General features: G+C 44.7%; 1 protein-coding gene across 1 annotated transcript; it reads left to right on the forward strand.

Annotated features, from left to right (window-relative positions):
- Nucleotides 1-24,934: 24,934 nt before the first annotated feature.
- On the forward strand, nucleotides 24,935-117,636 carry MFSD3 (major facilitator superfamily domain containing 3). Its single transcript, XM_063450894.1, has 6 exons — nucleotides 24,935-24,999; nucleotides 26,294-27,261; nucleotides 48,309-48,456; nucleotides 63,598-63,704; nucleotides 96,878-96,987; nucleotides 117,417-117,636. The coding sequence occupies exons 2-6, from the start codon at nucleotides 26,583-26,585 to the stop codon at nucleotides 117,588-117,590; spliced, it is 1,218 nt and encodes a 405-aa protein (XP_063306964.1). The 5' UTR covers nucleotides 24,935-24,999; nucleotides 26,294-26,582; the 3' UTR covers nucleotides 117,591-117,636.
- The last annotated feature ends 26,543 nt before the right edge of the window (nucleotides 117,637-144,179 follow it).

The raw sequence follows: 144,179 nt of genomic DNA on the forward strand, positions 1-144,179 counted from the left end.
TTGGGAGAAGGAATTACCCGGCAGCAGGTTGTAGAGTTGGGTAAAACTATGGAGGAGGTACAGAAATGGGTACAAGATAGATTACCTGTGAATATTTATCCTAGTTATCATCCAGGAGATCAAGTATGGATACAAGAGTGGAACAGTGTACCGTTAGGGCCTAAGTGGAGGGGTCCTTATGTTGTTCTTTTGTCTACCCCTACAGCTATAAATGTGGCTGAAGTGACTTCGTGGATTCATCCCTCCAGGGTTAAACCAGCAGCAGTAGATTCTTGGCAAGCTACACCAGATCCAGAGAATCCCTGCAAGATCTGGTTAAAGCGCACAACTCAGTCGGAGTGACGAGGAGATATCGGGATTTCAAGTGTGTTTAAAGAGATCAGCAAGTAAGTGTTTTGACGGCCATAATAAAGCCTGACCACATACCCACGTGACATAGCCAGGGTGTCTTGAAGGGACCTCTGTGAAGGGAAGAGAGGACCTGCAGAACTCCATTCCTTGCAGCCCTTACATCCTGGAAGCTGAGGTGCCATCGCACGGACGAAGAATGAGGATGAAGACATCGAAAGAAATGTTCTTGATAATGTATATATTTGTGATTTTAATTATTCAGGAAGGTAGAGGTACCAACACACCTAGCTGTGAGGTTTGCATTAAGACTACTAAAACAGGTAATCATATTTCCCAGACCCTTATTTGGCATTCACAATATGAGTGTAAAGGATATGTATCTAGGTGTAGATACTTAGGTATAGATTATAGTGTATGCCATTTAGGAGTAGGAGAACCTAAGTGCTTCAATCCAGAGTATCAACCCCGTACAATTTGGTTGACCCTCCGGAATGGAGACCCACAGGGGACCCTAATAAATAAGACAGTTGTGGCGAAACCGACCTTGCCACGTGTCCTTGGAGGGGGCTGCTTGCCCGCCTCTTGCCTTTGGACTATGGCCCTGGGAGATTGAGCCCTTTTACAAAACGTATTCGGCCCTAACAGAGTGCATGTCACTCATTCTGGCCCTTTAAAAACAGTGGGGCCATTCGGTACTTGCCCTATGTGAGCAGTGATACCCCCAGATAGCTATGCCATGGAGCCTATCCATATAATGAAAGACTATAGGAAAGACTTTGGCTCCATGGCAATTAAACTGTATTTGTGTGGTCTGCGTGCCATTCACCTAATAATGTGCACGCAGACCTGAGCTATCTGGGGATATGTTACATGTCTGTGTTTAATGTATAAAAAGTAACTTTATATATTTTAAAACATAATCCTGTATTTAGGTCCCCACATGTGTAATGGAGTTTTGTCTTTGACCTGGGAGATAATTGGATTACTTCTCCAATTATCTCCAGGGCAGAAGGGAGGAAACCAGGATGCATTGTGGGGATGTTTTTACTTTTACTGTTTGAGTCAGATTAAAATACTACCAGCCAGTGGGAACAAAAGATACTTTTACTAACTTTTGAACCCCTGGTCTGATTCATGCCATTCATTTTTTAATATGTTGTTCCCCTGAATGGATTGATTGTGGATATGTATTTTTATGTGAATGTGATGTATGGTTTTAAAGTTACAGAGTATGTGTGGAAACTGTATTTTTACTATATGTAGTAATTATGTTAATTGCTTATCTGAGGGGAGGGGATGTGTGGGTTGTACTGTTACTTGATTGGTTGTTTTATGCCTCCCCCTGGGTGTGTCCTTTATGTGCACAACTGTAATAAAAAGCAGGCTGGGCGTTCCAGACCTGAGTTCCTGCTTAACCCTCAAAGCGATGTGTCGTCTCGTTCTTTGGGGGAATTGGATTGTATGCGGACTGCCAGGAGTGGAAACGAAGGAGCACCGAAATGCTAGGTTCCCAAAGGAGGGAACTAGAGTTTGTCTGCAGAACTCAATAGGGGGTAACCCTTGTATATATACACAAAATAAAGAAGATTAGGCGTATTCCCTAGCTTAACAAGCTTCGGGAGCGCCAGGAGGGGGAGTACTGCAGCTGTTGTACTGCTTTAAATAATGGTCTAAAATATTTTAATCGAGGGTATCATTGAAAATATGATCCCTAATGGAAAAAATTAATGAACAAATAAAACTTAATGTACCGCCACCATTATAAACACACTGGGGTGGGTCTGTACACTGAATCAGTAACACACACTGAACCTGGTGCTGTGGCAGGGATAATCCAGTTACCAGTGTTAAATCATGCACTAGAGACTTGTATCCCTCAGCATCAGTGTGTAGAAAAACCTATTCATGAAGAGAAAATAAGTGGCTCGATCCCTAGCAGCCACTGCTGGGGAGTACAATATCCCTGTATATCTAGAGGGACACAGAGTTTCCGCCTGTCCTGCTATGGATACAATGTAATAACCCAGCAATGGGGCTAACTGAGTGGTAGCAGTGGATTACTCCAATTACATAGCGGACTCTGTGAGCCTGCTGCAGGAAGGAAATATGACTCCTCCAATACCGGCCCAATTCAAACCAAAGGCTGACAGCACTCACTCGCTGCAATGCTTGCCCTTACTGTATGAGGAGCAATGGTTAGGCCGCTGTGGAAGGAAAAAGATTTCTACTCTGTTCAGAAACCAGTAACTGATATAAGTATACTCCAACGTCGGTTAGCAAAGATAACGACCCACTACCCTCACCCAATGGTCACATCAAAACGTGCTGGTGAATATTAAAAGAAAAGGTAACGACCTAACGTCCGTTTCGGCGCTGCTCAAGCGCCTTTGTCAAAGGTGAACCGGCTCCTGTGCTTTGCTGGGTTTAAATACCCAGATCGGCAATGTGAGTGACCAATCACGGCGCTGGGCGTGTCATGCCCCTTCGCGCCAAAATTCCGTGTGGTCCGTCATTGGTCCGTGTTTCCGCTCACGTGGTGTCAGTGAGGCGGGTCTACGGACGCAGGGAGAGTGTCAGTCATCGACTGACTGAAGGAAAACTCCTCCCCCATGTGTGAACGGTTTAACCATTTAAAATACCTCCATAGTCTGGTTTAGCCCCCTCAATACACGGCATCATGGGTTACAAACCCATAGTCAGTGGAGGCAAAAAGCCAATCACCACTACGTGTAACGAAGGATCCTAAATTGGATTTACGGGATGTAGGACTACAAACATCCTTTCCAGTTTGTAACAGGGAATATGCTACAATAATGAGAAAGAGTACGACTCTCTCATTCCGCCATGGATTCGTGCCGTGGTGGGCACTGCGAATTATAGTAGACCTGTGTGTTGAACCCTGTGAATGGTATAGGCAAACTTTTAACCCATATTAGATGGGATGCAAACAGATGTTGCCATGTAGCATATAGGGTGATTAAAGGTAAATGATCACTTCTATTCCTACGGTACCCAACCAGGATCAACGGTAGGGGGGGGGGGGGGGGTTAATCAGAACTGGAGGTGTGGTGGAATGGGTGATATACGGTCACTCAGGATGTCAGCACATAGGTATCCGGTGACTCACTCTTCACTTGTACAGCAAGAAATATTTGTTAACAAACAGACTTAAATTAAAGGCTGGACAACACAAATCTATATACATATATACACAGTGGGGTAGTCATCAATCGATAAATGGAGTAAAGGTAAAGCCTTCATTGAGGCCTTTGGGGGCTAATGTATCAAATTTGTAAATCCAGTAACATTCCCTTCTTCTAAGGGTCTGGTCTAGATCTCCCCCCCTTTTGCCCAGTTGTATTTTTTCTATTCCCGCAAACTTAATACATTTAGGGGTGTCCATGTGGTTGGTTCTAATATGTCTAGCGACTGACGTGTCTCTGTTAGATGTTACAGAGTGGACATGTTCCATAATACGCCGCTTAAATGGGCGTATAGTTTTGCCCACATATTTCATGCCACACCTACACGTGAGTAAGTAGACCATTCCCTGGGTATTACAGTTGAAGAACTGTTTTATGGGAATCTCGACCGAGTTGTTATAGTTGGTAAGGGTTTTTGACCCTTTGGCTATATATGTACAAGCAACACATTTCCCACATTGGTACGTGCCGTGTACGGTCAACCATGTGGAGTTTGTTTTTTTAGGGGTGGAGAGGTAACTGGGTACAAGCATCTCTTTTAAATTTTTGCCTCTTTTCGCTGTAATAGACACCTTAGTGGAAATGGTGTCCTTCAGATGCGGATCTTGTGTCAAGAGGGGCCAAAAACGACCCATTACTTTCTTTACCTCATTCCATCCAGCGTCATATTTAGCTACACATCTGATAAGTTTCTTTGAGTCCTGTTTGGGCTCATCCTTGAGTAGATCATCGCGAGTACTGTTGAGTGCCCGTTGGTAGGCATGCTTTAGGCAGCGATTAGGGTATCCTCTTTGTTTGAACCTAAGTCTCAATTCAGTTGCTTTTAGTTTGAAATCCTCGATATCGGAGCAATTTCTCCTCAATCGGAGATACTGGCCTACCGGAATCCCTCTTTTGAGTGGAGTGGGGTGGTGGCTCTCCCATCTTAACATACTATTGGTAGAGGTGGGTTTGCGGTATAAGGTGGTTTCAATTGCCCGGTCCGTGGTTATTCTGAATGAGCAGTCCAAAAAGTTGAGTGCCTGGTCACCAAACTCCATCGTGAGTCGGAGATTCAGATTGTTCCTGTTGAGACTCTCAACAAAGGTCTCAAAGTGTGATTGGGTACCTGTCCAAACAATGAGGATGTCGTCAATATACCTTTTCCACAAATAGATGTAGTCAGTAAAGACGGTGTTTTGCTCCGTGAATACCTTCTCACTCTCCCACCACCCCAGGTGCAGGTTGGCATATGATGGGGCACAAGATGGAAGGAGTTTTCCTTCAGTCAGTCGATGACTGACACTCTCCCTGCGTCCGTAGACCCGCCTCACTGACACCACGTGAGCGGAAACACGGACCAATGACGGACCACACGGAATTTTGGCGCGAAGGGGCATGACACGCCCAGCGCCGTGATTGGTCACTCACATTGCCGATCTGGGTATTTAAACCCAGCAAAGCACAGGAGCCGGTTCACCTTTGACAAAGGCGCTTGAGCAGCGCCGAAACGGACGTTAGGTCGTTACCTTTTCTTTTAATATTCACCAGCACGTTTTGATGTGACCATTGGGTGAGGGTAGTGGGTCGTTATCTTTGCTAACCGACGTTAGAGTATACTTATATCAGTTACTGGTTTCTGAACAGAGTAGAAATCTTTTTCCTTCCACAGCGGCCTAACCATTGCTCCTCATACAGTAAGGGCAAGCATTGCAGCGAGTGAGTGCTGTCAGCCTTTGGTTTGAATTGAGCCGGTATTGGAGGAGTCATATTTCCTTCCTGCAGCAGGCTCACAGAGTCCGCTATGTAATTGGAGTAATCCACTGCTACCACTCAGTTAGCCCCATTGCTGGGTTATTACATTGTATCCATAGCAGGACAGGCGGCAACTCTGTGTCCCTCTAGATATACAGGGATATTGTACTCCCCAGCAGTGGCTGCTAGGGATCGAGCCACTTATTTTCTCTTCATGAATAGGTTTTTCTACACACTGATGCTGAGGGATACAAGTCTCTAGTGCATGATTTAACACTGGTAACTGGATTATCCCTGCCACAGCACCAGGTTCAGTGTGTGTTACTGATTCAGTGTACAGACCCACCCCAGTGTGTTTATAATGGTGGCGGTACATTAAGTTTTATTTGTTCATTTATTTTTTCCATTAGGGATCATATTTTCAATGATACCCTCGATTAAAATATTTTAGACCATTATTTAAAGCAGTACAACAGCTGCAGTACTCCCCCTCCTGGCGCTCCCGAAGCTTGTTAAGCTAGGGAATACGCCTAATCTTCTTTATTTGGACTGCCAGGAGTGTAAGCGGATGGTATGCTTTTCCTGTTCAGCTGATTCCAGAGTTCGTGTGTTTCCAGTTCGGGAGTTGGAAGATTCGTACAGTTTGGAGTTCGGGAGAATTGGTGATTGCAGTAGCTTCTGGTCTATGGAAAAGGGGGATATCACCTAAACTGGGTTTTATCCTCTTGTAAGTGAAATGGTCCGTTACAACAGTATTAGAAACCGTACATTCTTCGGGTGTTCTGCTATTTGATGCATGTAAGGCGATATCAAGTGGTAGAAAACCGTGGAATGTATGCGGGGATCTTAAATGGGAAAGAACGTATGGGTCTAATGATAAGTATATTTGCCCCAGTAGTAAGAACAAGTATATAGATCCAAAATGCCCAAATAAGAATTAGAATTATTGTCCATATTGGTCTTGTGTAGGGTGGGCAACTTGGGGACAGACAGTAGATAAGGATATGATTGTTACTAAGTTGCCTACCAAACCATATTGTAAGTCTATGGAGTGTAACCCAGTCCATATACTTATTAATAATCCTGAACAGTTTATAGATAGGTTCGGAAACTTATTTGGGTTCCAGATATATGGGACAGGTTTGGATCCTGGGACAATATTATTTATAGGGATAGAGACCGATACTGTGGCAGCCCAGACTCATCAGGTTTTCCATTCTTTCTACGAGGAGATGAGTGTAGAGAATAAGATCCCCCATAATGCTAAGAACTTGTTTATTGATCTAGCCGAGAGTATTGCCGGTAGTCTTAATGTAACCAACTGCTAAGTGTGTGGAGGTACTAATATGGGAGACCAATGGCCCTGGGAAGCAAAGGAGGTAATGTATTCCGGTTCTGAGACAATTGAACAGATAACATCTTCTCAAGCTGATTATCAAATGAGTGTTAGAGGTAAATCTGAGTGGCGATGAAAGACCTCCATTATAGGTTATGTTTGCATAGCAAGGAAAGGAATAATGTTTAATACATCTGTAGGAGAATTGACTTGTCTAGGGCAAAAAGCTTATGATGATGATACAAAGAATACAACTTGGTGGTCAGCTTCAAATGTCTCAGAACCACCTAACCCGTTTGCAAGTTATGCCAATTTAAAGGATGTGTGGTTTGATCTATCTATCACATCTAGTTGGAAAGCCCCAGCAAATTTGTACTGGATCTGTGGTAAGAAAGCCTATTCGGAGTTACCACAGGACTGGGAAGGGGCATGTGTGTTAGGTATGCTCAAACCATCCTTCTTCTTGTTGCCTATTGAAACAGGAGAGACTTTGGGAGTTAAGGTATATGATGTGAATCATAGAAAGAAAAGGGGACCCCTAGAGATAGGTACCTGGGAAGATAATGAGTGGCCTCCCCAGCGTATTATAGATTATTGGCCAGCTACGTGGGCAGAGGATGGTACTTTTGGATATAGAACCCCAATATATATGCTCAACCGTATTATAAGGTTACAGGCAGTGGTTGAGATAATTACCAATGAAACATCGCAAGCGCTCAATCTCCTAGCCAAACATAATACTAGGATGAGGACAGCCGTTTACCAAAATAGATTAGCCTTGGATTACCTATTGGCAGTAGAGGGAGGTGTATGTGGGAAGTTTAACCTAAGCAATTGTTGTCTTCAAATAGATGATGAAGGGCAAGCAATAGCTGAGCTTACTAGCCATATGGTTAAACTAGCGCATGTGCCTACCCAGGTATGGAAAGGGTATAATCCAAGTAGTTGGTTTGGTAATTGGTATGAGCAGTTTGGAGGACTTAAGGCATTGGTAGGTGGAGTCATGCTAATTTTGATGCTGTGCCTTCTCCTACCATGTCTGATTCCTTTGGTAGTTAGGTCTGTGCAGAGCATTATAGAGAATATAGCAGAGAGAAAGGCTGCTGCACAGATAATGGCTATATATAGGTATGAGGCTCTAAATCAGGAAGAATTAGTACAGGAAGAGGAATGTTGAGGGATTCGTATCTTTAGGGAGTCGCAAAGTCTGGTCTGGTTCATGGCAACTTGAGGTGTAAGCAAACTATGGTTAAGTGATGCATCTGGAATTGTGAAATATCAGGAGCATCAAAGGGGGGAATCTCAGTAAAAATAAATTTACTAGGACAAGATTGTCACGTGGTATGTGCACTTGCATATGTTGATGTATCGGTCGGTTGGTTGCACGTGGCAACGATACAATCAGTAGTGTAAGGAGCATGTGTAGGAATACAGGATATATGAGTATTTCCCCTCCTCATTGTGCTGGGCAAGCCATGTGGTCAAACAGGAATTTAGTCTCTATTCGGTTGATGGATAAGAGTATGTGTAGGTTGAACTGATTATGGGAGGAGCTACATGCCTATATAAGGGACACTGTATGATCAGGGCTCAGACTTTGCTGTTTTTTGGTGACATTAGTCCCTCTGAGTCCCGGTCGGTGAATCGAATAAAGAATCTCTTCGTTCCTGAAGAAACCTGTGTCCATCTCTCTGTGCTTGGCTTCCGTCAGTTTCTCCGGTATCACCCCTACATAGGGTCACTTGGCAGATATGGATTGACACCTGTCCTCAGGGACAGTGATACACACTGGGGGGGGGGACCTACTGTCCCCCCCCTGGCCCCCACCCCTGCACGGTGGGTGGTGGCCATGAATCACAATGGGGGGAGGACCTACTGTCCTCCCCCCGCCCCCACCCCTGCGCGGTGGGTGGGGGCCATAAAAATAATGAGGGGGGGACCTACTGTCCTCCCCCACGGCCCTCACCCCTGCGCGGTGGGTGGGGGCCATAAATCACAATGGGGGGAGGACCTACTGTCCTCCCCCTGCCCCCACCCCTGCGCGGTGGGTTGGGGCCATAAAAATAATGAGGGGGGGAACTACTGTCCTCCCCCTGCCCCCACCCCTGCGCGGTGGGTGGGGGCCATAAAATAATAAGGGGGGGACCTACTGTCCACCCCCCTGGCCCCCGCCCCTGAGCGGTGGGTGGGGGCCCTAAAAAAAACAATAAGGGGGGGACCTACTGTCCCCCCAGCCCCCAATTCTTAGTGGTGGGTGGGGTCCCTAAATAAAAATCCCCCCCAATCAAAGGTGACTAGGGGTCCCCAAGCCCCTAGTCACCCACCCTCCCCACCCCCTACCTACCCCCTAACCCTAAAAAATAGTGAAGAGGGAATAAAATAACTAACCTGGAAAGAAAAATTCAACTTACCATTTGACGTCTTCTTTTTTCTAAAATCTTATTTTTTCAGCCCCAAAAAAGGGCAAGTAAAAAGCCATAAGAACCGACGCAATAAAAATAAAAAAAAACGAGCGCAAAAAAAAAAAATCCATCTTCACCCATTGAGGGCTCCGTGCAGACTGAGCTCTGCAGGGCGGGGGAAGGCTTATAAAGCCTTGCCACGCCCTGCAATTAGGCTAAGAACACTCTGATTGTCTGGTTCCCACGCTGTGTAAAATGACTCAGGGGTGGGGGCCAGTGGGGGAGGACAGTAGGTCCACCCCTCATTATTTTTATGGCCCCCACCCAACGCGCAGGGGTGGGGGCCGGGGGAAGGACAGTAGGTCCCCCCCCTCATTATTTTTAAGGCCCCCACCCACCGCGCAGGGGTGGGGGCGGGGGAAGGACAGTAGGTCCTCCCCCATTGTGATTTATGGCCCCCACCCACCACGCAGGGGTGGGGGGGAGGACAGTAGGTCCCCCCCTCATTATTTTTATGGCCCCCACCCACCGCACAGGGGTGGGGGCAGGACAGTAGGTCCTCCCCCCATTGTGATTTATGGCCCCCACCCACCGCGCAGGGGTGGGGGCTGGAAGGAGGACAGTAGGTCCCCCCCTCATTATTTTTATGGCTCCCATCCACCACACAGGGGTGGGGGCCGGGGGGGAGGACAGTAGGTCCCCCCTTCATTATTTTGATGGCCCCCACCCACCGCGCAGGGGTGGGGGCTGGGGGAGGACAGTAGGTCCTCCCCCCATTGTGATTTATGGTCCCCACACACCGCACAGGGGTGGGGGCCGGGGGGAGGACAGTAGCCCCCCCCCCTCTGTGTCAAACACAGCCACAGTATATTGTCCTTTACGTATGTATCCTGTTATTGCATGTGTATACCACTTTAAGGAACCAAGCGTATGTGTGTTATGTGTAATATGGTTCAGGTGAATGATAGCGTTCGTATGCTGACGGCATGAAAACTGCCAGCATTCATGCAATTGTTTCACGAACAGTGAATTTCAACACTATTCATGAAACGAACAAACTACCGAATGGAGACCACACACAGGAGGTCGTATGGCTCCCATTAAGGATTGCAACATTGTTGCAATCGGTAATTAAGAAGATTCAGGGTGGCCGTCGTTCGACTACCGACCACGCGGCGGTCGGCCATCTTGGATCCTTTGTTAGCCTAGCGGTATTTGGTCGTCGAGCGCCTGGAACTAAAATCGGCTACTCGACGGCACGAATACCGCTAGACTTCCAAGCCGTTCGGGAGCCCCGGTCCTTCGGTAATGTGTTTCTCCAAGGTCAATCGGTAGTTTGAATGTAACTTAGAAATAATGTGTGTTTCGTGCGGCGTTCGGTCATTTAAGCTGGGATCTGAGCGGTACTTACACTAAATGTGCGCTCAGGCCCCAGCTATCTACCGAACGTCCATTCGTTTAAATCTAACAATGTATTTTCATGTGAAATATTGGTTCTGCTGCACGAGGGGATAATCCACTTAACTGTATATTCTAGTATCCCTCTCATGCAGCGGTGCCTGATGGGAGAAATGTCCAGGTTATTCACTCCCCCATGTAGTCCCCTACTGTACAGCCCCTGGAATGTCTGTAAGGAAACCCCTTGCATGGGGAATCCCATAAAAACTGTGACCTGTGAATAAAGACCTCAGTTGACTCCCAGCCTATGTTTCATCTAGTTCTTGGGAGGGAAGGATTCTTATAACGCTACCGGGATTATTGTATGCTGTACCTGCCTATGTGGATTATTACCTGCTTTTCCTGTCTACCAGCGGAGACCTTGTGGATTATACTACCTCTCCGCTACACCCTTATTATTTTTATGGCCCCCATGGGGGCGGGGGGAGGACAGTAGGTCCCCACCCAGTGTGTATCAGGGTCCCTGAGGACAGGTGTCAATCCATATCTTCCAAGTGACCCTATGTAGGGGGAACAGTCCCTATTCTGCTCTGTGTCAGTGTGTATCAGGGATCCTTAGGATGGGTTTTAATCCATATCTGCCAAGGGACCCTATGTAGGGGGAACAGTCCCTATTCTGCTCTGTGTCAGTGTGTATCGGGGATCCTTAGGATAGGTGTCAATCCATATCTGCAAGTGACCCTATGTAGGGGGAAGTCTCTATTCTGCTCTGTGTCAGTGTGTATCATGGTCTCTGAGGACAGGTGTCAATTCATATCTGCCAAGTGACCCTATGTAGGGGGAACAGTCTCTATTCTGCTCTGTGTCAGTGTGTATCATGGTCTCTGAGGACAGGTGTCAATCCATATCTGCCAAGTGACCCTATGTAGGGGGAACAGTCTGTATTCTGCTCTGTGTCAGTGTGTATCAGGGATCCTTAGGATAGGTGTCAATCCATATCTGCCAAGTGACCCTATATAGGGGGAACAGTCCCTATTCTGCTCCGTGTCAGTGTGTATCAGGGATCCTTAGGATAGGTGTCAATCCATATCTGCCAAGTGACCCTATGTAGGGGGGATAGTCCCTATTCTGCTTTGTGTCAGTGTGTATCAGGGTCTCTGAGGTCAGGTGTCAATCCATATGTCAAGGTGTCAATATGTCATATGTCAGGTGTCAATCCATATCCATTGTGATTTAGGAATGTTAGGTGATTTATGCCCTTTATGGATTAAAACCAGACTCTGCATCAGCAGTGTAATTTTCCATGGGCGTTTTGCCATGGATCCCCCTTGCCACAGTCTAGGTGTTAGTCCCCTTGAAACAACTTTTCCGTCACTTTTGTGGCCAGAAAGAGTCCCTGTGGGTTTTAAAATTCGCCTGCCCATTGAAGTCAATGGCGGTTCGCCCGGTTCGCGAATGTTTGCGGAAGTTCCCGTTCGCCATTTGCCATTGTAACTTTCCAAGACACCATAAAACATGTACATGGGTACACAAATAATAGTGTTTCAAAATGGTAACTTGTATTACAACAATGATATTTTTAGTAAAAGTGAAGTTTTTTGCATTTTTCAAACACGAATGGCACTTTTACTGATGATATTATTGTTTTAATATAAGTTACCATTTTGAAACACTAATATTTGTGTTCAGCGAAGTCTCCCGAGTAAAACAGTACCCCCCATGTACAGGTTTTATGGTGTTTTGGAAAGTTAGAGAGTCAAATATAAGGCTTGCATTTCATTTTTTTCACATTGAAATTTGCCAGATTAGTTATGTTGACTTTTGAGACTGTATGGTAGCCCAGGAATAAGAATTACCCCCATGATGACATTCCATTTGCAAAAGTAGACAACCCAAGGTATTGCAAACGGGGTATGTCCAGTCATTTTTAGTAGCCACTTAGTTACAAACACTGGCCAAATATTTGTGTTTTGCTTTTTTCACTCAAAAACAAATATGAACGCTAACTTTGTGACTAAGTGGCTACTACAAAAGACTGGACATACCCCACTTGCAATACCTTGGGTAGTATACTTTTGCAAATGGTATGCCATCATGGGGGTAAATCTCATTCCTGTCTCAAAGGTAACATTACTAATCTGGCAAATTTCAATGTGAAAAAACGTAAAAGTTTAATGTGCTATATTTGACCCTGTAACTTTCCAAAACACCGTATAAACTGTTAATGGGGGCTACTGTTGTACTCGTGAGACTTTTCTGAATCCAAATATGAGCTTTTTTTGCAGTAAAAGTGGTATTATGGGGCGGAGCCAAGCAGTCGAGCGAGACGGACGCACATTTCATGAGCTCCGTAATACACAGCGATATTTACAGCTTCCAAATACCTCCGGTGACCCGAACCCGGGAAAAACAAGCACCCACACTCATAATGGGTCGCAAAACAAAAAAGCAAAAACCCGACAAGCCCAGGATGAGCATGAATATCGGGGACCTCCTGAGACAAGCGCACGCAGTGAGTGGGCCCAAGATGGCCGCTGAATACGACGGCTTTTCAGATTCCTCTGAGGAAATGCTGCCAGACAGGGGATCTACTATACTACCTTTACCTCCAACCCCGGCAGCCCCTCGAGGAGATGACTCCCAACCAGTGAAAACGGCTGTCCTGAAGGACCTGCTAGCCAGCCTTCAGAAAACCATTCAGGCTCCCTCCACTCGGACCTCTCAGGCCTTGTGGGTCGTATAGAGATCGTGGAAACAACATCCACGCAACAATCCCAACTATTCGCATCCCTGGAAGACGAAAAGCGATGCCTTAAAAAACACCCACCTTTGAGCAACGCTTTGCGTTCCTGGAAGACGCCCGGTGCCGCAATAACATCAAGGTCCGTGGTGTCCCAGAAGACCTGCCAACGGCAGAACTCCCACACCTGGCACAGCGACTGATCGGGACCTTGCTGACCCCCAAAAGGGCCAGAGGCATCAACATCGATTGGACCTTCCGAATCCCAAAACCACAGAGAGCACCGGAATCCGCCACAAGCGACATCGTGATACGTTTTTCCTGCAACTGGGATAAGGCGGCTGTCATGGCGGCACTGAAGGGAACATCACCATACGAGTTTGAAGGCATGGCGCTTACCTTCTATGCCGACCTTTCTGGAGACACACTTAAATGGAGAAAATCCCTGCAACCCTTCACAACATTGCTCCGCAACAGAGACACTTGATATCGATGGCGCTCCCCATGAATGCTACAGGTCCTGCAGGGCAATGTTACCCATGTGGTTCGAGATCTGACGGAGGCAGTCGCTCTACTAGAGGTCCTAGGCCTCCCGCGGGACTCTTTATCCAGGCTCGGCTCGCGCGGCACTTCAGCACTAACACATACCTGGGACATGGAGAAAGTTACCCCTTTTGTCCCGGCAGCCACCTACAAGACAGCCGCAACCTGAACAGTCGCAATGATTTAAGTTTTTATTGTTTGCTTTGTTACCTATCACTTTTTTTTTTACATTTGACACACTCTCAGGCACCTGACTTACACAAGTCCATACACCCCAACAAAGGGCCACTAAGGCTCAAATTCAGCTCCTCACCGCCCCCCCCCCCCCCCACCCCTACGACCCTGACAACCAACCAACAGCACAAGCAGCACCCAGGGGCATAACATTACCGCAGCTGTCAGTCTCCCATCCCGCAGCCCAAGACAAATGCCAAGCCCATAAAGCCAGGCTCCGGAGGCTAGACTAGCTCTAGCGATGCCCACACACCAATACTACTCTAATCGTAATCGTTTTGGTTCCCTTCTAACCATCAAACGTAATTTTTACTTTATTATTTTATTATAATTTTAATGGCCCCCATATGCAACCTCTAGCCACAGAACACCTAAGAGTCACAGGCTCACTGTAGCACCTTGCAATTGACAACATGACATACGGCCACCCCACATGGAGGCCACTTAATAGAATATATACAACGTACCGAACCCAGCATTCGAATAACCAAAAAATACTCGCCTCAGTGTATAAGACGCATCTGACACAATCTCTGTAATATTGTATGCAAACCGTGTATTGATATTGTTTGTAAGATTTTGGCAACTTACTGCTTATCTCCCAACATTGAGGAGAGCAAAAATAAAGAATTAAAACAAACAAACAAAAAAAAAACGGTATTATGACATTTACAGCTAAAATGTGAGGCGGAACTACAATTTTTTTAACAAATTTAAAATTTCTCACAGTTTTTTTTTTCATTTTATTCAGAATAAATTATGTTTCATATAGAAATATTTGATATGAAATTAAAGCCCAGTTTCTATAATAAGGGGGGGTGTATTTAATATGAAAGAGGTGAATTACGGGGGACATACTAAAAGGAATGACAGATTGGAATGCCCATAGACTTTAACAAGGCAGTGGAATGCCCATAGAGAATAATGGACATAAAAGGAATGCCCATAGAGAATAATGGAAACAAAAGATTCCAATTAGAGACAAAACTATTAGACATATGAAATAAATCTTTTGCCACAATACTCTCCAGATTCAGTGTCAATTTTTGAAATTGAGATTAAATGGGATTATCATTGTTTTCTATGGAATGACAATGGTGAATGACTAAAGAGAATGCCCATAGACTATAATGGGAGGCAACATATAAACTCATTTGCAGGTAAATCTGTGTAAAGTAGCAAATTCATCTTTACCACAGGTGTTCCCCAAGTACAGCAGTAGATTGTAAAATGAAAAGTAACTGGGATTATAGCTCTTTTCTATGGAATGACAGGTAAATTATACAATGGAATGCCCATAGAGTATAATGGGAAGCAATATGTGACTTGGAATCTGAACCGTGAAACATATCAAGTAAATCTTTTGCAGGCATACTCTGCGAGTTCAGTGGCAATTTTTAAAATTGAGATTAAGTGGGATTATCATTGTTTTCTATGGAATGACAATGGTGAATGACTAAAGAGAATGCCCATAGACTATAATGGGAGGCAACATATAAACTCATTTGCAGGTAAATCTGTGTAATGTAGCAAATTCATCTTTACCACAGGTGTTCCCCAAGTACAGCAGTAGAATGTAAAATGAAAAGTAACTGGGATTATAGCTCTTTTCTATGGAATGACAGGTAAATGATACAATGGAATGCCCATAGAGTATAATGAGAAGCAATATGTGACTTGGACTCTGAACCGTGAAGGTTCAGTGTAAATTCTTGAAATTGCCCAAGCCACACGTGTAGCGACGGAACTGCCGCCGGTGCAGTTGTACCGGGGCCCGCACGCTAATGGGGCCCATTGAGTGGCCCATGCACTTAGTGCCACCCGAATGGCCCTATATCTTCAGAAGCACTGTCAACACTGTGACCGTGTAATAGCGCGACAGGGCCCCTTGAAGAAAAAATAAATGCAGCCGCAACGCAAGTGCTGCTCGGAGGAAGTGACGGCCGGTCACTTCCTCCCAGCTCACTCTGCGCAGGAGGAGAGGCAGCGTGGAGGCCTTGAAGATGGAGAGCCACACTGACTCCCATCAGCCCCAGTCACCCTCCTGCAAAGAAACGGTAAGAAACAGGAGGGTGGCTGACAAATGAGCTGTTTGTGGCAGTGTGTATGTCTGTCAGTATGTGTATATATGTAGGTCTGTCAGTATGTATTAATGTATGTCTGTATGAATATATGTTTGTGTGTATGTATGGATGTCAGTGTCTGTATGCATGCATGTCAGTGTCTGTATGCATGCATGTCAGTATGTATATATGTATGTATACCAGTACCAATGTATGTCCTGTATGTCATTATGAATGTATGTCTGTGTGTGTGTGTGTGTATGGATATCAGTGTCTGTATGCATGTATGTCAGTATGCATGTATCTATGTCTGTCAGTATGTATGCATGCCAGTGTCAATGTATGCCAGTATGAATGTATGTATGTCAGTGTCTGTATGTCCTTATGCGTGTGAGTGTCTGTATGTGTCACGATTCGGGTAACCTAACACGCTAACACACACACAGAAAGGGTGCCATACCGGACCTTAGAGTGGCCGGGCTAAGCACACACAGAATAGTCAGGAGACAAGCCAAGTAAGGGGAACCAGAAGACAGGATAACGAGAAACAAGCCGAGGTCAAAGGGTAGGAGAAAGTCACAAAGTCAGTTTAACAAGCCAGAGAGTACGTAACCAGAAACACATGTTCAGTATCCTAGTAATACTAGTAAGCAAAGACCACAACAGGGCAGGGAGGAACAGGAAAGGTAAGTATTTAAACCCTGTGGTTAATTCTGATTGGATAACTTCCAATCAGAATTAACAATCACACGTGGGAGATATCTAAACCTCCCACTGTGATTGAGGCACTGTGCCTTTAACGCCGGTTCAGGTGGCTGACCGCGGTGTGTACAAGAGTGGGCGGTCCCCCAGCGTTCAGCGTCATGCATGCTGCCACTGGGGGACGGAGAGGAGGATGCGGGCGGCATCCGAGGCTGGGAGGATGCCGCCCAGCGAGCGTATGCCGGGAAAGGACCCGCGGACGGCTGGAGGGTGAGTACCGCGAGCGGACTGCAGCCTCCCCTCGCAGCCGCCCGCGGGATCCTGACAGTATGTATGTTAGTATGTGTCTGTCTGTCAATATGTATGCCTGTGTGTCTGTATATGTGTGTCAGTATGTATGCCTATATGCGTGTATGTCTATTTCAGTATGCGTGTCTGTTAATATGTATCTTTGTGTGTATCTGTGTCCTTTTGTATCAGTGCGTGTGTTTGTGTCTGTGTGTGTGTGTATTCCTGTGGGCGGGCTTGGATGCGGGCTCCCAGGGGCCCAGACACGCAGCTAAGTTAGGGGCCTTAAAATTTCTGATGACTGCCCTGTATACAACCTAGAAATTTTGACTTGGGGTGCCCTGGGAAAATACTGAAATATTTAGGGCACCTTTAACCTAAAATGTTTGGGAACAACTGGATTAGCCAATGGAAACAAAACATAGCTCACATAGCTAAACAGCAATGTAACCAAACCACTTATTATTGGTATTTATATAGCTCCAATTTATTTCACAGCGCTTTACAATATTAGAAAAGAAGGAAATTTAATGAAATGAGACAATTATAAAGTCTTACATGAACAATAGGTTGATGAGGATCCTGCTCAGAGAAGCTTACAATATAGAGACACTTAAAACAGATGAAGTGATCTGGTTGTCTATAGCAGGCCCGGACTGGCCATTGGGCACACCGGGCAAATGCCCGGTGGGCCGCAATGGCCGTGGGGCCGAGGCCGGCAGGGGAAATCTCCCCTGCCAGCCCCTGCAGGGCCAGCGCTATCCAAGCGCCAACCTTGCTGTGTGTCTCCATGGACCGGTGGGGAGATCAAAGATCTCCCTCACCGGCCCAGAGACACTGAGATGCGGCCGCCGGCTGGGGAGGGAGGCAGGAGAGAGTACCGGCGGAGCTCTAGCCAGCAGCTCCGCCGGGTCCTATTGCGAGGTCTGAGCGTTGCCGCGGTTACCGCAGCAACGCTTAGATCTCGCGAGAGTTAACTCTAGCCTGCAGGTTAGAGTTCACTCTCACCACTGGACCACCAGGGAAGGAAGCATGGCTCCCCACCCCCAGGAAGAACGGATCCCCACCTCCCTCCCAGGCAGACCGGCTCCCCACACCCTCCCAGGCTAAGGTAAGAAGGGAGTGGGGGGGGGGGGATATAATTTTTTTTTTATTATTAATAAAAAATATATATATTTTAATTTAAATACAGCACCCAGACACACACAGGACCCCCAGACAAACACAGCACCCAAACACACACAGCACACCCAGACACACACAGCACCCTCAGACACACACAGCACCTCCAAACACACACAGCACCCTCAGACACACACAGCACCCTCAGACACACACAGCACCCCCAGACACACACAGCACCCAGACACACACAGCACCCCCAGACACACACACAGCACCCCTAGACACACACACAGCGCACCCAAACACACACAGCACCCAAACACACACAGCACGCCCCCAGACACACACAGCATGCCCCCAGACGCACACAGCACCCCCAGACGCGCACTCACAAACGCACACAGCACCCGCAGACGCACCCTCAGACACACAGCACCCTCGCTCACACACACAGATATATATATAAAATAACCCTCAGTGAGTTAACAAAGAAAATTAGAAACCTAGAATGTGACAGCAGATAAAAACACCCTCACACATACAATACGTCCAAATATATCTCTCTATCTCTCTCTCTATCTATATATATATATATATACACACACACACACACACACTACAGCACCCCTCACACTGCACCACTACACACATTACGCTCCAGATATACACACTAGATCCCTTACCCCATATGCACTCTTAATCCTCTATACACACACACACACACACACACACAATCTCCTATACACACTCTGGGTCCTTTACACACTAGAACTCCTACACACACACACACACTGCATTCCTCGTCAGCAAACACATACAACATTCTCTAAACACACCCTCTCTACAACCCCTACACACACTACGTCACCTATACACACACACACACTACAGCCCGTATACACACTCTCGCTACATCCCCTATAACACTATGCCCCCTATACACACACTCTCTACAGCCCCTAGCCACACATATTACACCACAAACACAAATTAAATTGACCTATTTACACAATACCACACCACACTCTACACACACGCAATCCCTCAAGCAGGCTCCAAACACATGCACCATACACTTTCCTGGCCCTTCTGTCCTCGGGTATACCACTTGTGGAGACACCAGAGACAATTTAAAAGCAAACACAGCGCAAGCATGTTATTACATTTGCTTGCGCTGCGCAGAACAAATCCAGGGCCTTTTTCTAATGCCAGAGCTCTTCAGCGCGGCTCTGCGCATTGAACCAACATGCTCACTTTGAGAGGGGGCGTGCTTGTAATTAGTGATGACAAAACACACCCTCTCTGGCCCCACCCCCTTCTTAGGGGGCCGCTCTGATTGAAAAATGCCCGGGCCTAATTTTTTTCCCAGTCCAGCGCTGGTCTATAGTGTCATTTTCTCTCTGTGCTCCTAACCTGGCTTGTCCTTGCACTCAGGATGACACCTGTTATCCTGTGCTCAGCTAGTACAAGCACATCCGCTCACTCTATTGGTTAAAGCACAGTCATAAACTTGAAAATGTTTACATTGTAACAAACTTTAAAATAAATCTATATTTTATTTATACATTGTAACAAACATAGCATTTCTTAAGCGCTGTCTAACACCAGACTGATCAGCAGTTGCCAACTGAAGCCAAAAGCACTTCTCTGAAAAGAAATTGGTGCTGCAATGGCTTCCTGTAACAAGGCATATATGTGTGGCCGTAATGAAGACTTATCATTAGACGAAGTCTACAAAATCCTTTCTAAAATAGAATTTTATGAAAGCGAACTAATATCACTGCCACCTGTACTACCAAGAGGAGGTGAGGTGTTTCTCTATTGCCCCTCAGATACAATTGCTGGTCATGAGCATGACTTCCGATATGATCAGTACAGATGGATATCCAAAGGATCCAACTTTCATGGTAAGCGCAAGTATCTTCCGGAAGTACTTAAAAGATACTATTACTTAAAGGATCCAAATGGGAAAAAGAAAGATTCCCTGCATGGTTTTCGCAAACATGTGTACTGCTTACGAGAATGTAAGAATTTAAGAAAACATTACCTACTACATTACTTGGGTGATGAAAGTTTACATCGTGAAGTATGCCATGGGAACAGTAAACTATCCAACAAAAGTTTTGTTTCCACAATGAAAAGTGCCATCACAGAAATAAAGGAGTCTGTGCAACAGAGAGAGCCAATGAGCACTTACAAACATTTACTAAGCCAATATTCATACCGTGGATCTAACAAGCACATGAGTGTTGACCGGCCCAGAAACTTAAAACAGGTGCAAAATTTCTCCTATCAGGAAAAGAAGAAGAAAAGAGTCTGCAATGATGAAATATTTAGTTTGCTTGAACTGGCAGTTCACCTTGATGATTATATAAAAAAGGTAACAATTTTTCCAAATCTTGCAGTTTCATTTGGGCACCCAGACATGTTAAGTAAAGCTCGGAAACTTATTTCTATATCAAATCAAGATGCTTCATTGCCACAACTGTTATCCTATGATACCACATTTAATGTTGGTGACTTTTATCTCTCAACATTTGTGATGAGAAATATTACTTTAATTGGTAACCCCATTTTTCCTGTTGCTTTTCTTCTACATGAAAGAAAATTTAAAGCTTGCCATAGAGAATTTTTATGTGACATTCTAAACTGTTTGGATGGGTGCAAGATTACATGCATTCCATTTGTTACTGACAGAGAAAGGGGTATTGCAGAACCTCTCCAGACATATTTTCCAAACATACCTCATTTATACTGCACAAACCATATTTTGAGAGATATAGATGCCTGGATAAGAAAGCATGGGGGAAAAAAAGATGATTTAAAAGTGTTAAAGGACAACATAACACAGATGATTGATGCAGAATCTCTTTCAATGTTTGACCGTCTTTACAATTTGTTCAGACTAAAATGGAGCAAAGAATTTATAGATTATTTTGAAAGACAACTAAAGGATTGCATCTCAAAATATTCTGCTAAATTCCTAACATCCAAATTTGCTGCTTTTGTCAATGATAAGAATGCAACGAACAATATCAGTGAAAGTTTCAACAAAGTTATAAAGAACCAAAACGAATGGAAAGAACTGCCTGTTGATGCGCTCGTTCTTGCAATGTTTTATATGCAGTGTTATTACCTGCATGAATTTGAACGAGCACTCTGTGGACTTGGAAACTATGAAGTAAAAAAAGAGTTTTCCCATCTGAGAAGAAGAGTGACAGATATAGTATTCCCTGCTTTTTATCCACTTGAAACCATAATTGAGAACATCAAAAGTTCAGGTCCTGAGCCAGTGAAAGGAATAGAAAAGGGAAAACATTATCGAATGAGCCAAAGGTCTTTAGCTAAATACTGCATAGAATCTGGTGGTATTACCCTCTGTCCACAGTCTTCAACATTTGTTGTACATGGCATTTATGGTAGACTACATGCAGTAAAACTTCTTCCCGAACCTGCTGTTTGTTCTTGTCCCAGCACAGGGCTGTGCTATCATATTATAGCAGCTCAAATGTCGGTTGGGTGGAAGGAGGCAGTGGACAAGCAAACGTACTCATTGTCAATGCTTTGCAAAAAAAAACCGAGGTCGATCAATAAGATCAGGAAGGAAGAAACCAAGGAAAGGGGATTATGATTATGATGTTGAGCCAGCACCTGATTCAGTTCTTTACTGTTCACCTGAGAGAGAACATTTACAACAAAGAAGTTCTGGAGATCAGATATCTCAATCCAAATTAAAGCCAAAGTTTGAGATCTCAGACATAAGCATTGAAAACCAACCAAAACACTCTACACCAATAAAAGAAATGGCTCAAGGAAACGAAACTGATGTAGACAACGCATTGTCCCCATGGGATGTTCCAGCAGCAGATCTGGATTACAAACTGTTAGATACAGTGGAAAAAGAAATTCTGAAAACATTGGATCCTGGAGAATGGCTTTGTGATGAAGTTATAGAAGAAGCCATAAGCAATTTTATCTGTCAGAGAAATCTCACAGAAAAGGTTTTGCTGTGTCCCACCTTCATTTACCAGAGTATGGTAAGAGGCGCAACAGACATATTTTACAGCTTTCTGGGGGGACATGTTGCTTTAAATAAAGACATTCTCTTTCTTCCTTTCAATACAGATGCCTGGGGGCCTGGACAACACTGGTGCCTTTCTGTCATCATTTTCAACACCAAAGAAGTAATTTTTTTTAGATTCTATGAAAGAAAAAGGAAAAACAAAAGAACACGCTGATATTGTTTTATCAATTGCCGCTGCATGTTATCAGTTAGCAAACATATCTTTTGCCAAAGAGGAATGGACAGTATACCTTTGTGAAGATGCAGTGCAACAAGACAATAGTTTTAACTGTGGTGTCTACACTATATTAAATGCTTATTCTATAATCTCTGGAGATCAGTATCGTAATATTGTTAGTCAACTTGTTCGTAAATGGATTGCATTTAATGTAGCACAACACAAACAGTGTAACTGCAAACGACAAAACAGAAAAAAATTTAACAAAGGTTCCTACAGTAAAAAACACAAAGCACTTCTACAAATGAACATGAATGCCAATGTCATCGTGAAGCCACTAGCTAACTACATATTAACTCTTGTACATAAGGACAGCAGCGGATGGTCTACGTGTGCCCAGAATACTTGCCCTGGAACATTTACCACAACTGAGTGCATGGTTTTTTGTTGCAATTGTCGCCAATGGTATCATGCATCTTGTCTGTTAGAAAAAGCATCAAAGCTCCCAATATATTACCTATGTCAACAGTGCTCAGGATAAGGGGTTCTGCTGCTGCTCCCCAGTGCACTTTCCCTCTCTTCCATATTTACCTTGTCATTTCCAAGAAAGCAGCTGTGGTCACAGGTTATTTCAAATGTACAATCTGATAATTAATTTTACCTGTAATAAACTTGAAAGCGACATGCATCAATAGAATTTTCTCAAACACTTTTATACAAGTATGTATATATACACCAAACAATAAGGTATACAGGTATTGAAAAAAAACAATAATACATTGTCAAACCGAATATCCAATTACACTTATACTGGTAACAATTACAATGATATGGGATGTTGCGTCAAGAGTGCCTCCACAGATGGTGTTGGTGGGTTGGTACCTCCTCTCCCTTTATTGATGTCTCTCTGTCAGAACCAGGATGCAACAGGAACCAGACGCCCAACACCATCTGTGGAGGCACTCTTGACGCAACAATAATTCCATATCATTGTGAGTGTTACCAGTATAAGTGTAATTGGTAACACTGATAATCCCACTTAATCTCAATTTTAAAAATTGGCACTGAACTCGCAGAGTATGCCTGCAAAAGATTTACTTGATATGTTTCACGGTTCAGATTCTAAGTCACATATTACTTCCCATTATACTCTATGGGCATTCCATTGCATCATTTACCTGTCATTCCATAGAAAAAAGCTATAATCCCAGTTAATTTTAATTTTCCAATCTACTGCTGTACTTGGGGAACACCTGTGGTAAAGATGAATTTGCTACATAACACAGATTTACCTGCAAATGAGTTTATGTGTTGCCTCCCATTATAGTCTATGGGCATTCTCTTTAGTCATTCACCATTGTCATTCCATAGAAAACAATGATAATCCCACTTAATCTCAATTTTAAAAATTGCCACTGAACTCGCAGAGTATGCCTGCAAAAGATTTACTTGATATGTTTCACGGTTCAGATTCCAAGTCACATATTGCTTCCCATTATACTCTATGGGCATTCCATTGTATAATTTACCTGTCATTCCATAGAAAAGAGCTATAATCCCAGTAACTTTTAATTTTACAATCTACTGCTGTACTTGGGGAACACCTGTGGTAAAGATGAATTTGCTACATTACACAGATTTACCTGCAAATGAGTTTATATGTTGCCTCCGATTATAGTCTATGGGCATTCTCTTTAGTCATTCACCATTGTCATTCCATAGAAAACAATGATAATCCCACTTAATCTCAATTTCAAAAATTGCCACTGAACTCGCAGAGTATGCCTGCAAAAGATTTACTTGATATGTTTCACGGTTCAGATTCTAAATCACATATTACTTCCCATTATACTCTATGGGCATTCCATTGCATCATTTACCTGTCATTCCATAGAAAAAAGCTATAATCCCAGTTACTTTTCATTTTACAATCTACTGCTGTACTTGGGGAACACCTGTGGTAAAGATGAATTTGCTACATTACACAGATTTACCTGTGAATGAGTTTATGTGTTGCCTCCCATTATAGTCTATGGGCATTCTCTTTAGTCATTCACCATTGTCATTCCATAGAAAACAATGATAATCCCACTTAATCTCAATTTCAAAAATTGACACTGAATCTGGAGAGTATTGTGGCAAAAGATTTATTTCATATGTCTAATAGTTTTGTCTCTAATCGAAATCTTTTGTTTCCATTATTCTCTATTCTCTATGGGCATTCCACTGCCTTGTTAAAGTCTATGGGCATTCCAATCTGTCATTCCTTTTAGTATGTCCCAATTACGGTGTACGTTTGGCTCAGTCCTTAACCCCTTAAACAAAAATAAAATACAAACCCCTCTCCACAGTATACAAACCACTCCAAGCAACTCCTGGCGATTATTATTATTATTTGGTAAAGTTAGCATTATTAACCAGGCTGGTGGCAGGGCTGAGAGTGATGTGAGTGAGGTTTATCAAACTGTCAGTGAAATATGCTGACCTGGAACAACCTCCAATTCTTCAATACACACTGGGTGTAGCAAGATGGCCGCGCTTGGTTATCACGTGACTGTCCTGTACTCCTAGTCACGTGACCTGTAAAACATGGCTGCTTCCAGCTCAGCCAGACATGTGTGTTAGTATCAGGACATCAGGTGATTATACCCTCACTTTATATTATATAATAGCAATTATAATTATCAATAATATAATATTACAGCATTTTATTATTATTTTAATTATCTCCAGCTGTAACTGAGCAGGGACTGTAATCACTGCCTGCACTATAGTCCTGTTATTATTATTATTATCATCCCCAGCTGTCACTGAGCAGGGACTGTAATCACTGCCTGCACTATAGTCCTGTTATTATTATTATTATCATCCCCAGCTGTAACTGAGCAGGAACTATAATCACTGCTTGCACTATAGTCCTGTTAATAATAATAATAATAATAATAATAATATCATCCCCAGCTGTAACTGAGCAGGGACTGTAATCACTGCCTGCACTATAGTCCTGTTATTATTATTATTATTATTATTATCATCCCCAGCTGTAACTGAGCAGGGACTGTAATCACTGCCTGCACTATAGTCCTGTTAATATTATTATTATTATTATCATCCCCAGCTGTAACTGAGCAGGAACTATAATCACTGTCTGCACTATAGCACTGTTATTAATATTATTATCATCCCCAGCTGTCACTGTGCAGGGACTATAATAACTGTCTGCACTATAGCACTGTTATTATTATTATTATTATTATTATCCCCAGCTTTCTCTGAGCAGGGACTGTAATCACTGTTTGTCAGATGTCAAAGATAGTTTTTTTACCTGCTTTGTTTCAGGTGAGCTATTCTGTTATGTAGGCGATTATTAAATCCTTTGTTACCTACCTGTACATCCATACTTGCTGCAGACCTGCTTCACCTTTATGGCCCTTTGCCTCGCTATACTGCTCCAGGTATCCAAGTATCTTACGAAAATATAGCGCTTTATTCTATCAGTCACTGATCTAATTTAACTGAGAATAATAAAATAATATAACTAGTTATGTCTAAACGCAAATAACACTGTATTGTTTATATTGTCACCACTTGTCAATTAGGCTCAAAGGAAATTAAACATATATTTTGTCTCATGTCTAAATAAAGGAACACTCCAAGCACTATAACTACTACAGCACAAAACTAATAGCTATGGTGCCAGAAGTACCCTGGCGTCCACCTTTTACAATGACTTGACTTCTAACCTGGTATTAGGTGGACGCAGCCCCCGTCCCCACTACAGTCTTCAGGAAGACGCAATCTCCTTTTTCGGATCTTCTAGTCCTGCACTGCCCTGGTGGGAGGATTGTAATAAAATCTCTATGGATGTTTTTCTATTTATAATAAATGCAAAATTAGTCTGAATATTAAACCTTTTAAAAATCTCTTTTCCAGATTTCGGTTATCCCACATGATATCACTAAAGAGAATCCTTGCTCTCCTCTACATGGAAATTCCTGGAATCCTGAATTTCTCCATTGTAAAGGGCTAATGTGACCTATCCTGGACTCTGTGCCCACACCATGGCGACTCTGAGTGTGTCGTATCTTAGTGTATCCTTTCCTTGACTCATTGTCTCTTCATTTTGATCCCTGGATAAGCATCTCTTTTTGTGTTGTTCCACATGTTCTAACACATTTGAGTTTTTGTCCTGAATCTTTCCATCTCATTGTAATTGCTCACCATGACAAGCACATATATCACTTTAGGAATCCTTTACCTTGTACAAGGCTTCCCTTATGGTATTCAGTCTGGTCTCCTTCCAGTTCTCCTGCGGACCCAAGGACTCTCACTTTCTCAGATAGGTCTCACACGAGTCCTGTATCTTCCATGGTTGCTAAAAGTATTTTGGTCGCCATTAGTGGATGGACATTTGAGCCGTAGGGTGTGGCTGCGGCTCAGTACAGGAGGTCTGTGTATCTGTTGCCTTTTATGTTCTTTACTGCCCTCTGGAGCTACCTTTACCCCCCTGGCTTGGCTTCTTTTGCTTATGCACGTGTTCTCCTCCCTCCAAGATGTGGCACTAGATGCTGTGTCTGTGGCAGTCCTGACAAGAGAGCAGGTGGGAGTAGGAAATTCACTTCAAGTGGTGGCTTATAAACTGGGCTCCGTGCTGGCCGGAGGTGGGTCCTTAACCCTGCTTGAAGCTCTGGGCTGGAGACCGATCTTCCTGCTTCTAGCAGCTGCTTACTTTCTGGCTGTGCTTTGTGTTGGTGCCCGAGTCCTTCAGTCAGAAGAGTCAGCAAGACGAGTGGACCTCAAGAATCCATACAGTAAAGTGGGCCTGAGAGAAGTGATCAGAAAGGTGCTGTGGGTCCCAGGGACCATGTGGACATGTGGCTATGTGTTAATGTATAAACTGGGTGAGTGCTGGGGTCCTAAATCCATGTATGAATATCTAAATACTGTATTTAATGGCATTGCTGTGGAACTAATGACAGCTTTTCTGGTTGCCATCACACTTTTTTTGAGCAGAGGAGCCGGTTAGCCCAGCACGCTCAGCTGATCATGCCATCAAGCAGAAGTTCACATTCAATTAATAATTTTATAGAACCAGATATGTATATTGCACTCACAAACAAGGAGCAGGTTAAGAACTGCTCAGGCTATATGCGCATTGAATGTAAATCCCGCCTTATATGCAGGAAAACGATGGACAGCCGAAATCCAATTGAACAAACGTTATTCTTTAAAATAAGTAACACACATCTCAAACGTATTCAGGTAGTCTCTCGGATATACCTGCTAAAAAGTCTTCAGCAATACCAATAGCCGGGACTCTGGATTCCCGGACTGTAGCGTTCGTACCGGTGGGCCGAGTTCGATTTCGTATGCGTCCTTAAGTCTCTGTCCATCAATATTTAAAGCCACCCTGTGGGCGTATCTCAGTCCTGCACACTACATGAACCCAGCAAGTTTCCAGAGCACCTTGCGTAATTACGTTAGTGTGCTACTACGCCACACGAAAGACGTCCTCGAACTCCGCCCACTGGTACGAACGCTACAGCCCGGGAATCCAGAGTCCCGGCTACTGGTATTGCAGAAGACTTTTTAGCAGGTATATCCGAGAGACTAATGAGACGGAATACGTTTGAGATGTCTGTTACTTATTTTAAAGAATAAAGTTTGTTCAATTGGATTTCGGCTGTCCATCGTTTTCCTGCATATAAGGCGGGATTTACATTCAACGCGCATATAGCCTGAGCAGTTCTCTACCTGCTCCTTGTTTGTGAGTGCAATATACATATCTGGTTCTATAAAATTATTGGTGTTTAAACAATATTACGCTGTATGGTTTTTATATTTTTTTCTTCCATGTTGAGGTCAACATATTTGCAAGTTTTATTATTTTATACATTTTTATATTTTAAGTATATTGGTGCATAAAATCACGTTAAAGGACCACTCTAGGCACCCAGACCACTTCAGCTTAATGAGGTGGTCTGGGTGCCAGGTCCTTCTAGGGTTAACCCATTTTTTCATAAACATAGCAGTTTCAGAGAAACTGCTATGTTTATGAATGGGTTAAGCCTTCCCCCTATGTCCTCTAGTGGCTGTCTCATTGACAGCCGCTAGAGGCGCTTGCGTGCTTCTCACTGTGATTTTCACAGTGAGAGCACGCCAGCGTCCATAGGAAAGCATTATGAATGCTTTCCTATGTGACCGGCTGAATGCGCGCGCAGCTCTTGCCGCGCGTGCGCATTCAGCCGACGGGGAGGAGAAGAGGAGGATCGGAGGAGGAGAGCAGAAGGAGATCTCTCCGCCCAGCGCTGGAAAAAGGTAAGTTTTTACCCCTTTCCCCTTTCCAGAGCCGGGCGGGAGGGGGTCCCTGAGGGTGGGGGCACCCTCAGGGCACTCTAGTGCCAGGAAAACGAGTATGCTTTCCTGGCACTAGAGTGGTCCTTTAACTAGTTTGCACATACACTGAAATTTGAAATTGCACTTTAAATGAAGCATAATTTGAATTATTTGCACAATAATTAATAAGCACTGTTTGCTGTTTTTAACACTTTGTGATTTCTTAAAAGCATGTATATTTAAAAAGCACGATTTTAAAGGCACAGAGCACTTTATGTTTTGGTTTGATATTTGATTTAGTGTTCTGTGGAGATAAATACACTGATAAGGTGCTGATATTTAACAATATATATTTTTAGTGCCATTCATTCTTGTAATTTTTGGTTGTTTTCACATTCACATTAGCTGAGTGACAGGTGAGCTCTGCACTCTGGGCTCTAGGAGAGCTCTGCTCAAAATGAACTTGGCACAGTCCAGGGAAATGTAGCTGGAAGTCTCTTTGCCCCATGTACTCAGCATTGAGCTGTAAGGGTTATGGCACCTACAGAGCCCCATTAATGTAAAAACTAGGTAAGTACCATGGAGCATGTAGCCACAAGTAAATATATTACAGGGTTTGACACATTTTCTTGGAATCTAGTAGCCAGCTAAGGTTTTTAAACGTAAAAAATACAATTCTTAAAGGGTCACTGTAGTCACCAGAAACACTGCAGCTTAAAGGATTACTATAGTGTCAGGAAAACAAACTCGTTTTCCTGACACTATACAACCCTCAGGGCCCCCCTCCCTTGGCGCTGAAGGGGTTAAAACCACTTACCTTTATCTAGCGCAGGGCTCCCTTGGCGCTGGTCACCTCTCCTCCCCCGCCGACGTCAGCTTCCGAGTGGAGCGGAATGCGCATGCTCGGCAAGAGCTGCGCGCTCATTCAAACAGTCCATAGGATAGCATTTCTCAATACTTTCCTATGGATGTTCTGCACGCTGGATGCAAATTAAAATCCAGCGTCGCAGAAGCGCCTGTGGCTCTCCGGAAGATAGCCACTAGAGGCTGGATTAACCCTGCAATGTAGTTTCTTTGAAACTGCTATGTTTACATCTGAAGGGTTAAAACCTGGGGGACCTGGCAAACAGACCACTTCATTAAGTGTCCCTTTAATGTAGTTGTTCTGGTGTCTGTAGTATGACAAAAGGCAGTGTTTACATTGCTGCCTAACACCTCTAGTGACATTCACTCAGACAACATCTAGAGGTCACCCAAGTTCAGCGTCTCCATGCTCTGCAAACTAACAAAGCCATGTGAATTGATCCTATGGTGATCACTGAGGGATACTCTATGCAGAGATCTTAACAAAGCCAGGCTGTGAATGGGTCCTGGAGTGATCACCAGGGGAGAATCTATGGAGACAAACAACGTAGTGAATGGACATTTGAGCCGTAGGGTGTGGCTGTGGCTCAGTACTGGAGGTCTGTGTATCTGTTGCCTTTTATGTTCTTTACTGCCCTCTGGACAATCTATGGAGAGAACTTAAAGCCAGGCTGTGAATGGGTCGTGGAGTGATCACCAGGGGAGAATCTATGGATAGAGTTGAGCGAACCAGTTCGGGTTCGTACCGAACATTACGTTTTTTGGACCCCGGACCCGAACACGGACATTTCAGTGTATGTTTGGGTTGGAGTTCGGTGTTCGGCGATTTAATGGCGCATTTTGCATTTTTCAACAAGCGTTTGACTCACGTGCCCTTAGAAGCCATCACAGCCATGCCTACTAATGGAATGGCTGTGATTGGCCAGTGCAGCATGTGACCCAGCCTCTATATATAACCTGGAGTCACGTAGCTCCACATGTCACATGAGCTCTGTTTAGTGTAGGGAGAGGATGCTGCATCTGTGAGAGACAGATTAGGAAAGAATTCTGGTGTTGAATCTGCAAACTACAGCGATTATTTGTGTAGGTGCTATACTACATTTTTGTACCCTGCCCTGACCCCAGTGCCACAGAGAGTGCAGTGCACTTGCAACTGCATGTGTGCCAGGCACATTACTTTAATCCTGTTCTGGTAGCTCAGTGGGCAACATCTAGGCATTTTTAAATACTGCAATTTTTTTGGTGCTGAATAGTACATTTGCGTACTGCATTTCTTGCAGTCTAATAAAACCCTTAAATACTACTGTTACATTGTTGGTTTAAAAAAAAAAATCTAACTTTTTTTTGCTAAATTGGACATTTGCGGCCTGTGGTGCATGCAACGGCACCCCCAGACGTAAAAGAGTTAAACCGCCATTTAGTAGATCTTCCCTTCCAGAGACACAGGCACAGCTACTGTAGACACCAATACAGCGAACCGGAGAAGCATATGAATGCCGTAAACAGCTGAACCGGAACCATATGAATGCTGTAAACAGCCGAATAGGAAAAACCATACGAATAGGTTTACACTCCTAGCAGTCAAACTGGAACAGCATACGGTAAATCCCCCCAAGAACGAGACAAAGCTCCGTGTTGAGGGTCAAGCAGTGAACAGACAGAGCTGTGGGTTTATTGTTCTTATATACACATTAGTACCACCCACAGGGTTTTGGAAAAAAAACAATAAACACGTACAAGACACTTCAACACAAAATCCTCCCCTCTGCCTGTGATACAATTACCTTACACAATGGGTAATGTAATTATCACAAGCAGAGAAATAAACTTTTTCCACATTATTCATAAAAGTATGCATCACATTCACACAATCCTTTGTCCAAAAATAGTTAAAGGGCCAGACAGTCTTTCTTTAGGCAATGTGGATAATGGTAAAAGCAAACAAAAGGTAGAGGTTCCCAGGCAACATGGTAGGGGTTTGTTACAATCAGATTCACATAAAACTTACATTTTCAGAATCAGCATACCTCAAATACAAACATACGTCAAAATCATACATATTGGTCCAGTGGTTCAAAAGATAGATCGTAGTCCTTTGTGACCAAATGAAGCATGGCTTTTCTGCCCAAAACCAGTTCCACAGAGTCTTCTATCCTGGAGATAATTGGGAAGTAATCCAATTATCTCCAAGGACAGAGGCAAAACTCCATTGAACACATGGCAGCAAAAGACAATAAAATACATAAAAATATATAACTGTGCAGCCATTGCATAAAACAGGTACATTCAACATATCCCCAGATAGCTCAGATCTGAGCACACATTATTACTGAATGGCTCTCAGATCCCATACATACATTTCAATTGCCATGGAGCTAAAGTCTTTCCCATAGTCTTTCCTTATACGAATGGGCTCCATGGCACAGCTATCTGGGGTATCACCGCTCAAACAGAGCAAGCACCGAATGACCCGGCTTTTGTGTCTTTGCAGGTCAAAATCAAGCTTTTTAACATGGGGCCATAGTCCAGAGGCAACAGGCGGGCAACCAGGCTCCTCCAATGCAATGTGGCGAGATTGGTCTCGTCACATCTCTCCCCTTTTCCAAACAGACTAACAGGGTATCTGACCTCCTGCCGGTCAGTGCCCTGGTTAGTCCAGCAGCCCACCCACAAAACACAATCAGTAATACAGCCCACCCACAATAACTGGTTACTACACCTGTGTAGAGGAGAAACTTGTCCATGTCCAGGTGCCTCACCATGGCTGTGTGGGTGACTGGTAAGCCGACTTGGTGGGTTGCTGAGTGGGCAGAGACCAGCGGTACTCTGCCCTGGTGCCAGCACTACCACGGGAGTAGTCTGGTTGCTGGAGGGGGAGACTGACTGTCTCCCATTTAGATACACAGCTCTGCTGCCAGAGGGGACTGTCTCCCATTTAGATACACAGCTCTGCTGCCCGACTGTCTCCCCTTTGGCTAAACTGCCCTGTCGCTGGGGGGCAGGACCTACCGTCCCTACCCCCTGTGCTGTAAGTGCAGAGACCACGGTCCCATCTGCTCGGTTGTGGGGCTTACTGTCTCCCCCTGGTACGTTAAGCTGCCGCTGGGGAGAGGGGGTATCAAACTCCTCTCCCATATATGCTTCCAGCCGCGGGGGAGGGAGACCGACTGTCTCCGCTCCCAATACAGAGTCCTGCTGCTGGGGAAAGGAGACTGGGCTCCCAATTCCCTGCAGATCACACTGCCGTTGGGGAATGGAGACTGGGCTCCTAATTCCCTGCAGATAACACTGCCGCTGGGGAATGGAGACTGGGCTCCCAATTCCCTGTAGGACACTCTGCTGCTGGGGAATGGAGACTGTGCTCCCAATTCCCTGCAGATCACACTGCCGTTGGGGAATGGAGACTGGGCTCCCAATTCCCTGCAGATCACACTGCCGCTGGGGAATGGAGACTGGGCTCCCAATTCTCTGCAGATCACACTGCCGCTGGGGAATGGAGACTGGGCTCCCAATTCCCAATAAATCATACTGCCGCTGGGGAATGGAGACTGGGCTCCCAATTCCCTGCAATTCACTCTGCTGCTGGGGGACAAGAGCAACTACCTCTGCCCACTGTAACTCAGCCTGCCGCTGGGGAATGGAGACTGGGCTCCCAATTCCCTGCAGATCACACTGCCGCTGGGGAATGGAGACTGGGCTCCCAATTCCCAATAAATCACACTGCCGCTGGGGAATGGAGACTGGGCTCCCCATTCCCTGCAGATCACACTGCCGCTGGGGAATGGAGACTGGGCTCCCAATTCCCAATAAATCACACTGCTGCTGGGGAATGGAGATCGGCCCAGCATCCCTGTAGGGCCGGTGGAGAGACCTCGGTCCCATCTCCACCTGCCGCCTGGGGTTCCTCCCAGTAAATCTCTACAATATCTGCCCAGCTGAATGGGTCTGGATCTGGGTCTCCGCTTCCCTGCTGAGCCTTCTCACTGGAGTGGAACAGATTTTGGAAGCCCTGCTCCAGCTCCAGCTCTCGGGTCACTAGGTGGACCAGGTCTTGTTCAATCTCATGAAGGTCATCCCAGTCATACCTGCTCTTCCTCCACTCAAAGAGATCATGGAACCCGGCTTGTGTAGCGCTCCCAAACTCAGGCTCTGCAAAAGTCTCCCATAACAAGCCAGGACCATCAAACTCATCTCCCTCTGGCTTGTCATGCTCGGCTGTCCGGGGTAGGTACTGAGCTTCATACCACCAGAGCGCCTGGTAGGCATCCTCCAGCAACATCTCCCGCCTTACCAGGTACTTCAGATCTTCTACCCACTCTTCCAGGGGCTGCTCTCCCAGGAAAGGCATCCGCAGGGCTAGTTGCTTCTGCTGTCGCTGCTCGTCCTTGGGGAGCCTTTCGTCCCGCAGATATTCCACAATACCCAGTGCCTGGTACCAGATGCCTTTGCAGACTGCATCTCGGTCATCCATGACACCCTCATCGTACTCCACTGCTGGTTCCATCCCGGTGCTGTCAGGGTCGCTGTACTGGGACATCCGTTGCCCTCAAATTGTACAATTCACGGAATGGTGTCTCCTGTAGCTGTCCTTCTGGCTGTAGGAACGATCCCACCGCTGCCACCAATTGTAACGGCACCCCCAGGCATAAAAGGGTTAAACCGCCATTTAGTAGATCTTCCCTTCCAGAGACACAGGCACAGCTGCTGTAGACACCAATACACCGAACCGGAGAAGAATATGAATGCCGTAAACAACTGAACCGGAACTATATGAATGCTGTCAACAGCCGAATAGGAAAAACCATACGAATAGGTTTACACTCCTAGCAGTCAAACTGGAACAGCATACCATAAATCCCCCCCAAGAATGAGACAAGGCTCTGTGTTGAGAGTCAAGCAGTGAACAGACAGAGCTGTGGGTTTATTGTTATTATATACACATTAGTACCACCCACAGGGTTTTGGAAAACAACCAATAAACACGTACAATACTCTGACACTCCCACACAAAATCCTCCCCTCTGCCTGTGATACAATTACCTTACACAATGGGTAATGTAATTATCACAGGCAGAGAAATACAGTTTTTCCACATTATTCATAACTTTAAAAAGTATGCATCACTGTAACAGCTACCCCAGTGGAGAGGAGGTATCAGCCGTTGGAGACGTCCTTTTTCCCGGCAAGATTCTGTGCAGTTATGGAGTAGCCTTCTTTCTATCAGCTGGATCCAAGTAGAGAGAGAGAGGTAGAGCTCTTAAAAGAGCTAGTGATTTAGCTGAGCAGGTTCCCTTTCAATAACGAGACAAAGCTACGTTTTGAAGGGTAAAGTAGAACTGAGGTTTAATGACAGGGATTCTCCTTTTATGCAGTGCTCCCATGCAAGGGAGACTCCCACAACCAATTAGACGTTAACCAATCAAACAATGGTTACTGTAGCGGAACCCTATTGTGGCTGTCCTCCCTGTATTATGGATTGCCCTCATCTACCCTGTTAGTCTGGGGGGCAAAGGGGAGAAGTGTGGCGAAACCGACTTCGCCACGTGTCCTTGGAGGGGGCTGAAAAAACGGGTCGCAAGAGTATTCTGAGAACAGACAGCAACTGAAATAGCCTGCCCTTCGGTAGGTCCCCGCTCAGAACTCAAGCTGGTTTTAGCTCATCTTGTGCCATTACAGAGAGAACATATCTGAAGCATATCAGACTGGTCCCACCCATACGGGCAGTCCAGATCCGAAATGCCAGCAAGTTCTCTCTGCACGAGAGATACAGCAACCCCAGACAATCGTTTCAGCCTTGTTAGGCATCATCAGTGAGGCATAGCTAATATCTCTCTAGGCACCGTGAGCAAGGGGTCCACGTCTGGATTACCCTTTAAACTTATGGAGAGAAAAAACGGGTCGCAAGAGTATTCTGAGAACAGACAGCAACTGAAATAGCCTGCCCTTCGGTAGGTCCCCGCTCAGAACTCAAGCTGGTTTTAGCTCATCTTGTGCCATTACAGAGAGAACATATCTGAAGCATATCAGACTGGTCCCACCCATACGGGCAGTCCAGATCCGAAATGCCAGCAAGTTCTCTCTGCACGAGAGATACAGCAACCCCAGACGATCGTTTCAGCCTTGTTAGGCATCATCAGTGAGGCATAGCTAATATCTCTCTAGGCACCGTGAGCAAGGGGTCCACGTCTGGATTACCCTTTAAACTTATGGAGAGAAAAAACGGGTCGCAAGAGTATTCTGAGAACAGACAGCAACTGAAATAGCCTGCCCTTCGGTAGGTACCCGCTCAGAACTCAAGCTGGTTTTAGCTCATCTTGTGCCATTACAGAGAGAACATATCTGAAGCATATCAGACTGGTCCCACCCATACGGGCAGTCCAGATCCGAAATGCCAGCAAGTTCTCTCTGCACGAGAGATACAGCAACCCCAGACGATCGTTTCAGCCTTGTTAGGCATCATCAGTGAGGCATAGCTAATATCTCTCTAGGCACCGTGAGCAAGGGGTCCACGTCTGGATTACCCTTTAAACTTATGGAGAGAAAAAACGGGTCGCAAGAGTATTCTGAGAACAGACAGCAACTGAAATAGCCTGCCCTTCGGTAGGTCCCCGCTCAGAACTCAAGCTGGTTTTAGCTCATCTTGTGCCATTACAGAGAGAACATATCTGAAGCATATCAGACTGGTCCCACCCATACGGGCAGTCCAGATCCGAAATGCCAGACGGTACGACTCGCTTCTGCGTGGACTATAGGAGATTAAATGAGAAAACCGTGTCAGACGCCTATCCTATGCCCCGGATAGACGAGTTACTAGACAGAATGGCCAGGGGCCAATACCTCACCACTATTGACTTGTGTAAAGGATATTGGCAAATCCCCCTGGCCCCAGACGCCATCCCGAAGTCGGCCTTTGTCACCCCATTTGGCTTGTATCAGTTTAAGGTCATGCCATTTGGGATGAAAAACGCCCCAGCTACCTTCCAGAGGATGGTAGATCGACTTCTGGATGGATTCCAGGACTATACCTGTGCCTACCTGGACGATATTGCTATTTTTAGCAATACGTGGCAAGAACACTTGGCTCATATAGGAGCTGTACTAGACAGGATAAGGGAAGCTGGTTTGACCCTGAAGCCGGCTAAGTGTAGTATCGGAATGGCTGAGGTGCAGTACCTGGGACATAGAGTAGGGTGCGGTAAACAGAAGCCCGAACCTGCCAAAGTAGAGGCCGTAGCTCAGTGGCCCACCCCTAGGACTAAGACCCAGGTGTTAGCATTTCTAGGGACCGCGGGGTATTACAGGAAGTTTGTCCCCAATTATAGCGCCCTGTTTTTTTATGCATTTTTCTAACTTTCCCATTTTACATAGTACATGAATAAACCTTACATTTTTATGAACAACATAAATTGTGGAACAACATATTCAAAAGTCGTGAGAATCCGTCCAGTGGTTCCAGAAATATTAAAAAGTCTATTTGGACTGACCGCACGCCTGTTTGCATGCCTCAAAACAGTTCCACAGATTCAGGCTGTGCGGTCGGTCTATTTCTGCCTTGAAAATAACAAACTCCCATCCGAAGGCGGTGTTCGAATCGTCGAACTCACTTTGACTTTTGTCGAAGTGTCGAAGTGGAACCGTGGGGCACGTTTTAGCAGTGTTCAATAGTCTAATGTAGGTCTATTTTACGCCAAAATTACAAAGTCCTGTTCGAACGCGTGTTCGAATCTTCGAACGAGACTTAGTCTCCAGCCGCAGTGTCGAAGGGTAGGGGAAGGTACAGGTCAGCGGTGTTCGTGCAATTGTGTGGCCGATTTCCGTTCCATGGATTTGACGGCACACACCGCTGACCGTGTTCGACTGGATTGGCCGCTGCCACATGTTCGACTGTTTAATGGCGGCCACTTCGACTACTTCGGCACTTCGGCTGTATCCGAAGTGCCATATCAAATGTACCAATCCTTTGTCCAAAAATAGTTAAAGGGCCAGACAGTCTTTCTTTAGGCAATGTGGATAATGGTAAAAGCAAACAAAAGGTAGAGGTTCCCAGGCAACATGGTAGGGGTTTGTTACAATCACATTCACATAAAACTTACATTTTCAGAATCAGCATTCTCCAAATACAAACATACTGCAAAATCATACATATTGGTCCAGTGGTTCAAAAGACAGATCGTAGTCCTTTGTGACCAAATGAAGCATGGCTTTTCTGCCCAAAACCAGTTCCACAGAGTCTTCTATCCTGGAGATAATTGGGAAGTAATCCAATTATCTCCAAGGACAGAGGCAAAACTCCATTGAACACATGGCAGCAAAAGACAATAAAATACATAAAAATATATAACTGTGCAGCCATTGCATAAAACAGGTACATTCAACATATCCCCAGATAGCTCAGATCTGAGCGCACATTATTACTGAATGGCTCTCAGATCCCATACATACAGTTCAATTGCCATGGAGCAATTGAACTGTATGTCTTTCCCATAGTCTTTCATTATACGAATGGGCTCCATGGCATAGCTATCTGGGGTATCACCGCTCAAACAGAGCAAGCACCGAATGACCCGGCTTTCGTGTCTTTGCAGGGCAAAATCAAGCTTTTTAACATAGGGCCATAGTCCAGAGGCAACAGGCTGGCAACCAGGCTCCTCCAATGCAATGTGGCGAGATTGGTCTCGTCACAGTGCACTTCATATCGGAGAGTCAAATAGAACCATCAAACACTGTGGTTACAGCGCAGTTTTAAAAATTCAAATTCTTTAGGTACTAAATAGTACATTTGGGGCCTGCACTTCATATCTGAGAGTCAAATAGAACTGTCAAATACTGCTGTGACATGCAGTTCTTTGGTGCTAAATAGTACATTTGGTGTGCACTTCATATCTGAGAGTCAAATAGAACCGTCAAATACTGTGGTTACAGCGCCGTTTTAAAAATTCAAATTTTTTAGGTGCTAAATAGTACATTTGGGGCATGCACTTCATATCTGAGAGTCAAATAGAACTGTCAAATACTGCTGTGACATGCAGTTCTTTGGTGCTAAATAGTACATTTGGTGTGCACTTCATATCTGAGAGTCAAATAGAACCGTCAAATACTGTGGTTACAGCGCCGTTTTAAAAATTCAAATTTTTTAGGTGCTAAATAGTACATTTGGGGCATGCACTTCATATCTGAGAGTCAAATAGAACTGTCAAATACTGCTGTGACATTGCAGTTTGACTATTGCACATTTCTTTCGTGCTAAATAGTACATTTGGGGCCTGCATTTCATATCTGAGAGTGAAATAGAACCGTCAAATACTGCTGTGACATAGCAGTTTTAAAAATTCTATTTTATTTGGTGCTAAATAGTACATTTGCGGCCTGCGGTGCACTTCATATCTGAGAGTCAAATAGAACCGTCAAATACTGTGGTTACAGTGCAGTTATAAACATTCAAATTTTTTTTGGTGCTAAATAGTACATTTGGGGTATGCACTTCATATATGGTATATGTGTGCAACACTGGCTAGTTACCGCTTCTCAAGAAAGTCTAAAGACAAATAAATGTTGCCTATGGTGCAGGTAGTATAGAAGGCAAGACTGAGACAAATCATTCGGGTTACATTTGCCTGTTGACATGTTAATTATCTTAGACCATTACAATTCAATAATCAATGAAAAAACACACTAAGTGTCATACAAAAATATGTATTATAGACAAGTTAAAAATAAGACTACAAGTCATGCTATAACAAAATTAAACAAGTTTTAAAATATGTATGGGCCAACCAGTGGCTGTAAAAACAAAGTTTTACTGGTTATATTCATGACTACACACTCTAGTGAACAGGACCTTCATGTAGTGTGTTCTTTAAAAAAAAAAAAAAAAAATCATACAGCATCCTTTCATCCTTTCCAGCAAGGAGGGCAGGGTTGAGGAGTGGGTGGAAGAGGATGTGTAGGATGATGAGGTCCTAGACCCCACATGGAATGAAGGTCATGCGAGTGACGTGTGCAGTTTGGAGGAAGAGGCGGTGGTCGCACAGGGTCACCAGCACAGCATAAGAGGGAGCAGGGTGCAAAAGCGGAGCGGCCGTCCTCTAGCGCTCGTCGGCATGTATTAGCTCTAGAATTACCACAGTTATCCAAGTAACAGATGGAGCGATCAAAGGAACCATAACTGATTTAATGAGCCATTCGCAGTTTCAAAGTCAGGGCAGCAGTACGGTGACCTGGACCCAGACACTGTTTGGGCGGCGGTCGGACGACCGGGACCCAGTATGCCTGATGTTGAAGTTAGGAGTCACAGTGTGGAATGGATTAGCAGGGTCTGGTGCAGGGTAACCGCACGCCCCCTGGTGTTGAGCACCAGCGTTTGTGCGGCCACATACCAGGATCAGGATCAGTAAAAAGAGTACTGGATACCAGAAGCCATCACCAGACTGATCCGCAACTTGGAACTGGATGTGACATTCACTGTAGCGGCTGTGCGCGCTTTCGGCGTTCTCACCCTGCTGCTGCTCGCCTGTCTGCGCTGCAGCATAACTTCGGCCTTCCAGCTCACCGCCTCATATGCGACGTGTCCAGAAGGTGGAACTCCACCTTGCACATGCTGGAGAGACTGTGCGAGCAGCAGCAGGCGATAGTGGAGTTTCAGTTGCAGTATGCACGGGTCAGTCGCTCTGCACCAGACTTGCCCTCCAATTGATCCTAATTAAAGGATTTAAAGTGGACTCAGTACATTTACAGGGCCTCGAAAGAGTCCTGTATTGTTATGTCGTCACTACCTCCCCACGTCGAGAGTGGGTAATTTGCGCGCCTGCTGCCTTCCTTGGATGTGGTAGCCGTTTCTCAGGCTCCCTCTCCAGAATCAAACCCTGATTTCCCGTTACCCGTGGTCACCATGGTAGGCGCAGAAAGTACCATCGAAAGTTGATAGGGCAGACATCCGAATGCGTCGTCGCCATCACAGGGACGTGCGATTGGCCCGAGGTTCTCTAGAGTCACCAAAAGTGCCTGCGCAACGACTGCCGAGTTGCCCACATTCTAACTTGTGCTGATTACTGGGTGGCCACACTACTGGGTCCCTGTTACAAGGACAACGTGCCGTCCTTAATTCCCTCACTGGAGCACGATCGGAAGATGTGTGACTACAAGCGCACGTTGGTAGACTCGCTGCTGAGGGCATTCCCAACTGACACCGGGGGCTCAGTGGAAGCACAAAGCGAAGGCAGAGGAGGAAGAGGTCGCCAACGCAGCTGGGGCACTGCCAGCACCCCAGAAGGCAGAGTTAGCATGGCTGAAATGTGGAAAAGCTTTGTCAGCACGCCACAACCAGCACCACCAGCTGATATGGAACGTCTTAGCAGGATATACAAATATATATACCTACTAGCGGGTTTTGGTAATTGTGCCATTGATAATAGTAACGAAATGATCGGTCCGCCACTGCTTTGTACATTATGGTAGTGGTTTAGATCATGACCCTCGAAGTGTCTCCCCTATATACATGAAGGGAGTGGGTTAGTTGCATGTGTAAGAATGATATACCCGACTAATCTAGCATATAGCTTTTTAATGTCTATGTGGCTGCTTCGCTGCCACACTGTAGTGGGAGGTGCTTCGTTATATGACAAATAGTGCTCGGACTGATACGTGGGCGGAACTGGATAGACATCATCCTAATACCGCCACATGTGTATCATGTGACCAAGTTAGCCCCGCCCATCTTTCAAACCCGGACGCGGGAATGTGTAAGCACGCCTTCAGAAACGTACGGATCTGATTGAAGGACCAACAACTGTTTTTTCTGGAGAATGAGGTATTTAAGAATCCTCTCAAACAGTAGCTTGTTAGCCTCTGACGAAGGTGCTTTACCTTATAGCACCGAAACGCACGTCAGGCGTTTAATTTCTTATTTGGTTTATGGACACTTTCTATTAGACACAATATTGCACTTAGGTCTTTCACCGTTTTTCTCTTCAATCAAGTAGATACTATGTTTTATTGAGTAGATATTATGTCCTATTGAGCTACCTATGTAGCGGTCTAAGAGTTACATTTAGGAAAAGAGAGACTATATATCATTGAGACTGCTAGATTGAGTATATGTTATTATCTGTCTCCTCCATATCTCTTTTTAAGACTGCTTTGTATGCTACAATCTATCCATGGATATGCCATTGAGCATTCTAAGCATCATGATATCCATGTTCTATGCATCCTAATCTTTCCTCTATTAGATAGTCTTACCTAAGTATGCATATATACATGGAGAACTATATGTGAGGTAATATTTTCCGTGTATATACTATATATAGTGCTTATTATTATTTTTTTTTTTCTGTGCATCAAAGCATTAACATAAGCACTTGCGATGCCACGACAGCATGGTCAAGTTAAACAATAGCATACATAATGTTGTAACGCATGGCATGTATAAACTTTGCACATTTTTAAAATGTTGGGTGGAGATAAATGTAGGTTAAACATAACAAGTCTAAATTAACGATTAGAAGAGAGGTACTTTGCTATACATACTCATAGACATGGTGAGAAATGATATGGTAAATATGCTTTGTTTACGCTTAAGGTATAATGTGTAGGTTGCGTGATGAGAGATCATAACAGTAGACATAAAAGAAAATATAACATTTGCACGTCATTTAGCATTACTGTTCAGTCACTGTGGTTCGGAGTTGTGTGTGTTTATGCTTTCTGCTCTCCATGGTTGTCAGTCCTGGACACCTAGTTTAATAGGCTTAAGCTGAGGGATGATTGGCCTGGCGCTGACCTGTCTGGAGGCTTTGTGTAGAGAGTCTCTATTAGCCGACGCCGTCTCTTGTGAAACCCTGAGCATTGTTTGGTGTAGTTTTGAGGGCTGCAGCAGCGGTGGGCAGTGTGGAGATATAATTCCATCCCCAGGCTGTTATGTAGGCCTGCATCTCAGTGCCACGAACTCTGCAACTACTGGAGCCTGAGTTTCTTCCCCTGGCGGGGGCAATGGAGGGCCTGATGGGCTTTGGCCGCTTGCGGCGATGAATCCTCCTTGCGTGTGGGCGATGCGTCCGGGTCTTCGCCCTTTTGGCCTCCAGCCTGGGTGGGCTCTGTGGTTTGGGGGTGTGAGGGTCGCCTGTCACTGTGCCCAAGGGTATACTTCCCTGTCCCCGCCACCAGCTGCCTCTCTTACTTGCCGTCCGTGCAGGATTCTGAGTGATATGTGCTGCTCTCATGCGATCTCTGAGTTGTGCCCAGAAGCGGCTGAATATTGGTTCAGGTGCTGTGCGTTGTCTTGTAGGATCATCGTTTGCTGGAGCTGATTCAGTGCAGGCAGGCAGCGTGTTAACAGCAGGCATCTTGGGGAAGCCTCGTGGGCGCCAACACTGCTTTATCTTCTTTTCGCGTCTCTGTGTGGCTGGTGGTTCCGAACACACCGTGCAGACCGGGATGACCCCCGCCAGTTCAGAGGGGGGGGGGGGGGGTAGGAGGTGGGGATGTTCTCTCTGCAGGGTCGCCCGCGAGGAGAGAGGGTCTCGAGTAGGCCTCTTGGTGCGGGTGCCGGTTCCCGGTAAGTAGCGGGTTAATGACTGGTATCAGTCGTTTTGCCCGGATGTCCCCGATTATGCTGTCACCCTCCAGGTGCTGTGCAAGCAGTTTTATTGGGGTCTTTGCCTCGAATTGTGCCATCATGCTCAGGAGCTCTGTTTCAGCACGTCCATGCAGCCTGGAAGCCAGGCTCCGCCCCCCAGTGCTTATTATTTTTATTACTGTTATACAGGGCAATTGACCATTCTTTAGAGTTGTGATTAATTCTGGGATGGGAGGTAGTTAGACATCACTTGAAAGTAGCATTTAGTGGTAGCTCTATCTACCCATTGGTTATCATTATTATTATTTTTATATTTATTTTTATTGACTTTGGAAGGTACACCATAATCAAAGCAATTGCATTTTAGGAACCTATAGAGCCAGATTAATAAAGCTCAGAGACCTATTGTTAGTAAGATATCAGGGATACCCGTATATTTATACAGTTAGATATACACATGTATCTACCTGTTGGTTTAGATCATACACCGTAGGGTTATCTCAATTTCTTTGTATCCTATGTATATAGTATATAGTTTGTATGTGTATTAGACTCCTGTATACTTTCAGGCAAACACAGCTAGCCACTTTTGTCGTTTTGGCATTGTGACTGGCTTTTGTGTTTTGGGGAGCCCATTGAAAAGGTGCTCTAGCTGGGTGATCTCCTCCGGGAACTCGGCTTGATGGGAGTTGAGCCAGTTCTGGGTGGCCCTTGTAATGCGGCATGCCCACTCTGCATGGGAGTCCTTCTCCCCTTTCCGGGTCTCGATAAACTTTTGGCGGTATTGCTCGGGGGTGACCGCATACGGGGCCAGGAGGATTTGTGTAATAAAGGGATAGTCTCTGATCTGCTCTTCTGGTACAGCCCGGTAAATATTCTCTGCCTTCCCCACTAGTTTGCTGGCCAGGATGGTGACCCAGCTCAAAGTCTTGTAAAAAGTCATCGATGCCTTCTTCTGCTTCCTTGAAGTCTTTGAAGGTATTGTACGGTAGCTTGTGGGCCAGGGTGGTTGTTCTTCCCGGAGCCCTCTGCTTCCTTCTTCCTTCATCTGGGTTCATGGAGGTCGCCCTCTGTCTATTGGCAAAAAGGTCCTGCTGACGATCTCCTCTGAGGTTGGCTCTCGGTAATATGCCAGGCGCCATTCCACCTCCTTGCGCACTTCCTCCTCATCTCCGGCTCCTGGCTGGGGTTCGTTGCCTCACTGCGTGCCTAATCGTCCTCCATGAGCGCAGCAGTTACGCCCACCAGGCATTATTCCTCTGGCTCCACACAAGTCCTACAGTGTAGGTTAGAGCACTGTAGTCCATGGGTCTGTTGGCAGGGACATGGGATCCCGCCGCTTGCCACCAATGAAGTGGGACCTGGGTAACCGATGGTTATCCCCTTTGATTAGAAAAGGTCAGACCCATCTCCCCAGTAACCGGATGGGACACAGTTCCAGGATACAATGTTTGACAATCTTTGTTTGGGTACACAGCTTTGCCTCCTGTTGCCTCCTCCTCCTACTCCGCTTCCTCCTTCACCACCAATTTCAGCACAGCCAGGGGGAAACAACAGCAGGCTGTTTTAAAACTCATATGTTTGGGAGAAAAACCCCACACCGCGCAGGAGCTGTGGACAGGCATGGAACAACAGACCAATGAGTGATAATAGGCGAAATCTCGTAGCAGCTCTGGGACTAGCCGGTTTGACGCATATCCCTTGCCTGGCGCATGTGCTGAATTTGGTGGTGCAGAAATTCCTGAAAAACTACCCATATTTATTAGAGCTGCTGCAGAAAGTGTGGGCCGTCTGTGCGCGCTTTCGGCGTTCTCACCCTGCTGCTGCTCGCCTGTCTGCGCTGCAGCGTAACTTTGGCCTTCCTACTCACCGCCTCATATGCGATGTGCCCACAAGGTGGAACTCCACTTTGCACATGCTGGAGAGACTGTGCGAGCAGCAGCAGGCGATAGTGGAGTTTCAGCTGCAGCACGCATGGGTCAGTCGCTCTGCGGAACAGCACCACTTCACCACCAATGAGTGGGCCTCCATGCGAGACCTGTGTGCCATGTTGCACTGTTTGAGTACTCCACCAACATGACCAGTGCCAATGACGCCGTTCTCAGCCTTACTATCCCGCTTCTATGTCTCCTTGAAAAAACGCTTCGGGCGATGATGGAAGAAGATGTGGCACAGGAGGAAGAGGAGGAGGAAGAAGGGTAATTTCCACGGTTATCAGGCCAGTCATTCACAAGTGGCTCGGAGGGTGGGTTCCTGCACCAGCATAGGCCAGGTACACAATTGTCCAGCATCTCCACACTGTCCCATGGAAGCCTTCAGCGGTCCATCTCCCAGACACTGGAGAGAAAGAGGAAGTACCCCTCTACCCACCCACGATCCCTGGCCCTGAATGCCAGCATTTCAAAATTCCTGGCTTTTGAAATGCTGTCATTCTGTCTGGTGGAGACAGTTTTTAAAACAAACAAATAAAAAATAGTGTTGGCTACCTTCTCCGCCTCCACCGCCGCTTCCACCTACACCGCCATGGTCACCGCCTCCTCAACCTCCTACTCCACATCCACCTCCTCCTCCTAGAGCAGGGTGCAAGAGGAGAGAAAGAGGAAGTACCCCCCTACCCACCCGTGATCCCTGGCCCTGAATGCCAGCTGTTACGGGCGCTCTACAGATAGTTACTGGATTACCCTGTTTTATTGTACCGTATACTCTGTTTCGGTAGTTTTACTGTATAAACACATTACACGAACAGTCAGGACTATGTATTCGTGCATGCAAACAAAGACCACCCGGCCCTTGGCGTGTGCCGCCACTTAACCTCTTTCACCTCTGAAACAACCAAACGGCCGACTACCTTACAAGCCGAGTGTGCTTCCAATTGACCACCGGAAAGCTGCGGTCTGCGGTTAACCACAAGCCTAATTGACTGCCTCAGGGTGGCCTCATTCGGATAATAATTCACCGAATTGAAACTCCCGAAAGACTCCCGAACGAGGACCACCTACAGTCAGGCGTGTGGCCCCAATTAGAACGTGGAGTCTGCGGTTAACCGCAAGCTAAGTACCCCCCCCCCCTTCATGGCGGTCCCTGTTTGGCTCACGAAGGGCTGGGACAACCATCCCTGGAGTGGTATTCGCGCAACTGTTTATCCGTTACTCGCTCCAGGGGTTTTAGGGCATTTCTATTCACCCGCCAGAAAACATGGCCGCCATCTCGTGTTCGGGACAAAAAGGCACGAAAGGACTTTCTATGGAAAAGACTGGCTATACCGTTCGTGAGATCTGAGCACTATTCGCATATCTGCTGCGCTCAGATCTGGGCTATCCAACGAATGGTAGAATATAAAATTTGTCTATTAAAATGTTACAATTATGTATTTTTATACTGTTTTACCTGTTACAATAACACGTGGGAATTTGGGCGCTTGGCGATAATTAAATTGCCATAACCATTAGAGTCATTATCTCCAAGCTGGGCGGTTACCATTTCAAACGATACACTATAATGCCATTGGTCAACTGTTTATATTGTCCCTGTATCCCATCAGGTCCAGAGGGGGCTGTCCCTGCACCTGGGGTTTTGCATAAATTGCGATTTCTGTGTGCCATTAAAGCCAGTTCGTTTTGACCCTCAAATCTCAGCCTTGACTCGTTTTGTGGGAACAAGGGTATCCTAGCTGTACTATAGCTAGTGGGATTGCTTTATATTCGCAGATTCTTATGTTATGCTGAAGGGAACGGCGCTTCCCTCTCTCCACACTCGGGAGCCAGGACATCCAAGCGGTCCAGCCTTCAGCTAGCTTGGAGGTAACTGTAACACCAGCATTTCAAAATTCCTGGCCTTTGAAATGCTGTCATTATGTCTGGTGGAGACGGACAGTTTTAAAAACCTGATGGCGTTATTGGACTGCACTGCAGAAATGCACCGCAAATGTTTCTTTTTTTATATGTCCCAATATTTTGGGGGCTACCCCAATAAAAAAAAATAAAAAAAATAAACCCAAACAAATAAAAAACAGTGTTGGTTACCTCCTCCACCGCCGTTTCCACCTACACCGCCACGGTCACCGCCTCCTCAACCTATGGGTCACTTAGTATAAACTATGTACACAATAGCAGAGGCTTGTGAAGGCCTTTTCTCCATGCATCAGGAGTTGAGCTCAGTTTGAACAATGAAAGCCATGCTTTAGATTTTGATTTATGTTCTTCCAAAGCTAAAATCAAAGATTCCATCTAGTGCTATTTTATGGCTCAGCTGTATTTTAAAATTTTATGTTATTTTAAGTGATTTTCCTATCCACATTTGTTTGCAGGGCACTTGTCCTACTCTTATCCCCATTTTACTTCCTTTTGCAGCTTTCTAGCTCTTTCCAGGACTTTTTTAAAGGCATTTTAGTGCCCATAAATTCGGGTCCCCATTGACTTCAATAGGGTTCGGGGTCAAGTTCGAGCCCGAACTCGAACTTTTTGACGAAGTTCGGCCAAACTCAGCGTTCCCTGAACATCCAGGTGTCCGCTCAACTCTATCTATGGAGACAAACCACGCAGTGAATGGATCCTATGGTGATCACTGGGGGACAATCTATGGAGAGACTTTAACAAAGTCCTGGAGTGATCACGAGGGGAGGGGAGTGATCACCAGGGGAGAATCAATGGAGACAAACTATGCAGTGAATGGACCCCAGGATAATCACTGGGGGACAATCTATGGAGAGACCTTAACAAAGCCACGCAGTGAATGGTTCCTAGGGTGATCACTGGGGGACAATCTATGGAGAGACCTTAACAAAGCCACAATGTGGATGGATCCTGGGGTGATCACCCGTGGAGAATCTGCAGAGTCCTTAGCAAAAGCATGGTGTGAATGGGTCCTGGGGTGATCATCGGGGGAGGGGGAGTATATAGCATCCTGAATGATTATAGCTTAATATGATTATTTAGCATTTCTTATAAAAAAAAAAAAAGCTTTCATTAAAGGTGAGTGAGTACGATGATAGGTTTCCTCTTAGTACGGTCCGCTTCCCTTGCTATAGGATTTCAAACACTATTTTATAGGACTTTATTTGCGAGGCTTCCTGGATGATGGTATGTGCATTATATGGTATACATGTATCATTACCTTGTTTGTCTTTCTATAGAGTGACAACCTCAATATGTTACCAGTCTCTTTTTATTTCTGCAGGTGAGCAGGGGTCACTCAGTATGGTTCCCCTCTTACTCCTGGACCAAGGGGTCTCAGCAGCTGAGCTTGGGGTATTCAGCGGGATCATCTCGGTTGTGCTGTCCATAGCTGGATCTGTATTTGGAGGGGCACTGCTTACAAAGGACAGGTAATGATTACAGTAAATACTGGATTACTTTCAGTCTGTCCTACTAGCCCTTCCTCTCCATCATCTAACCCCTCCTATAACGTTTTAGTTACTTTCAGTCTATCCTACTAGTCCTTCCTCTCCATCATCTAACCCCCTCCTATAACTACTGTGATTCTTTCAGTCTGTCCTACTAGCCCTTTCTCTCCTCCATCCTCTAACCCCCTCCTATACCTACTCCATTACTTTCAGTCTATCCTACTAGCTCTTCCTCTCCCTGTGTCTCCCTTAGTGTTCCTTAGCTTTTCTCTCCCCTCCTTCTCCTTTTGTGTACCTCTACCCTCCTTGTCCCTTAGTGTCCCCTCCCCCCTTGTGTTCCTCTCCCCTCCCTGTCCCTTAGTGTCCCCCCCCCTTGTATTCCTCTCCCTGTCCCTTTGTGTACCCATCCCCCTTCTCTTCGGTGATGTGCCTCTTTTGTAGCATGACCGAGCGGAACGTACTGTGCCACCTTATCGACGCACCAGCCCCGCGTGCCCCTTCCCCCCCACCCCCCCATATGCGGCGGGTTGGGGCCCTAAATGACAGTGGGGGGACGAAGTGTCGTCACAACCCCCAGGCCTTCATCCATGAGCGGCGGGTGGGGATCTTAAGTTACAATGGAGGGGCCTATTGTCCTGTCTTCCCACCCATTAACGGCGGGTGGGGACACTAAGTTACAATAGGGGTTGTTGTCCCCCCTCCCCCCCCAGCCCCCACCCATGAGCAGTGGGTGGGGGCCTGGTGACTAGGGGTTTTCAAGCCCCTAGTCACCCCTCCCTCCCTGCAATTAAATTAAGGGGGAAGCAATAAACCTAATACCTACTTAGATGTCTTCTTTTTTCTAAAACCTTTTTATTTCAGCCCCCAAAAAAGCCAAATAAAAATACATAATCCCGTCGAACTTATAAAATGAAATAAAAACTTGAGTGCAAAAAAAAAAACACACAAAAAAAAAATATCCAGACACTAAAGAAATAATCCATCTTCACCCAGCGAGGGCACCGCGTAGTCTGAGCTCCGCAGGGGAAGGAAAGACTTATAAAGCATTCTCCACACCTTGCAATTTGACCCAGAGCGTTCTAAGAGTGCTCTGATACATAAAACATCCCATGTAGAATTATATCTAGGGCAGACTATGGGGTTTTTGCCCACTGGAAAGGATTCAATTGGGTTATTGTTCGCTGAACTATACACATTAATGGTGCGGTATGCTATTACTGAATCAAATGCGGAAGACAAATAATTAGCGATTATTCTAGTGTTAATGACAAAATAATCTAAATGTTATTATAGACAGGAGGTGAATATTTGCTTTACTTTCTTTACTCAAACCTCCCAGCAGCAAGTAAATGGTTAACATTGTAAAATAAAAATCAACCAATCACATAGAAGGTATTAGTAAGGTAATACTCCCACTTCCTCTTTCTTATGATCCAGCCACACCAATCGGAGACAATAGAGTAATCATAAACAGTGTCCTCTACCATGTAAACCGGAAAACAAGTTCAGGTGGAATCGACCGATATCCATAGGAATTATACAGAATTTTCACCCTAGAAGGAAGAAGAAATATTGTGAAAATATCGTGTCCAAGACTATTTGCAATTACAAACGTTGGCAAAATACAAGGGCAGTAGATGAGCACCATTTAACATCAGTAACAATAATCAGAAAATAAACAGTATGTGACGAGACCAATCTCGCCGAATTGCATTGGAGGAGCCTGGTTGCCCGCCTGCTGCCTTTAGACTATGGCCCCATGTGGAAACGCTTGATTTTCTCCTGCAAAGACATGAAAGCCGGGTCATTCGGTGCTTGCCCTGTTTGAGCGGTGATACCCCAGATAGCTATGCCATGGAGCCCATTCGTATAATGAAAGACTATGTGAAAGACTTTGGCTCCATGGCAATTGAACTGTATATGTGTGGTCTGAGCGCCATTCAGTAATAATGTGCGCTCAGATCTAAGCTATCTGGGGATATGTTGAATGTACCTGTTTTATGCAATGGCTGCAGTTATATATTTTTATGTATTTTATTGTCTTTTGCTGCCATGGACCAGGATAGAAGACTCTGTGGAACTGGTTTTGGGCAGAAAAGCCATGCTTCATTTGGTCACAAAGGACTACGATCTATCTTTTGAACCACTGGACAAATTTGTATGATTTTGACGGATGATTGTATTTGGAGTATGCGGATTCTGAAAATGTACGTTTTATGTGAATGTGATGCATACTTTTAAAGTTATGAATAATGTGGAAAACCTGTATTTCTATGCCTGTTATAATTACATTACCCATTGTGTAAGGTAATTGTATCACAGGCAGAGGGGATGATTTTGTGTGGGTGTGTCTGAGTGTATTGTACGTGTTTATTGTTTTTTTTCCAAAACCCTGTGGGTGGTACTAATGTGTATATAAGAACAATAAACCCACAGCTCTGTCTGTTCACTGCTTGACCCTCAACACGGAGCTTTGTCTCGTTCTTGGGGGGATTTACCGTATGCTGTTCCAGTTTGACTGCTAGGAGTGTAAACCTATTCGTATGGTTTTTCCTATTCGGCTGTTTACAGCATTCGTATGGTTCCGGTTTGCCTGTTTACGGCATTCATATGCTTCTCCGGTTCGCTGTATTGGTGTCTACAGTAGCTGTGCCTGTGTCTCTGGAAGGGAATATCTTCTAAACGTCTTTTAAACCCTTTTATGCCTGGGGGTGCCGTTACCCAGTATAACTGAGAGTACTTGTAACAGAAGAAAAAACATCTAATAAAATACGTCTGAGCCCACCAGAATAGAAGCAGGGTCAATAGTTAGTAAGAAGGGAGGGAAAAAGGAAAGAATATTCGCCTCCTGTCTTTAATAAAATTTAGATTATTTGGTCATTAACACAAGACTAATCCCTAATTTTATGGCAAGACAGGAGGCTTCATATTTGCTATTTTAACGCCTAGATATAAGAGGAAAATGGGCATGAGAATTCGGACGAAAGTAAAAAGTATGAAATGTAGATTTCCTAGACCAACCAGCAGAGGACAGAATATCCGAGAGGGTGCATCCTGCTAGAAAGGCAGATGAGGCCGCTGCTCCGTAAACCGAGTGTGCTCCGAAGGAGATGTTAACACCAGCAAGACCGAGAAGCCATCTGATCCAACGAGCAATCGTAGGACATGACACCAGTCGGTGGGGACGAACGTAGGAGATCAACAGAGGCCCTGAAGGAGATTAAGTGGAGTAGTAAGAGTGACATATTGGCGTAGACAACGTGCCTCACAATGCGCTGGTCTGTCAGGGAAATACGGGTAAAAAACAGAAGAGTAGAATGTCTTGGTCCGATGGGAAAAGGAAAAATGAACACCTTTGGGTGTGAATACAAGAACATGGAAGTCAAAAGCTTTGACATCAGAAACCCTCCAGAAGGAAACTAAGCAGAGAAGTAGGGCTAGTTTAGCGGAGAGCTGCCTTAACGTGAGGTCCAAGTTGGAAGGCCAAGCTTCCAGAAAGGAGAAAACTTGAGAAACATCCCAGAATTGGAAATATCAAGGAGCTGGAAGTCTGGCCAATCTAATACCACGTATAAGTCTGCCCACGGAGGAATTCTCGACAGGAGCATGAGCTGCGAAGATAGCAGAACGAAAAAGGTTTATGGTCTGGTAGGACTTACCCTGGTCAAAGAGTGAGCATAGGAAATTCATGCTGTCAACAATAGATGATGAAAAGAAATCAATATCCCTTTCCACACACCAGCTAGTCCATAGATGCCAAGCGGAGCGGTAAGAACTTCGAGTTCCAGGGCCCAGGAATCCCATAGTAATCCTCTAGCAGAGTTTGAAAGTCCTGAGACATTCCAGGATCCCCTGAAATGGTCCAGGCCACGAGTTGAGGTGCCCCTGAAGGAGGAGAGGGTGAAACTCTCCCGAGGGACCTCTGAGAAGATCGTAAGTCCGAGGAAGGAGGAGAGGAAAGTCTGCAGGCAGTTCCAACAGACTGGGATACCAAGGCTGCGCCCTCCATAAAGGAGCAATCAAAAGTATTTTTACTCTGAGAGTTCTGGGTTTCTGAAGAAGTCAAAGGATGGTGAGAAGGCCCCTGAGCTCAGCCATGGTTGTAGGAACGCATTGACTGCTTGGCAGGATGGGTCTGGCAGCCAGCTTGTCAACTGACAATTTTATTCACGGCTCCAGGAGTTAACTGACAGTTTTATTCACGGCTGTTAGCCTATGCATGCTCTCTATTCTAAAACCCACAAATACATTTTTACACCAGGTTAACACCGCTATTTCAGACAACCTTTAAATGTTCTGCAATATGACCTAAAGTGGCTAGGTTTGCCACAATGCTCCCCCAGAACCAAGCCGGCATACACAGTCTGATCCCTACGGATCGGCTTGGGGATGTCCGGAGTACTACCCATACAAATAGGGTTGCAGCTTTTTCAGGGCCCACCCCACGCTGATCTCTAGGACACGGTTGAAGGTCCAGGTGAACAAAACCTGGAAGTAGGTATGCTAATGTTTTCCCTGTGCCCGTCTGGGCGATACCAATAAGGTCTGTTCCCTGCAGTATAACTGGCCACGCTACCTGAGCCTCAGAGTGATCGGATGGAGCCGTGGTGTAGGCCTGCCGAGTAACAACAGGGTATGCTTCTTGGACGGTGGGTTGGGAAACAAAGGCGGATGTGAGCTCCCCCAAGTCGTTGCCCAAGATCACATCAGCTGGCAAATCCTGCATAATCCCCACCTCCACATTCCCATGCCCCACTCCCCAATCCAAATGTACTTTGGCAGTGGGGACTTTGTAAATTGCTCCCCCTGCCACTCGTACGGCCACACAGTCCCCAGTGAGATTGTTCTTTGGAACCAGATGATTCCGGACCAGAGTCAAGGTGGAACCAGAGTCACGTAAACCTTGTATACTCTTTCCCTCCATGTGTACCACCTGGCGGTGCCCCTGTCAGTTGTCTGAGGCGGCTTGTATGGGGTTCACTTCGTGCAGGGTTCCCAGGGGTTCTTCTACGGATATGGCTGTCATGTGTGGGACAAGGGGTTCTTTTTGGTAACAGTGTACCGCAGCTCGGTTATGGGGTGGTGGCCCCTGGTTATGCCAGGTTGGTCGGTTCCTGTTCCGTCGGCAATCTCTTTTAAAATGTCCTTGCTGGTTGCAGGTATAGCAGCGGGTTGGCGGTCGTGTATTGTACCTGGGAGGGTACGAGTTGTTGCTTACCCCTGGTCGTGGATGGGCCAAAGTGGTCACTGCTGGAAGAGAGCGGTAGATCCATAAGCGAACCGGTGTTGCCTGTTGTCTGTGACTTGTACCGACATCACATCGTGTAGCATCCCCAGGGGCTCTTCGGTCTGATTAAAAAGTATCTCCTGCGTTGCCTGCTCCGCTTGGTAGTGGTGGGCGGCTGCTCTTGGTGCTGGATTCTGCCATACCTGGCTCCATGCTTGGCGGCTCCGGTTCTGGGTACACTCTCTCGCCATGTGGCCCCATTGTTTGCACGTATGGCACTGTATATTCGCTCTGCCATTATACCTGGAGGGTGGAGTGTGCCCCCCCGGGGTTGGCCGGAATGGGTTTGCTGTAGGTGCAGTAGGGGTAGCTGGAAGCGGTGCGGTGGTCCCGGGAGTGGGACGTGACTGCGTCCGTTGTGCCCTCCTGGCATCTTGGTACTTGTCTGCCAGTTGTGCTGCTTCGGTTAAGGTACGTGGTTTCTGGTCTCTTAACCAATTCTGTAGGTCTGGGTTTAGTCCTTGAAAGAACTGTTCTAATAACAGCAGTTGCAGCATGTCTTCCACGGTAGTGGCACGAGCTGCTTGTATCCATCCCTTGGCAGCCCTGGTCAGACGGTGTGCCCACTCCGTGTGTGAATCTCGGTCCTGTTTGCGCAGTTCCCGAAACTGTTGACGGTATGCCTCTGGGGTGATGGCATACCTGGTCAGGATGGCCTGCTTCACTTTCTGGTAGTCCCTGCTGTCCTCATCTAGCATGGTGCGGTAGGCCTCGGCTGCCCGGCCTGATAACTTGCCCGCCAGCAGGGCTACCTGGTCGGCTGCGCTGATGTCATGCAATTGACATAACCTCTCGAAGTCTTGCAAGTATCCATCAATGTCCTCTGTGTCCACATAATTTTTGAACGCGTGGTAGGGAAATTTGGGCTTTCCCTGGACAATGTTGAGTGGTGTTGGAGACCCCTCTCTGGATCTCTGGGTGGCTTGTTGCTTGGCCATTAAATACTCGTGCACGTCGGCCATTATCCGTTCCACTGTTTCTGTAGGGGCGTCCCTGGGAAAAATGCCAGCCGGCTCTTGAGCTCTTTTTCAAACTCTGTCTGTGTATTCTCCATTGGAGGTGCTGCAGCAGCCGCTCCTGGTCTCCCTCCATGAGTTCAGCAACGAGAATGGCTTTGGCTTTGTTACTGGCAATGATTCCCCTTGCTTCTAATAGCTCCTTTAATGTAGCTCGTTTCAAGCGTGTATAATCCGTAACCATTCACCATCTGTTCGGGTAAATTCACATACCCTTGAATTCCGGTTCTCATGTGAATTGGGGTTTCCACAAATTGCTGTTCCTTTCTCTTTATTCGTGCCAAATCTGCCGAATGACGTTCTGTTGTGCGGTTCGAATCCCACTGCTGCCACCAATTGTGGCGGAGCTGCAATATTAAATCCCAAGATCTCCGCTGGTATAGAAGGTAATCCAAAGTAAAGCGCTGGAAAAGAAGGCAATATCCCAAATCCCCCAGTAACCGGACGAAACACACTTCAGGGAGTCAACTGACAATTTTATTCACGGCTCCAGGAGTTAACTGACAGTTTTATTCACGGCTGTTAGCCTATGCATGCTCTCTATTCTAAAACCTACGAGTACATTTTTACACCAGGTTAACACAGCTATTTCAGACAACCTTTAAATGTTCTGCAATATGACCTAAAGTGGCTAGGTTTGCCACACAGCTGAAAAAGGCTTTGGTCTGGTGATTCAAGAGGGATGCAAAGAGGTCCCGATGTAGAGGACCATGAGATAGTTGAAGGAGATGGAAGATGTATGTGTCCAATTGCCAATCGCTGGCGTCTCTCTAGTGACGAGAGAACCAGTCCGCCACCAAGGTGTCTGGGCCTGGTAAATACTCTGCTTGAAGGGAGATGTTCCTGGCCAGGAAAAATTGGTAGAGTTCCTTTCGTCAAGTCCGAGAGGACTTTGGAGCGAGAACCTCCTCAACAATTGACGTAACGAACGAACAGCGGAGAGTCCATCCTCAGAGTGAGAGAGCAGTTGTATGCGTCTTCCTGGAAGCAGCGGACTGCAAAGGAGCCGGCAATCAACTCGAGGCAGCTTATGTGTACGGGCTGTTCTGATGGTGTCCAAAGCCCTCCTGTGGAGAGATCCGAGCAAGTGGCGCCCCATCCTGAGAGGCTGGCATCTGATTCAAGCATGAAATCTGGTAGAGAGACGAAGACCGCCTTTCCGTTCCACTACTCCATATTGTGAAGCCACCAATCCAGTTCCTCTGTCTGTGAAATCAGTTGATCATATGAAGCGGATATAGGCATATAGAAGGCCTTGAGACGTTGCATTGCTCTGTAATGGGCCCGGGAAGATGGCCTGAATGGAGGCTGACAGGAGGCCGATCCTGCTAGATCGCGAAGGTAGGTGCGAGGAGAGCCAATTAGTTTTCGAATGTCCTTCTTGATAGTCTTTATTTTGGAGGACGGGAGTTGGAGGATAGCTTGAATGGAGTCTATTTGGAAGCCCAGAAACTGTACGGTTTGTGTGGGAATCAGGGAAGATTTTTCAAAATTTATCACAAAACCGAGATTTTCATGGAGAGAGGTTGTCATCTCCGTGTGAAGTTGAAGGGTGAGAGGGTCTTGAGCCATAATCAGGATGTCGTCGAGGTAGACAATGGATCTGATGCCTTGAGAGCGGAGGACCAGTTAACCAGTTTTATCAGTTTTGTGGAACACCACTAACTGTAGGCAGGTGAATTGCTAGAGATCATGGTGCCAAATAAATTGTATATAGCACTGGTTGGAAGGTGCTATTGGGAACGTTAGTTAAGCGTCCTTTTGGTTGAACCGGGAGAACCTATCTCCGTTGCAGAGAGGGTCGCATAAAAGATGTATCTCCTCCATTTTAAAGTGGCGACGAGTGACCACTAGGTTTAGTTAATTTAAACTCTCCGGATTTTTTCTTGACTAGAAAAATATTACTGAGGAATGTCGGCACGTGGTCGAAGGTTCGATAGCCCCTGAGTTTGCAGAACTCTGTGTGTAAGGCCGCATTTTCGGCCTGGGACATCTTGAGTGGTATTGGTGGTCTTTCCTGATAAGGGTTTGTGACGAAAGTAACCTCGTCACTGGCTTTTGGAGGGGCATATTTGCCAGCCTCCTACCCTGTGACTATGGCTCCTGTGCCAAAGTCTGGTTAGAACCACTGTGTGTGCCCTTTTTAAACTTGTATGGCCAAAACTTCCAAAGCCATTCGAAGTTCCATTCGAACACGTGGTGGCGGCCATCTTGTTTAGTCAAACGCATACAGGGGTGTTTGATCGTCGAGTGCATGGAACTCAAATCGAACACTTGACGGCATGAACACCGCTAAACTTTTACCTTCCATGGAGGTTCGGCTATTCGAACGGGAGTCGAACGGGGTTCGGTAAGAAGCTGCCCCAGAACAAGAGACATACACTGGCTATATTCACGAACGGCTACGTTCGGTATTTTGAACGTTACTTCGAAGTAGCCTGATTCTATGGAACTGTTTTTGGCATGAAACCATGCGTGCCGTCGGTCAAAATAAGACTTCCATAGAATTCCTGAACCCCTGAACTGATCTCGGTAATTTGTGGGGATTTTGTGTGTTTTTGAGATGCTTCTGGGACTTGGTAAATTATGTGTTTTTTCTGCCTGGAGATAATTGGGTTAATACAGTATATAAAAAAAATGTTATTCTTTTTCCAGAATATATAAATATATATTTATATTTAGCATCCACTTTATTCTCCACTATAGACATGCCCGTGAGATCTATATTCAATACAATTTTAAGATATATAGATTTTTAAACATAATTTTAAAAGTTTTATTTATGTCCCTAACATTAGTCCTTTATTAAGACTAATGTGGATTAATCCATTACATTCCGTTTTTTCCAATTTTAAAGTATTGTTGACCTTGTCCATTTGTATTAATAAATCATATTTGTGTTATTGTTTATACTTAAGTATGCTATCTTTCTCGATTATTATTTTTTTGTGTCAATCTTTATTTTATTGTGCAAAATGTTAACAATATGAGCTTGTTGTGCCACGACAGCGGGACAACCCCACATTATAACATACAGGAGATAACATTGTCATGGTATACAGTTTTCTTGCCCCTTTTTAAGGAATGGAATTTGATACTTGCTCTTCAGGTACAACCATAGTTATAGATAACAGCGCTTGTTGCGGACCGTTTTGCACACAAGAGGATAAAACCCAGTTTAGGCGATAATCTCCTTTTGCATAGACCAGCAGCTACTGCAAGCACCAATCTCCCGAACAGCAAACTGTACGAATTCACCAACTCCCGAACTAGAAACACACGAACCCTGGAATCAGCCGAACAGGAAAAGCATACAATCCGCTTACACTCCTGGCAGTCAGCATACAATCCAATTCCCCCAAAGAACGAGACGACACATCGCTTTGAGGGTCAAGCAGGAACTGATTTACTGAGGGCTACCTGCCCAGTATTTATGCAGGTCTCCCAGCTGGTGGACACTCCCCTAAGGGACCAAATGGGAGACTGAAACAGCAGACAGACATGCATCACTTTAGTGCACACAGCCACAATACTTTCCCACAATGCATCCTGGCTTCCTCCTCTCTGTCCTGGAGATAATTAGAGAAGTAATTCAATTATCTCCCAGGACAAAGGCAAGACTCCGTTATGCACATGGTGATACAAATACAGTATTTTACTTTAAAATATACAGTAGGATGAATGGCACAGAAAATACACACATTTAACATATCCCCAGATAGCTCAGGTCTGAGTGCACATTATTTGGTGAATGGCACTCAGACCACACGAATACAGTTTAATTGCCATGGAGCCAAAGTCTTTAATTACACGAACAGGCTCCATGGCATTGCTATCTGGGTTAAAGCATTCACGTAAAACAAACTACCAAATTTCCATGCATTCGCCCAATCCATACGAATAGAACCAGGGGTTGGAAGTTCAGCGGTGCCTGCACATAAAAGTGTCCGGGTTTGGTGCATGAAAGCCGGGCAGACAAGCGCTGGCTGCCCGGGGAGCTCCAGAACACCGCCATCGTGTGGCGGCTAAGTGTAACCGCGACCACCCAGTCACAATCAATTAGGCTGCGGTTAACCGCAGCTACTGGGTGGTCAATTGCCGGCACACGCTTGTTAAGCCGCGGTTAACCGCAGCTTCTGGGTGGCCCATTAACAGCGCCGGACGGCTTCCCACGGCTCTGGGGAGGCTGATAAACGGCTGTTTGTTCGGTAGATGGAATCTTCCGAATGGCTGTGCAGTAAGGGAGAAATAAATCCTTTTGCACAGCAAAATTAACCCTTTAGCTGCCGGTCCATAATCTAAAGGCAGCAGGCGAGCAACCAGGCTCCTCCAGTTCACAGTGGCGAAGTTGGTTTCGCCACAGCGCTATTTTCTGCATATTCATCCTATATTCAAGATAGTAAAACAAGCTTGATAGGGGTGTCAGAAGTGTTTTTTACAAGATAATATGTAATAAAACATAATAAGACATAAAACATAGTGGGACATCCAGCTTGGGTACAGGGTCATGTGTGTTGTGACGGGCTGATCTACCAAGAGAGCAAATCAGAGGGGGACATTAGTGCCGCCATGTGGGCATCAATTAATAACGGTCTGAACACAAATTAAGTCTCTCTCTCTGTCCCTCAGGATGGGGGCTGGCAAAATAAAATATTGAGCAATTTATGCCCTTACGAGGGTCTTTACCCAGTCTTGTAAAGAATGTGATCAGAATAGGGTCAAACTTGGGTGTGTGAGCAACTTTGTCTGGGATAATTGGGCGAGGACATTTGGCTCTGAGTTTATTTCTGACCTTTTTTCCCAGGGGTTAACATAACCATAGTTTGCAAAACTGAGCAATATGCTCAGGTGGGGCCCATTTGGCTGAGCGAGGGTGCTTAATCAGTCTTGGGTCTAAAAAGGGTTGGCCCTGGTAATCCAGCAGAGTCTTGTAGGACTGGTCCTGCTGTGAATTGGTAGTTGAGTTCTGTGACTGATCAATGATTGTCTCAATGACATATTTGGATTGAGCGTTGGCTCTGTTATCAAAGGGAAGGTCGTCATCAGAATAACCAGCATTATACTCGTCCACGATCTGTAGACTGTGTGACGTAGAGCCCTCTAAAGGGTCTAGGTCAGGAAGCCGTGGTAGGGAAGAATGGGCTTGTAACGGACCGTTTCAGCAGACAAGGGGTTAAAATCGTTTAGGCGATAATCCCCTTTTCAAAGACAGGCACAGCTACTGTAGAATCACCAAAACTCACGAATTGGATATAAGTGAATGCACCAAACTCCCGAACTGCATACAAGGGAATAAGGTAGCACTCCAAACTCCCGAACTGGAACCTCACGAATAGCTGCTAGCAGACGAACAGGAAAAGCTCCCAAGCGGCTTACACTCCTGGCAGTCAGTCTCTATCAGCATACAGTGAATCCCCCCAAGAACGAGACAAGGCTCCGTGTTGAGGGTCAAGCAGTGGTCTGTTTATTGAGGGCTACCTGCCCCTGTATTTATGCAGGTCTCCCACCTGGTGGACACTCCCCTAGGGGACCAAATGGGAGACTGTAACAACGGACAGACAAGTACCAATTACAGACATACAGAAGTAAAACATCCCCACAATGCATCCTGGCTTCCTCCCCTCTGCCCTGGAGAAGTAATTCAATTATCTCCCAGGACAAAGGCAAAACTCCATTACACACGTGGGGACACAAAGACAGACTATCACTTTTAAATACACAAAGTTACTTTTTTCACATAAAACACAGACATGTAACATATCCCCAGATAGCTCAGGTCTGAGTGCACATTATTAGGTGAATGGCACTCAGACCACACGAATATAGTTTAATTGCCATGGAGCCAAAGTCTTTAATTACACTAATATGCTCCATGGCATGGCTATCTGGGTTAAAACATTTCTCCAACATAAAATACCGAATGTATATGCATTCGCCAAATCAGTACGAATTAGAACCAGGGGCTGGAGGTTCAGCGGCGCCTGCACGTAAAAGTATCCGGGTTTGGTGCATGAAAGCCGGGCAGAAAAGCGTTGGCTGCCCGGGGAGCTCCAGAACACCGCCATCTAGTGGCCGCTAAGTGTAACCGCGGCCACCCAGTAACAATCAATTAAGCTGCGGTTAACCGCAGCTTCAGGGAGGTAAATGGAGGGCACACTCCAGCTTCTGGGTGGCCAATTAACGGTGCCTGCCGGCTCCCCACGGCTCTGGGGAGGCTGAAAAGTGGCTGTTTGTTCGGTAGATAGAATCTACCGAACGGCTGTGCAGAAAGGGAGAAATAAATCCTTCTGCACTGTAAAATTAACCCTTTAACTGCCGGTCCATAATCCAAAGGCAGCAGGCGGGCAACCAGGCTCCTCCAATGCAATTTGGAGAGTTTGGTCTTGTCACAGGGCTAATCTAGGAGCCTTAGCTGGCGCCTTGCCTTTGCCGGCAGATGTGCATCAATTCCAAGGGTGTTTGTGGGGAGCACCCTCATGATCAGATAGATCAAGCGACTCCTCGGAGTCAGAGAGGCGTTGTAATGTTACCTTGGGAACTGGATTAGGTTGTTACTGTAGGGCAACTAGTGCCTTAGGGATTGACTCTGCAATAGCAGAAAAGAGCCAGGCTTTAAGTTCAGCCGAAATAGAGGCTGTAACGGACCGTTTCGCTCACAAGGGGATAAAAACCGTTTAGGCGATAATCCCCTTCCAGATAGACAAGCAGCTACTGCAATCACCAATCCCTCGAACTGCAAACTGCACGAAGTCACCAACTTCCGAATAGGAAACACACGAACACAGGAAGCAGCCGAACAGGAAAAGCCCTATGAACAGTTCACACTCCTGGCAATCGGCATACAATCAAATTCCCCCCAAGAATGAGACGACACTTCACTTTGAGGGTTAAGCAGGAACTCCTTTACTGGGGCTACCTGCCCGGCTTTTATGCAGGTCTCCCACCTGGTGGACACTCCCCTAGGGGACCAGATGGGAAACTGGGAAACATATAGGACACTGACCAATCACAGACATACACCTTTAAACAATCCCACAATGCATCACAATCCCTCCTCCCTGGCCTGGAGATAATTGGAGAAGTAATCCAATTATCTCCAAGGACAGAGGCAAAACTCCATTACCCACATGGCAGACAAAAAGACAGTAAAAGACACAAAATTACCTATTGATGCATTTAGTACATAAAACATACACATTCTACATATCCCCAGATAGCTTAGATCTGAGCACACATTACTACCGAATGGCGCTCAGATCACATACATACAGTTCAATCGCCATGGAGCCAAAGTCTTTCACATAGTCTTTCGTTACACGAATGGGCTCCATGGCTTAGCTATCTGGGTTAACATTTTCACATATCCCAAAGTACCGACTGAACCGGTGTTCGACACCAAGGGCATGAATAGGAACCAGGGGGCTGACGGTGTTCGCGCAAGTAAGTGTACGTTTTCAGTTCCACAGTGTTAGCGCTGAACACCGCTAGCCGTTCGGGACTTAAAATGGCTGCTGCCACGTGTTCGCCAAACGAACAAAGGCCACCCAGCGTTCATCAATTAAGCTGCGGTTAACTGCAGCTTCTGGGTGGTCAATTGGCGGCACACTCCAGCTCCCCGGTGGTCCCTCGTTCGGTAGTTGGAATCTACCGAACACCCCGGCTGAAAGGCACGAATAAGCCTTTCTGCAGGGAAAATAAAAGGTTTAGCCTGCAGGGCCATAGTCGCAGGGTAGGAGGCTAGCAACCAGGCTTCTCCAGTTCACAGTGGCGAGGTTGGTTTCGCCACAGAGGCGTCTTGTAGGTCAGACATATTATCAATATTATTAACAGGGACATCGGTGCTGTATTCTGGTAAGTGGCTGAAGGGGTGCCCCGAGGGAGGAGGGCACTCCAGGAGTCTATAGTGCCAGGAAAACGGGTTTGTTATCCTGGCACTATAGGATCCCTTTAATAGCAGTGTAATTGGAGTAGACTCACCTGTGAGGCAAGCAGCAAAGAAAGTGGAAGTGGGAAGAACTTAATTCACCTTTGTTACAGATACCTTCTATGTGATTGGTTGACTTTTATTTTACACTGTTACCCATTTATTTGCTGCTGGGAGATTTCGAATAAAAAAAAAAAAAAGTAAAGCGAATATTAAGCCTCCTGTATTGCCATAAAATTAAGTACATTTGCTAAATTCGAATGTATGGGATGCACAGCCCGTTCCATGCAACAATTAAGCAAAATTTTCCAGGCTGATCCATAACTTGCACTTGCCTGGTGCCCATGTTTCTGAAAGAATGTTTCTAGTTATATCCAAAAATTCTCTATGAGATTCGTGTGACCCGAGATAAGGGATGCTGTTAGAGGTAGTTGGTCTGAAATCACCAGGGGGTGAAGATTCCCGTCTGAAGATAATCCCGACGCATTTGTATGAGTTTTTGATAATCTATCCACATGCTGGTGTTTAGTAAAGAAAGGTAATGCATAATATAAGCCTTGTTATGAAATCAGTTTTGTAACATATAATGTAAAAAAAATACTGGCTCGTTGGGCGGTATGATTTAATGATTCACATGTTAGTTAACGATGGATTATATTCCAGTGCGGGGAGTTTGAGTACCGGACGTATATGTGTTTTATTTTTGTATTGTGTAGCTTTGTTACAGTACTGCCCTATTAAATAAACACTCCAAGCACCATAACCACTACAGCCCTATGGCATCCACCCAGAGTAAGTAGTCAGATTTACCTGGATCCCGTCGGAGTCTGTGTGTTCGTCCTTTTCTTGGTTCTGTCTTTTTTTTTTTTCACCATTTCCCTTGTTCTGTGCTTCAGGTCTCTACCATCACTATTGAGAGCCACGTTATGCTTGAGAAGTCTTTGCTTAGTGCTTCAGACGATGCTTCTCAGGGCACTAAGACCAGATGCCAGACTCCTGCACGGTGAGTCTAGAAGCTTTCTTTCTATTGCTGCCGTGTGTACGTTGTATTTATTTTTTTATTCTTCCTTCATCATAAATGTGTATATGTTATTGTACACAGTGTGAATAATAGTAAGCTTACTCTGTATTGGGGTTCTCACAGTAGCTTCTCATTCCATACAGTGTGAATAATAGTAAGCTCACTCTGTATTGAGGTTCTCCCAGCAGCTTCTCATTCCATACAGTGTGAATAATAGTAAGCTTACTCTGTATTGGGGTTCTCCCAGCAGCTTCTCATTCCATACAGTGTGAATAATAGTAAGCTTACTCTGTATTGGGGTTCTCCCAGCAGCTTCTCATTCCATACAGTGTGAATAATAGTAAGCTTACTCTGTATTGGGGTTCTCCCAGCAGATTCTCATTCCATACAGTGTGAATAATAGTAAGCTTACTCTGTATTGAGGTTCTCCCAGCAGATTCTCATTCCATACAGTGTGAATAATAGTAAGCTTACTCTGTATTGGGGTTCTCCCAGCAGCTTCTCATTCCATACAGTGTGAATAATAGTAAGCTTACTCTGTATTGGGGTTCTACCATCAGCTTGTCATTCCATACAGTGTGTCAGGGTTTCTTTGCTGTTTTAAACCCTTTCTGTTTCAGTGATTGAGTTTTCAGCTGCAATTACTATGAGCTGCTTCTGCTTGTTGCCACGGTTACTCACCTGTGAGTAGTAATTAACCCTGCTGCTAATCAGTTCTGCCTATTTAAGCAGCTAAGCCCAGAACCTCCTGGCCCTTGCGTGGTTTCCTGTTCCCCAGAAGTCTCCTTGTTCCTGTGTTTCCTGTTTGCTCCTGGTTCCTGACTCCGGCCTTGTTCCTGACTCCGCTGCTCTCCGTGCTCCTGATCCTGGCTTGTCTGACTACCCGCTCTGGTGACTGACCCCTGCTTGATTCCTGGACTTTGCTTTTGTTTATTATTTGTTATTTATTAATAAAGGTGTGTTTGCATCTACTTCTGTCTCTGTCTGGTTCCTGGTCCCTGACATTACGCAAGGGCCATGAATACAGATGGTACAGGCAAGACACCTATACCTAACCTGCTTACCCAGTGGGACCAGCAGAACCACCATTTGGACCAGTATGCCCATCTGGATCCAGTACCCGGCCAGCCTGCGATTGCGGCCTCTGCCTCACTTCCTGTTCTAGCACCGGTTGTAGCCTCCAAACCTGTAGCGGCTAGAGAAATGACTGGGTCTGTCCCGCTCCCTCAATATTTTGGGGGCAACCCTGCTCAGTGCAGAGAATTTATAAATCAGGTTAAAGGATACCTTGAAACCCTGCCCCAGGCATTTCTTACAGACAGTGACAAAGTTCACTTCATGATTTCTTTGCTGTCTGAAAAGGCCCTAGCTTGGGCAAAACCTCTCTGGGAGGCAGAGAAGCCTATTATTTACAATTACCCTGAATTTGTTGCATCCTTCAAAAGGGTTTTTGATATTCCAGCTCGCTCCACCCCTACTGCCGAACTACTCATGTCTAATGCTCAGGGCACAAAAACTATTGTCGAGTATGCCAGTGAATTCCGTACCATGGCAGCAGAGGGTGGCTGGAACAACGAGACTCTCGTGGCTGCCTTTGCACAGGGTCTCTCCGATGTGTTTAAAAATGAGATTGCAGCCTCGAGGAACTGATATCATTTGTCACCCTCATTGACATCAGACTCCGAGAGAGATCCTCATCCAAGGAGCGCCTGCGGAGGCCTCTTGTAAATTTGGCACAGAGCTTTTCTTGCCCACCCGAACCTCCCTCACCTCCCATGCCTCCTGGTCCTGAGTCCTCTGTCTGTGTGGAGACAAGGCGGTTCGGCTTCTCACGCCTCTCGGTCGAGGAGAGAGCCTTTCGAGGAGGGAGGGTCTGTGCCTATACTGCGGACACCACGGTCACGTGTTAAAGTTTTGCCCGATTCGTCCGGCAAAGGGCCCGCACCCAAGATACTGTCAGGGGCAGATCTTGGGTGGTCTTTCTGCAGACCCAGAGATATGTGTGCGCAAACCCTTGGTGCCTGTTATCCTCTCCTGGCCTGATTCATCCATTGAAACCCGGGCATTTCTTGATTCTGGGGCCGCAGGCTTGTTTATAGATTGTGCATTTGCAGCAAAGCACTCTATACCCTTACAGTCTCGCAACTTCCCACTAGCCTTCGAAGCCATCGATGGCAGACCAATACAGCCAACCCACGTGACCCAAGAAACCGTGCCCATATCTCTGGCTGTAGGGGCTCTACATCATGAGACGATCCAATTCCAGGTCATTTCCTCTCCATATTACCAGGTTGTTTTGGGATACCCTTGGTTACAGAAGCATAACCCCACAATTGATTGGCGCAAAGCTGAGATATTATCATGGTCCCAGCAATGCACATTGTCCTGTCTCCAGAAACCGGTCAAAGTTTTGGGCGCATGTTCTGCCTCTTCCTTACCCGCTGAGTACCAAGAATTCCAAGATGTATTTGACAAGGGTCAAGCCAGCGTTCTGCCACCACACCGTCCGTATGACTGTGGTATCGAACTCCAACCGGGTACTAATCCTCCCCGGGGCCGGATTTACCCACTGTCTGTAGCAGAGAATCGAGCCATGGAGGAGTATGTTACCGATGCACTGTCTAAGGGTTTTATTCGGAAGTCATCTTCTCCTGCCGGGGCCGGCTTTTTCTTTGTAAAGAAAAAAGATGGCGAGTTGAGACCCTGTATCGACTATAGGGGTCTCAATCGCATTACTATTAAGAATGCCTACCCCATTCCATTAATCACGGAATTATTTGACCGCCTCAAGGGAGCAACGGTCTTCACCAAACTTGATCTGAGAGGGGCATATAATCTCGTCCGGATAAAAGAGGACCACGAATGGAAAACCGCATTTAACACCAGGAGCGGCCATTACGAATACCTAGTAATGCCCTTTGGTCTTTGCAATGCTCCGGCGGTTTTCCAAGAATTTATAAATGACGTCCTGCGAGATATGCTGCAGCAATGTGTGGTGGTTTATCTTGATGATATTCTGATCCATTCCACATCTCTCGAGAACCATCACGCAGACGTTTCTCGTGTATTACAGAGACTTAGAGAAAATAATCTGTTCTGCAAATTGGAGAAATGTGAGTTTCACTGCAAACAGGTTACATTCTTGGGATATGTTATCTCAGACGCTGGATTCTCTATGGATCCGGAGAAACTTTCGGCTGTACTAAAATGGCCTCGACCTACGGGTCTTCGCTCTATACAACGGTTTCTGGGCTTCGCCAATTATTATCGGAAGTTCATACGCAACTTTTCTTCCTTGGTTAAACCTCTCACGGACATGACCAGGAGAGATGCTGATCCACAGCATTGGTCACAGGAAGCCATTACTGCCTTTGAGTCTCTCAAAGTCGCCTTTGCTGCTGCTCCTATACTGGCACACCCTAACCCTGCCTTACCATTCATTCTTGAGGTCGATGCGTCTGAGACAGGAGTGGGCGCCCTCCTGTCTCAACGTCCTAACCCAGAGAGCTCCAGGCATCCGTGCGGGTATTTCTCGAGGAAATTGAACCCGGCGGAATGCAATTACCAGATTGGTGATAGAGAACTTCTAGCCATAATTTTAGCTCTCAAAGAATGGAGGCACCTTCTTGAGGGTACTTCAGTGCCAATCCTCATACTCACAGACCACAAGAATCTAACATATCTTTCTGAAGCTAAGCGACTTTCCCCCCGGCAAGCTAGATGGGCTCTCTTCCTATCAAGATTCAATTATGTGGTTTCTTACTTGCCCGGTACAAAAAACATTCGGGCTGATGCCTTGTCTCGACAGTTCTCCCGTCATCTAGAGAGGAGATAACCCCTACTCCTGTGATTCCTCCGGACCATATACTGGCAACCATCCGTACTAACCTCACCTCACCCCTAGGCGAGGAGATTCTGGCTGCACAAAGTAATGCTCCTCCAGAGAAACCTAATGGCCGTTGTTTTGTACCTATTAACCTCCGTACGAAACTATTGAGTACATACCACGACCCCAAAGCAGCTGGACATCCAGGCAAAAACCAGTTAATCTGGTCCGTATCCCGGCAATTTTGGTGGCCTAGTCTCCGTTCGGATGTCACCGCTTTTGTAGCTGCCTGTCCTGTGTGCGCTCAAAATAAAACCCCACGACGCCCTCCAGTGGGTCTCCTGCAAACCATACCTAATGGTGAACGACCCTGGACCCACTTGTCCATGGATTTTATCGTAGATCTTCCGGTCTCCCGTGGCAATACAGTCGTTCTCATGGTTGTTGACCGATTCTCGAAGATGTCGCATTGCATTCCCTTGAAAAAACTACCAACTTCCCAGGAACTTGCAACAATTTTTGGTCGGGAGATCTTTCGTTTGCATGGGTTACCCAAAGTGATAGTCTCAGATAGGGGTAGCCAGTTCGTGTCCAGATTTTGGAGAGCTTTTTGTACGCAAATGGGAATTCAGCTTTCCTTCTCCTCGGCCTACCACCCGCAATCCAATGGTGCAGCGGAACGAGCTAACCAAACACTGGAACAGTTTCTGCGTTGCTACATTTCTGACCACCAGAACAACTGGTCTGATCTGCTACCCTGGGCGGAGTTTGCCCACAATAGTGCGATTAATGCCTCCTCCCGGCTATCCCCATTCCTGGCAAACTATGGGTTTCAACCGTCCATGTTGCCTGATACGTTCTTGCCACAGGAGATACCGGCATTGGAGGAACATCTCAGGGAACTCCGTTCCACTTGGGTGCAGGTTCAGAGTTCTTTGCAACGCGCAATGCAGAACTACAAACTACAGGCCGACCGCAGACGCCTTCCTGCACCTACCTATCAGGTCGGAGAGAGGGTCTGGCTGTCTTCCCGCAACCTACGCCTCCGTGTTCCCTCACAAAAACTGGCACCCCGATACGTTGGGCCATTTCGTATACTTCGAAGGGTTAACCCTGTAGCTTACGCACTTGACCTTCCTGCTAACATGCGAACATGTTTTCCATGTTTCCCTCTTGAAACCGTTGGTTTGTAATCGCTACACCACCTCAGTGCCACGTCCACGTCCTGTTCTGATTGACAATCATGAGGAATATGAAATACGCAGCATCATTGACTCACGGGTCTTCAGAGGACAGATCCAATACTTGGTGCACTGGAAAGGATACGGTCCAGAGGAACGCTCCTGGGTTCCAGCCTCTGATGTCCATGCACCATCCCTCCTTCGTTCCTATCACGCCCGCTTCCCCATGAAGCCCGGAACCACCAACAGAGATGGGGGGAGTCGTTGAGGGGGAGGTACTGTCAGGGTTTCTTTGCTGTTTTAAACAGCAACCCTTTCTGTTTCAGTGATTGAGTTTTCAGCTGCAATTACTATGAGCTGCTTCTGCTTGTTGCCACGGTTACTCACCTGTGAGTAGTAATCACCCTGCTGCTAATCAGTTCTGCCTATTTAAGCAGCTAAGCCCAGAACCTCCTTGCCCTTGCGTGGTTTCCTGTTCCCCAGAAGTCTCCTTGTTCCTGTGTTTCCTGTTGGCTCCTGGTTCCTGACTCCGGCCTTGTTCCTGACTCCGCTGCTCTCCGTGCTCCTGATCCTGGCTTGTCTGACTACCCGCTCTGGTGACTGACCCCTGCTTGATTCCTGGACTTTGCTTTTGTTTATTATTTGTTATTTATTAATAAAGGTGTGTTTGCATCTACTTCTGTCTCTGTCTGGTTCCTGGTCCCTGACACAGTGTGAATAATAGTAAGCTTACTCTGTATTGGGGTTCTCCCAGCAGCTTCTCATTCCATACAGTGTGAATAATAGTAAGCTTACTCTGTATTGGGGTTCTACCAGCAGCTTCTCATTCCATACAGTGTGAATAATAGTAAGCTTACTCTGTATTGAGGTTCTCCCAGCAGCTTCTCATTCCATACAGTGTGAATAATAGTAAGCTTACTCTGTATTGGGGTTCTCCCAGTAGCTTCTCATTCCATACAGTGTGAATAATAGTAAGCTTACTCTGTATTGGGGTTCTACCAGTAGCTTCACATTCCATACAGTGTGAATAATAGTAAGCTTACTCTGTATTGGGGTTCTACCAGCAGCTTCTCATTCCATACAGTGTGAATAATAGTAAGCTTACTCTGTATTGAGGTTCTCCCAGCAGCTTGTCATTCCATACAGTGTGAATAATAGTAAGCTTACTCTGTATTGGGGTTCTCCCAGCAGCTTCTCATTCCATACAGTGTGAATAATAGTACGCTTGCTCTGTATTGGGGTTCTCCCAGCAGCTTCTCATTCCATACAGTGTGAATAATAGTAAGCTTACTCTGTATTGGGGTTCTAGCAGCAGCTTCTCATTCCATACAGTGTGAATAATAGTAAGCTTACTCTGTATTGGGGTTCTCCCAGCAGCTTGTCATTCCATACAGTGTGAATAATAGTAAGCTTACTCTGTATTGAGGTTCTCCCAGCAGCTTCTCATTCCATACAGTGTGAATAATAGTAAGCTTACTCTGTATTGGGGTTCTCACAGTAGCTTCTCATTCCATACAGTGTGAATAATAGTAAGCTTACTCTGTATTGGGGTTCTACCAGTAGCTTCACATTCCATACAGTGTGAATAATAGTAAGCTTACTCTGTATTGGGGTTCTCCCAGCAGCTTCTCGTTCCATACAGTGTGAATAATAGTACGCTTGCTCTGTATTGGGGTTCTCCCAGCAGCTTCTCATTCCATACAGTGTGAATAATAGTAAGCTTACTCTGTATTGGGGTTCTAGCAGCAGCTTCTCATTCCATACAGTGTGAATAATAGTAAGCTTACTCTGTATTGGGGTTCTCCCAGCAGCTTGTCATTCCATACAGTGTGAATAATAGTAAGCTTACTCTGTATTGGGGTTCTACCAGCAGCTTGTCATTCCATACAGTGTGAATAATAGTAAGCTTACTCTGTATTGGGGTTCTCCCAGCAGCTTCTCATTCCATACAGTGTGAATAATAGTAAGCTTACTCTGTATTGGGGTTCTACCAGCAGCTTCTCATTCCATACAGTGTGAATAATAGTAAGCTTACTCTGTATTGGGGTTCTCCCAGCAGCTTCTCATTCCATACAGTGTGAATAATAGTAAGCTTACTCTGTATTGGGGTTCTACCAGCAGCTTCTCATTCCATACAGTGTGAATAATAGTAAGCTTACTCTGTATTGAGGTTCTCCCAGCAGCTTCTCATTCCATACAGTGTGAATAATAGTAAGCTTACTCTGTATTGGGGTTCTACCAGCAGCTTCTCATTCCATACAGTGTGAATAATAGTAAGCTTACTCTGTATTGGGGTTCTCACAGTAGCTTCTCATTCCATACAGTGTGAATAATAGTAAGCTTACTCTGTATTGAGGTTCTACCAGCAGCTTCTCATTCCATACAGTGTGAATAATAGTAAGCTTACTCTGTATTGAGGTTCTACCAGCAGCTTCTCATTCCATACAGTGTGAATAATAGTAAGCTTACTCTGTATTGGGGTTCTACCAGCAGCTGCTCATTCCATACAGTGTGAATAATAGTAAGCTTACTCTGTATTGGGGTTCTACCAGCAGCTTCTCATTCCATACAGTGTGAATAATAGTAAGCTTACTCTGTATTGAGGTTCTACCAGCAGCTTCTCATTCCATACAGTGTGAATAATAGTAAGCTTACTCTGTATTGAGGTTCTACCAGCAGCTTCTCATTCCATACAGTGTGAATAATAGTAAGCTTACTCTGTATTGGGGTTCTCACAGTAGCTTCTCATTCCATACAGTGTGAATAATAGTACGCTTACTCTGTATTGAGGTTCTCACAGTAGCTTCTCATTCCATACAGTGTGAATAATAGTACGCTTACTCTGTATTGAGGTTCTACCAGTAGCTTCTCATTCCATACAGTGTGAATAATAGTAAACTTACTCTGTATTGGGGTTCTACCAGCAGCTTCTCATTCCATACAGTGTGAATAATAGTAAGCTTACTCTGTATTGGGGTTCTACCAGCAGCTTCTCATTCCATACAGTGTGAATAATAGTAAGCTTACTCTGTATTGGGGTTCTCCCAGCAGCTTCTCATTCCATACAGTGTGAATAATAGTAAGCTTACTCTGTATTGAGGTTCTACCAGTAGCTTCTCATTCCATACAGTGTGAATAATAGTAAGCTTACTCTGTATTGGGGTTCTACCCTCAGCTTCTCATTCCATACAGTGTGAATAATAGTAAGCTTACTCTGTATTGGGGTTCTCCCAGCAGCTTCTCATTCCATACAGTGTGAATAATAGTAAGCTCACTCTGTATTGAGGTTCTCCCAGTAGCTTCTCATTTCATACAGTGTGAATAATAGTAAGCTTACTCTGTATTGGGGTTCTCACAGTAGCTTATAATTCCATACAGTGTGAATAATAGTAAGCTTTCTCTGTATTGGGGTTCTCCCAGCAGCTTCTCATTCCATACAGTGTGAATAATAGTAAGCTTACTCTGTATTGAGGTTCTACCTGTAGCTTCTCATTCCATACAGTGTGAATAATAGTAAGCTTACTCTGTATTGGGGTTCTCCCAGTAGCTTCTCATTCCATACAGTGTGAATAATAGTAAGCTTACTCTGTATTGGGGTTCTCCCAGTAGCTTCTCATTCCATACAGTGTGAATAATAGTAAGCTTACTCTGTATTGGGGTTCTCCCAGCAGCTTCTCATTCCATACAGTGTGAATAATAGTAAGCTTACTCTGTATTGGGGTTCTCCCAGTAGCTTCTCATTCCATACAGTGTGAATAATAGTAAGCTTACTCTGAATTGGGGTTCTCCCAGTAGCTTGTCATTCCATACAGTGTGAATAATAGTAAGCTTACTCTGTATTGGGGTTCTACCAGCAGCTTCTCATTCCATACAGTGTGAATAATAGTAAGCTCACTCTGTATTGGGGTTCTACCAGCAGCTTCTCATTCCATACAGTGTGAATAATTGTAAGCTTACTCTGTATTGAGGTTCTACCAGTAGCTTCTCATTCCATACAGTGTGAATAATAGTAAGCTTACTCTGTATTGAGGTTCTCCCAGCAGCTTCTCATTCCATACAGTGTGAATAATAGTAAGCTTACTCTGTATTGGGGTTCTCACAGTAGCTTCTCATTCCATACAGTGTGAATAATAGTAAGCTTACTCTGTATTGGGGTTCTACCAGTAGCTTCACATTCCATACAGTGTGAATAATAGTAAGCTTACTCTGTATTGGGGTTCTCCCAGCAGCTTCTCGTTCCATACAGTGTGAATAATAGTACGCTTGCTCTGTATTGGGGTTCTCCCAGCAGCTTCTCATTCCATACAGTGTGAATAATAGTAAGCTTACTCTGTATTGGGGTTCTAGCAGCAGCTTCTCATTCCATACAGTGTGAATAATAGTAAGCTTACTCTGTATTGGGGTTCTCCCAGCAGCTTGTCATTCCATACAGTGTGAATAATAGTAAGCTTACTCTGTATTGGGGTTCTACCAGCAGCTTGTCATTCCATACAGTGTGAATAATAGTAAGCTTACTCTGTATTGGGGTTCTCCCAGCAGCTTCTCATTCCATACAGTGTGAATAATAGTAAGCTTACTCTGTATTGGGGTTCTACCAGCAGCTTCTCATTCCATACAGTGTGAATAATAGTAAGCTTACTCTGTATTGGGGTTCTCCCAGCAGCTTCTCATTCCATACAGTGTGAATAATAGTAAGCTTACTCTGTATTGGGGTTCTACCAGCAGCTTCTCATTCCATACAGTGTGAATAATAGTAAGCTTACTCTGTATTGAGGTTCTCCCAGCAGCTTCTCATTCCATACAGTGTGAATAATAGTAAGCTTACTCTGTATTGGGGTTCTACCAGCAGCTTCTCATTCCATACAGTGTGAATAATAGTAAGCTTACTCTGTATTGGGGTTCTCACAGTAGCTTCTCATTCCATACAGTGTGAATAATAGTAAGCTTACTCTGTATTGAGGTTCTACCAGCAGCTTCTCATTCCATACAGTGTGAATAATAGTAAGCTTACTCTGTATTGAGGTTCTACCAGCAGCTTCTCATTCCATACAGTGTGAATAATAGTAAGCTTACTCTGTATTGGGGTTCTACCAGCAGCTGCTCATTCCATACAGTGTGAATAATAGTAAGCTTACTCTGTATTGGGGTTCTACCAGCAGCTTCTCATTCCATACAGTGTGAATAATAGTAAGCTTACTCTGTATTGAGGTTCTACCAGCAGCTTCTCATTCCATACAGTGTGAATAATAGTAAGCTTACTCTGTATTGAGGTTCTACCAGCAGCTTCTCATTCCATACAGTGTGAATAATAGTAAGCTTACTCTGTATTGGGGTTCTCACAGTAGCTTCTCATTCCATACAGTGTGAATAATAGTACGCTTACTCTGTATTGAGGTTCTCACAGTAGCTTCTCATTCCATACAGTGTGAATAATAGTACGCTTACTCTGTATTGAGGTTCTACCAGTAGCTTCTCATTCCATACAGTGTGAATAATAGTAAACTTACTCTGTATTGGGGTTCTACCAGCAGCTTCTCATTCCATACAGTGTGAATAATAGTAAGCTTACTCTGTATTGGGGTTCTACCAGCAGCTTCTCATTCCATACAGTGTGAATAATAGTAAGCTTACTCTGTATTGGGGTTCTCCCAGCAGCTTCTCATTCCATACAGTGTGAATAATAGTAAGCTTACTCTGTATTGAGGTTCTACCAGTAGCTTCTCATTCCATACAGTGTGAATAATAGTAAGCTTACTCTGTATTGGGGTTCTACCCTCAGCTTCTCATTCCATACAGTGTGAATAATAGTAAGCTTACTCTGTATTGGGGTTCTCCCAGCAGCTTCTCATTCCATACAGTGTGAATAATAGTAAGCTCACTCTGTATTGAGGTTCTCCCAGTAGCTTCTCATTTCATACAGTGTGAATAATAGTAAGCTTACTCTGTATTGGGGTTCTCACAGTAGCTTATAATTCCATACAGTGTGAATAATAGTAAGCTTTCTCTGTATTGGGGTTCTCCCAGCAGCTTCTCATTCCATACAGTGTGAATAATAGTAAGCTTACTCTGTATTGAGGTTCTACCTGTAGCTTCTCATTCCATACAGTGTGAATAATAGTAAGCTTACTCTGTATTGGGGTTCTCCCAGTAGCTTCTCATTCCATACAGTGTGAATAATAGTAAGCTTACTCTGTATTGGGGTTCTCCCAGTAGCTTCTCATTCCATACAGTGTGAATAATAGTAAGCTTACTCTGTATTGGGGTTCTCCCAGCAGCTTCTCATTCCATACAGTGTGAATAATAGTAAGCTTACTCTGTATTGGGGTTCTCCCAGTAGCTTCTCATTCCATACAGTGTGAATAATAGTAAGCTTACTCTGAATTGGGGTTCTCCCAGTAGCTTGTCATTCCATACAGTGTGAATAATAGTAAGCTTACTCTGTATTGGGGTTCTACCAGCAGCTTCTCATTCCATACAGTGTGAATAATAGTAAGCTCACTCTGTATTGGGGTTCTACCAGCAGCTTCTCATTCCATACAGTGTGAATAATTGTAAGCTTACTCTGTATTGAGGTTCTACCAGTAGCTTCTCATTCCATACAGTGTGAATAATAGTAAGCTTACTCTGTATTGAGGTTCTCCCAGCAGCTTCTCATTCCATACAGTGTGAATAATAGTAAGCTTACTCTGTATTGGGGTTCTACCAGCAGCTTCTCATTCCATACAGTGTGAATAATAGTAAGCTTACTCTGTATTGGGGTTCTCACAGTAGCTTCTCATTCCATACAGTGTGAATAATAGTAAGCTTACTCTGTATTGAGGTTCTACCAGCAGCTTCTCATTCCATACAGTGTGAATAATAGTAAGCTTACTCTGTATTGAGGTTCTACCAGCAGCTTCTCATTCCATACAGTGTGAATAATAGTAAGCTTACTCTGTATTGGGGTTCTACCAGCAGCTGCTCATTCCATACAGTGTGAATAATAGTAAGCTTACTCTGTATTGGGGTTCTACCAGCAGCTTCTCATTCCATACAGTGTGAATAATAGTAAGCTTACTCTGTATTGAGGTTCTCCCAGCAGCTTCTCATTCCATACAGTGTGAATAATAGTAAGCTTACTCTGTATTGGGGTTCTCACAGTAGCTTCTCATTCCATACAGTGTGAATAATAGTAAGCTTACTCTGTATTGGGGTTCTACCAGTAGCTTCTCATTCCATACAGTGTGAATAATAGTAAGCTTACTCTGTATTGGGGTTCTACCAGTAGCTTATAATTCCATACAGTGTGAATAATAGTAAGCTTACTCTGTATTGGGGTTCTCCCAGCAGCTTCTCATTCCATACAGTGTGAATAATAGTAAGCTTAATCTGTATTGGGGTTCTCCCAGCAGCTTCTCATTCCATACAGTGTGAATAATAGTAAGCTTACTCTGTATTGAGGTTCTACCAGTAGCTTCTCATTCCATACAGTGTGAATAATAGTAAGCTTACTCTGTATTGGGGTTCTACCAGCAGCTTCTCATTCCATACAGTGTGAATAATAGTAAGCTTACTCTGTATTGGGGTTCTACCAGCAGCTTCGCATTCCATACAGTGTGAATAATAGTAAGCTTACTCTGTATTGGGGTTCTCCCAGCAGCTTCTCATTCCATACAGTGTGAATAATAGTAAGCTTACTCTGTATTGGGGTTCTCCCAGCAGCTTGTCATTCCATACATTGTGAATAATAGTAAGCTTACTCTGTATTGGGGTTCTCACAGTAGCTTGTCATTCCATACAGTGTGAATAATAGTAAGCTTACTCTGTATTGGGGTTCTACCAGTAGCTTATAATTCCATACAGTGTGAATAATAGTAAGCTTACTCTGTATTGGGGTTCTCCCAGCAGCTTCTCATTCCATACAGTGTGAATAATAGTAAGCTTACTCTGTATTGGGGTTCTCCCAGCAGCTTCTCATTCCATACATTGTGAATAATAGTAAGCTTACTCTGTATTGGGGTTCTCCCAGCAGCTTCTCATTCCATACAGTGTGAATAATAGTAAGCTTACTCTGTATTGGGGTTCTACCAGCAGCTTCGCATTCCATACAGTGTGAATAATAGTAAGCTTACTCTGTATTGGGGTTCTCCCAGCAGCTTCTCATTCCATACAGTGTGAATAATAGTAAGCTTACTCTGTATTGGGGTTCTCCCAGCAGCTTCTCCTTCCATACATTGTGAATAATAGTAAGCTTACTCTGTATTGGGGTTCTCCCAGCAGCTTGTCATTCCATACAGTGTGAATAATAGTAAGCTTACTCTGTATTGGGGTTCTACCAGTAGCTTATAATTCCATACAGTGTGAATAATAGTAAGCTTACTCTGTATTGGGGTTCTCCCAGCAGCTTCTCATTCCATACAGTGTGAGTAATAGTAAGCTTACTCTGTATTGGGGTTCTACCAGCAGCTTCACATTCCATACAGTGTGAATAATAGTAAGCTTACTCTGTATTGGGGTTCTACCAGTAGCTTCACATTCCATACAGTGTGAATAATAGTAAGCTTACTCTGTATTGGGGTTCTCCCAGCAGCTTCTCATTCCATACAGTGTGAATAATAGTAAGCTTACTCTGTATTGAGGTTCTCCCAGCAGCTTCTCATTCCATACAGTGTGAATAATAGTAAGCTTACTCTGTATTGGGGTTCTCCCAGCAGCTTCTCATTCCATACAGTGTGAATAATAGTAAGCTTACTCTGTATTGAGGTTCTCCCAGTAGCTTCTCATTCCATACAGTGTGAATAATAGTAAGCTTACTCTGTATTGAGGTTCTCCCAGCAGCTTCTCATTCCATACAGTGTGAATAATAGTAAGCTTACTCTGTATTGGGGTTCTTCCAGCAGCTTCTCATTCCATACAGTGTGAATAATAGTAAGCTTACTCTGTATTGGGGTTCTCCCAGTAGCTTCTCATTCCATACAGTGTGAATAATAGTAAGCTCACTCTGTATTTGGGGTTCTCCCAGCAGCTTCTCATTCCATACAGTGTGAATAATAGTAAGCTTACTCTGTATTGGGGTTCTCCCAGCAGCTTCTCATTCCATACAGTGTGAATAATAGTAAGCTCACTTTGTATTGGGGTTCTACCAGCAGCTTCTCATTCCATACAGTGTGAATAATAGTAAGCTCACGTTGTATTGGGGTTCTACCAGCAGCTTCTCATTCCATACAGTGTGAATAATAGTAAGCTTACTCTGTATTGAGGTTCTCCCAGCAGCTTCTCATTCCATACAGTGTGAATAATAGTAAGCTCACTCTGTATTGAGGTTCTACCAGCAGCGTCTCATTCCATACAGTGTGAATAATAGTAAGCTTACTCTGTATTGGGGTTCTCCCAGCAGCTTCTCATTCCATACAGTGTGAATAATAGTAAGCTTATTCTGTATTGGGGTTCTACCAGCAGCTTCTCATTCCATACACTGTGAATAATAGTAAGCTTACTCTGTATTGGGGTTCTACCAGTAGCTTCTCATTCCATACAGTGTGAATAATAGTAAGCTTACTCTGTATTGGGGTTCTACCAGCAGCTTCTCATTCCATACAGTGTGAATAATAGTAAGCTCACTCTGTATTGGGGTTCTCCCAGCAGCTTCTCATTCCATACAGTGTGAATAATAGTAAGCTTACTCTGTATTGGGGTTCTCCCAGCAGCTTCTCATTCCATACAGTGTGAATAATAGTAAGCTTACTCTGTATTGGGGTTCTCACAGTAGCTTATAATTCCATACAGTGTGAATAATAGTAAGCTTACTCTGTATTGGGGTTCTCCCAGCAGCTTCTCATTCCATACAGTGTGAATAATAGTAAGCTTTCTCTGTATTGGGGTTCTCCCAGCAGCTTTTTATTCCATACAGTGTGAATAATAATAAGCTTACTCTGTATTGGGGTTCTACCAGCAGCTTCTCATTCCATACAGTGTGAATAATAGTAAGCTTACTCTGTATTGAGGTTCTCCCAGCAGCTTCTCATTCCATACAGTGTGTGTAGCAGAGTAGAGGTATTATCCAAGGTATCTCCGCTGGTAGACAGGAAAGGCAATCCAAACAGGTTCAAGACAGGTAGCGTAGTTACAATCCCTTCCCTCCAAGAACTAGACGACACATAGCTTGGAGGTCAACTGAGGTTTTATTCACACACTTCCATTATTTATGGGATTTCCCATGCAAGGGGTTTCCCTACAGACAATTCAGGGATTATACAATAGGGGACTACATGGGAAACTGAACAAGCTGGACATTTCTCCCATAATACACTGCTGCACGAGAGGGACACTCCTACCAGCATATACAGTTAAGTGGATTATCCCCTCGTGCAGCAGAAACAATATTTTACATAAAAATACATAAGTTGGATATTGTTCGTCAGATTTAGACGAACGGACGTTCGATAGATAGCTGGGGTTGGAGCGCACATTTCGGGAAAGTGCGGCTCAGATCCCAGCTTAACTAACCGAACGCCGCATGAAATACACATATATTCTAAGTTCCCCTCAAACTACCGAAGGACTCCATAGAAACCTATTACCGAAGGACCGGGGCTCCCGAACGGCTTGGAAGTCCAGCGGTATTCGTGCCGTCGAGTAACCGATTTTAGTTCCAGGCGCTCGACGACCAAGTACCGCTGGGCTAACAAAGGATCCAAGATGGCCGACCGCCGCGTGGTCGGTAGCCGAACGACGGCCACCCTGAATCCTCTTAATTTACCGATTGCAACAATGTTGCAATCGTTAACGAGAGCCACACGACCTCCTGAGGGTGGTCTCCATTCGGCAGTTTGTTCGTTTCACGAACAGAGATGGAAATCACTGTTCGTGGAATGATTACCTGAATGCCAACGGGTTTTTATGCCGCCAGCATACGAACGCCACAGACCTGCAATACATTACACACGCATACCCTTGGTTCTTAAAGTGGTACATACATATTAACGAAAATACAGTTTTAAAGATGGCTGCTGCTGCCACAATGCTCCCCCAGAACCAACCCGGCATACACAGTCTGTTCCCAACGGATCGGCTTGGGGATGTCCGGAGGAGTACCCACAGATCACTTGTCCAGTTCAGTTTGTCGGGATAACCCGTCGGCATTTCCATTTAGCTTACCCGTGCGATATTGGATGGTAAAATCAAATGGCTGCAGCGCTAAACTCCAGCGCAGCAGCCGGGCATTGTCCCCTGACACCCGGTTCAGCCAGACCAACGGGTTGTGATCTGTGAGTAGCGAAAAGGTTTGTCCATACAAATAGGGCTGCAGTTTCTTGAGGGCCCACACCACGGCAAGGCATTCCTTTTCGATGGCGGCGTAGCTTACTTTTCTGGGGAAAAGTTTTCTGCTTAGGTAAGCTACCGGATGTTCGCCGTCATCTGCTCTGACCTGGCTCAGTACTGCTCCCAATCCAAACATAGAAGCGTCTGTATGAACGAGAAAGTGTTTAGTTGGATCAGGAGCAGCAAGAACAGGTGCGTTAACCAGAGCAGTTTTCAAGAGTTGGAATGCCTGTTCACACTCTGGGGCCCATACTACTAACTTAGGGAGGTTATTGCGGGTTAGATCGGTGAGGGGTTTGGCTAGGGTACTGTAATTAGGAACAAACTTCCGATAATACCCTGCGGTACCCAAATATGCTAGTACCTGGGTTTTAGTGCGGGGGGTTGGCCATTGGGCTACGGCCTCTATTTTGGCCGGTTCTGGCTTCTGTTGGCCACTGCCTACTCGGTATCCTAGGTATTGGACTTCTGCCATCCCTATATGGCATTTACTGGGTTTAAATGCCATATCCCTGCCTCCCGGATACGGTCCAAGATGGCCCCTATATGGCTCAGGTGATCAGTCCAGGAATAGCTAAAAATCGCTATGTCTTCCAAATAGGCGCATGCGTATTCCTGAAACCCATCTAGTAGTCGGTCCACCAATCTCTGGAAGGTGGCCGGGGCATTTTTCATCCCAAATGGCATGACCCTAAACTGGTACAGGCCAAATGGGGTGACAAAGGCCGACTTGGGGATGGCGTCCTCGGCTAACGGGATTTGCCAATACCCCTTGCAAAGGTCAATGGTGGTTAGATATTTACCTCTGGCCATTTTGTCTAATAACTCGTCTATCCGGGGCATGGGATAGGCGTCGGACACTGTTTTATCATTGAGTCTCCTATAATCTACGCAGAAGCGGGTCGTTCCATCCCGCTTCGGCACTAGTACCACTGGGGATGCCCATGGGCTATCCGAAGGCTCAATTACTCCTAACTGCAACATTTCCTTAAGCTCTTTTTACATATTCCCCCTAACTGCGGTTAGGCGGCTGACGGGCGGCTGCCGGAGAGGTGTTTCGTCTGGGCTTTCCACCCGGTGGGTGGCTAATAGGGTATATCCGGGGAGGTTGGAAAAGGTAGCTCCTTTTTCCCTAATTAACCTTTGGGCCTGAGCTTTCTCCTGGGGATTCAAGCGCTCTCCTAACTGTACGGCGGCTAGGTCCTCCTGTTGGGTTTCCCTGGCGAGAAGGTCGGGTAGGGGTAGGTTATCTGCGTCCTCCGCGGCTGAGGCACAGATGGCGGATACTTCCATCGTGCGCTCGTGGTAGAACTTCAGCATGTTCACATGGAGCATGCGTCTGCCCCCTGCCCCGGCGCATGGGCCAATTATATAGGTGGTATCGCAGACTTGCTCTACCACCTTGAATGGGCCCTGCCAGGAAGCCTGCAGCTTGTCAGTAGGGACGGGTCGTAGTATTAATACCTTCTGGCCGACCTGAAAGCTGCGGTCCCTGTCTCCCCTATCATACCATCGGCGCTGTCGTTGCTGGGCCGCTTGGAGGTTGGTACGTACAGCCTGGGTTAAAGCCTCCAAGCGGTCCCGGAATTCTAGCACATAGGGTACGATAGGAGTACCATTAGTGGTCATTCCCCCCCTCCCAGTGTTCTCTGATTAAATCTAGGGGGCCCCTCACTCTCCTTCCGAACAACAATTCGAAAGGGGAGAACCCCGTGGATTCTTGGGGGACTTCTCTGTAGGCAAACAGTAAGTGGGGTAAAAAACGCTCCCAGTCTTTTTGTGTGTCTACGAACGTTCGGATCATTTGTTTCGGCGTTCCGTTGAAACGTTCGCAGAGACCATTAGACTGAGGGTGGTACGGGGAGTTAAGGATAGATTTCACCCCGCATACTCTCCAAAGCTGGTGAGTGACCTCTGCCGTGAATTGGGTGCCTCTATCCGAAATAATCCCCCGGGGTAATCCCATGCGGGAGAATATGCGCATAAGGGCATCCACTACGGTCTCGGCATGTTCATTGGTTAGGGCTACTGCTTCGGGGTACCTGGTGGCATAGTCCACTACGGTCAAGATATACTTCTTGCCGGAGGGACTAGGTTTTTTCAGCGGTCCTATTATGTCTACCGCTATTCTACTAAAGGGCTCCTCTATTATGGGTAGGGAGTGGAGTTTGGCCTTGTATCGGTCCCCCCTTTTCCTGACTCTCTGACAGGTATCACAGGTATTACAATAGTGCCTAATATCCTGGGATATCCCTGGCCAGAAGAAATTTTGCGTCAGCGGATGTTTGGTTCGGCTGATTCCTAGGTGACCTGACAGTGGTATGTCATGGGCTATTCGCATTAGCTCCTGCCTATACTTCCGAGGCACAATTAACTGTTTTATGGGAATGGGAATAGATCCAGCTACCATTTTCTCAGCGTACCGGTATAATAACCCCTTAACCCAAGCATATCTCTCCCCTTCTAGGCCTGCCTGGTTCTTATCTATCCGGTCTTTGTAAACCTGCATGGACGAGTCTAGGGCGACCTCGCTGCCAAATTCTCTCGGGGCATCCCAGGGTAGGACAGTGTGATAAAGAGGGGCCGGGCTTACCTGAGCCTCAGAGTCGGTGGGTGGTGCCGTGGTGCGAGCCTGTTGACGGGTGACGACTGGGTAAGCCTCCTGTGGGGTTGGTCGTGTAACAAAAGCGGAGGTTAGCTCCCCCAAGTCATTTCCCAAAATAACATCCGCAGGCAAGTCCTGCATCGTCCCCACTTCCACTTGCCCTGCCCCTGCTCCCCAATTCAAATGTAGTTTGGCAGTGGGGACCTTGTAAATGGCTCCCCCTGCCACCCGTACTGCTATACAGTCTCCCGTGAGATGTTCCTTTGCAACTAGGTGGTTCCGGACCAAAGTGATGGTGGCCCCGGAATCTCTCAACCCTTCCATCCGCTTTCCTTCGATATGGACCACTTGTCGATGACCTTGGCAGTTGTCAGAGGCCGCTTGCACCGGGTTCACTTCGTGGAAGGTGCCTAGTGGTTCTTCCATCTGGGTGGGGGTGGAAGGCTGGACAAATGCTCCTGTCTGATAGCAGTGTACTGCTGCTCGAGGGACAGGTGGTTGTCTTTGATGGGGCCATGATGGTCGGGCCCTGTTTCGGGGACAATCCCTTTGTACATGCCCCAGCTGGTTGCAGGTATGGCATCGGATATGTGCCCGGTTGTTGTATCTGGGAGGCTGCTGATGGTAGGTCCCTCCTGGCCGGGGAGGATCGACCAGGGTAGGTCGGGGAAGGATTGGCTGAGAAGATACTTTATGTGATGAGCGCTGTTCCCGCCTGGTGTCCTGGTGCTCATCAGCTAGTTTAGCGGCTTCTTGTAAGGTACAGGGTTTACGATCCCTTACCCAGTTCTGTAGTTCTGGTAATAAGCTCGTGTAGAACTGTTCCAGTAGCAATAACTGCATGATATCCTGCTGAGTGGTGGCTTTTGCTGCCTCAACCCACCCGGTGGCTGCTCGCTGTAGACGGTGTGCGAACTCAGCGTGTGAGTCCTTCTCCTGTTTTTTCAGTTCCCGGAACTGCAGTCGGTATGCCTCAGGTGTAATGGCATATCGTGCTAGGAGGGCTAGTTTTACCTTCTGATAGTCCCTGCTGTCCTCTTCAGGCACGGCTCAGTACGCTTCTGCTGCGCGGCCTGATAGGTTACCAGCTAGCAAGGGTACTTGATCTTGAGGGCTGATCGCATGAAGCTTGCATAACCGTTCAAAGTCCTGCAAATAGCCATCAATGTCGCCCTCTGTATCCGTAAAGGCTTTAAACGCTTGGTAGGGAATCTTTGCTTTTCCTGGCAGGGTAGGGACAGGCGTTGTGACTCCCTCCCCCGCTTGCTGGTTCATCTGCGACCTTCGAAGCATGATGTAGTCCTGCACATCTGTATAAACCCGGTCAGCCATCTGTTCAGCTAGGGCTGGTGGGAATAAAGCCATCCTGCTCCTATATTCCTTAGCAAATTCGGTTTGCTCCTCCTCCCTTGGAGGTGCTGCAGCAGCTGCGGCTCTGTCTCCTTCCATGAGCTCTGAGATTAGAACAGCCTTTGCTTTGTTGCTTGCTATTCTCCCTCTCGCTTCCAGTAATTCCTTTAATGTGTTCCGTTTCAAAAGGTTATAATCCGTTTCCATTCACCGGCTGTTCGTGTGTTTCTCTGTATTCCCGAACTCCGGATTCATCCGAATGGTTTAACTCACGGATTATTGCTTCTTCCTTTCAGTTCGTTTAAATTCCTGCCGAACGCTTCTTGCTGTGTAGTTAAGATCCCGTCGCTTGCCACCAATTGTAGCGGAGTAGAGGTATTATCCAAGGTATCTCCGCTGGTAGACAGGAAAGGCAATCCAAACAGGTACAAGACAGGTAGCGTAGTTACAATCCCTTCCCTCCAAGAACTAGACGACACATAGCTTGGAGGTCAACTGACAATTTTTATTTCCGTCTTCAAGAGTTAACTGCCAACTGTCAACTTTTAAATGTTCTGCAATGCAGTAATAGCAAGACGCCATAGACCTGCAATACATTACACACGCATACCCTTGGTTCTTAAAGTGGTACATACATATTAACGAAAATACAGTTTTAAAGATGGCTGCTGCTGCCACAGCACCAAACTCCCGAACTGCATACAAGGGAATAAGGTAGCACTCCAAACTCCCGAACTGGAACCTCACGAATAGCTGCTAGCAGACGAACAGGAAAAGCTCCCAAGCGGCTTACACTCCTGGCAGTCAGTCCCTATCAGCATACAGTGAATCCCCCCAAGAACGAGACAAGGCTCCGTGTTGAGGGTCAAGCAGTGGTCTGTTTATTTAGGCCTACCTGCCCCTGTATTTATGCAGGTCTCCCACGTGGTGCACACTCCCCTAGGGGACCAGATGGAAGACTGTAACAACGGACAGACAAGTACCAATTACAGACATACAGCAGTAAAACATCCCCACAATGCATCCTGGCTCCCTCTTCTCTGCCCTGGAGAAGTAATTCAATTATCTCCCAGGACAAAGGAAAAACTCCATTACACACGTGGGGACACAAAGACAGACTATTACTTTAAAATACATAAAGTCCTCTTTTACACATAAAACACAGACATGTCACATATCCCCAGATAGCTCAGGTCTGAGTGCACATTATTAGGTGAATGGCACTCAGACCACACGAATATAGTTTAATTGCCATGGAGCCAAAGTCTTTAATTACACTAATATGCTCCATGGCATGGCTATCTGGGTTAAAACATTCCTCCAACATAAAATACCGAATGTACATGCATTCGTTAAATCAGTACGAATTAGAACCAGGGGCTGGAGGTTCAGCGGTGCCTGCACGTAAAAGTATCCGGGTTTGGTGCATGAAAGTCGGGCAGAAAAGCGCTGGCTGCCCGGGGAGCTCCAGAACACCGCCACCTAGCGGCCGCTATGTGTAACAGCGGCCACCCAGTAACAATCAATTAAGCTGCAGTTAACCTCAGCTTCAGGGAGGTAAATTGGCAGCACACTCCAGCTCCTGGGTGGCCAATTAACGGCGCCGGCCGGCTTCCCACGACTCTGGGGAGGTTGCAAACAGGCTGTTTGTTCGGTAGATAGAATCTACCGAACGGCTGTGCAGAAAGGGAGAAATAAATCCTTCTGCACAGTAAAATTAACCCTTTAGCTGCCGGTCCATAATCCAAAGGCAGCAGGCGGGCAACCAGGCTCCTCCAATGCAATGTGGCGAGATTGGTCTCGTCACATCTCTCCCCCTTTCCAAACAGACTAACAGGGTACCTGACCTCCTGCCGGTCAGTGCCCTTGTTAGTCCAGCAGCCCACCCACAAAGCAGAAAAAACAGTACAGCCCACCCACAATAAATGGTCACCACAAGGGAGAATCTTGTCCATGACCAGGTGCCTCACCACGGCTGTGTGGGGGACTGGTAGGCTGCCTTGGTGGGTTGCTGAGTGGGCAGAGACCAGCGGTACTCTGTTCTGGTGCCAGCACTACCACCGGAGTAGTCTGGTTGGAGCCTTTTTGCTGGAGACTGACTGTCTCCCCCTTAGGTGCATAGCTCTGCTGCGGAAGGGGGAGACCGACTGTCTCCCCTTTGGCTAACCAGCCCTGTCGTGGGGGGTAGGACCGACCGTCCCTACCCCCTGTGTGGTAAGTGCAGAGACCACGGTCCCATCTGCACAGCTGTGGGGCTTACAGTCTCCCCCTGGTACATTAAGCTGTTGCTGGGGAGAGGTGGTAACAAGCTCCTCTCCCATACATACTTCCAGTCTTTGCGGAGGGAGACCGACTGTCTCTCCTCCCAATACAGAGTTCTGCTGCTGGGGAGAGGAGACTGGGCTCTATTCCCTGCTGGATACTCTGCCGCTGGGGAATGGAGACTGGGCTCCCAATTCCCAACAAATAACACTGCCGCTGGAGAATGGAGACTGGGCTCCCAATTCCCGGCACATCACACTGCCGCTGGGGAATGGAGACTGGGCTCCCAATTCCCAAAAAATAACGCTGCCGCTGGGGAGGGAGGACACTGCTCTCCTCTCCCTGGACTTCCCACTGCCTTCCCGGCATATCACTCTGCTGCTGGGGGGCAGGAACAACTACCTCTGCCCCCTGTAACTCAGCCTGCCGCTGGGGAGGGAGGACGCTGCTCTCCTCTCCCTGCACTTCACACTGCCTTCCCGGCATATTACTCTGCTGTTGGGGGGCAGGAACAACTACCTCTGCCCCCTGTAACTCAGCCTGCCGCTGGGGAGGGAGGACACTGCTCTCCTCTCCCTGCATTTCACACTGCCTTCCCGGCTTATCACTCTGCTGCTGGGGGGCAGGAACAACAACCTCTGCCCCCTGTAACTCAGCCTGCCGCTGGGGAATGGAGACTGGGCTCCCAATTCCATGCGTATTACACTGCCGCTGGGGAATTGAGACTGGGCTCCCAATTCCCAATAATTCACACGGCCGCTGGGGAATGGAGACTGAGTCTGTCACCTTACTGTCCTGCTGAGCCTTCCCAATGGAGTGGAAGAGATCTCGGTAGTCCTCCTCTAGTTCCCACTCCAGGGTTTCTAGGTGAGCCAGGTCTTGCTCTACCTCATGGGGGTCATCCCACTCATGCCTAGCCTCCCTCTCATAGAAAATGTCCTGAAGTCTGGTTTGCGCAGGGCTCCCGAAGCCAGGCTCTGCAAAGGACTCCCATAACAAGCCAGGACCATCAAACTCCTCTCCCTCTGGCTTGTCATGTTCGGCTGTCCAGGGTGTAACGGATCGCCTGGCACCCCGACTGGGTACCTCCGTTAAAGGATGCTCCTAGCATTTCCTGAGGACTCCAAGCACTCTGGCAGACACCACAATCACTGAATCTAAGAAGCATATAAATCCTCTCAAGCCTCTGAATGCTGTAGACAGTTGAATAGGAACCATACGAATAGGTTTGCATTCCTAGCAGTCAAACTGTAACAGCATGCAATAAATCCTCCCCCAATAATGAGACGACACTTCACTTGGAGGGTTAAGCAGGAACTGAGGCTGGCACTCCCAGCCTGGTTTTTATTACAGTTGTTGAGAATACAGGTCCGCCCACAGGGAGGGACAAAACAACCAATCAATCGGTACAATACACACAGACACTCCCACACAAATTCCTCCCCTCTGCCTGTAATAGCATTACTGAACACAATGGGTAATCTCATTATCACAGGCAGAGGAATACAGTTTTATAAAAAATACTACGGGGACCCCAAAACATGCAATAACCCCCATATAAATATTCTCAGAACCAGGGGATCTGGGTGAACCACATATCCAAAATTCACCCAGATCCATTCAGTAGTTTGGAAGATACAGTTTAATGCAGATTCCGCAGAACATATACAGATTATATAAAAAATAATTACTGTATAATGTGTCCCCTGTTGTATAGTTTAAAACTACTGCACGATGTCTTTGTGTGCCAAATACCGGCGAGATGGCACCGTGTAGAAAAGTCACAACAATGTCTGTGAGTTAAAATGGCCGCCATCCATTGTTCTCACCATGTGCCTCTGATACATGAAATGGTGGTCACCCAGTAACTCCACAGTATGTCCCCAGATGGTTTTTAAAGGGCCAGTAAGGTCATACATAATCCATTATGCCCAAATATTGTACTTGAAGGGCCATATCTCCCAGGGACCATAATCACAGGGCAGGAGGCGAGCAAGCAGTCCCCTCCAGGAAACTGGGGCAGACTCTTGCAGCCGCCCAGTAGTGATGGGAGTGAGCGCAGGACTTTTCTTTCTGAATAATAGTAAGCTTACTCTGTATTGGGGTTCTCCCAGCAGCTTGTCATTCCATACAGTGTGAATAATAGTAAGCTTACTCTGTATTGGGGTTCTCCCAGCAGCTTATAATTCCATACAGTGTGAATAATAGTAAGCTTACTCTGTATTGAGGTTCTCCCAGCAGCTTCTCATTCCATACAGTGTGAATAATAGTAAGCTTACTCTGTATTGAGGTTCTCCCAGCAGCTTCTCATTCCATACAGTGTGAATAATAGTAAGCTTACTCTGTATTGGGGTTCTCCCAGCAGCTTCTCATTCCATACAGTGTGAATAATAGTAAGCTTACTCTGTATTGGGGTTCTCCCAGCAGCTTCTCATTCCATACAGTGTGAATAATAGTAAGCTTACTCTGTATTGGGGTTCTACCAGCAGCTTCTCATTCCATACAGTGTGAATAATAGTAAGCTTACTCTGTATTGGGGTTCTCCCAGCAGCTTCTCATTCCATACAGTGTGAATAATAGTAAGCTTACTCTGTATTGGGGTTCTACCAGTAGCTTCACATTCCATACAGTGTGAATAATAGTAAGCTTACTCTGTATTGGGGTTCTCCCAGCAGCTTCTCATTCCATACAGTGTGAATAATAGTACGCTTACTCTGTATTGGGGTTCTCCCAGTAGCTTCTCATTCCATACAGTGTGAATAATAGTAAGCTTACTCTGTATTGGGGTTCTACCAGTAGCTTCACATTCCATACAGTGTGAATAATAGTAAGCTTACTCTGTATTGGGGTTCTCCCAGCAGCTTCTCATTCCATACAGTGTGAATAATAGTACGCTTACTCTGTATTGGGGTTCTCCCAGCAGCTTGTCATTCCATACAGTGTGAATAATAGTAAGCTTACTCTGTATTGGGGTTCTACCAGCAGCTTCTCATTCCATACAGTGTGAATAATAGTAAGCTTACTCTGTATTGGGGTTCTCCCAGCAGCTTCTCATTCCATACAGTGTGAATAATAGTAAGCTTACTCTGTATTGAGGTTCTACCAGTAGCTTCTCATTCCATACAGTGTGAATAATAGTAAGCTTACTCTGTATTGGGGTTCTACCAGTAGCTTCTCATTCCATACAGTGTGAATAATAGTAAGCTTACTCTGTATTGGGGTTCTACCAGTAGCTTGTCATTCCATACAGTGTGAATAATAGTAAGCTTACTCTGTATTGGGGTTCTCCCAGCAGCTTCTCATTCCATACAGTGTGAATAATAGTAAGCTTACTCTGTATTGGGGTTCTACCAGCAGCTTCTCATTCCATACAGTGTGAATAATAGTAAGCTTACTCTGTATTGGGGTTCTCCCAGCAGCTTCTCATTCCATACAGTGTGAATAATAGTAAGCTTACTCTGTATTGGGGTTCTCCCAGCAGCTTCTCATTCCATACAGTGTGAATAATAGTAAGCTTACTCTGTATTGGGGTTCTACCAGCAGCTTGTCATTCCATACAGTGTGAATAATAGTAAGCTTACTCTGTATTGGGGTTCTACCAGTAGCTTCTCATTCCATACAGTGTGAATAATAGTAAGCTTACTCTGTATTGGGGTTCTACCAGCAGCTTCTCATTCCATACAGTGTGAATAATAGTAAGCTTACTCTGTATTGAGGTTCTCCCAGCAGCTTCTCATTCCATACAGTGTGAATAATAGTAAGCTTATTCTGTATTGGGGTTCTACCAGCAGCTTCTCATTCCATACAGTGTGAATAATAGTAAGCTTACTCTGTATTGGGGTTCTACCAGTAGCTTCTCATTCCATACAGTGTGAATAATAGTAAGCTTACTCTGTATTGAGGTTCTCCCAGCAGCTTCTCATTCCATACAGTGTGAATAATAGTAAGCTTACTCTGTATTGGGGTTCTACCAGCAGCTTCTCATTCCATACAGTGTGAATAATAGTAAGCTCACTCTGTATTGGGGTTCTCCCAGCAGCTTCTCATTCCATACAGTGTGAATAATAGTAAGCTTACTCTGTATTGGGGTTCTCCCAGCAGCTTCTCATTCCATATAGTGTGAATAATAGTACGCTTACTCTGTATTGGGGTTCTCACAGTAGCTTATAATTCCATACAGTGTGAATAATAGTAAGCTTACTCTGTATTGAGGTTCTCCCAGCAGCTTCTCATTCCATACAGTGTGAATAATAGTAAGCTCACTCTGTATTGGGGTATCCCTGTATTACACTCAGTATCTCTATATTACACACTGTATCCCTGTATTACACTCAGTATCTATATTACACTCAGTATCCCTGTATTACACTCAGTATCTATATTACACTCAGTATCCCTGTATTACACTCAGTATCCCTGTATTACACACAGTATCCCTTTATTACACTCAGTATCCCTTTATTACACTCAGTATCTCTATATTACACACTGTATCTCTATATTACACACTGTATCCCTGTATTACACTCAGTATCTATATTACACTCAGTATCCCTGTATTACACTCAGTATCCCTGTATTACACTCAGTATCCCTGTATTACACTCAGTATCCCTGTATTACACTCAGTATCCCTGTATTACACTCAGTATCCCTGTATTACACTCAGTATCCCTGTATTACACTCAGTATCCCTGTATTACACTCAGTATCCCTGTATTACACTCAGTATCCCTGTATTACACTCAGTATCCCTGTATTACACTCAGTATCCCTGTATTACACTCAGTATCCCTGTATTACACTCAGTATCCCTGTATTACACTCAGTATCCCTGTATTACACTCAGTATCCCTGTATTACACTCAGTATCCCTGTATTACACTCAGTATCCCTGTATTACACTCAGTATCTCTGTATTACACACAGTATCCCTGTATTACACTCAGTATCCCTGTATTACACTCAGTATCCCTGTATTACACTCAGTATCCCTGTATTACACTCAGTATCCCTGTATTACACTCAGTATCCCTGTATTACACTCAGTATCCCTGTATTACACTCAGTATCCCTGTATTACACTCAGTATCTCTGTATTACACACAGTATCTCTGTATTACACACAGTATCCCTGTATTACACACAGTATCCCTGTATTACACACAGTATCTCTATATTACACACAGTATCTTTGGCAGAAGCAGCCACAAGAGACTTTTGCATGGACTATTGCATGTATTTGAACTATATGTGAATAATGTAATCGGTTCCCGAACCAGAACTCTTAGCCGGTTCGGGAACCGATTGAAATACCGAAAGAGAAACCACCCTGCTGTGGTCGTGTGCCTCCCATTAGTGGAAGGCAACAATGTTGCAAACAGGGGTAATTGGGTTCGTGTGTGGGCGCCGTTCATATAACGAACACGTGGCGGCGGCCATCTTAACTCACGAACAGCGGTGTTTGGTCGTTGAGCGTCTGGAACTCAAATCGGACGCTCGACTACCCAGACACCGCTCAGACCTCCAGAACAACGGAAACATTCGATTCAAACTGCCGACCGGCCCGCCATTCGGTAGCATGAATCCCCCAGACTAGGGGATTCATCCGAACGCAGAGTTAGAGCCGGATGGCTAAGCCGTTCGGTACTTTTGATTCATTGAAATAGACCGACCGCAGGGCCAGAATTCATGGAGCTGTTTTCGGCTACTAAATCCTTGCGATCGGTCAAAACTTTAACTGGCTATAACTCCCGAACCCCTGGTCCGATCTGGGTGAATTTTGAGTATGTTGCTCACCCAGATCAGACCTACCAGGGGACCCCTTAATTGTTCCCGTAACCCCTGTATTTGGGGGACATCCAGAAAGTGGGGAAAACTCTGTCTCCACTAATATGTTTAACTGTTAATCTAAGGGGAGGAGAGGGAGAGGAGGTGACCACGATATGATTGGGTACTGTAAGTTACCTCCCTTGCATGGGAGAAATGCATAAAGGCAAACTTGTGAATAAAGCTGACAGTTGACTCCCAGACTATGTGTCGTCTAGTCCTTGGGGAGGTGGATTATGCGGTGTTCCTGTGATTTTGTATGCTGAATCTTTGTTCCCAGCGGAGAGCCATTGGAGTAACCCCTGCCCCTCCGCTACACACTGTATCCCTGTATTACACACAGTATCCCTGTATTACACACAGTATCTCTATATTACACTCAGGTTACTGACTATGGGAGGATAATATATAATAAACACAGGTTACTGGCTATGGGAGGGATAATGTATAATAAACACAGGTTACTGGCTATGGGGGGATAATGTATAATAAACACAGGTTACTGGCTATGGGAGGGATAATGTATAATAAACACAGGTTACTGACTATGGGAGGAGAATGTATAATAAACACAGGTTACTGGCTATGGGAGGGATAATATATAATAAACACAGGTTACTGGCTATGGAGGGATAATGTATAATAAACACAGGTTACTGGCTATGGGAGGATAATGTATAATAAACACAGGTTACTGGCTATGGGAGGATAATGTATAATAAACACAGGTTACAGGCTATGGGAGGATAATCTATAATAAACACAGGTTACTGGCTATGGGGAGGATAATGTATAATAAACACAGGTTACTGGCTATGGGAGGGATAATGTATAATAAACACAGGTTACTGGCTATGGGAGGGATAATGTATAATAAACACAGGTTACTGGCTATGGGGGATAATGTATAATAAACACAGGTTACTGGCTATGGAGAATAATGTATAATAAACACAAACACATAAAAATAAAAATACCGGTAATAATAAAAAAAACAATGCAGCTTCAGAATTAATCTAAATTGTATGCTGTCTAGGAGGTGGGAGGGTCTGGGAGGGAGGGTCTGCTGCTGATTGGCTGGAATGTGTCTGCTGACTGTGAGGTACAGGGTCAAAGTTTACTCAATGATGACGAATAGGGGGCGGACCGAACATCGCATATGTTCGCCATCCGTGGCGAACGCGAACAAGCTATGTTTAAATACATAAAGGGAATCAACACAGTAAAGGAGGAGACTATATTTAAAAGAAGAAAAACTACTACAACAAGAGGTCATAGTCTTAAATTAGAGGGACAAAGGTTTAAAAATAATACCAGGAAGTATTACTTTACTGAGAGGGTAGTGGATGCATGGAATAGCCTTCCAGCTGAAGTGATAGAGGTTAACACAGTAAAGGAGTTTAAGCATGCGTGGGATAGGCATAAGGCTATCCTAACTATAAGATAAGGCCAGGGACTAATGAAAGTATTTAGAAAATTGGGCAGACTAGAAAGGTTAAACCCAACTTTAAATAACTTGATTCACTGAGATCAAATTGGTTTCATTACAAACAGATTCTCAGGATCAAACACTAGGAGACTTATAAACATAATGGACTCAGTCGACAAGTCTGGTGTTCCGCTGCTGACTCAGTCGATTGATGCTGAAAAAGCATTCAACAGAGTCAGCTGTGGATTTATGAGCAAATCGTTACAAAGACTGGATGCATGAAGCAATTATGTTTATGTATCATTCTCCATTCGCGAGAACTGTTAGACTTGGTATTTTATCATCCTGGTTTTTACTAAATAACAGAAAAAGAAAGGACTGCCCACTTCTCTATATTATATCAGAAATGTGCAATGCTAACTCATGTCATATTATTTATTGTTCCTATTTAATTCATATATACTGTTGTGGCATCGTACGCATGTATGTCAATCCCTTGCATAAAAAAAGAATAAAGGAGGTCTCAGATTCCCACTTAAGGAAACGATATCAATCTAGTATGCCAACACATATTTATCGATTATAAATCTATTCTCCAGAATTAGTAGGCTGGCAAGACATAGAAATAAAATGCTACCGGATGTACAGATTTATCCACCATTATGTGGAATACAAAAGAAAAGCAGTTGTTATCTGTAGCGGAGGTACAATATTCTCCCGGTTATCTCCGCTTATAATCCAAGTGAGGCTCAGGAACAAGGCAATTGTAAATCCACAGGCAAGGTTTCCAGCAGGCAAAATAACACAGCGATATCCCCACAGCAATCCCAATAACTGGACGACACACAGTTTCAGGAGCAGAACTGACAATCTTTATTCCACAGTGCCTTATAAAGCATGCTCCAATGCAAGGGAGGAGTTTTCAACAATTAGTACAGTATCCAATCTGGGATTAGTAACCTCCCACACATCTCCTCCCCTCAGCTTACATCATAATCCCCTTTACACTGTACTCAGATTCCCCCAGTTCCTGGATGTACCCCTAAACCTAGGGGTACCCCTTTAAATGGCACATCCTCTGATAGCCCTGATCTGGGTGAGTAACATATCTAAAAATCACACAGATCGGACCAGGGGTTCGGACGTTTATGGAGGTAATAAAAAGACCGACTGCGCTGGATGTAACAGCCGAATTGGGTTTCATGCGATGGGGCCCTGCGGTCGGTCACCGTATAAGGGAACACTTTGCACGAATGGCTAAAGGTACATCGATTAGGTAGGGTTCACAGGAATCCCCTCGTTCGGTTGTTTCTGTCCACCGAACGAGGGGCCGTTCGGTAGTTTGGAACCGTACGGACCGGGCTGGTGGAGGTCTCAGCGGTGTTCGCCTAGTCGAGTGTCCGATTTGGGTTCCAGACACCTGACGGCAAAACACCGCTGTTCGGAATATTGTAAAATGGCTGCCACCACGTGTTTGTTTCCCGAATGGCGGCCACCCCGAGACAAAGGACCTACCGCATAGCTTGTTAATTACCCGCTTGCAACATTGTTGCCACGGGTAATTGAAGGCACACTTCACACAAGGGAGGTCTGGTTGTTCGGTAGTTTCATTCCCCTACTTTATTCGAATGATTCTACCGAACGATCAGAGGAATACACTTCTTTTAAAACACATAGAAACTGGCAACGAATACAGTTATTCACATGAAATTTGTAGGACCGCCCAGGGTCATCCGCTACAGTAGCGTATTTAAAGAACAAGATTAAAATGTTAAGCCAGACATAAGAGGTACGTATCAACATTAAAAAAAACTAAAAAATTCCTTCAAAGATCATTTTAACACTAAAAGTTGATATTTTGCAATCAATAACAGAAGATCTAAATCTGAAACTATGGAAACAAAAAGGAATTGATAGAATTTTCCATCTTATTAAAAGAGGCCAAATTAAGCATTTGCAAATTTAAAAGACGAGTATGATCTCCATAATTCTCAGATCTTTAATTATCTAAGGGTGAAAAATATTTAGTTCAAGAACACAATTTCAATTTCCAAATTTAAAAAAAAACAAAAACTATTTAACTATTCAAGAACTGAAAAAATACTTTCAAAGACAAGCCATGTTATGGCTAAATGGGAAAACGATTTATTAATTGAGAAAGGCGAAGAATGGATAAAACCATTAACTATTTCATCATTGATAGTTTGTCTAAATTTAACAGAAATGCAATATAAGATAGCCAATAGGTGGTACTTGGTCCCCACTCGAACATCAAAGATTTCCCCCAATCAGTCAAATTTATGTTGAAGCTGCAATAAGTCAAAGGGAACATATACACATATGGTGGGACTGTGATTTGGTTAAAGAAATATGGTTTAAGTCTTTTTGATATATCAGACTGATCTTACCCATGAGGACAGTGCAGATCCCAAATATTGGCAAGTTCCTTCTATATGGGTGGTACTGTTATGCCATTGATTAACTCTACAGATTACCTTTTTAACTCAGGGAGACCCTAAGCAAGAAGTGAAACCCCTGTGCCCGGGGGTGTTAGTCACACCTCTTTGATATTGTCTGGGATTGCTGTATGTTTTTTGTTGAGGGAATCCACCAGATCTAGATCACCCTTTAAGGTAGGATCAAACAAATACACTATGGATTAGTTTCTTCTGTAATGGCATAAATTGAGTTAAAACTAGCTTAAGGATTGAGTAGGACCCAGTAAATTGAAAGTTCTTGGAACTTTTCTTTATTTTCTTGCGGTCTCTTTGGGTATCTTTGGAAAATGGCTAAGGTACATGGTAATACAGCTAACTGTGCCTAAAGGGGTATCAGCTACACCTCACTGATGAGGCCCATCAAGGCTGAAGTGGGTCACTGTATCTCTTGTGCAGAGGGACAGACATCATTTCAGATTTGGACTGCCCTATGGCGTGTTTATCTACCCTTTTTGAAATTGAGGATACACCACAATATTGGGTTACTCTGATAGAGTTTGGCTTGAACACAGTATAGCTGTGAGGTTACTTTATGGTGGATTTATGTTCTCTCTGTACAAACTAGGAACTGAACAATGCCCCAGCCAACTGCTTCTTTTTTTTTTTTTTTTTTTAGCTCTTGTCTGCTCTCAATCTCCTCTCGGACTCTAATAAAACAGTTTTTAGATGTCTTAAGCCCCCCTTGTAAAAGTTAATAAAAATAAAGAAATAAAATGTAAACTTACCTGTGATAATACGCAGTGGCCAAGCCCTGTCTGGTAACTTCACTCCCCCTTGATGTGCTTGGGTTCTCTCTCTATCACCAGTGTTGATGGCCTGCATCTCTCTCCCACTGATTGTTGGACCTGATAAACTGTTAACCTTTCTCTTTCAGTCTGCATTCTGCTCAGTCTAGTGCTCCAGCATTTCCTTGCCGGTATAATCACCACAGTCACGTTTAGTCTCATGATGCACTGCACCCAGCAAGCTGATAAATCCATACAGGTGAGTTGGGATGTTCCTGGCTTTGAAATTAAAGTGTTACCCAGATTTGCAGCTTTCTCAATTTGCTCAAACAGCTGTTGTTCCTCGTCAATATTAAAGGGACACTTTAGCTTAATGAAGCTGTTTTGGTGTATAGAACATGCCCCTGCAGCCTCACTGCTCAATCCTCTGCCATTTAGGAGTTAAATCAGGGAGACTTCAGAAACATGATCTATACTGCTTTATTAGGCTAAAGTTGTTTTGGTGGCTATACAGCCTATTTAAGTTTTGCCTGTATTTTCAGACTAGTGGGATTTGTTAGGCAGTGAATGTACCCTCTGGGTTGCTAAATATGGTCCTGAGTTCAGCGTGATAATATATGAAGCCTGGTTACATAGTTACATAGAGTTCAGTGTGATAATATATGAAGCCCGGTTACATAGTTACATAGAGTTCAGTGTGATAATATATGAAGCCTGGTTACATAGTTACATAGAGTTCAGTGTGATAATATATGAAGCCTGGTTACATAGTTACACAGAGTTCAGCGTGATAATATATGAAGCCCGGTTACATAGAGTTCAGCGTGATAATATATGAAGCCCGGTTACATAGTTACATAGAGTTCAGCGTGATAATATATGAAGCCTGGTTACATAGTTACATAGAGTTCAGTGTGATAATATATGAAGCCTGGTTACATAGTTACATAGAGTTCAGTGTGATAATATATGAAGCCTGGTTACATAGTTACATAGAGTTCAGCGTGATAATATATGAAGCCTGGTTACATAGTTACATAGAGTTCAGCGTGATAATATATGAAGCCTGATTACATAGTTACATAGAGTTCAGCGTGATAATATATGAAGCCCGGTTACATAGTTACACAGAGTTCAGCGTGATAATATATGAAGCCTGGTTACATAGTTACATAGAGTTCAGCGTGATAATATATGAAGCCTGGTTACATAGTTACATAGAGTTCAGCGTGATAATATATGAAGCCTGGTTACATAGTTACATAGAGTTCAGCGTGATAATATATGAAGCCTGGTTACATAGAGTTCAGTGTGATAATATATGAAGCCCGGTTACATAGTTACATAGAGTTCAGTGTGATAATATATGAAGCCCGGTTACATAGTTACATAGAGTTCAGTGTGATAATATATGATGCCCGGTTACATAGTTACATAGAGTTCAGTGTGATAATATATGAAGCCCGGTTACATAGTTACATAGAGTTCAGCGTGATAATATATGATGCCCGGTTACATAGTTACATAGAGTTCAGCGTGATAATATATGAAGCCTGGTTACATAGAGTTCAGTGTGATAATATATGAAGCCTGGTTACATAGTTACATAGAGTTCAGCGTGATAATATATGAAGCCTGGTTACATAGTTACATAGAGTTCAGCGTGATAATATATGAAGCCTGGTTACATAGTTACATAGAGTTCAGCGTGATAATATATGAAGCCTGGTTACATAGTTACATAGAGTTCAGCGTGATAATATATGAAGCCCGGTTACATAGTTACATAGAGTTCAGCGTGATAATATATGAAGCCTGGTTACATAGAGTTCAGTGTGATAATATATGAAGCCCGGTTACATAGTTACATAGAGTTCAGCGTGATAATATATGAAGCCCGGTTACATAGTTACATAGAGTTCAGAGTGATAATATATGATGCCCGGTTACATAGTTACATAGAGTTCAGCGTGATAATATATGAAGCCTGGTTACATAGTTACATAGAGTTCAGTGTGATAATATATGAAGCCTGATTACATAGTTACATAGAGTTCAGCGTGATAATATATGAAGTCCGGTTACATAGTTACATAGAGTTCAGCGTGATAATATATGAAGCCCGGTTACATAGTTACACAGAGTTCAGCGTGATAATATATGAAGCCTGGTTACATAGTTACATAGAGTTCAGCGTGATAATATATGAAGCCCGGTTACATAGTTACATAGAGTTCAGAGTGATAATATATGATGCCCGGTTACATAGTTACATAGAGTTCAGCGTGATAATATATGAAGCCTGGTTACATAGTTACATAGAGTTCAGCGTGATAATATATGAAGCCTGGTTACATAGTTACATAGAGTTCAGTGTGATAATATATGAAGCCCGGTTACATAGTTACATAGAGTTCAGCGTGATAATATATGATGCCCGGTTACATAGTTACATAGAGTTCAGCGTGATAATATATGAAGCCCGGTTACATAGTTACATAGAGTTCAGCGTGATAATATATGAAGCCCGGTTACATAGTTACACAGAGTTCAGCGTGATAATATATGAAGCCTGGTTACATAGTTACATAGAGTTCAGCGTGATAATATATGAAGCCCGGTTACATAGTTACATAGAGTTCAGCGTGATAATATATGAAGCCCGGTTACATAGTTACACAGAGTTCAGCGTGATAATATATGAAGCCTGGTTACATAGTTACATAGAGTTCAGCGTGATAATATATGAAGCCTGGTTACATAGTTACACAGAGTTCAGCGTGATAATATATGAAGCCCGGTTACATAGAGTTCAGCGTGATAATATATGAAGCCTGGTTACATAGTTACATAGAGTTCAGTGTGATAATATATGAAGCCTGGTTACATAGTTACATAGAGTTCAGCGTGATAATATATGTAGCCCGGTTACATAGTTACATAGAGTTCAGCGTGATAATATATGAAGCCTGGTTACATAGTTACATAGAGTTCAGTGTGATAATATATGAAGCCCGGTTACATAGTTACATAGAGTTCAGCGTGATAATATATGAAGCCTGGTTACATAGTTACATAGAGTTCAGCGTGATAATATATGAAGCCTGGTTACATAGTTACATAGAGTTCAGCGTGATAATGTATGAAGCCTGGTTACATAGTTACATAGAGTTCAGCGTGATAATATATGAAGCCTGGTTACATAGTTACATAGAGTTCAGCGTGATAATATATGAAGCCTGGTTACATAGTTACATAGAGTTCAGCGTGATAATATATGAAGCCCGGTTACATAGTTACATAGAGTTCAGCGTGATAATATATGAAGCCTGGTTACATAGTTACATAGAGTTCAGCGTGATAATGTATGAAGCCTGGTTACATAGTTACATAGAGTTCAGCGTGATAATATATGAAGCCTGGTTACATAGTTACATAGAGTTCAGCGTGATAATATATGAAGCCCGGTTACATAGTTACATAGAGTTCAGCGTGATAATATATGAAGCCCGGTTACATAGTTACACAGAGTTCAGCGTGATAATATATGAAGCCTGGTTACATAGTTACATAGAGTTCAGCGTGATAATATATGAAGCCTGGTTACATAGTTACATAGAGTTCAGTGTGATAATATATGAAGCCTGGTTACATAGTTACATAGAGTTCAGCGTGATAATATATGAAGCCCGGTTACATAGTTACATAGAGTTCAGCGTGATAATATATGAAGCCTGGTTACATAGTTACATAGAGTTCAGCGTGATAATATATGAAGCCTGGTTACATAGTTACATAGAGTTCAGCGTGATAATATATGAAGCCTGGTTACATAGTTACATAGAGTTCAGCGTGATAATATATGAAGCCTGGTTACATAGTTACATAGAGTTCAGCGTGATAATATATGAAGCCCGGTTACATAGTTACATAGAGTTCAGTGTGATAATATATGATGCCCGGTTACATAGTTACATAGAGTTCAGCGTGATAATATATGAAGCCTGGTTACATAGAGTTCAGTGTGATAATATATGATGCCCGGTTACATAGTTACATAGAGTTCAGCGTGATAATATATGAAGCCTGGTTACATAGTTACATAGAGTTCAGCGTGATAATGTATGAAGCCTGGTTACATAGTTACATATAGTTCAGCGTGATAATATATGAAGCCTGGTTACATAGTTACATAGAGTTCAGCGTGATAATATATGAAGCCCGGTTACATAGTTACACAGAGTTCAGCGTGATAATATATGAAGCCCGGTTACATAGTTACATAGAGTTCAGCGTGATAATATATGAAGCCCGGTTACATAGTTACATAGAGTTCAGAGTGATAATATATGAAGCCCGGTTACATAGTTACACAGAGTTCAGCGTGATAATATATGAAGCCTGGTTACATAGTTACATAGAGTTCAGCGTGATAATATATGAAGCCTGGTTACATAGTTACATAGAGTTCAGCGTGATAATATATGAAGCCCGGTTACATAGTTACATAGAGTTCAGCGTGATAATATATGAAGCCTGGTTACATAGTTACATAGAGTTCAGCGTGATAATATATGAAGCCTGGTTACATAGTTACATAGAGTTCAGCGTGATAATATATGAAGCCTGGTTACATAGTTACATAGAGTTCAGCGTGATAATATATGAAGCCCGGTTACATAGTTACATAGAGTTCAGCGTGATAATATATGAAGCCCGGTTACATAGTTACATAGAGTTCAGCGTGATAATATATGAAGCCTGGTTACATAGAGTTCAGTGTGATAATATATGATGCCCGGTTACATAGTTACATAGAGTTCAGCGTGATAATATATGAAGCCTGGTTACATAGAGTTCAGCGTGATAATATATGAAGCCCGGTTACATAGTTACATAGAGTTCAGCGTGATAATATATGAAGCCTGGTTACATAGAGTTCAGTGTGATAATATATGATGCCCGGTTACATAGTTACATAGAGTTCAGCGTGATAATATATGAAGCCTGGTTACATAGTTACATAGAGTTCAGCGTGATAATATATGAAGCCCGGTTACATAGTTACATAGAGTTCAGAGTGATAATATATGATGCCCGGTTACATAGTTACATAGAGTTCAGCGTGATAATATATGAAGCCCGGTTACATAGTTACACAGAGTTCAGCGTGATAATATATGAAGCCTGGTTACATAGTTACATAGAGTTCAGTGTGATAATATATGAAGCCTGATTACATAGTTACATAGAGTTCAGCGTGATAATATATGAAGCCCGGTTACATAGTTACATAGAGTTCAGCGTGATAATATATGAAGCCCGGTTACATAGTTACATAGAGTTCAGCGTGATAATATATGAAGCCTGGTTACATAGTTACATAGAGTTCAGCGTGATAATATATGAAGCCCGGTTACATAGTTACATAGAGTTCAGCGTGATAATATATGAAGCCCGGTTACATAGTTACATAGAGTTCAGCGTGATAATATATGAAGCCTGGTTACATAGAGTTCAGTGTGATAATATATGATGCCCGGTTACATAGTTACATAGAGTTCAGCGTGATAATATATGAAGCCTGGTTACATAGAGTTCAGCGTGATAATATATGAAGCCCGGTTACATAGTTACATAGAGTTCAGCGTGATAATATATGAAGCCTGGTTACATAGAGTTCAGTGTGATAATATATGATGCCCGGTTACATAGTTACATAGAGTTCAGCGTGATAATATATGAAGCCTGGTTACATAGTTACATAGAGTTCAGCGTGATAATATATGAAGCCCGGTTACATAGTTACATAGAGTTCAGAGTGATAATATATGATGCCCGGTTACATAGTTACATAGAGTTCAGCGTGATAATATATGAAGCCCGGTTACATAGTTACACAGAGTTCAGCGTGATAATATATGAAGCCTGGTTACATAGTTACATAGAGTTCAGTGTGATAATATATGAAGCCTGATTACATAGTTACATAGAGTTCAGCGTGATAATATATGAAGCCCGGTTACATAGTTACATAGAGTTCAGCGTGATAATATATGAAGCCCGGTTACATAGTTACACAGAGTTCAGCGTGATAATATATGAAGCCTGGTTACATAGAGTTCAGCGTGATAATATATGAAGCCTGGTTACATAGTTACATAGAGTTCAGTGTGATAATATATGAAGCCTGGTTACATAGTTACATAGAGTTCAGCGTGATAATATATGAAGCCCGGTTACATAGTTACATAGAGTTCAGCGTGATAATATATGAAGCCCGGTTACATAGAGTTCAGCGTGATAATATATGAAGCCCGGTTACATAGTTACATAGAGTTCAGCGTGATAATATATGAAGCCTGGTTACATAGTTACACAGAGTTCAGCGTGATAATATATGAAGCCCGGTTACATAGAGTTCAGCGTGATAATATATGAAGCCTGGTTACATAGTTACATAGAGTTCAGCGTGATAATATATGAAGCCTGGTTACATAGTTACACAGAGTTCAGCGTGATAATATATGAAGCCCGGTTACATAGAGTTCAGTGTGATAATATATGAAGCCTGGTTACATAGAGTTCAGCGTGATAATATATGAAGCCTGGTTACATAGTTACATAGAGTTCAGCGTGATAATATATGAAGCCTGGTTACATAGTTACATAGAGTTCAGAGTGATAATATATGAAGCCCGGTTACATAGTTACATAGAGTTCAGCGTGATAATATATGAAGCCCGGTTACATAGTTACATAGAGTTCAGAGTGATAATATATGAAGCCCGGTTACATAGTTACATAGAGTTCAGCGTGATAATATATGAAGCCCGGTTACATAGTTACATAGAGTTCAGAGTGATAATATATGAAGCCCGGTTACATAGTTACATAGAGTTCAGCGTGATAATATATGAAGCCCGGTTACATAGTTACATAGAGTTCAGAGTGATAATATATGAAGCCCGGTTACATAGTTACATAGAGTTCAGCGTGATAATATATGAAGCCCGGTTACATAGTTACATAGAGTTCAGAGTGATAATATATGATGCCCGGTTACATAGTTACATAGAGTTCAGCGTGATAATATATGAAGCCTGGTTACATAGTTACATAGAGTTCAGTGTGATAATATATGAAGCCTGATTACATAGTTACATAGAGTTCAGCGTGATAATATATGATGCCCGGTTACATAGTTACATAGAGTTCAGCGTGATAATATATGAAGCCCGGTTACATAGAGTTCAGCGTGATAATATATGAAGCCTGGTTACATAGTTACATAGAGTTCAGTGTGATAATATATGAAGCCCGGTTACATAGAGTTCAGTGTGATAATATATGAAGCCTGGTTACATAGTTACATAGAGTTCAGCGTGATAATATATGAAGCCTGGTTACATAGTTACATAGAGTTCAGTGTGATAATATATGAAGCCTGATTACATAGTTACATAGAGTTCAGCGTGATAATATATGAAGCCCGGTTACATAGTTACATAGAGTTCAGCGTGATAATATATGAAGCCCGGTTACATAGTTACACAGAGTTCAGCGTGATAATATATGAAGCCTTGTTACATAGTTACATAGAGTTCAGTGTGATAATATATGAAGCCTGGTTACATAGAGTTCAGCGTGATAATATATGAAGCCTGGTTACATAGAGTTCAGCGTGATAATATATGAAGCCCGGTTACATAGTTACATAGAGTTCAGTGTGATAATATATGAAGCCTGGTTACATAGTTACACAGAGTTCAGCGTGATAATATATGAAGCCCGGTTACATAGAGTTCAGTGTGATAATATATGAAGCCCGGTTACATAGTTACATAGAGTTCAGCGTGATAATATATGAAGCCTGGTTACATAGTTACATAGAGTTCAGTGTTATAATATATGAAGCCTGGTTACATAGAGTTCAGCGTGATAATATATTAAGCCCGGTTACATAGAGTTCAGGGTGATAATATATGAAGCCTGGTTACATAGTTACATAGAGTTCAGCGTGATAATATATGAAGCCCGGTTACATAGTTACATAGAGTTCAGTGTTATAATATATGAAGCCTGGTTACATAGAGTTCAGCGTGATAATATATGAAGCCTGGTTACATAGAGTTCAGCGTGATAATATATGAAGCCTGGTTACATAGTTACATAGAGTTCAGCGTGATAATATATGAAGCCTGGTTACATAGTTACATAGAGTTCAGAGTGATAATATATGATGCCCGGTTACATAGTTACATAGAGTTCAGCGTGATAATATATGAAGCCTGGTTACATAGTTACATAGAGTTCAGCGTGATAATATATGAAGCCCGGTTACATAGTTACATAGAGTTCAGCGTGATAATATATGAAGCCCGGTTACATAGTTACATAGAGTTCAGCGTGATAATATATGAAGCCCAGTTACATAGTTACATAGAGTTCAGTGTGATAATATATGAAGCCCGGTTACATAGTTACATAGAGTTCAGCGTGATAATATATGAAGCCTGGTTACATAGTTACATAGAGTTCAGCGTGATAATATATGAAGCCTGGTTACATAGTTACATAGAGTTCAGCGTGATAATATATGAAGCCTTGTTACATAGTTACATAGAGTTCAGCGTGATAATATATGAAGCCCGGTTACATAGTTACATAGAGTTCAGCGTGATAATATATGAAGCCTGGTTACATAGTTACATAGAGTTCAGCGTGATAATATATGAAGCCCGGTTACATAGTTACATAGAGTTCAGCGTGATAATATATGAAGCCTGGTTACATAGAGTTCAGTGTGATAATATATGAAGCCCGGTTACATAGTTACATAGAGTTCAGAGTGATCATATATGATGCCCGGTTACATAGTTACATAGAGTTCAGCGTGATAATATATGAAGCCTGGTTACATAGTTACATAGAGTTCAGTGTGATAATATATGAAGCCCGGTTACATAGTTACATAGAGTTCAGCGTGATAATATATGAAGCCTTGTTACATAGTTACATAGAGTTCAGCGTGATAATATATGAAGCCCGGTTACATAGTTACATAGAGTTCAGCGTGATAATATATGAAGCCCGGTTACATAGTTACATAGAGTTCAGCGTGATAATATATGAAGCCTTGTTACATAGTTACATAGAGTTCAGCGTGATAATATATGAAGCCTGGTTACATAGTTACATAGAGTTCAGCGTGATAATATATGAAGCTTGGTTACATAGTGTAACGGACCGTTTCAGGAGACAAGGGGTTAAAATCGTTTAGGCGATAATCCCCTTTTCACAGACAGGCACAGCTACTATAGAATCACCAAAACTCACGAATTGGATACAAGTGAATGCACCAATCTCCCGAACTGCATACAAGGGAATAAGGTAGCACTCCAAACTCCCGAACTGGAACCTCACGAATAGCTGCTAGCAGACGAACAGGAAAAGCTCCCAAGCGGCTTACACTCCTGGCAGTCAGTCCCTATCAGCATACAGTGAATCCCCCCAAGAACGAGACAAGGCTCCGTGTTGAGGGTCAAGCAGTGGTCTGTTTATTGAGGGCTACCTGCCCCTGTATTTATGCAGGTCTTCCACCTGGTGGACACTCCCCTAGGGGACCAGATGGAAGACTGTAACAAAGGACAGACAAGTAGCATTTCAGGACATACAGAAGTAAAACATCCCCACAATGCATCTTGATCTCCTCCCTCTATCCTGGAGATAATTGAGAAGTAATTCAATTATCTCCCAGGACAAAGGCAAAACTCCATTACACACGTGGGGACACAAAGACAGACTATCACTTTAAAATACATAATGGGACAAATGGTACAGTAAATATATACATTTAACATATCCCCAGATAGCTCAGGTCTGAGTGCACATTATTAGGTGAATGGCACTCAGACCACACGAATACAGTTTAATTGCCATGGAGCCAAAGTCTTTAATTACACTAATATGCTCCATGGCATAGCTATCTGGGTTAAAACATTCCTCCAACATAAAATACCGAATTTACATGCATTTGTTAAGTCAGTACGAATTAGAACCAGGGGCTGGAGGTTCAGCGTTGCCTGCACGTAAAAGTGTCCGGGTTTGGTGCATGAAAGCCGGGCAGAAAAGCGCTGGCTGCCCGGGGAGCTCCAGAACACCGCCATTGTGTGGCGGCTAGGTGTAACCGCGACCACCCAGTAACAATCAATTAAGCTGCGGTTAACCGCAGCTACTGGGTGGTCAATTGCCGGCACACGCTCGTTAAGCCACGGTTAACCGCGGCTTCAGAGAGGTAGATGGAGGGCACACGCCAGCTTCTGGGTGGCCCAGAAGCTGGCTGTTTGTTTGGTAGATAGAATCTACCGAACGGCTGTGCAGAAAGGGAGAAATAAATCCTTCTGCACAGTAAAATTAACCCTTTAGCTGCCGGTCCATAATCCAAAGGCAGCAGGCGGGCAACCAGGCTCCTCCAATGCAATGATATTATATGAAGCCTGGTTACATAGTTCAGCGTGATAATATATGGGTTACATAGTTACATAGAGTTCAGCATGATAATATATGAAGCCTGGTTACATAGTTACATAGAGTTCAGCGTGATAATATATGAAGCCTGGTTACATAGTTACATAGAGTTCAGCGTGATAATGTATGAAGCCTGGTTACATAATTACATAGAGTTCAGCGTGATAATATATGAAGCCTGGGGTTCCGGCAAGCCCATCCAGGTAGACCGTACAGCAAGATGTGCTATATCGATGAAGAGTCGCGTCTGGGTCCCAACGCGTGGAAAACGAGAAAGATCTCTTCAGATAGTTCTGGTATTCCTGAATGTCCTCAACTCCTCCCAACCTGCCAACCAGGTTGTATTGTCGCCCAAATGACTAATGCACAAGATACCTATCTCACCAAGGAGAAAATAGAGGCCACCTTACCAGAACTGGGCCCCGCGGTCCCTAGAAGTTTCTTGAGGGCCGCGTCTAATTCAAAGCAACTAATGAATATACGTTCAATCGTAGGCTCGTGCCGGCACTCCGAGGGGCTCAGATCACTTTATCCCAAGCACCTCCAGCGGTCCAAATTGCGTTTAGGATAGGGTCGTCTGCCACCCCAGACTGGGATGTCATCCGAAAGTGGAGGCAAGTGTGACGTTCCGGGTCAAGGGTCCAATCCCCTATAAAAGGTACGGGTTGGAGCTGAGATAAGCCTCCATCAAGTATTTCCATGTAAAATAGGACACCTCTTATATTTCCTCGTATGTTCTGCTAGCACAACTCACTCGTGTAGCGGAGAACAATCGGCTTGCCAGTGCGGCCTTCATAGTATAGGCACTGCAGTGGGCCGCTCTCAGGATCTCCTGAATACTAGACAGGTGCTTAACCAGCAAAACCGCAGTGCCCCATCGGGGTCTAAGTCTGGGTTTGCGACTACTTTGTTCGGGAGCCCGGCTGGGAATACCGCTCAAATTATCCTGTGGGTTTCTCAAGCCAGCGGTCTACGGGCCCATAAATGCACCGATGGTGCTAGGTGATCGGGCAGAGACCATTCATGCAGCTGGGGCGGCCATGGTGGGGGTTACGGGGACCTTCACCCCTGTGCCACATAGGCAGTGTTGTCTGGCCGTCAAGGTCGATCATATCTGGGCTAGACACTTCTCCGGAGTCTAATCTTTCCGGGCGTCTGGTTCTGGGCCTTCACCCTACCCGTAGTGCTTATGCGCCCTTGCCTACTCTCCACTCGGAGAGTCTGACTTCTCCAAGTCATCTGCCTTTTTAAGAAGGCGGTCACTGCCGCATCCGGTGGTCATCGCCTCCCCCGCGCCATATAGGCAGGGCCGTCTGGCCGATTGCAGAGGGGTTAGCCGCTCCTCGGAGTCTTATCTTTCCGGAAGCCTGGTTCAGGGCATTCACCCTTCCAGTAGCACTTGCCTGCTCTCCTCAAGGAGAGTCTGACTCATTCAAGTCACTGGTTCAGGGCCTTCACCCTTCCAGTAGCGCTTATGTGCCCTTGCCTGCTCTCCTCTAGGAGAGTCTGACTCATTCAAGTCGCCTGCCGTTTTAAAGGTGGGCCCTCTAGCGTTACGCTCCTGACGAGCTTCAGGGAGGACCCTGGCTGAAGCCTAATTCCACGGAGGCGGTCACTGCCATAGTAGTCATTGTCTGCGCTGTTAACCCGGATAGGGGTTCTCCTGTGCAGCGGTCCCAGGCAAAGTGACCTCAAGGAGTATAGAGGACAAGAGTCACCGGCAGGGAGATAGGGGCAGCACCCCATATAGTGACCGAGGCAAGTTGGGCAGCGCATGCAATGCACAAGCGTGAGTATGTGGCAGTAGGCTTAGCATGCAGACATTCTGGCACAGACAGCACAGGCCAGATCAATGGGGCACAGACAAAGCAGGCCAATCAATGGGGCACAGACAAAGCCGGCCAAGTCCTGGGGCACAGACAAGTCAGGACCTTCAGAGATGTACAGGTGAGGAACTGCGCATTCCATTCTTGCGATAAAATGTACCTTTCGCTAAGATGTATATAACACTTCTTCAGATTATTAGCATATAACACTCTTCCGTGCAACTGTACATAACACTCTTCCGTGCAACTGTACATAACACTCTTCCGTGCAACTGTACATAACACTCTTCCGTGCAACTGTACATAACACTCTTCCGTGCAACTGTACATAACACTCTTCCGTGCAACTGTACATAACACTCTTCCGTGCAACTGTACATAACACTCTTCCGTGCAACTGTACATAACACTCTTCCGTGCAACTGTACATAACACTCTTCCGTGCAACTGTACATAACACTCTTCCGTGCAACTGTACATAACACTCTTCCGTGCAACTGTACATAACACTCTTCCGTGCAACTGTACATAACACTCTTCCGTGCAACTGTACATAACACTCTTCCGTGCAACTGTACATAACACTCTTCCGTGCAACTGTACATAACACTCTTCCGTGCAACTGTACATAACACTCTTCCGTGCAACTGTACATAACACTCTTCCGTGCAACTGTACATAACACTCTTCCGTGCAACTGTACATAACACTCTTCCGTGCAACTGTACATAACACTCTTCCGTGCAACTGTACATAACACTCTTCCGTGCAACTGTACATAACACTCTTCCGTGCAACTGTACATAACACTCTTCCGTGCAACTGTACATAACACTCTTCCGTGCAACTGTACATAACACTCTTCCGTGCAACTGTACATAACACTCTTCCGTGCAACTGTACATAACACTCTTCCGTGCAACTGTACATAACACTCTTCCGTGCAACTGTACATAACACTCTTCCGTGCAACTGTACATAACACTCTTCCGTGCAACTGTACATAACACTCTTCCGTGCAACTGTACATAACACTCTTCCGTGCAACTGTACATAACACTCTTCCGTGCAACTGTACATAACACTCTTCCGTGCAACTGTACATAACACTCTTCCGTGCAACTGTACATAACACTCTTCCGTGCAACTGTACATAACACTCTTCCGTGCAACTGTACATAACACTCTTCCGTGCAACTGTACATAACACTCTTCCGTGCAACTGTACATAACACTCTTCCGTGCAACTGTACATAACACTCTTCCGTGCAACTGTACATAACACTCTTCCGTGCAACTGTACATAACACTCTTCTGTGCAACTGTACATAACCCTCTTCTGTGCAACTGTACATAACCCTCTTCTGTGCAACTGTACATAACCCTCTTCTGTGCAACTGTACATAACCCTCTTCTGTGCAACTGTACATAACCCTCTTCTGTGCAACTGTACATAACCCTCTTCTGTGCAACTGTACATAACCCTCTTCTGTGCAACTGTACATAACCCTCTTCTGTGCAACTGTACATAACCCTCTTCTGTGCAACTGTACATAACCCTCTTCTGTGCAACTGTACATAACCCTCTTCTGTGCAACTGTACATAACCCTCTTCTGTGCAACTGTACATAACCCTCTTCTGTGCAACTGTACATAACCCTCTTCTGTGCAACTGTACATAACCCTCTTCTGTGCAACTGTACATAACCCTCTTCTGTGCAACTGTACATAACCCTCTTCTGTGCAACTGTACATAACCCTCTTCTGTGCAACTGTACATAACCCTCTTCTGTGCAACTGTACATAACCCTCTTCTGTGCAACTGTACATAACCCTCTTCTGTGCAACTGTACATAACCCTCTTCTGTGCAACTGTACATAACCCTCTTCTGTGCAACTGTACATAACCCTCTTCTGTGCAACTGTACATAACCCTCTTCTGTGCAACTGTACATAACCCTCTTCTGTGCAACTGTACATAACCCTCTTCTGTGCAACTGTACATAACCCTCTTCTGTGCAACTGTACATAACCCTCTTCTGTGCAACTGTACATAACCCTCTTCTGTGCAACTGTACATAACACTCTTCTGTGCAACTGTACATAACACTCTTCTGTGCAACTGTACATAACACTCTTCTGTGCAACTGTACATAACACTCTTCTGTGCAACTGTACATAACACTCTTCTGTGCAACTGTACATAACACTCTTCTGTGCAACTGTACATAACACTCTTCTGTGCAGCTGTACATAACACTCTTCTGTGCAGCTGTACATAACATCCTTCTGTGTAACTGTACGTACATTCTTCTATGTAACTACATAGTATATTACTGTGTAACTGTACATAGCCTTCTACTGTGTAACTGTACATAGCCTTCTACTGTGTAACTGTACATAGCCTTCTACTGTGTAACTGTACATAGCCTTCTACTGTGTAACTGTACATAGCCTTCTACTGTGTAACTGTACATAGCCTTCTACTGTGTAACTGTACATAGCCCTCTACTGTGTAACTGTACATAGCCTTCTACTGTGTAACTGTACATAGCCTTCTACTGTGTAACTGTACATAGCCTTCTACTGTGTAACTGTACATAGCCTTCTACTGTGTAACTGTACATAGCCTTCTACTGTGTAACTGTACATAGCCTTCTACTGTGTAACTGTACATAGCCTTCTACTGTGTAACTGTACATAGCCTTCTACTGTGCAACTGTAGCTAACGCACTTCAGTTAAATAGTGCCGGACACTCCGTAAATAGTGAACTTGCATATTGAGTACACCTGTAGTCAGTGAGCTCACCAACTGAGTTACCCCACAAGAGGTGCTCCATTGGTCAAAATGATAAAACAGAGCGCTGCAAGCAATTATCTGAACAAACAAAAAAGGGGGGGATGAGTATAAGTGGTAACACTGCCAGTTGTGCCTGTAACCCTTGAGGGGTTGTGCACAGCTCTATATAGCATGCCTGTGATCTATATCATCCACTATAGTCCCCAGTAGCCTAACCTGCCAGCCACATGGGGCACAAAGCCAGGACAGCCTGAGGGTGCAATGCGACCAAGTCATAGCTGAGTCCCAGTCAAATCTACAGCACATGTGCCTGCCATCGACGGAACTAATGCGGTAAGTCTGGTAACTGGCCGGCCCCGTCCCCCACCCGACCATGCGGTCGCGGAGAAGTGGATGCTCGTGGCCGGCGCACTGCATGGGAAGGTAACCCCCCCTCCCCCCACCCACGCCGTGGGAGCAGTTATACCGCGAGCGGAAGCGTGGGTCGGGTGGGGTGTGGAAGCAGAGGATCTCGCTCGGCTGATGGAGCCGGCGGGCGGGATCCAACATGACGGACCGCCAGAGTCTTATTTCGGCGTCCCGGCGGTCGGCAACAGAAAGCGGAACCCTCCCCCCCCCCCCCCCCCCCAAACCCAAGAAAAAAAAACGATCCCCAGACATGGGGGCCCAAAACCGGAAAATGCAGAAAAGTCATAAGAGAAAATACATCCCTACAGCAAAAAAGTAGGGACAGAAAAATACAATCTAAATAAATAAATCATAATGGCAGTAGGGAGGTAAACACATTTTTAACAAATAAATCCCTGCAGCCATAAGAAGGTAGATGCAGAAAAACAGAATAAATTAATCAATCAAGCAATCACTACAGCACTAAGAAGGTAGATGCAGAAAATACAGTATAGCTAAATAAATCAATCCCTACAGCAATAAGTAGGTAGATGGAGAAAATACAGTATAGCTAAATAAATCAATCCCTACAGCACTAAGTAGGTAGATGGAGAAAATACAGTATAGCTAAATAAATCAATCCCTACAGCACTAAGAAGGTAGATGTAGAAAATACAGTATAGCTAAATAAATAAATCCCTACAGCACTAAGAAGGTAGATGGAGAAAATACAGTATAGCTAAATAAATCAATCCCTACAGCACTAAGAAGGTAGATGGAGAAAATACAGTATAGCTAAATAAATCAATCCCTACAGCACTAAGTAGGTAGGTGAAGAAAATACAGTGTAGCTAAATAAATCAATCCCTACAGCACTAAGAAGGTAGATGTAGAAAATACAGTATAGCTAAATAAATAAATCCCTACAGCACTAAGAAGGTAGATGGAGAAAATACAGTATAGCTAAATAAATCAATCCCTACAGCACTAAGAAGGTAGATGGAGAAAATACAGTATAGCTAAATAAATCAATCCCTATAGCACTAAGAAGGTAGATGCTAAAAAAATACAGTATAGCTAAATAAATCAATCCCTACAGCACTAAGTAGGTAGGTGAAGAAAATACAGTATAGCTAAATAAATCAATCCCTACAGCACTAAGTAGGTAGATGGACAAAATACAGTATAGCTAAATAAATAAATCCCTACAGCACTAAGAAGGTAGATGCAGAAAATACAGTATAGCTAAATAAATAAATCCCTACAGCACTAAGAAGGTAGATGCAGAAAATACAGTATAGCTAAATAAATAAATCCCTACAGCACTAAGCAGGTAGGTGTAGAAAATACAGTATAGCTAAATAAATCAATGCATACAGCACTAAGAAGGTAGATGCAGAAAATGCAGTATAGCTAAGTAAATCAATCACTACAGCACTAAGAAGGTAGATGCAGAAAATACAGTATAGCTAAATAAATAAATCCCTACAGCACTAAGCAGGTAGGTGTAGAAAATACAGTATAGCTAAATAAATCAATGCATACAGCACTAAGAAGGTAGATGGAGAAAATACAGTATAGCTAAATAAATCAATCCCTACAGCACTAAGAAGGTAGATGCAGAAAATGCAGTATAGCTAAGTAAATCAATGCATACAGCACTAAGAAGGTAGATGCAGAAAATACAGTATAGCTAAATAAATAAATCCCTACAGCACTAAGCAGGTAGATGCAGAAAATACAGTATAGCTAAATAAATCAATGCATACAGCACTAAGAAGGTAGATGCAGAAAATGCAGTATAGCTAAGTAAATCAATCACTACAGCACTAAGAAGGTAGATGCAGAAAATACAGTATAGCTAAATAAATAAATCCCTACAGCACTAAGAAGGTAGATGCAGAAAATACAGTATAGCTAAATAAATCAATCCCTACAGCACTAAGTAGGTAGATGGAGAAAATACAGTATAGCTAAATAAATAAATCCCTACAGCACTAAGAAGGTAGATGCAGAAAATACAGTATAGCTAAATAAATCAATCCCTACAGCACTAAGAAGGTAGATGGAGAAAATACAGTATAGCTAAATAAATAAATCCCTACAGCGCTAAGAAGGTAGATGGAGAAAATACAGTATAGCTAAATAAATCAATCCCTACAGCACTAAGAAGGTAGATGTAGAAAATACAGTATAGCTAAATAAATCAATCCCTACAGCACTAAGAAGGTAGATGGAGAAAATACAGTATAGCTAAATAAATCAATCCCTACAGCACTAAGAAGGTAGATGCAGAAAATACAGTATAGCTAAATAAATCAATCCCTACAGCACTAAGAAGGTAGATGGAGAAAATACAGTATAGCTAAATAAATCAATCCCTACAGCACTAAGAAGGTAGATGGAGAAAATACAGTATAGCTAAATAAATCAATCCCTACAGCACTAAGAAGGTAGATGGAGAAAATACAGTATAGCTAAATAAATCAATCCCTACAGCACTAAGAAGGTAGATAGAGAAAATACAGTATAGCTAAATAAATCAATCCCTACAGCACTAAGAAGGTAGATGGAGAAAATACAGTATAGCTAAATAAATCAATCCCTATAGCACTAAGAAGGTAGATGGAGAAAATACAGTATAGCTAAATAAATCAATCCCTATAGCACTAAGAAGGTAGATGGAGAAAATACAGTATAGCTAAATAAATCAATCAAAGTGAGGAATTAGCCACACGTTTATAACATAAAGCCAGGAATTAGCAACACGTTTATAATATAAAGTGAGGAATTAGCGACATGTTTATAATATAAAGTGAGGAATAAGCGATATGTTTATTATATAAAGCGAGGAATTAGCCACACATTTATAACATAAAACCAGGAATTAGCCACACGTTTATAATATAAAGCGAGGAATTAGCAACATATTTATAATATAAAGTCAGCAACTAGCAACACGTTTATAATATAAAGTGAGGAATTAGCAACACGTTTATAATATAAAGTGAGGAATTAGCAACATATTTATAATATAAAGTGAGGAATAAGCCACACATTTATAATATAAAGCGAGGAATTAGCCACACGTTTATAATATAAAGCGAGGAATTAGCAACATATTTATAATATAAAGTGAGGAATTAGCTATATGTTTATGATATTAAGCGAGGAATTAGCCACACGTTTATAACATAAAACCAGGAATTAGCCACACGTTTTTTGATATAAAGCGAGGAATTAGCGATGTTTATATTACAAAGCATGGAATTAGCCACATGTTTATCATATAAAGCGAGGAATTAGCAACACGTTTGTAATACAAAGCAAATAATTAGCAATACGTTAATAATATAAAACGAGGAATTAGCTGCACGTTTATAATATAAATCGTGTGTGACAAGACCAATCTCGCCACATTGCATTGGAGAAGCCTGGTTGCCCGCCTGCTTCCTCTGGACTATGGCCCTGGGAGATTTGGCCCGTTCAATTCAGTATGATAGGAGTTATGTATTTTTGTATCCTTTTGTGTTTTACTGGTAACATGTGCTCAATGGAGTCTGCCTCTATCCCTGGATATAATTGGATTATTTTCCCCATTGTCTCCAGGATAGAGGGCTCTGTAAAACCGGTTTGGGACAGATAGCCATGCTGCCAGCCAGGCCCCAAAAGATACTTTACTAACCTCTGAACCCCTGGTCTGATTCATGCCATTTTTTTATATGTTGTTCCCCTGAATGGATTGATTGTGAATATATAATTTTTATGTGAATGTGATGTATATTTTAGAAGTTATGAATATGCTGTAAAAACTGTATTTTTAATGTCTGTGATAATTATGGTAAACCATTGTGTAACATAATTATATCACAGGCAGAGGGGAGGATTTTGTGTGTAAATGCTGGGAGTGTCTTCTGTAATGTACGTGTATGATTGGTTATTTTGTAACACCCTGTGGGTGGTCCTACCTAAGGGACACTGTCCTAAAAGAAGGTTCTTTTGGTGCCCTTAAACAGACCACTGCTTGACCCTCAACACGGAGCCTTGTCTCGTTCTTGGGGGGGATTCACTGTATGCTGTTAGAGACTGATTGCCAGGAGTGTAAGCCGCTTGGGAGCTTTTCTTGTTCGTCTGCTAGCAGCTATCCGTGAGGTTCCAGTTCGGGAGTTTGGATTGCTACTTGGTATCCTGTTCGGGAGTTTGGTGTCCTGCAGTAGCTGTGCCTGTATCTCTGGAAGGGGAAGATCTACTAAACGGCGGTTTAACCCTTTTATGCCTGGGGGTGCCGTTACATTGTGGAATTAGCCACACGTTTATAATATAAAGTGAGGAATTAGCTATACGTTTATGATATTAAGTGAGGAATTAGCCACACGTTTATAACATAAAGCCAGGAATTGGCCACACGTTTATAATATAAGGCCAGGAATTAGCAACACGTTGATAATATAACGGGAGGAATTAGCGACATGTTTATAATATAAAGCGAGGAATTAGCGATACATTAATAATATAAGGCCAGGAATTAGCCACGCGTTTATAATATAAAGCGAGGAATTAGCGACATATTTATAATACAAAGCGAGGAATTAGCTATGCGTTTATAATATAAAGTGAGGAATTAACAACATGATTATATTACAAAGCATGGAATTAGCCACACGTTTATAATTTAAAGCATGGAATTAGCCACACGTTTATAATTTAAAGCAAGGAATTTGCGATACTTTAATAATATAAAGTGAGGAATTAGCGACACGTTGATAATATAACGGGAGGAATTAGCAACACGTTGATAATATAACGGGAGGAATTAGCAACACATTGATAATATAACGGGAGGAATTAGCAACACGTTGATAATATAACGGGAGGAATTAGCAACACGTTGATAATATAACGGGAGGAATTAGCAACACGTTGATAATATAACGGGAGGAATTAGCGACATGTTGATAATATAACGGGAGGAATTAGCGACATGTTGATAATATCAAGCGAGGAATTGGTTATAAATTGATAATATAAAGTGAGGGTCTACACTGCGGGTGGGCTGACCATTTCAATGTGGGCAGTTCTGTTAATAGCTTTGCTCTGTCCTCTTATTCATAGTTTACTAGTTGATCCTTCTTTATTTTCCCTTAGGCAACTCACTACAGCCTCCTTTCCTCGCTTGAAGTGCTGGGGAAGGTCTGTTTCAGTGCAATTTCAGGACTCCTGGTTGACTATCTGGGGGTTTCCGTGTCCTTCTCATTGTTCATTGTTTTCTCCTGTCTGCCAGTTCTACACCTACAGAGCACCCCGCCAACCCTCAAATAACAAAGGTTTATATTTTCAAGCAGAACTAGTTTGTGTGCCTGTGTTCCATCAGGCCCAGGGGGTGTGCCTCTGGCCTGAGGAACTGTTTAAATTGTGAATGCTTGCTTACATTAAACAGACCTGCTTGACCACTTCTTGAAGCCTTGGATCATGGTTGGGGGATGGGATAACTACACTCTTGGGGATTGCTATAATCAAAATACTCCCCTGAGTATCAGCCCTTGGAAGAGCTTGTTCCTGCTACGCTCTCTGGAGTAGGAGAGGTCTACCCACTGGAAGCTGGATCCTCGTCTTGGGTCCAGGGTGGTTGGAGGACGGCGAGACCCCAGCGCAGCTGCTGGAAGTCGGGTCTGCAGTGCTTCTGGTGTCTGGTGGAGTGCTTGGAGTCCTTGGCAAGCACTTGGAGCATCAATTTGTGGAGGTACTCGGTCTGAGTGGCAGCGGTCCGTCACACCCCCAAAATACCTTTTAAACACACAAAACCCAAACAAAAGTTACACCCCTGATAGCCCCTATCTGGGTGACCAACTTATCCAAAAATCACCCTGATCGGTTCAGAAGTTTGGAATTTTCATGAAAGTCATAATTGTGACCGGCCGTGCACATGGCCCCATGCCCAAAACAGTTCCATGAAATCAGTGCTAACAGTCGGTCAAGTTCGGTAGTCTTTTACAGGTTTCCCTGCAGGGCCCATAGTCTGTGGGCAGGAGGCTGGCAAGCAGGCTCCTCCAGGAGCTCGTGGCAAACTCACATGGGAAGGGGAGTTTGTCACATTGGTTATATGGAAAGGAGTGAGGATAGGAATTTTAATAAAGTATTCATTATATTACTATAGTGACGGGTACAGAAAGCATTACCTGTTAATGGATTTATTTTATTTTAAAAATTTACACCAATTATAATTTATAAGGCAGAGGAAGACTAGGAATAGTGACTGAAAGGGAGCAAAGACATCAGCGCCACGTGATTCTACCACGTAAAACTGAACCACGTGGCTTACAGGTCCAATTCCAGACAAAGATGCCACTATTAAAAAACAGATGGTTTTCAAGATTTCTTTGAAACCAGAGTTGATTAACCCCTTAGTGACCAGAGTGATTTTCAATGTTCTTACCGTTAAGGACCAGGGCTGTTTTTACATTTCTGCTGTGTTTGTGTTTAGTAATTTTCCACTTACTCTTTTACTGTACCCACATATTATATACCATTTTTCTCACCATTAAATGGTCTTTATAAAGATATCATTATTTTCATCATATCATTTACAATTAAAAAAAAATATAAAATATGATGGAAAAAAAACAAAACAAATTTTTTCTAACTTTGACCCCAAAATCTGTTACGCATCTACAACCGCTAAAACAAAAACCATGCTAAATAGTTTCTAAATGTTGTCCTAAGTTTAGAAATACTCAATGTTAACATGTTCTCAGCTTTTTTTTTTTTTTTGCAAGTCATAGGGCAAAAAGTACAAGTAGCACTTTGCTATTTCCAAACCATTTTTTTTTTTTCAAAACTAACAAACGTTACATTGTAATACTGATATCTGTCAGGAATCGATAGATAACCCTTCGCATGTATATATTTTTTAAAAGAAGACAACCTAAGGTATTAGGGGTAGCTTGGGGTATTTTGACTCTTTTCATGAAACCATTTTACCACCCTTCTATGCCAAGTTTATAATTGGTGATTTTTTTGACACACACAGCAATTGAAGAATACATGTACTTCAAACTATAAGGGTTACGGCCAAAGAACACCCCAATATGTGACATATAACATCTCCTGAGTACAGTGATACAACCCATGTATACGTGTGTCGGGTTCTCTGTGGATGCGCATCCCAGTTTTCAAACTTGGAATTTTCACAGCTGGTCATCATGCACCCATGTCCTATTTGGGACATTTTGTAAGCCAACCAATGTAATTTACCCCCATCAAACCATATATTTTTGAAAGGTAGACGCCCTAGGGTACATTAAATGGTGGTATTTTAACACTTTCCATGCACTAATTCTACCACCAGTCTTTGTCAAACTTTTGGGTAGATTTGCAAGATTGGTTTGCTGGGCCTAGGTTGCCTTTGAGACCGTATGTCAGCCCAGGAATGAAAATTAACCCCAACATGGCATACCATTTGAAAAAGTAGACAACCCAGGGTATTCAAAATGGGGTATGTCCAGTCTTTTGTTGTAGCCACTTGGGATCACAAAAGCTTGCCAAAGTTAGCGTCCATATTTGTTTTTTGCATTTTCTTACACAAAAACTGCACTTTTACTGCTGATTTCATCTTTGTGATATGTGTTACTGTTTTAAACACTCATATTTGTGTTCAGCAAAGTCTCCTGAGTATAACAATACCCCCCTTGTACAGGTTTTATGGTGTTTTGAAATTTAACAGGGTCAATATAGTGCTTGCCCAATTCAGTTTGCCAGTTTGATTTGCTGGGTCTATGTTGCCTTTTGAGACCATATGGTAGCCCAGTAATGTGAATTAACCTCATCATGGCATACCATTTTTAAATATAGACAACCCAGGGTATTCAAAATTGGGTATTTCGGATCTTTTGTAGTAGCCACTTAGTAACAAACGCTGGCCAGGGTTAGCATTCTTATGTTTTTTGAAACTCCACTTTTACTGGTGATATCATCGTCGTGATAAGTTTTACTTTTTAAAACACTCATATTTGTGTTCAGCGAAGTCTCCTGAGTATAACAATACCTCCATGTAAAGGTCTTATGGTGTTTTGGAAAGTTACCAGGTTAAATATAGGGCGTCAATTAAATTCTCTGGACTGTCTGCCTGGGTTCTCAGGCAGGTCCCTAGGATTATAATTGAAGGGACACTATAGTCACAAGAACAACTACAGCTTATTGAATTTGTTCTGGTGAGTAGAATCATTACATTCAGGCTTTTTGATATAAACACTGTATTTTCAGAGAAATGCAGTATTTACATTACAGCCTAGTGATAACTTCACTGGCCACTCCTCAGATAGCTGTTAGAGATCCTTCCTGGGTCATGGCTGCCTAAAATGCATCCGATCATTCAATATCTCCTCTCTCTGCATGCAGACACTAAACTTTAATCATAGAGATTCATTGATTCAATTCATCTCTATGAGGAGATGCTGATTGGCCAGGGCTGTGTTTGAATTGTGCTGGCTCTGCCCCTGATTTGCCTCCTAGTCAGGCTCAGCCAATCCTATATAGAAGCATTGTGATTGGATCAGGCCACCACTTCTAATGATGTCAGCAGACAACTTGCTATTCTGAGGCAAACAGCATGCAGAGCTACAGCTTCAGGCTTGAATACAAGTAAGATTTTGCTATATTTATGGAGGCATGAGGGGCCTAGGGGGGCTAGATGGTGGTTTTAACACTATAGGGTTCAGGAACACATGTTTGTGTTCCTGACCCTATAGTGTTCCTTTAATAAAATCATGTAATTAATAGTTAAATATTTATATAGAATGTGTATATATAAAAATAAATAAGATGTTTAGTTTTTTTACTTGGTGCCTCCAGCAGCACAAGTCAATCAATACATTTTTAAACCAATCAGTATCAGGTAACACATCCATATATAAACACACGACTTCCTCTTTCTTTGCTGCTCCAGCCAAGGCACAGGTCAGAGCAGTTTGCTCTAAACGGTCTTTCACTGATATTGCAATTGTCACTTTATTTATTTAAATATTTATGGTTTGGTATTCATCCCCTGTTCCCCTTCTACCTGCTCCACCCTCTATATAATACTGCGTTTGTCTGTGATAACAGGTCCTGGCGTTTTACCGCAATACTTTTACAGGGGAGACCCCCAAGCGAGTCTGGCAGCTGTCCTAAGTGACATACCAGTGGAAACAAAAGATATAACAAGTTTATCCTGAGTGTTGCCCCCAGTGGTAACAAAGGATATAACTAGTTTATCCCTGAGTGTTGCCCCCAGTGGTAACAAAGAATATAACGAGTTTATTCTGAGTGCTGCCCCAAGTGGTAACAAAGGATATAACACTCCTACCTACAATAATATAATCCTTCCCCTGTGATGTACCGTATATACTCGAGTATAAGCCGAGTTTTTCAGCCCATTTTTTGGGCTGAAAAACCCCAACTCGGCTTATACTCGAGTCAGAGTCTGTATTATGGCAATTTGCATTGCCATAATACAGACTGGGGGGAGAGGGGGGCTGGCAGAGCTGTAACTTACCTCTCCTGCAGCTCCTGTCAGCTCTCTCCTCCTCCGCGCCGTCCGGTCAGCACCTCGGTCAGCTCCCAGTGTAAATCTCGCGAGAGCCGCGGCTCTCGCGAGACTTACAGTGTGAGCTGATAGAAGGAGCTGCACGGACGGCGCGGAGGAGGAGAGAGCTGACAGGAGCTGCAGAACAGGTAAGTACAGCTCTGCCAGCCCCCCTCTCCCCCCCACTGAACTGCCACTGGACCACCAGGGAAGGAGAGCCCCCCTCCCTGCCATGTATCAAGCAGGGAGGGGGGACTAAAAATATAAATAAAATAAGAAATAATAATCAAAAAAGAATAATAATAAAATAAAAATTAATAACAACAAAAAAAAAGGGGTATAAGGACCACTATGGGAGGGGGGGGGGGTGGGTTAAGGACCACTATGGGAGGGAGGGGGGTATAAGGACCACTATGGGAGGGAGGGGGGTATAAGGACCACTATGGGAGGGAGGGGGGTATAAGGACCACTATGGGAGGGGGGGGGTGGGTTAAGGACCACTATGGGAGGGAGGGGGGTATAAGGACCACTATGGGAGGGGGGGGGTTAAGGACCACTATGGGAGGGGGGGGGGTTAAGGACCACTATGGGAGGGGGGGGGTTAAGGACCACTATGGGAGGGGGGGGTATAAGGACCACTATGGGAGGGGGGGGGTATAAGGACCACTATGGGAGGGGGGGGGGTATAAGGACCACTATGGGAGGGAGGTGGGTATAAGGACCGCTATGGGAGGGAGGGGGGGGTATAAGGACCACTATGGGAGGGGGGGGGTATAAGGACCACTATGGGAGGGAGGGGGGTATAAGGACCACTATGGGAGGGGGGGGTGGGTTAAGGACCACTATGGGAGGGAGGTGGGTATAAGGACCGCTATGGGAGGGAGGGGGGGGGTATAAGGACCACTATGGGAGGGGGGGTGGGTTAAGGACCACTATGGGAGGGGGGGTGGGTTAAGGACCACTATGGGAGGGGGGGTGGGTTAAGGACCACTATGGGAGGGAGGTGGGTATAAGGACCGCTATGGGAGGGAGGTGGGTATAAGGACCGCTATGGGAGGGAGGGGGGGGTATAAGGACCACTATGGGAGGGGGGGGTATAAGGACCACTGTGGGAGGGAGGGGGGGGGATAAGGACCACTATGGGAGGGAGGGGGGGTATAAGGACCACTATGGGAGGGAGGGGGTGGGATAAGGACCACTATGGGAGGGAGGGGGTGGGATAAGGACCACTATGGGAGGGAGGTGGGTATAAGGACCACTATGGGAGGGGGTGGTATAAGGACCACTATGGGAGGGAGGGGGGGGATAAGGACCACTATGGGAGGGAGGGGGGTATAAGGACCACTATGGGAGGGAGGGGGGTATAAGGACCACTATGGGAGGGGGGGTATAAGGACCACTATGGGAGGGAGGGGGGGGATAAGGACCACTATGGGAGGGAGGGGGGGGATAAGGACCACTATGGGAGGGAGGGGGGTATAAGGACCACTATGGGAGGGAGGGGGGTATAAGGACCACTATGGGAGGGAGGGGGGGGGTATATGGACCACTATGGGAGGGATGGGGGGGATAAGGAACACTATGGGAGGGAGAAGGGGGATAAGGACCACTATGAGAGGGAGGGGGTGGGATAAGGACCACTAGGGGAGGGGAGGGTAACGACCACTAGGGGAGTGGTGAGTCAGGACCACTGGGGGGGGGGGGGTGAAGGAACACGGGGGTGGGGAGGTAAGGACCACTGAGGGAGGAGGAGGGGAAGTCAGGACATATGGGGGGGGGAGGGGGCGGCAAAATGTTTTTTGCCTACGGCGGCAAATATCCTTGCACCGGCCCTGCACACACTGCATTCACACACTGCATACACACACACACTGCATTCATGCACACACACACTGCATTCATGCACACACACACTGCACTCATACACACACGCTGCACTCATACACACACACATACGCACACACTGCATTCATTATACACACACTGTAAATAAATATTCAATTAATATATTTTTTTAGGATCTAATTTTATTTAGAAATTTACCAGTAGCTGCTGCATTTCCCACCCTAGTCTTATACTCGAGTCAATAAGTTTTCCCAGTTTTTTGGGATAAAATTAGGGGCCTCGGCTTATATTCGGGTCGGCTTATACTCGAGTATATACGGTAGATTAATTTAGAAATAAACAAATATGTTTAAATGTCTATCTGTTCCTGTCCAAATCGGAGATGATTAAATTGTGTATACGCTGAAGTAAGTTCACACTGACACATGCAGTTCAGGTTAAAAATAACTTCAGAAAATTTAATGGCATCTGGTTAAAAAACGGGTATGCAGACCCTTTTAAAGGCAAAATGACATCATTGAATATCAGATAATAACAAATAAACATCATTAATTGGATTAAATGTTAAGTGACTATGTCAGTGTCCACCCATCAATATTATTAATTGGATCAAGAACTAAGTGGTTAACTAGGTGTCCTCCCACCGGGAGGTGGTATTGTTCTGGACACGGGTGTGGACAGATGGCTCAAGCGCCATCTCTCCCAGCATGAGGCTTACTCGGTGTGAAGGGGGGCTTGAGCGTCATTTTGGGCAGTTAGTGATGTCAGACTCGTGGTCAGGTGCAGGGTTCTTTTATGAATAGAACATTTCATAAGGCCGGCGTTCTCATGGCCTTGGTTATACTTTGTTGCATGTTACAGGAGATTCAATAATTCCGGAGTCAGCTATGTCTTTATAGAAAATACAGTCTCTATTCATTACACTAAATGTTGCTGGGAAATTCTGTCATGTAATGTAGTTTAAAATGGAGGATCTGTCAGGTAATGTGGGTTAAAATGGAGTTAGTGCAAAAATTCAACACAGGTTCAATACAGGTTTTTAATAATTCTACATCAACCTGCACTGGGGAGATAATTTAGTCAAGCACTATACTAAACTCAATTATCTCCCAACACAAAAAACATACATTTCCATAAAACTCAGAAAGTACCCCCAACTCCACAAAAGTCATATCCCCTGATAGCTCTGTTCTGGGGGACCAACATATTCAAAAATCACCCAGATCAGTTCAGGGGTTCAACAGTTACGTGGAGTTCTTGACCGACCGCTCACGATGCTCCTGTCAAGAAATAGTTCCATGAAATTGGGCTATGCAGTCGGTCTATTTCGAAGAGTACAAAAAACGAATAAATCCACGAACGGATCCCCTGGCTCATTGGTAGCGTTTGTTCCCCTAATTCGTGGGAACAAATCTACCGAATAGTGCTCTCCTGGCTGGTCTGTGAAAGGAAGCAGGCGTTCGTGCAGTTTGACCGGCATTCGGGACATTTGATGAACAAGTACCATTGCCTCCTTTCGTAAAAACAAGATGGCCGCTGTTTTTCCTTGCACGTGACGTTCGGCTAGAAGAACGGCGGCAACACAGAGAGAACACTTTTGTGGTTTGCTTTGAAGTGAATGAGCCAGGAGGTGGTCGGTGTTCGGTAGTTTTATATACCGATCAGGGAAAACAAAAGTAACAAAATAACAGGGGTAGTTTCTTCACATTGCTCCCCCTTAGTTCCATGGGTCGGCATACCTGCCTAGACCCTGCCAGGTTGACTTGGGGAAGTCAGTCAAGGTTCCAGTTCAGTTTGTTGGGATAAACCATCTGCATTGCCGTTCTGTTTGCCTGGCCTATACTGCATGGTAAAATTGTAGGGTTGCAGGGCTAGGCTCCAGCATAACAAATGGGGATTGTCTCCAGCAACTTGTTTTAACTCGTATTAACCAAATAAGGAGGTTATGATCAGTCATTAGCATAAAGGGTTGGCCGTACAGGTATGGCTGCATTTTCTTTAATGCTCACACAAGAGCTAGGCATTCTTTCTCCACAGTGGCATAACTGACCTCTCTGGGTAATAGTTTCCAGGTGAGATATGCCACCGGGTGCTCCATCCTGTCGTCCCCACTTGCCTCAACACAGCTCCCAGCCCAGACATGGAGGCTTCTGTGTGGACAAGAAACTGTTTAGTATGGTTCGGGGTGGCCAACACAGGTGTCTCGCTCAGTGCCATTTTGAGTTGCTGGAAAGCGGAGCGCACTCCGGGGACCAGGTTACCTGTCTGGGAAGGGACATTTTGGTCAGGTCGGTGAGAGGTTTGGCCAGGACACTGTACTCTGGGACAAACTTGCGGCAGTAGCCCACTGTCCCTAGGAACGCTAGTACCTGCGTCTTGGTGGCCAGTTAGCAGTTGGCAGTTTCAGGTCGCTGTTTGCCTGAACCTACACTATGGCCGAAATACTGTACCTCGGCCATACTGAAGTGGCACTTATCAGGCTTCAGAGTGAGCCCCACTGCCTGAATTTGCTTCAATACCCTAGATAGGTGCTTTAGATGGTCTTCCCATGTGCGGTTGTAGATGGCAATATCATCTAAATACGCGCATGCAAAGTCCTGAAATCCCTCCAGTAGCCTATCGACCATCCTCTGAAAGGTTGCCGGGGCATTCTTCATCCCAAAGGGCATAACGAATGGTGATTTAGGAATGGCCGCTGGCTCCAGGGAGATTTGCCAATATCCTTAGCATAAATCTAGGGTAGTCGAGTAATTCCCAGCCATACAATCTAGTAACTTGTCTATCCTGGGCATGGAGTAGGCGTTGGTTTCTGTACTGTTGTTAAGCTTCTGGTAGTCGATACATAAGCGAGTCGTATCATCTCACTTGGGTACCAACACTACCGGCAAAGCCCAAGGACTCTAAAGAGGGTTTTCATAACTCCCAGCTTTAACATTTCCTGGATCTTTGCTAGCATATTCTCTCTGCCTCCAGGATACGGTATGGTTGTTGCCGTAGTGGGCTTTCTCCCTGGGTCTCAACTTGGTGAACCGCAGCGGAGGTGTACACGAGTATGGTGGAAGAACATCTCCCTTTATCCCTGGAGCAGCTGAGAGGCCTCGGTCTTCTCTAATGGGTTTAACTTTTCACCTAGTCTGAATTGGTCGATTGTACTTGAGGATGATGCGAGCAAGTCAGGTAGGTAGTCCTGTCTATCTTCAAATGAAGAGGCACATACTACCGCTAAAAGTAGGACTTGAGCATGTTTACATGAAAGGCTCTCCGTATCCTTTCATCTGAACATTTAACTCCTATGTAGGTGGTGTCGCTTATACACTCCACTACCCAGAAAGGTCCCCGTCAGGTGACCTGAAGCTTGTCTTTCTTAGATGGCTTCAGCGCTAATACTTTCTGTCCTATTTCTAAAATCCTATCGCAGGCGCCTCTATCATACCATCTCTTCTGGCGCTGCAGGTTCTCCCGGACAGAGTCAGTTAGCGTCTGCAAGCGGTCCCTAAACTCCAGAACATATGGTACAATAGGTACTCCTCCATCACCTGTGTTACCCTCCCAGTGTTCCCGTATGAGGTCTAGGGTCCCCGGACTTTTCTCCTGTAAAGGAGTTTGAAAGGGGAGAACTCAGTAGACGCCTGGGGCACTTCACGGTAGGCAAATCGGAGATTGGGAAGAAATCTTTCCCAGTGCCGACAGGAGGCTGTGAACGTCTTAAGCATCTGCTTCAGCATGCCGTTAAAACATTCAGAGTCCGTTCGTCTTGGGATGATAGGGAGAGCTGAGCAGGGGTCTCACTCCGCAACTCTGCCATAATTGTTGGGTCACAGTTGCGGTAAAATTGGGTCCCCTGATCAGACAAGATCTCCCTGGGAAAACCCTCCCACAGTTTTTGCCTCAATATTTGAAAGAGCTACAGCCTCAGGGTACCTACTAGCATAATCTACCACCGTGAGAATATAGCTCTTCCCTGAGGAGCTGGGCTTACTGAGGGTGCCTATCAGATTTACTGCTACTTGGTGGAAGGGTTCCTCAATGATCAATGAAGGGTGCAAAGTGAATGGCTCAGGAATATTAACTACTGAAATGATCAACATTAAAGGACTTACTGGAAGCTTGAAGCACAGTGGCAAGTAATAAGAAAACAGCCATGTTAATCTCCGAACTGAGACAGAGTGACAGAGCCATGAAATGGAGCACCTGGAGAAAACTTTGATTTCCGTCGAAGTTGCAGAGAAGGTAAGGTTCAGCGGTGATTGTGCAGTCGTGTATCCGATTTAAATAAGCTCGGCGGTAAAACACAGCTTACCGCGTTCGACTAAACAAGATGGCCGCCGCCACGAACGGCCCCATTTACCGTACCATATGGGGAAAAGGACTTGAACAAGTATTTTTACAGTCTGGGGACACCGTTTAAAAGGGATATTGTTCCAAGTCTCAATATGCCCCAATAATGTTCTTAAAGGGCAATACACCCCAGGGCCATAGTCATAAGGCAGGAGGCTGGCAATCAAGGGAAAAAGGCAGTTTGGCACATAAAAAGCCAGTGGCAAAGGGCAGTTTGTCACATATCTTCCCTTTTGGGGGGAGACTAACCAGGTACCTGACCTTCTGTCGGTCAGTGCCTGAGTTAGTCGAGCAACCCACCCACCAAGAAAAATTAGCAGAGTCGCCCCCCCCCCCACAATAAACGGTACTGGCCTGTAGTTCCCAGGTTGTAGCGTGAATGTTCAGCACCCTTGATCTCCCTGGTGCAGCTAGGCAAACAGCTGGGGGTACTTGGGGGGCAGAGGCCAGCTCTTCCACTGGGGTAGCCTGCATGATGTTCGGCTCTGGGCATGGTAAAAGTGGAGGGCAGAGGCTAACTGCAATCTGCCCAGCTGCCAGCTCTTCTGCTGGGGGGACCAGGGCATAGTCCTACCCGGTAGCAAAGGGAACGTGAGGGGAGCGGCCAGTGGTGCCACCTCTAAGGTTGAGAAGAGGCCAGTGGTGGTTAACTTTGCCTTTGTTAACCCTGGTACAAAGTTAAGAGTTAGCTAGGGAGGGGAGAAACTGCTTACCTCCTCCTCCTCCTGATACTACTCCTGAGACCAGTTGTCTCCTCTCCCAGTGAGATGTACTGCCGCTGGGGAGAGAGGTCGCTGCTCTCCTCTCCCTGTGGAACATAGTGCTGCTGGGGAGAAAGACCGGAAGGTATACTGCTGGAAGGTATACTGCTGCTCCCTGACACTCACTCTGCCGCTGGGGAGGGAGGTCGCTGCTCTCCTCTCCCTGTAACTGGGTCTGCCGCTGGGGATCTGAACCGACTGCCCAGCATCCCTGTAGGGCCGGTAGAGAGATCTCAGTCCCATCTCCACCTGCCTGCTGGGGGTCCTCCCAGGACCAGTCTATGAGGTCCGCTACCTCGGGTACCTCTGGTTGCTGTTGGGTTGTCTCTTCCCTCTGCACGGTGCACTGCCGCTGGGGAGGGAGGTCGATGCTCTCCTCTCCCTGTAACTCATACTGTGGGTGGGGATCTGGGCCAGCTGCCCAGCATCCCTGTAGTTCCGGTAGAGAGACCAGAGTCCCATCTCTACCTGCTGGCTGGGGTCCCTCCCGGGACCAATTTATGAGGTTCTGGTACCCCTTCTCTTGATGCCATTCCTGGTTGACCAGGTACTACAGGTCTATTTCTAGCTCGTTAACTCCAACCGGACCTATAATGGCTTCCCTGGCGCTGTGGATTTCCTGGCGTTGAAATTCGGACGAGCTGCCAAAGTTAAAGTCTTTCTCCAAGGTCTCCCACAGTAGGCCGGGGCCCCCCTAGCCCTCTCCAGGTAGCATATGGTCATCGGTCCAGCCGTGGTCGTGACGGCTGGCGTACCACCTGCCACAAACTAGGAAAAAATTCCTTCTTGACTCCAAAATAGCAGTCAGATGTCTCTTTGGATCAAGCAGCTATTACCCCACTAATTAGAAATTATATCCCTGAATGTTATGTTTTTGTAGGTATTTATCCAATTGCAGTTTAAACATCTGTAGTGACTCTGACAAAACCACCTCTTCAGGCAGAGAATTCCATATCCTTATTGCTCTTACTGTATAAAAACCTTGTCTTTGCCTTAGATGAAATCTCCTTTCTTCCAGCCTAAATGTGTGACCTCGTGTCCTATGTATAGCCCTGTTTATGAATAGATTTCCAGATAAAGGTTTGTACTGGCCCCGAATATATTTGTATAAAGTTATCATATCCCCTCTCAAGCGCCGTTTTTCCAAACTAAACAGATTCAATTTTTTTTAACCTTTCTTCATAACTAAAATGCTCCATTCCTTTTATCAATTTTGTAGTTTGTCTCTGGACTTTTTCTAGTGCCATGATATCTTTCTTTATAATAGGCACCCAAAATTGCACAGCATATTCAAGGTGTGGTCTTACCAGCGATTTATAAAGAGGCAAAATTATATTTTCATCCCGAGAATTTATGCCCCTATTTATACGTGACAAAACCTTACTGGATTTAGCAACGGCAGATTGACATTGCATATTGCTGCCTAATTTGTTGTCTATAACAATTCCCAAATCCTTCTCGTGTGAGGTTATCCCTAATTCACTACCATTTAGTGTGTAAGTTGCTTGTGCATTCTTAACCCCTTTTTTGCATTTCTCTACGTTAAATTTAACCTGCCATTTTAGTGCCCAGTCCCCCAATCTATCCAAATCCCTCTGCAGCAATATCCTGCTCACATTTTATTACTTTATAAAGTTTTGTGTCATCTGCAAACACTGATACATGGTTTTCAATGCCTATTTCAAGATCATTTATAAATATGTTAAATAGAAGTGGTCCCAAAACAGAACCCTGAGGGACACCACTTACCACTTTTGTCCAGCCTTAAAATTTACCATTAATTACAACACGTTGTACTCTATCCTTAAGCCAATGTTCTACCCAAGAACAAGAATATTCATCTAGACCAATTTCTTTCAGTTTACTCTAACCTATTCTGAGGAACCGTATCAAATGCATTGGCAAAATCCAAGTAGATCACATCCACTGCAACACACTGATCTATACTTCTACTTACTTCTTCGTAGAATGCAATTAGGTTAGTTTGACATGACCTATGTTTCATAAAACCATGTGATTATTGCTAATAACAAAGTTCTTCCCAATGAATTCCTGAATATTATCCCTTAATAGCCCTTCAAATATTTTCCCAGTTACAGAAGTTAAGCTCACAGGTCTATAATTTCCAGGCAAGGATTTTGAACCCTTTTTAAATATAGGAACAACATCTGCCTTCCTCCAATCCTCCGGTAGAACACCTGAAACAAAAGAATCTTGAAAAATTAAATACAGAGGTTCACTTATTTCCCCACTTAGCTCCTTAAGTACTCATGGGTGAATACTGTCAGGCCCGGGAGCTTTATTTACATTCATTTTCTTTAATAGCTGTAGCACCTTGTCCCGAGTTATCCAAATCACAAGTTATCTGCAAGTTTTTTGCAGCAATCGTTTGCATATATTTTGCCATAGGATCCTCATTAATATATACTGAAGAAAAAGTTATTTAAAATTTCTGCATTTTCCTGGTCTTCATTAGCTAATAAACCCAACTCTGTTTCCAGTTTACCTACACTTTCATTTTTTATTTTATTTTTTAGAATTGATGTACTTGAACAAAATTTGGGGGTTGGTTTTGCATTCTTTATTTAAATTCTTTATTTTTGACGTGCTTGAGAGTTACAGGCATTCTCGCTTCGCCACGACAGCAGAGGCAAGACAAGTTTGAACAGTGGTGGCAAATAGGCAATACTGGCACATATTTTTGTTATGAGTCAAGATTGGTACATGTTTAAACTTGCAAGATGCATTATGAATAAAGAAAACAACATATCAATTAGATAACAAGTTTGATAGTGTATGTAACTAGCTTAGCAGGGTATGCTGCACATTTTCTACAGGTACACATGGTGATGCTATTACATGTGAGTAACCAGTTAACTTTGCTTGTATGTCATGGATTTTCCGCTACCATGCTATGTGAACATTGCTAAATCTTGTGTGTTCCCTGGAATAATGCTTAACTATCTAGGCATACGATTGTTTAGCATATACTTAAAGTCCTGAGAGCAGTCACTTGTAGCTTGTGAACACCCCAACGCCTTGGCGGCTTGCAGCTGTAAAATCCCATTCCGCAGAGGGCGATTGGGTAGGCTTTGCACCCTAAACGATACTCAGGCTGTTTCCTCATGTCTTCTCTGCATGGGGTCACTTGTGGAGGTGGGAGGTTGGTAAGTCCCCTCGTGGTGAAGAGTTCTCAACAGCCGCTTTCTTCTAGCCATATGCTGTCCTCTTCTCCCGGTAAGGCTATTATTCTGTGCAGGCCCGAGGGATTGTGGATCGGTTAGCTGCCGCTCCCGCCTTTTCGCCGCTTGTGGGTTCCGGTCCTCGAGACTGTGCAGTGCTGCGGTTTGGGTCGCCACTTTCAGGCACTCAGAGCTTGTGTAAGCCACGTGGGGATAATACCCCTTTGGGAGCTGGAGATGTCCGTGTGAGTCAGCCGGGGCGCTGTGCCGATGCTTCGGTATAGCAGCATCCGCTGAGTGTGCAGGGTGTGGGCCGGGATCACCCCCACCGGCCCAGGGGGGGGGGGAGACAGGGCCCGATCCCCCCCAGCTGAGGGAGTCTGTCCGGACCACATCGGGCAGGATAGCGGGCGGCGGCCGGCCACCTCGCTCACCGCCTGAGCAGGCCTCATCCCGTAGGAGCGATGCGAGTCTCTCCGGGGGACTAAAACGTTAGTCGCAAGCCTCTCCCTGGGTCCATTGTCTCCTCGTGTGCTGGCCTGTCTCGGTGTGTCATCAAAATGATAATTTTTGTAGGTTAATGCTTTGAAGATTGCCGGAGCTGTTGTGCCATGCGACCGGCCAGCATGGCGGTCAGGCCCCGCCCCCCGGTTTTGCATTCTTTAGCTATCAATTTCTCATTTTCTAGTTTGGCCACTTTAATTGCCTTTTTGCAAGTGTTATTGGCTTCCTTATATCTTAAATAGGAGGCCTCTGATTTGTCTGATTTAAATGTTTCAATGCCTTTTCTTATTTTTAATCTCTTGTTTTACTTCTCTACTAAGCCACATTGGTTTTAATTTGTTTCTTTTATATTTATTACCCAATGGTACATACTGAGAAATGTACCTTTCTAATATTTGTTTGAATAGTTTCCATTTATCCTCAGTGTTTTTATCGCTAAGGAGTTTATGCCAGTCGATATGTTGTAGAGCTGCCCTAATCTTATTGAAATTGGCTTTTTTTTTTTTAAATTATATGTTTTAGTATACCCCACTTGCTTTTGCTTTTTTGAGTTTATTTCAAAATTTACCATATTGTGATCACTATTTCCCAAATGCTCCCCTACTTGAATGTTGGTTAACCCCTTAAGGACCAAACTTCTGGAATAAAAGGGAATCATGACATGTCACACATGTCATGTGTCCTTAAGGAGTTAAAAGATTAACATTGTTTGTTATAACGAGATCCAGACAAGCATCCTTTCTAGTTGGTCCTTGTACCAGTTGTGACATAAAGGTGTCATTTAACACATTCAAAAACCTTATTCCCCTTGCTGAAGTACTAGTCCCTCTATCCCAAATTATGTCTTGGAAATTAAAATCTCCAATAATTAACGTGTTACCTCAATTTGCTCTAACAGCTGTTCTTCATCAGTAAAATGATGGGGGGGACCTATTGTCCTCCGCCCCCAGTCCCCACCCCTGAGCGGTGGGTGGGGTCCCTAAATACTAATAAGGGGAGGGGGGATCTAATGTTCTCCCCCATGGCCCCCACCCCTGAGCGGCGTGTGGGGGCCCTAAATACGAATATCGGGGGTGGACCTTTTGTCCTCCCGGCCCCCACCCTTGAGCGGTGGGTGGGGGCCCTAAAAAATGTTCCCCCCCAGGTGACTAGGGGTTCCCAAACCCCTAGTCACCCTTTAAAATACATAAAGACACATTTTATACATAAAACACAGACATGTAACATATCCCCAGATAGCTCAGGTCTGGGTGCACATTATTAGGTGAATGGCACCCAGCCCACACGAATACATTTTAATTGCCATGGAGCCAAAGTCTTTAATTATACGAACAGGCTCCATGGCATGGCTATCTGGGTTAACCCCTTAAGGACCAAACTTCTGGAATAAAAGGGAATCATGACATGTCACACACGTCATGTGTCCTTAAGGGGTTAAAGCATTCACATAAAACATAAAATACTGAATTTCCCTGCATTCACCAAATCCATACGAATTAGAACCAGGGGCTGGAGGTTCAGCGGCGCCTGCACGTAAAAGTGTCCGATTTTGGTGCATGAAAGCCGGGCAGAAAAGCGCTGGCTGCCCGGGGAGCTCCAGAACAGCGCCACCTAGCGGCCGCTAAGTGTAACAGCGGCCACACAGTTAACAGGCAATTAACCGCAGCTTCAGGGAGGTAAATTGGCAGCACACTCCAGCTTCTGGGTGGCCAATTAACGGCGCTGGCCTGCTTCACACGGCTCTGGGGAGGTTGCAAACAGGCTGTTTGTTCGGTAGATAGAATCTACCGAACGGCTGTGCAGAAAGGGAGAAATAAATCCTTCTGCACAGTAAAATTAACCCTTTAGCTGCCGGTCCATAATCCAAAGGCAGCAGGCGGGCAACCAGGCTCCTCCAATGCAATGTGGCGAGGTTGGTCTCGTCACACCTGGCACTATAGTTTCCTTTTAAATCTCATAGCAAAACCTGGCAAAGACTATTTCACATCTAAATACTAACTTAAAACACTTTACATCTATTCTTGCTAGGTGGCTGGGTCCTTGTAGCGGAGCTGTAATATTGTAACGGGACCTCGCTTCCCGGTATCCCGACCGGTTACCTCCTCCCATAAGTTCCCCTTCCTTCAGCCAATCAGGAACTCTTGCATGGTCAGGGGACTTAGGTCTAGGTGCTCCCAGGCAGAGACGACACTCAGCCCTGGAAGCTCTTAGTCCTTACTAGGGCGTTTCCTCAATGCATTCTGTAACGGACCATTTCGCTCACCCAAGGTTAAAAACCTGTTTAGGCGATATTCCCCTTTCCAGATGCACAGGCAGCAACTGTAAGCACCAATCTCCACCAGCCGAACTGGAAAACCATACGAAAGGGTTACACTCCTGGCAGCCGGCATACAACCCAATTTCCCCAATAACGAGACGACACTTCGGTTTGAGGATTAAGCAGAATCTGACTGTCCTGGCACATACAGTCTCTTTTATTCCAAATCCACAACCACAGCACAGCCCACAGGGTATTACAGAACAACCAATCAATCCGTACAATACACACAGACACTCCCACACAAAATCCTCCCCTCTGCCTGTGATATGATTACTGAACACAATGGGTAATCTCATTATTACAGGCAGAGGAATACAGTTTTTACACAATATTTATAACTTCTAAAATATACATGTCACAAACACAAAACATACATTTTCGTAAGCAGCATACTCCAAATACAAACATATGTCAAAATCATCCAAATTGGTCCATTGGTTCAAAAGATAGATCGAAGTCCTTTGTGACCAAATGAAGCATGGCTTTTCTGCCCAAAACCAGTTCCACAGAGTCTTCTATCCTGGAGATAATTGAGAAGTAATCCAATTATCTCCAAGGACAGAGGCAAAACTCCATTAGCCACATGGCAGACAAAGGACAATAAAAGACATAAAAATACAATAAAATACACAAGGTTACATTTATTACATAAAATACAGACATTCTACCTATCCCCAGATAGCTTAGATCTGAGCGCACATTATTACCGGATGGCGCTCAGATCACATACATACAGTTCAATCGCCATGGAGCCAAAGTCTTTCATACAGTCTTTCAGTATACGGCTGGGCTCCATGGCATAGCTATCTGGGGTAGCATGGCTTTAACAGTCCGCAGAAAGGCACAAACCAGACTTTCTGCAGGGAAAAAGAACAGGGGCCATAGTCTAAAGGCAAGAGGCGGGCAAGCAGCCCCCTCCAAGGACACGTGGCGAGGTCGGTTTCGCCACACTTCTCCCCTTTACCCCCCCAGACTAACAGGGTATCTGACCTCCTGCCGGTCAGTGCCCTGGTTAGTCCAGCAACCCACCCACGAAGCACAAACAGCAGTATAGCCCACCCACAATAAATGGTTACTCCACCTGGATAACGTGGGAACTTGTCCATGTCCAGGTGCCTCACCACGGCTGTACGGGAAACTGGTAGGCTGCCTTGGTGGGTTGCTGAGTGGGCAGAGACCAGCGGTACTCTGCCCTGGTGTTAAAAACAAACAAAAAAATTTCACTGTAATAGATTGAATAGTAGTTAGTTGTCTGCAAGCGTCTGTGTGTCAGGCCTACAGCGTGTACTCTGCCAACCTCTGCCAGTGCACAGTGCCACTCATATCTGGTGTCACAATATCTTGCATTTAAAAACAAAAAAAGTTTTTTCACTGTTATAGATTGAATAGCAGTTAGTTGTCTTCAAGCGTGTGTGTCAGGCCTACAGCGTCTACTCTGCCAACCTCTGCCAGTGCACAGTGCCACTCATATCTGGTGTCACATGTAAGGGTATTTATATCGGCAGACATTTTGTGCTATGATAGAAATTAAAATGTATATTGTCAGAGTCACTCTGAACAGAGCAGACTCCATTTTGTTACTTTCAAGCTAACAAAAGACACAAGATTTCTATCCTTTCTGTAAAACTAACCACTTTGCCAGAAGCTAAGGAATGCTTAGTATATACAAACCAAATTGATAAGAAATGAGAACGGGGGATGGACAGAATGTCTAAATACTAATGGATTATAATTAATTCTAAACCCAGACATTTATGACAGAGAAGATTAATTTAATTTTACTTTCGATATTGTATAAGATCCCATTGTAATTTAGAGGTCATACTTAGTTTACAAACTGTCATATTAGAAATTATAGCAGAATTGCCAGACACATAGTCTGAAGAAAGCCCAAATAAACTATTTGAACGGACAGTAAACTTAAGTTATAGGCAACCATAAAGATAAGCTAAATTACGTCAAAATAGCCACCAGGAAAAGTTAACTCTTTCCTGGATAGGTATGTTTAGTGGGACGAGACTGCCCTCTATAGACCAAATACTTAAATTTCTATCTGAAAGGTAACCACACCTCCAGTTTTCTATTGGTCTATCACCTAGTGAATTTTCCCTTAAAAAAGTTAAGACAAAGGGAAAAGAGATGGTAGGCAAAAGGAAGCAAAGAAGCAAAGAGGTGAGCAGTCGGGGGCAATGCAGAGAAATCCATGACAGATATCCACTCCAGGGCACTCAGAATTTCTTACACACCAATCACACATCCATTCAGTTCCTGAGACTACCTACTAATCTGATGAAAATATCTACTCAACTGGTAATTATACTGGTTTCATTTAATTAATCTAAATTAATTAAAATTTTCTAATAGCATGATATATGACTGGATAAATCACGATCAGATTTCGATATTTAGAAATCTTAGTTACTAAAGAATATATAATTAAGCATTCCATTCTGCAGATGGAAAGGAATAATCATATATATTAATGTGACATATCACATGTTAGCATATTGTGATATTAATCCAGGTGTATTGATTTGCTCTAAAATAAGATAAAATATCTGTCTAGGCAAGTTAAAATTCTGCTTATAGAACATGGTAGATTACTCTTATTGGATGGTTCCAGGAAATGACTAATGAGCTGGTTTAAATGCTATTTTATTTAAAATTACATAAGAATAGATCTTAATTACCTAGGAGGTCTAGCCAGCATTGAAAGGGTTATTCTAACTGTCAGCTAAAGTTTTATGGCCTTAAGCTGCAAGCTCTGTGTCTGTGTGTAAGTTTCACTTTTGTTTCTCTGTGAAGTACCGTCATAAATCTTCTCTTGACAGCTAATGTTGTAGATTCTATACTGTGTTAGCCATTGGAATGTATTGCCATTTGTATTGCATACTCATGTTATACTGAATATTCATTGATTATTATCACGCATGTTACATATTATTATTATTGTCAGGGTGGCGGTAAGATGCCCAGGATCCAGACACTGTCTGGGCGGCGGTGCAGGACCGGGACCCAGTATGCCTGATGTTCAAAGTAGGAGTCACAGTGTGGAGGTGGATTAGCAGGGTCTGGTGCAGGGTAACCGCACGCCCCCTAGTGTTGAGCACAAGCGTTTGTGCAGCCACATACCAAGACCCTGATTCAGCTTCAGCGGATACCAGGAACTAGGAGCTTGGAAATTAAGCAGACCTCCCAGGAGCTGAATAGGGAGGCTCTTCAGCAAGATTGTATCCAGTACTAGAAACAAGGCAAGACTAGAGATAGGCACCAAACATGAAAACAAGACAGAACTAGTAGAACCCAGAACCAGAGAAGGATAGTAAGCTAAACCCAGAACATATACACAAGACATGAGGAAAGCATGAACATAACATGGGCAAGACTGGACAGGACTGTACATGGACTGGGTATACAAACTAAAACAAGACAAGATAACATAGGCAAAACAAGAGGAGAAATAACTAAGTACTACATATGGAAATCATGGGTGTTTAGTCACACTATATGATCATACATTGCATAAGCCTGCCAACTACGCCAATGTACCCCATATCTGGCAGGTCCTACACTGCCTAATGTATGCTAAAATAACCACAGATTCAGAACACATATATAGCACTTACCTGCAAGAAAGGGCAGAAGCTTTGAGCAGCTGCCTGCAGGAACTCTGACACAATGAATGACTGAAAACAAACGGGTGTGTCACCATAAAACAAACATTTAAAGGAAACCTGGAGACTGGGAAATCCAGGGACGAACTATAGAAATGAACCCAGAAATCCCAGCATAAAGAAAACCAGACACAGAATAGAAAACCAAAAACCAAGAAAAACTAAGCAAGAATAGCAAAAAGAGTACTGGATACCAGAAGTCAAGTCCAGACATCAGAACAGAGCAGAGCAGATCATGACAATTATTTAATTTGTCACAATAAATTGTATCTATTTTTATAACAAATTGTGATTTTATTTATATGGAATACATTTCACTTACACGATAACGATCTTTGGGATCTGAAAATTTAAATAGTGGGCAATTCTCAACTGTTTACTATTATTATCCCATAAATATCCCCACACACAATAGTGTGCATTTAAAAACAAAAACATTTTTTTCACTGTAATAGATTGAATAGCAGTTAGTTGTCTGCAAGCGTCTGTGTGTCAGGCCAACAGCGTGTACTCTGCCAACCTCTGCCAGTGCACAGTGCCACTCATATCTGGTGTCACAATAGTGGCATTTAAAAACAAAAATTTTTTTTTCACTGTTATGGAATGAATAGCAGTTAGTTGTCTTCAAGCGGGTGTGTCAGGCCTACAGCGTTTACTCTGCCAACCTCTGCCAGTGCACAGTGCCACTCATATCTGGTGTCACAATAACTTGCATTTAAAAACAAAGTTTTTGACTGTAATATAATAGCAGTCAGTGTCCTTCAAGCGGGTGTCAGGCCTACAGCGTGTACTCTGCCAACCTCTGCCAGTGCACAGTGCCACTCTTATCTGGTGTCGCAATAGATTGCATTTAAAAACCAAAAAACTTTTTTCACTGTTATAGATTGTTAAGACCTGCAGTTGTTATGGTACTGCGGTCTTCTGTTCCTTTCCCAACAGCTGAGCCTTAGTGATTATAGCTACAGCAGGGGGTAGAGATGAATACAGCTTCCAAGACAATCCTTCCCAGTATGTAGAATATTCCTCCCAAACATGAGCCCAGACTTCATGAAGGGTATAACAGAACTGATCTTTATTGAAACAGGCTGGCTTTTATGGGGAATCCTCCTGCAAGAGGATGTCCCATAACAAACAAATACATTCACCAATCACTGTACAGTATTTCACTAATACACACCCTCCCTCTGCCTGGGAGATATTGAGATAAGTTAAGGAAAAAATCAATTATCTCCAGTCAAAGGGCACACATTTACCCCAAAAGTTAGAACACCCCTTTCCCTACAAGGTATCCCCACAAAATACATATCCCCTGATAGCCCTGATCTGGAGACAACCATATTCAAATTTCACCCAGATCGGTTCAGGGGTTCTTGAAAAGTGTGGAAGTCATGTTTTACCGACCACACACGAAGCTCCTGCCCAAAACAGTTCCACGAATTCAGCGTGTGCGGTCGGTCAATTCGGAAAAAGGCGTAACGCGGTCAAAATACCGAATAGATCCTCCTGGCTCATAGTAGCGATTGTTCCCCTGGTCTGCACGAACATAACTACCGAATGCCGCTCGTCAGGCTGTTCGGTAAGTAGGAGAAGTGGGAGTTCGGTAGTTTTCAGCGGTGGTTCGTGAGGTCGAGTGTCCGATTTTAGTTCCAGACACTCGACGACCAAGTCCCGCTGACTCCCCTCGTGCGAACACTTAATCGACGGCGCTTTTGAACATAACAAGCCAGGAGGGGGTCGGGGTTCGGTAGTTTCAAACTGCCGAACTAATAACCAATTTTAGGCAGAAAAATTTAGCAAACACATAAACATAGAAGAAAAGGTCGGATAAAGTCCATTTTCTTCACATTACTCCCCCTTAGTTCCATGGGTCGGCATACCCGCCTAGACCCTGCCAGGTTGGCTAGGGGATGTCCGGGTGGTATCCTTAACCGTCCAAGTCTGTCTGACGGGAAAGCCCATCCGCATTACCGTTCTGTTTGCCCGGGCGGTACTGCAGTGTAAAATTATAGGGCTGCAGCGCTAAACTCCAGCGCAGCAACCGGGGATTGTCTCCAGATACTCGGTTGAGCCAAATGAGGGGATTGTGGTCAGTAAGTAAGGTGAAAGCACGGCCATAGAGGTACGGTTGGAGTTTCTTTAAGGCCCATACTAGCGCCAGGCATTCTTTTTCCACGGTGGCATAGCTGACCTCCCGAGGTAGTAACCTACGGCTGAGGTATGCCACCGGGTGTTCCATGCCATCTTCCCCCACTTGGCTCAGCACGGCTCCCAGCCCAAACATAGAGGCATCTGTGTGGACGAGAAATGTCTTATTAGGGTCTGGGGCCGCCAATACTGGAGCTTCACTTAAAGCCATTTTAAGGCTCTGGAACGCTGTTGCACACTCCGGGGACCACGTTACTTGCTTAGGTAGAGCCTTTTTGGTTAGGTCGGTGAGGGGTTTTGCTATGGTGCTATACTCAGGGACGAACTTGCGGTAATACCCTGCTGTGCCTAGAAAGGCTAATACCTGGGTCTTAGTGCAGGACTGGGGCCAATACGCTATGGCCTCTACTTTGGCGGGCTCGGGACGCTGCTTACCAGACCCTACTCTATGCCCTAAGTACTGGACCTCTGCCATACCCACATGGCATTTCTCGGGTTTCAGGGTAAGGCCGGCTTCCTGTAACTTGCTAAATACCGAAGCCAAGTGCAACAGGTGGGTTTCCCATGTGCCGCTGTAGATGGCGATGTCATCCAAGTAGGCACATGCGAAGTCCTGCATTCCTTCCAGAAGTCGGTCCGCAATCCTTTGAAACGTAGCCGGGGCATTCTTCATCACAAACGGCATAACCCGAAATTGGTATAGCCCGAATGGGGTAACGAATGCCGACTTAGGAATGGCGGCCGGGTCTAGCGGAATTTGCCAATAACCTTTACACAGGTCTAGGGTAGTCAGGAAGTGCCCGCTGGCCATGCGATCGAGCAATTCGTCGATCCGTGGCATAGGGTTGGCATCCGTGATCGTCCGGTCGTTCAGTTTCCGGTAATCAATACAGAAGCGAGTCGTACCGTCTCGCTTCGGTACTAGCACCATCGGGGACGCCCAGGGACTTTGGGAAGCCTCAATAACCCCTAATTCTAACATTTCTTGGAGTTCCTTCCACATGCTAGTTCGTACTGCTGCCGGGATACGATATGGCTGCTGTCTCAAGGGGGTCTCCACCTGTGTCTCTACCCGGTGCACTGCGGCGGAGGTGTACCCGGGTAGAGCTAAGAATAGCCCACTGTATTCCTGCAGCAGGTGCTTAGCGTCTGCCTGCTGAGTGGGGTAAGGTCGGGTAAAGGGAGTCCCTCACTATCATCCGTGGATGGGGCGCATATAGCAGCCACGTCCTCAGAGCGCTCGTGATATTGCTTCAACATGTTCACGTGAAAGGCTTATCTGATCCTTTCATCTGAACATTTGGCCACGATATAGGTGGTGTCGCTAATCTTTTCTACTACTTTGAATAGCCCCTGCCAAGCTGCCTGGAGCTTGTCCTTTTTGGAAGGTCTGAGGGCTAGTACTTTTTGCCCTACTTCCAGGTTTCTATCTCTTGCCCCTCGGTCATACCATTGCTTCTGGCGTTTCTGGGCCGCCTGCAGGTTTTCCCGAACTGACTCGGTTAGGGCCTGCAAGCGGTCCCGGAACTCCAGCAAGTATGGCAGAACTGGGACTCCCTCCTCTCCTGTGTTGTCCTCCCAGTGCTCCCGTATGAGGTCCAGGGGTCCCCGGACTTTTCTCCCGTATAGGAGTTCGAAGGGGGAAAACCCAGTGGACGCCTGAGGCACTTCCCGGTAAGCAAACAGGAGATGAGGTAGAAATTTCTCCCATTGACCGTAGGACTCTGTGAAAGCTGTGAGCATTTGTTTACGTTTGCCATTAAACCGTTCACAGAGACCGTTAGTCTGGGGGTGGTAGGGGGAGCTAAATAATGGTTTGACCCCGCAGCTCTGCCACAACTGTTGAGTTACAGTTGCCGTGAACTGGGTCCCTTGGTCTGAAAGTATTTCCCGGGGAAACCCTACTCGGGAAAAGATCTTAACTAGAGCCTCTGCTACCGTCTCCGCCTCAATGTTGGAGAGTGCCACAGCCTCAGGGTATCTGGTGGCATAGTCTACCACCGTGAGGATGTAGCGCTTCCCGGAGGAGCTGGGTTTGCTGAGAGGCCCTACCAGGTCTACTGCCACCCTGTAGAATGGCTCCTCTATTATAGGTAGGGATCGTAATTTGGCCTTAGGATGATCCCCCCTTTTCCCTATCATTTGACATGTGTCACATGTCCTGCAGTAGGACTGCAAATCTTTGGATATCCCTGGCCAGAAGAACGTCTGGGTTAGGTGGTCCTTAGTTTTCTTGATACCCAGATTTCCTGCTAGCGGGATATCATGGCTGAGCCTTAGAAGCTCTGCCCTGTATTTCCGAGGTACTACCAACTGCCTTTTTATAACTTGCGCTGCCCCATTCCCCACTCCCCCTGTGACCCTGTACAGCAACCCCTTGTCCCATTGGAATTCCTCGTGGGCATTACCTTCCTTAGGGGTCCCTACTGCCTTCCTGTAGCCTGCTAAGGTGGGGTCTGCCTGCTGGGCTTGGCCAAAGTCTTGGGGGGTGCCCCAGAAGGGGATAGGGTTAGGGCTTGCTACGGGGATTTCAGTTCCTACCTGTGGTTCCTCGGAGTGTGTCGGTCCAGCTCGGCGAGCTTGCGCCCTGGTAGTCACTGCGCAGGCTCCAGCAGGCTCGGATTGCACCAGCTGTGAAGTCAGGCACCCCAAATCATTCCCCAACAAAACTTCCACAGGTAGTCCAGCTATAATGCCCACTTCCATCGGCTTTGCGCCACTGCCCCAATTTAACTGTACCCGGGCTGTGGGTATCTTGTGGATGGCACCTCCGGCCACTCGTACTGCTACAGTCCTGTTGGTGCGGGCCTTTGCAGCTACGGTGTGAGGCTGTGCCAAAGTAAGGGTGGCTCCAGAGCCTCGTAGCGCCTCGGCCTCCTTTCCGTCTATGGTGACCCACTGTCTGTGGTGGACCCGGTTGTGGGCTAGATCCACCTCATGTAGCACGGCCCATTGTTCTGAGTCTGGAGTGTGCTCTTCCAAAGGTGTATGCTGATAGTGGTGAGCGGCGGCCCTCGGGGTTTGTGGTGGCCGCTCCCAGCTGCTTCTGCTCCGCTGAGGGCAATGTATTTTGTAGTGCCCTGGCTGATTGCACTGGTGACATACCAGTGGGGGTCTCCGGGTAAAACCAGGCTGTGGCGTGGGAGGTACCGTGGTTGGTTTGGGGTTGGTCACAGGTCCTGGCGGTGGAGCACTGGACCTCACCAGAGGACCACTAGCTTCCCCTTTCCTTCCCTCACGATGCTCATCTGCCAGCTTGGCCGCGTCTTCGACTGTAGCCGACTTTCTGTCCATGACCCAATCCCTGGTGTCTGCAGGGGTGTGCTCGAAAAAGTGTTCGAGCAAGAAGAGATGTAGCACCTCCTCCAATGTTGTGCCTGGCAGCCCTGTATCCAGTTTTGGGCTGCTCGATACAGCCTAAAGGCCCATTCAGTGTAGGAGTCTTGGCCCCCTTTACGTAATGCCCGAAATTTTTTTCTGTAAGTCTCTGGGGTCACGGCATACCTGGCCAGCAAAATTTCCTTTACCTTGGCATAGTCATGTATGGCTGTATCAGGAACTGCTCGGTAGGCCTCTGCTG

The sequence above is a fragment of the Pelobates fuscus genome, chromosome 4 (assembly GCF_036172605.1).
Source record: "Pelobates fuscus isolate aPelFus1 chromosome 4, aPelFus1.pri, whole genome shotgun sequence".
In the NCBI taxonomy this organism is placed as follows: Eukaryota; Metazoa; Chordata; class Amphibia; order Anura; family Pelobatidae; genus Pelobates; species Pelobates fuscus.

Bases quoted from the DNA above. Each gene is read 5' to 3' on its own strand.
- MFSD3 (XM_063450894.1), top strand. From the start codon at position 26,583: ATGACAAGCACATATATCACTTTAGGAATCCTTTACCTTGTACAAGGC. The intron at 63,705-96,877 runs GTGAGTCTAGAA...TTTCTCTTTCAG, and splicing joins AGATGCCAGACTCCTGCACG to TCTGCATTCTGCTCAGTCTA. The intron at 96,988-117,416 runs GTGAGTTGGGAT...ATTTTCCCTTAG, and splicing joins AAGCTGATAAATCCATACAG to GCAACTCACTACAGCCTCCT.